The 144,179-nt window shown below is 41.8% G+C and overlaps 1 protein-coding gene across 5 annotated transcripts; it reads right to left on the bottom strand.

The window, feature by feature from the left end:
- Positions 1–67,557: 67,557 nt before the first annotated feature.
- Positions 67,558–141,924, bottom strand: FGFR2 (fibroblast growth factor receptor 2). Of its 5 annotated transcripts, none has more exons than XM_069980249.1 (18): positions 141,372–141,924; positions 112,300–112,515; positions 102,575–102,841; positions 102,068–102,148; positions 101,732–101,901; positions 93,220–93,343; positions 84,026–84,216; positions 82,820–82,967; positions 80,642–80,847; positions 77,484–77,635; positions 75,944–76,065; positions 74,609–74,719; positions 74,007–74,197; positions 73,539–73,661; positions 72,312–72,382; positions 70,377–70,514; positions 69,207–69,312; positions 67,558–69,114 (listed from the first exon to the last, which is right to left on the bottom strand). In XM_069980249.1, the coding sequence occupies exons 2-18, from the start codon at positions 112,445–112,447 to the stop codon at positions 68,947–68,949; spliced, it is 2,517 nt and encodes an 838-aa protein (XP_069836350.1). In that variant the 5' UTR covers positions 112,448–112,515; positions 141,372–141,924; the 3' UTR covers positions 67,558–68,946. The 5 variants fall into 5 exon arrangements, with proteins under 5 accessions (XP_069836350.1, XP_069836351.1, XP_069836353.1 ...); XM_069980250.1 differs by lacking the exon at positions 82,820–82,967 and adding an exon at positions 81,936–82,080; XM_069980252.1 differs by lacking the exon at positions 82,820–82,967 and adding an exon at positions 81,936–82,080 and having other exon boundaries at positions 80,648–80,847.
- Between the last annotated feature and the right edge of the window lie 2,255 nt (positions 141,925–144,179).

Genomic DNA, 144,179 nt, shown 5'->3' with positions numbered 1-144,179 from the left:
TAATAAAAATGAACTGCTTTATATTATTATGTTACAAAGCGTAATAAAAATACATGTTACAGGAGAACCTTCAAAATATTGTAACCAGGGTTGATTGATGAGTCTTAACTATTTAAAGCACTTGACGCACAGGTTACCCTCCAGTCAATCTATACAGAACCAAAACAACTGCCTATACATTGTCACCTCTTATATTAAAAATAAATAGTAGAGTAGATTGACATCATAGATGGGAGTCTAGCTCAGAGCCCCCACCCTGCTCTACCAACTAGAACAGGGAGCTGCTAATAAAATGCCTGTTTATGAATTACATCCATGACCGTTCGAAGGGCAGGCACCACTAAACACCTAGGGGTTTCTAAAGTTGTGATTGCAAGGATCAGTTTATCCACAATCTGAGAAGGTACCTCTTAAGGAAAGAAACTTTGGCATCTTCTCAACTTGTTAAAACTTCTGTTCAGCTTTTTTATTAAATAGATATGTTTTTTGTTCCAATCACATAATGGAGATGTTGTAATGCTGTAATGCATTTGGTTTCGGTTATACTGGGATGCAGAATGTAAGGAATACCCTGGTATTCACCCTTAACCCTCACAGTTAAGTGTGGACTTGCAGCAGCCAGTTCAGTCTCTAAAATAGTCGTGGATTGTTGGCAGAAGAGATTACACAGTAATAGAGCCAATGGTTGTAACCAAGGAGAGCAGTCAGATATGTTCCAGACCAGAGGATATGACTTAGGTGAAGTCAAGCTAAGGGTCACAGACAATAGTAGAACCAAACAATTCAGGGGGCAAGGGAAAGGCCAAAAGCAGGATCATGATCAATCTGAAGCTAAATCAGGAAAAATAACTTGGGGAATAACCTATTATATGTCATCTATGGGTGCTGCTTGCCTTACTAACCTTAAGGGAAACAGATCGCTGATCTAAGGAAGACCAGCCAAAGATAACACTGCCGGCTGCTAGTAAAAGCGCTCAATGCAGTGAAATCCTAGGTGCATTGCCCCATGGGAAATTTCGATATGAGCCTGTGGAGCCTCATTCAAGAATCTCAAAGCACAGGACTAGTCAGATATCCCTACGGGAAGGACCCAGCCAAGGGGTGGCTCTTGTAGGGTTTCCCTACAGGAGTCACCCCTTGGCTTTGTCCTTCCCGGAGGGATATCTGGCTAGTCCTGTGTTTTGAGACTCTTGAATGAGGCTCCACAGGCTCTCTTTTTTTGCATATTCATGCCTTACTAACCTTGCATTGTTGTTCCATCTGACAAAGACAGACACAGAGAGAAGCAGAAGGCTAAAGCCCCTATTACATGGGGCAATCTCCTGGAGCAAGTGAGCGCCAACGTGTCAGATCAGTACTCGATTGCTTCTCGTTCCCCACTCGCTGCTGGCGCTATTTCTATTACATGAAGTGATAATAATCCGTAATGGCCGATAATTTATTTGTTTAATAGGGCCTTAAGGTAAGAGATGGAAGCAAGAGCAGACAATAAATTACCTGGTTGTATAGCAACAAGACATGGCCTCGATGGTAGGCACTGTAACTACTCTCTACTGCACTGTAGCCACCAGGACATGGAGCTTTTTAAAACCAGGTGAGGGAACTTTTTTTGTGAACCAAATGAGTGCCACTTTAGCATATGCGAACACAGGATGTATGAGCATACCTTTTTGTTTTTCAAATTTAACTGTATTGGAAAATTTTAGTTTAAATTTTGATATGAAGAAGCAAATTGATCCGGTATGTTACTTTTTGTGTTGTAGTGTTTATTATTCTTTTTGTACGACACTCAAACACAAATGCCCCCCTTTTTTTCAATAAAGGTTGATATGGTTAGAGATATAAAAAAAAAAGTTCCTTGTGTACATTGTACAGAGCTACGTGAAACCCCTTGCGTTCCTATGCCTTGTGTATGGGCATATAGTAGTTAGTTAAGTCACTAGGGGTTTGGTATTAGAACACCGGATAGGGCGGCAGGACCATGAATGAGACGTGTGTGCACTCTGTGTAGCCATGGGGTTAATGACAGGGAAGGAGCAGCCTTATCTCAGGTACTCCTGCACAGATTACAGCCTGCTACTGCTGATAACCACTCCAGGGGAATAAAAGGAGCTTTGTGCAAGCTGCAGGTCACCTGGAGCCTTGCCTTGAAGTGTTCTATTCACCTTCTACTTGTACTGCCAAACCACAGTCCTACTTGTACAATATTATATGAAAGTGTGATAAATTATAATGACTCAGTAATGAAATTTCTTAATGTCCCCAACGATACAGGGCTCCGGCTTTGAAGTAGGTTGACTGCAAGTTCACATTGGAGTCAACTCTATGTGACAGTATGGTGAGTCAGGTTATATGGTAATAAGCGTAGATTGTCAGCTCTTCTGAGAAAGAGAATTCACTATTTTTAGAAACATACATGTAATGCATGAGTAACTACCCAGTTTGTAACATCTTACAATATTTCACGTTTTATTTTGGAGAGTTTTTAGATGTTAGCGGTTTCCAGCTATACAAGTTAATTTAATAGATGTACTGCTATTTCGTCCTTGTTCACATACCTGATCAGGTACACTGAAAGTAGACCGTATATGTCATCTTTTAGGCAGTGACTATAGTAGGTCATGAATAGTATCGAGTGGACTTCAGAAAAGTGTCCAGGTTTGCCAACCCAAATGCTCGCCATTTAACTCCCTACATCGGGAGAAGGTGGAGGCAGCACGAGGACCTAGAAGGCACAATTGTAATGTGAATGCTCCCTAAGGAACTCAATAAGATATAGAAACACTCTGCCAACGACTATCGCTTCCGAACCCGCCCGAATGTTAGATTGGCAGCTGGCCCTTTAAAAATATTTTATGCCCAATTTATGTTTCAATGGAAGATCTAAAAGTGTTCTTCAATCTATCACAGGGGTGTCAAACTCAAATACACAGTGGGCCAAAATTGAAAAATTGAACAAAGTCGTGGGCCAACCTTGATAATTATTGAAGCGCAAATGCCGCGGTGGTGGCACTGTTAGAGCAGCCTGCTGTGTTCCTTGCACTGTCAGTGATGTGCGTCTCCCAGCCCCGTGCAGTATGATAAATGACATGATATGATAAATTGCTATGACATGATTAACCCCCAACCCACATAATAGCCAATCCTTCCCAAAATTGTCCCACATATTAGCCAGCCCTTCCAATAGTGCTCAAGTAGTAGCCAGCCCCCTAAGTTTCCCATATAGTAGTTAGCCCTCCCCAGTAGTCTCATATAGTAGCGAGCCCTCCCCAGTAGTCTCATATTTAGTAGCCAGTCCTCCCCCATAGTCTCTTTTATAGTAGCCAGTGCTCCCCCATAGTCTCTTATACAGTAGCCAGCCCTCCCCCATAGTCTCATATAGTAGCCAGGCCTCCCCCATAGTCTCATAGTAGCCAGCCCTCCCCCATAGTCTCATAGTAGCCAGCCCTCCCCCATAGTCTCTTACATAGTAGCCAGCTCTCCCCATAGTTTCTTATATAGTAGCCATGGCGGGCCAGATGTAATTAAAACTCTAAAATGCCTGGCAGGCCAAAAATAATGGCACCACGGGCCAGATTTGGCCCACGGGCCGGAGTTTGCCATAACTGATCTATCATATACAGTACATGCCCAGACTGTGCTTGTTTATTTCTACATCGAGCTTTTTCTCTCAGTTATTCATGAACATTCGTCCTCTTATTGCTAGAAAATTTTATTGGGACTTTATCCAAGCATTGATTTTGCCAGTCACTAGGGACCTATCAGTGGCACAAAAGAAGTCCGGGGCACTTAACTTTTGGCCGTAACAATTCGGCCATAAAATTAAAGTGTGTGGGAACTAGGAACTGTTGCCCCCTTTAATTCAGTAGAATTTAATTAGGAGAAATTACCTTTTTTCTATTTTTTATCCATAAAACAGCCAATTTGTCCATGACAAAAACTCATGTGGTCTGCCAAAGCTCAGCTTTAATTTTTTTTTTTAAACAAATGCTGAGCGGTGATTGGTTGCTGTGGCTGTTGTATGGCGAAAAATTGCATTTAAATTTCACAGCCAAATTGTTACTTCTTGTGGGTCACCTATATGTTTAAATACATCCATATTCATATTTTTGGGGCTAAATCTTTTGCCATAGCCCAAAACAAAGAAACAAAAAAATACAACCCAAATGGAAAAAGAAGTTTAAAAAATGTTTGCAATTTTTAAACATTATTGGGCCATGTTCACACGGCCTATTGGACCGGCCGTTGTGCAGCCCTTGTTTAAACTGTATACATTACCTGTCCAGGTTGCAGGGCTCCTCTTCCTCTGTGCTTCTTCCCAGGTCCGCGCACTCCAGCTTCAGAGCGGCCTGTCTCAGCTGACAGGCCGCTCAGCCAATCACTGGCCGCAGCGGTCCCGGCCTGTGATTGGCTGAGCAGAAGCACAGAGGAAGAGGAGCCCTGCAACCTGGATAGGTAATGTATTCCTCTTTGCATATCTTCATCATCTATTACACGTAGTGGTGCGCGCTTAGGCCAGACGATTATAGGTTAGAACCTATATCAATGATCAGCCGATGACAACGATCATCGGCTGATCGTTGTCTTTATTACATGGAACGATAATCAGCAGGATAGGGCCGATTCGGCCGATTATCGTTCCGTCTAATAGTACCCTTAGCCTGGAAAACTGAGGCTGAGGGGAGGGGGGGGGAGTATGGCCCTAAAACAAATTTCAGTGGGCACATAGAGCCTTAAAGAATGGAAATAACTCTTAGAAACAGTGAAGAATCCATCAGAAACTGGGAATGCTTTCATTAAAGTTTATACTTTAAAAATAAAATTCAGTTATTTAGAGTAAAACCGATAAGACCTGTAATGGGGAGAAAATGCATTTACAATTCCCTTGGCTTTAATATCGAAAGCCTTCTCCCAGCACTTAAATATTTGCATAAGAACTAAAAACAATAGACCTCTATCGCTAAAGTACTGGTAAGGTCTTGAAGATACACAGAAGCTATTCAAAGTGATTTGAAAGGTCATGATACAATATGTGATCAGGATGAAAGGAAAATGCAAAGCTTATTTAAGAGGGTCTGGGGCCTTAAAAATCCACTTCAAAAAGATTTCTTCTTTGTGCAAAACGCCAGAGCACCAGAACAACAGCAAAGAGGTTTGGGAAGGAAGAAGGGCAGATAGCTACAGCTCAAGAAAAATTCAAACCAGACATATGATAAGGTTACAGTGGGCAAAACACTAAGTGAAACCAACCATTGTACAGAGCAGGGCTGAAGTCTACATCTGGCCCAAATACACTATATTCTTCGCACACAAAGAGATTCATTTCAAAGATACCCAGATTTCTTCGAGATAGAATCCCAAGACTACCAGCAGGAAGCCTATAATTCAGATTGGTCCCCTCTGTGATGACGTCTTCCATTAGTATGTTTGTAATAAATACATTTATCTCCTTAAAAAGCATCTGTAAATTTCAATACATCATAGGTTGAACTACAAATATATAAACAAAGAATGCTAAATTTTTAAATTGAATTATTCGTGGGTTCATTGCATTGTAGGGAAATGGTGGACGTCACTGTTTATGAATATTTAGAATGTAGTGAACATGGTAGCTGCAGCAGCAATATATAAACTTAAAGGGGTTATCGAGCGAAAATCTTTTTTTTTTAAATCAATTGTTTTCAGAAAGTTATATAGATCTGTAATTTACTTCTATTTCAAAATATCAAGTCTTTCCATACTTATCAGCTGCTGTATGTGCTTCAGGATGTGGTGTATTCTTTTCACTCGGGTCATACAGTGCTTTCTGATGCCACCTCTGTCCAAGACAGGAACTGTCCAAAGCAGGAAAGATTTTCTATGGGAATTTGCTGTTACTCTGGACAGTTACTGTCTCGGACAGAGGTGGCAGCAGGAAGCATAATGTCAGACTGAAAACATAACATTTCCTGCAGGACATACAGCAGCTGATAAGTATTGGAAGACTTGAGATTTTTAAAAAGAAGTAAATTACAAATGTACATAACTTTCTGAAACCAGTTTTTCAATGGATAACCATTTTAAAGGTGATTTCCAGCCCCATGAAAATTACTTAAAATTATTACTTGAGGAAATACACAAAGCTTATGGGCCCCAATGTGAAATCTGTAACATGACCCACCATGTGCCATTTATTATACTGGTATCTTCCTGTGTGTCAGAGGAATCTGTTGACCCCCACATACATCAGAGGTTGGACATGACAGCTACATCTGCACTCCCTATTGCGGTGCTCCATAAACAACCAGACATGATATAAAATAACACAGAAGGCGTAATCCAATTCCCAGTGGGCTCTTTACGCAAATCCTGTTAACAGGAATGGCAAAATGTGTAAAACAAAGAAGCAAGTTGGACGGGTAGAGAGGGCTTTGAGCTTAAGATCAGTGTAAGTTTCAGAAATGAGACCCACATCATATCAGGCATATACGGCATATCTGTGAGTAAATCATACATTTTGAGATTGGAATACCACTTTAAGGGATTGTCTTGAATTAGAAAAACATAGCTGCTTTCTTTGAAAAAAAAAAAATCGCCACACCTGTCCTCGGGTTGTGTGGGACATTTCAACTTGTTCCATTTACGTAAAGGGAACTGAGCTGCAATACCACTGACAAATAGCGCTGAAATTAAGTATTTTTTTTTTTATTCTTAATTAACCCTTTCAAGCGTACCTGTCATGATGTACACTGACCCGATGGGGTACAATCCATTCTGCTGCCGGAAATTCAGGTACTCATGGATACAAACATGCCAAGTTGGTTCTTTACACTATTGGACCAGAATTAAACTGGTTTGGATGCCATGGATAACCGAACTTCTGGTGGCAGAATGGACTGCACGCTGATTGGGTCAGTGAAATTCATGCTTTAAGTAAGTATGCTTTTAGTTAAAATGTTCTCCTTTATCTCTTTAACTCTAAAGACTGACTTGTTGCCCATCACTCCAGCAATGTTGTGTCATCTTGACACACGGCCGTGGCAGCCAGTGACTAGTTACAGCATAGCCATGTTGACCACTTATGTCATCAAAGCAGACAGTACTCATAAGGCTGATAAGGCTCACGGGTCAAAAAAATTTTCATCAACGGATGAGCTTAAAGCGGAACTGTCATTTCAGGGTCATTTTTTTGAAAACATTAAATATCAACAGTTCAAGCGATTTTAAGAAACTCTGTAATAGGTTTTATGTACTAAAAGAGTTTCCTTCTGTAGTGAAAAAGCAATCTCCTAGCCTCCCCCCTCACTTCAGAAGAAGCAGGATTTCTGTCTCCGTTATGTGGCTATGTAGAGGGGAGGGGCTATTAGGAGTGACTGAGCACGGAGCAGTCCAGCACAGCACAACACCCTGCAATCTTCTCTCAGTAAGTTCCTGGATAAGCACTGACCTTTCTGACCCCAGAATCCTGCGTTTTAGGTGCCCAGAGAGTCTACAAACAGCTGACCTTCATGTCACCTCTTCCTGCTCCCTCATCTCCCTCGGCCCCTCCCCCCTCCATAAGGATAGAATGGAGAGAGCAGTACCCGTCTTCACTGGTTTCTCTGTAATGAAGAGAAGACATGTTTGCCTGATAATGCACAGATAAGAAGTGGGGGGGGGGGGGCTGGGAGATTGCTTCTTGAGTACAGAAAGAGGCTTTTTTGGCTGATAAAACCTATTACAGAGTTTCCTAAAATCTCTTATACTACTGATTTCTGCAATAAAAAAAAATTACAGTAACGCTTTAAACAAAGATCAGTAGGAAACGGAAAGGGATTGGATAGATACAACTATCTTATGTTTTTTTTAACTAGAGATGAGCAGAGCGAATTAGGCGAATCAAAATTGGCTGCGATTAGTTTCGTTCTGCAAAGCGAATTCCCACCAATTTGTTAAGGAAATTTGCATAAAAACAAAATGGTGGCTGCACGTGCTGTCTGGAGGGTCACTGAGTGGGAGAAAGGGATCAACCATAACCCTTAGCACTCGTGCAATCAGCTGCAGGCCCCTCTGTAATGTCAGCACCTTCCACTCACCCTCTATATGAGGCTGTTTCTGGAGGTGGCCAGTTGGCTGTGTGGGGAGGAGAGAGACAAATGGCAGCAGGAAGTTAGAGCAGAGCAGGGAGAGACTAACAGAGCGATATGGGGACAGAGAGGAGAGGATGGGAGGGCTGATTGTGGGTGATTTTATATTGTAGCTGCCAACCAAGTGTCCAGCTTACAAAGTAACTGGGTGCCTATAGGAATTCACTGCAATCAGTAAAGACACAGTCTATATTATTCAATCACTGGGCACTGTAAACTCCTGTAAATTCCTATTCAGTTATACCTGTTTACTGGTATCAGTTAATGGAGCATGTGCCTTACATAATGTGTGGTCACACTCTACTGTTACAGTGTTATAGATTCATAGATTGGATGATTGACCGGCTGATTGACATTTCTTTTAATTGTGATTTTCCAATTTTTGACACTTCCTCACTGAATTATTGTGGACAGCATTGCTGGTATATATATATATCTATTCAAGGCAATTATGTCAGCATATTGTTTAATAATATTATTATGGCACATCACTATCTCCTTGGTACCATTATGAATATAATCTCTACTTAGCATAACTAATAACAAGAGTTTCTCACAGTCATTATTACCACTGCACTTCCTTCTAATGGGTACTCATTACAAAGAATTATTTTTTACTGGCACATTTTACTGAAAAACTGCTTACTGATGCCAATGTTATTGGCATACTGAATTTACCATTCAATTAATATTTATCACTGGACACATTCCATTTTTCCCATGGCCATCAACAAATTATACTACCTTTAGACTTGGTTTTTCTAAAACTGATTCTCAACTCCTCTATATACTGTATATAACGTCCCTCTCCCTGTAGAGCAGGGATGGGAATTGTGATTTTGCAACAGCTGGAGGGCCGAAGGTTCCCCATCCCTGCTTAAGGCTCCGTTCACATTGCGGGGATTCTCCGCTGCAGAATACCGCCAGCCTCCCTGTCATAATGAGAGTCTATGGGAGGCTCCAGCGCCTCCTATTTCCAAGCTTAAGAATAGACATGTCCATTCTTCAGCACAGAGAGACACGGAGAGAGGGGGCGCGAGCCTCCCATAGACTGTCATTATGACAGGGAGGCTGGCAGAATTCCGCCAGTTTTGCTCCGTGTGAACGGAGCCTTAGAGGGCCATTCTTTTAGGAAATTATGTTTCACTGCAAAGTATCCGTAAAATCTGCTCCTCTTCTACAATAGTACTTTAAAGGGAATCTGTGAGCACCTGGGACCTACCTGAGTGTGCTGTAGCGGTTAGTCCCCTAGTGAGAATGGTACCTTTTGGTAATTCCTATGTGCCGTGGCGATTTAAAGAGTTTTCCCATTTCCGCCATGATGTTGATAGATCATGCCAGACGGGGAACAAATCGATTAATTACGTTACCCGTCCATAAGGTCCGCAAAATTGTGGACGTGTGCATGCAGCCTTACGGCCTAGACTCAAGACTAAAACATTGAACGTAGCTAGTCCTACTAGAAAACTGTATCTATTGTAGACAATGCTCTGTGAGCTCAACAGCCTGGACACCGGAGTGATACAATGTGCATAGGTAGTCCGGATCCAAGCTAAAAAATAGAGATAACTGTATCCAGTTTTGACAACGCTCTGGGAGCTAAAGAGCATGGTCTTGAGACTGATGCATTTTACATGGCTGTGTCCAGTGTCAGGTCTGTGTCATTTAGCAGGTTAGAAGGGGAGACTCAGTACAGTCTGGCTCCTCATACACCGGTCTAAGCTGAAATCCACAGCTGGAAGATGCTCCAAGTGTAATAAAAGCCACAAACCTCTTCATAACTTTATTACATCTGTGGCTGATACTGAATTATACCCCATGGGGAGATTTATCAAAGCCTGTGCAGAGGAGCAGGGGAGCAGGTGCCCATAGCAACCAATCAGATTGCTGCTTTCATTTTTAAAAAGGCCTCTAAACATGAAACCTAGAATGTGACTGGTTGCTATGGGCAACTGTTTCCCTAATATGTTTTGATGAATCACCCTCCATGTTTATTTCCACTGCCATGTACATTTATTGCTGACATCAATTACAGTAAACATGTCAGGCCACGCCTTCTTCCACTAAGCCCCACCCACTCCCCATGTTATTCTCCCTTTCACTAAGATAATACACAGAGCAGCAGTTATGATGAAATCACAGAGTACATGACATCACAACTGGCACTGAATGTAAACAGCTGTAATCCGGGATCTGGAGTCACTGGAGCCTGACAGAGGGTGAGTGCAGGTAAGTAGCTCTTCCCTTGATGCTGAGACCTTATCACCTTTTACTAAAAAAAGCATACTGTAAAACTTTGAGGACTGAGATATTTATTTACTTTTCAATTTTTAGCCCATGAGGCAATTTTTCTCAGGTTCACCTCAGCCTATGAGCTATGCCATTATTTTACATGTGCAGGAAGTATGCCATGTGTGAACCGATCCTTAAAGGAGATGTACCTTCTCTAGATTGGATTCTCTATCAGTCAGCTGTTAGGCCCCGTTCCCACTGAGGAAAGGTAGCGGAATTCTGCGACGGAATTGTCCGCCGCGGAATGCCGTTAGCCTCCCGCTCATAATGGGAGTCTATGGGAGGCGCGCGCTCCTGCCCTGTCCGCGCTGAAGAATGAACATGTTCATTCTTCAGCGCAGACAGAGCAGGAGCGCTCTGAGGAGGATTCCAGACATGAAGCTGCATGAGGAGCAGGACATCTGTTAAGTATTAGGCTATGTTCACACTACGTATTTGACCGTCCGTTCCGTGACTCAGCCCGGATCATCACGGCCGGTACTTAAGTACCAGCCGGATGATCTTTCCTCCGTGGAGCTCTGATGCGGGCGCATCAGTGCACGCCCGCATCAGAGCTTCCCATAGCAAAGAGTGAAGCACGCAGCCGGAGCCGCTCGCTTCACTGTGTGAACTGACAGGTGCTTCTGCGGGCGGAATTCATTGAATTCTGTCCGCAAATAATGGACCTGTCAGTTGTTTGCGGCGCCGTATGGGAACCGGCTGGAGCGTATACGATGCGTGTACGCTCCGGCCGGGATCCCATAGCAAATAATGCTATGTTCCACCCGGCAAATCTACGGCTGTAGTTCTGCGGCGAGAACTACAGCTGTAGATTTACGTAGTGTGAACATAGCCTTAGAGTGTAAGCTCTTAGGAGCAGGGCATGTATTGTATATTAGAGTGTAAGCTCTGAGGAGAAGGGCATGTATTGTATATTAGAGTGTAAGCTCTTAGGAGCAGGGCATGTATTGTATATTAGAGTGTAAGCTCTTAGGAGCAGGGCATGTATTGTATATGTTGTATATGTTGATTCCATGTATTTCTCTCCCTCCCCCTTTCTCTTATACAGCAATATGCAGTAGGCCAGATGGATCCAGGGAGATATCCGATCGCCACTTGTGGGGTCAGGAAGGAATTTTTCCCCCCCTGAGGTATAACTCTCCGGGGGGTTGTTTCGCCTTCCTTTGGATCTTTAGGTTCAGTGGCTCTTAATTCAGGACAATGGTGGACGGCTGTGAATGACCGCAAGGAGTTCTGTGGTCCCCACCAGGCCTGACCTGAGAGTCACTGTGACCATGGTTAGTGTAATAAAGGCCGGTAATGTTTTATTACAATGTTGCAATAAAAAAAATTATAAAACTTATAAATTGTCCTGTGTGTTTTATATGGACTTCTCCTTACTCTGTGATAGGGCGCCACTAACACACTTTGTGCATTTTTATGCCATTTTAGAGGATTGCTCGATGGACTTGGGGAGAAACTTTAAGAGGCTCACAATTCAGGACTGAGATGTTGGGATGAAAGTTTGTGACTGCACTGCCATATACATAGGAGTAAGGGAGAACCTGATAGTGAATCACCAGGGGGTCCCTGCGGTTTTTGGTACCTGTGTGATGCAGCTTTAGGCTATGTTCACACTACGTGAACACCCGGCCGTTCCGTGACCCCGTACTTAAGTAACGGCCGGGTGATCTTTCCGGCCGCGGAGCTCTGATGCGGGCGCATCAGCGCGCGCCCGCATCAGAGCTTCCCATAGCACACAGTGAAGCAAGGGGCCGGAGCCGCTTGCTTTAGTGTGTGAACTGACAGGTTTTTCTGCGGCCGGAATTCACAGAATTCCGGCCGTAGAAAACTGACATGTCAGTTTTTTCCGGCGCCGCATGGGATCCCAGCTGGAGCGCATACGATGTGTGTACGCTCAGGCCGGGATGCCATTGAAAATAAGGCTATGTTACAAACCGCAAAACTACGGCCGTAGTGTGAACATAGCCTTAGATACATCCCAAGACACTATGGATTAGAGGTATGATGTATCACCCCTTACTTCTGCCACTAACTGGAAGTGTATACATAAACACAAAGTAATGTAATTTTATTAAACAAATATATAAAAATATTTTAGTCTCCAGAGTACCCCTTTAAAATAGGAATGTCCAACTAGTGAGGAGAGTGCTGTTGGATGCACATGCTCAGTCACTCGCCCAACAGCCAGGTCTCAGCACAGCAATCCTCTGTTCATGGCAGAGCCACCAAAAAAAGTGGATTTTTTTTTGCCATGCCTGTCAGGGAAGGACTACACGCTCTGCAGTAAAAACGGCAGAGTTTACAGTCCAGGTGAGAGGACTCCTTTTGTAGGAAAAATAAGAAGGAAATATATTGTAAGCTCCTAGAAGGGGGAAAGCGACTGATCCTGTACAGAGTCTGCCCCCAGCATAAGAGACGAGCTGCAGCACCAAGGGCAACACATAGAAGAAAAGCTATAAAAGAGGTTCATAATGTTTATATCTTTTTGTATAAAAATGATTCACATGATGATCTCCTTTACGGGGCTGCCATTGTTATAAAAGGAATTCTGGTTTAATAGAGTTGGATTGGTCTTCTGTTTAAGACCCCCCATCCTCTATCTGGAGGAGTTGTCCCATTCAGTTGATCCATGTGGTGGCGCTGCAGTCCCCACAGATTATAGCTGATTTTTGTCTCTACTGGGTGATACCTTCTGATCTGATTGCATTGAAGGGAAGGGGCAATCCCAGCACTCATGGAAACAATCTTAGAATTTTTTGCCAGTTTTTTTTATTTTCAAATACAAAATATTAACAGACTGGAGCACTAACAATGTGGTATCATTGAGGGGTAACCTAGCTTTCCCAGCCTCAACATCAATCTTTTGGTGTGTTTAGACAGAGAGATTTATCTGACAGATCATTGAAGCCAAAGCCAGGAACAGACTATAAACAGGGAACAGGTCATAAAGGAAAGACTAAGATTTTTCCTCTTCCCAAATCCATTCCTGGCTTTGGCTTCAAAAAACTGTCATATGAATCTGTCTGTGTCAACACACCACTGTGTCTATAGCAAGACTTTTTCAAATGCATCAGTTACAGAGATTTCTGCAATAAATATGCTCCTATGGCTCCAATCATGCATGGCCTTATTTTTAGGGTCTTGAGCTGCCATAGAAACTTTTTGGTGGTTAGAAAGGGATCTCCCCTCTCTTTACCTTCAATCTTAGGTGTAGCCACTGACAGTAACATCTGTTTATATACCTCTTGCCATGCTTCATCATCATGACATACAACCGCTGCAACATCACTACTAACACAACATCCAATGGCATCAAAAGTATATCATTGCAATGTTTTCTGAGAATGTTCTAGCAAACTTATAAAACTCAATTTGAGATTGTAATAAAACTGACATTGACCAATGACATAAAGATAGAAAAGTGCTGCTTGTTCATGTATGGAAACAACCGATGTAAGGAAGGAAATAGAGCATTGTCTATGGTTGAGAGAATGTCAATTATAAAAATGGTAATTCTCCCGCAAATTCTTTATTACCTTAATGCATCTCCTGTATGGATTCCTGATTTTTGGTTTCGGAAGATCATGGGTTTACTGAATAAATTAATTTGGGGACGGAAAAGGTTTCGGATACATTATGATGTGTTCAAATTAATGGAAGGGGAGGGGGGGGGGGCTGTCCTTGCCGGATCTTCGGCTGTACTTCCTTGCGGGGAGGGCCCAGAGTCTGGTCAGGTGGAGATCCTCTCCTATTCTTTCTTTTTCTATGCAGCAGGTGGGTTATTTTTACACATATTTTGAAGTTTTGAAAGTGCACGTTATTGTGGAATAATAGTAATCTCTCAGATTTTGGAGGGGATGAAGTAGCAAGATTTTGGAGTAAGAAGGGTTTAAGGTACATTTCACAAGTTTGGGAGGATGGAGAATTTATTTCACTTGACACAATTTGCACAAGGTTTGGATTAGCGGAGAAACATATATTATGGTATAGATGGATTTGTCATGCATTTCATTCTACTCAAGATAAAGAATTACTACTGGTACATTCACATGAGATAATAGACACGATTTGTAATAATGAAGGTAAGGTGAAATGTTTATCGTTAACCTATAGATTATTGATGAAAGAAAAAAGGTCCCTCACATGTGCAAGGCCAAGTGGCGGTGGGAGGTGTTTTTTTGGGGAGATTCAAACACCTTTATGGAATAACATGGTTGGGAATCTGAAATCTGGGTCAGTGAGTCTTTCACATTGATTGATGCTATATAAGATTCCATTTTGGCTATATAGATCCCCCAAAGACAAGGTATATGAGGGAGGGGATTTTTTCTATAAGAAATGCCAGGGAAAAAAATGTGGATATGATTCATCTGGTTTGGTCATGCCCGCGAACAAGGCTGTAGCTAGGGGGGGGGGGGCAGCTGCCCCGGGCGCCGAGACCAGGGGGGGGGCGCCATCACAGGGAGCAGAGAGAGAAGGATCACAGTGGATGAGGCAGCCTGGAAGCCTCCTGCCCTCTGTCATTGTGAGGAGACGGGATGATTTTTACTTCATCAAAGAGGTATTTTCCATACTGTACTGTCTCCTGGCTGGGAGGGGAGGGGGACAGGGGGGTACAGGGTGACACTTTTCTGGGATGGGGGGGCACACAAGAGAGTTGGGGTCCAGTGTCTATTTAGGGGTCTGGCTGTACATTATTCCATACTTAACCCCTTAATAACTGCCCTATCCAAATATAGATCACATTTATATAAACCTTACCTAGTATCTGCAGGGGTAGGGAAGCTTGGCTCTTCAGCTGTTGGAGAACTACAACTCTCATCATGTCTGGACAGCCAAAGTTTTAGCTTTAACTGTCTATGTATGATGGGAGTTGTAGTTTTGCAACAGCTGGTGAGACAAGGTTCCCTATGCCAATCTACAGTATAAAGCACCTGTACCTGTCATTTTTCAAAATTATTTCTATTTTGAATTTGGTGATGGAAAACCTTACTGAAGGTGTTACTGCTGTTGTCTCCGCTGCTTAGTGGAGTTGATCGAACCTCGGTAAATCCTAGGTTCTATAGAACTCGAACATTCACAAACCTGCCGCATTAGATTGGTGATGCCTTCCGTGGGGAAGGAGGAGAGTGCCCGGGTACCGCCTGGAATTCCAGGATTCAGCCTTTGTAATAGCTGGGTACTCTGCTCCTTACCCATGGACTGGGAAGGCATCAGCAATCTAATGTGGCAGGTTTGTGAATGTTCGAGTTCAATCGAAACTAGGATTTCCCGAAGTTTGATCAACTCTACTGCTGAGCGTACCTGTGCATTAGGAAACAGCACCATAGAATCACATTCAGTGGGTGATTCTATCTCCAGTGTGACACCCAGTGAATCACATTCACTGGGTGTCACACTGGAGATAGATCAGGAAGCTTTGCCTCCTAATTCACAGGTACAGACAGCAGGGAGCAGAGACAACAGCGCCTCCTCAGGTACAGACAGCAGGGAGCGGAGACAACGGCACCTCCTCAGGTACAGACAGCAGGGAGCAGACACAACAGTGCCTCCACAGGTACAGACAGCAGGGAGCGGAGACAACATGCCTCTTAATTCACAGGTACAGACAGCAGGGAGCGGAGACAATGGAGCCTCCTCAGGTACAGACAGCAGGGAGGGGAGACAATGCCGCCTCCTAATTCACAGGTACAGACAACAGGGAGTGGAGACAACTGTGCCTCCTCAGCTACAGACAGCAGGGAGCGGAGACATTGGCGCCTACGTTGAGGTACTTAGGGACCAAATTTTATATGGGAACATTCCAGGTACACAGTAAATATGACATTATGTATCCCATATTGTGAACACCACACTAGTGCTGCCGGTAGAGATGACTGAATCGCTCATCTAAACTGTCGCTCACTTAAACTTCATTAAAAAAAATTATATATATATATACATGGGCCCCCCTGCCCAGGGTGCAGGAGAGCCTAGCTAGACCTCTACCTGCAAATACTGTTCTGGGATGAAGTGTGGCAGATTGTGTGTTGTTTAATTAAAAAGGAGGTAACTCCCGCCATAGATAATGCTGAAATGGTTCTGGGTGGGCTCTTTGAGGATGGGGGGGTGGGGTGGGGGGGTTAAACTTTTTTTTATGTCTGTTTATATGTGGATAGTATTAACTTTGTTACATGTGATTGAAAAAATAAAGTACTTATAAAAAAAAATAGAGTTTAATTGTTTTATAATAGTATACCCTGCATATGCCCAATAAAGGCAGACCACGTGGCTTAGTCCCTTGGGCTAAGAGTGTAGAGTGCCAAGAGGCCATCCTGCCCATGGTGTCTCCAACACGTTTCTCCTCTGGATGCAAACACTATGGAATTATAAAGCCTGTAACTGAGATCCCTCAGCCACACGCTGCCAGGAGAGCGGAGAATGAGATGTGCTAGTAGCAGCCATACAGTCAGTTCTTGCTGGACTAGACTGCTTGTGGTGAGTATTTCTGAGTTGGGGGCAGCAGACATAACACCTGGAGGGGCTGAAGACACAGCACCAGGGAGCACAACATGTTCATGGGCACTACAAGGGAAGAGTACTGTGGTTTTTATAATTTTTTTGTAACGTATAAAGGTTCTACATTATTGTTTTGTATGCCAATATGTATATTTTTATATAATAGAAAATAGGGGGGGGGGGGGGGGGTGGGGGGCAATACAACGGATACCAAAACAAGAAGTACAACATAGTGGGGCACGATACATTAGAAGAATGGACAGTCAGCACAACACAATGGGGCACAGTAGCCACATTATAAGGATGGACAGCAGGCACAACACAAGGGGGCACAGTAGCCACATTACAAGGACAGCAGGCACAACACAAGGGGGAAGAGTAACCACATTATAAGGATGGACAGCAGGCACAACACAAGGGGGCACAGTAGCCACATTACAAGGATGGACAGCAGGCACAACACAAGGGGCACAGTAGTTATATTATAAGGATGGACAGCAGACAACACAAGAGGACACAGTATTCACATTAGAAGAATGAACAGCGGGCACAGCACAGGGTGGCATAGTAGCCACATTACAAGAATAGGCAGCAGACACAACACAAGAGCGCACAGAAGCCCCATTACAAAGATGGCATCAGGTACAACATAAGAGAGCACAGTAGTCATAATAGGATGGACAGCAGGTACAGTGGAAGGGGGCACAACACAAGAGGCATGGTACACACATTACAAAGGAGGACATTGGGCACAGTGCAATAAGCTACACAACAGGCAAAACACAACAGGACACAGTAGGCACATTGCAAGGACACCCAGCAGTCATTGTACAAGAAGGTATGGGGGGCAATATTACTAAGCACTAGAGATGAGCGAACCTCGAGCATGCTCGAGACGATCCGAACCCGTACTTTCGGCATTTGATTAGCGGTGGCTGCTGAACTTGGATAAAGCCCTAAGGCTATGTGGAAATCATGGATATAGTCATTGGCTGTATCCATGTTTTCCAGACAACCTTAGAGCTTTATCCAAGTTCAGCAGCCCCAGCTAATCAAATGCCAAACGTTCGGGTTCGGATCGACTCGAACCCGAACCCGGTTCGCTCATCTCTACTAAGCACCTGATGTGACATTGCAGGGACAGTATGAGAGGACAACTGGGGCAACACAGCAGGCACTATGTTTGGTCCAGTATTGAGCACAACATTGGAGAAAGCAGCAGGTGAGTGTTTTGCTAGTAGAAACTTTATAGAAGCATGCAATTTGCATTTTTGTGCTGGGAACATACCTGACCTTTGCTTTATGGCTGTGTGATTTCTGTGTGTGCCCAAATCTCAATATACTTTTATGTTCGGTCGAAACATGGAGCTTTACAGCAAATTCCTAAGTTCTATCCACTGTTCAATAGAAAAGCTAGGCAATGTTCTAATATGCTTTTTGTCTCAGTTCCTCGCTATTTTCGAGATGTTAACAGGCAGTCACTTAAAGGAAATGTTTTTTGCCTTCAGATTTTTTCCAGCCATGACCAAATTATAAAGAACAATATTTAATAATCGTATTTTAAAATGTGTAAAACAAGAAAACCGATTATAGTCTAAATTTACACTTTAGACTTTGACATCACTCATACACATATTTTTCTTTTTCTGAGGGTCTTCATCTTAATGTGTGCTCCGTCCCCCTCCTCCACCCCCACTCGGTCCATGTCGCTCCCAATTTAACACACTGTTTCATCCCATTGAATCTCTTACTTCCACAGACAGATTTCAAATGAAAGGCAGATCTCAGCATCACGAACTTTAACGCCATGAAAACTGTTTCCTATCAGTGCCAGGCTTTTAATTCCCAGCTAAATGCTCCCCATATGGACAGTTTCTCCTTAATCCATGGGATCTGGAGATGTCTGCATAGAATAGAGCAGAACAAAAAGCAGAGAATGTAAACAGCAGTGTGCAAGAGGGGAGAAGAAGATTGTTCAAGGCAAGGGTTCCTCTGGTTTCTATTGATGCTGGACATATTGAATGCAGGACGCTTCCATCTTCCAGAGTCCTGGCAAAGGTATCAGCCAAGATAAGACAGGACAGAACTAATGGAAGCGACATGTCAATACTGATGGCAAGAATTAGGCCCCCTAGTGCCCCTGCTAATGTAATGAAACGTGTCATCAAAGAATACATAATATATCTGAATCACTTTATAGATTCAGTCAGCAGGAGCAACTTTTTATGTTTTGCTTCTCACGGTTTACGAACGAACTACCCCGCCAGCGTAACTTCTCCCTATGTCCTGCTGCACAGAGCCATGGTTTTCCATCTCATACACTGAAATAGAATTAAACAGAAATATAGAGCTCATGCACACTGTAAAGTCTGGTTATGGACCCATAGGCACTCGTATGGTGCCATATGGTTCCCTTAAGTTCATGTGAAACTGTGGTTTACTATGTTATTGCTAATCAGTTGTCTTTGTTTGCTGAACTCTTTGCAGATGTCTGCTCTTTTTTCTTTGTACTGTGCAAATATGTTATTACTTGGTACAATAGTTGTGTGGATTGAAGACAGGGCAGCAGGGAAGTTGGACACCATGAGGCTACAGGCAGTTAGATGGGGCTAGCCCGGGGAGCCTGGTGTGTGATTGTGATTGGTTTGTAAGCAAGTTCCTGCTGACATCAAACCGGAGTGTAAGCTAGGATTTGGTTAGAAAGACAGGATTTCTGTCCTGTGTGAAAGCAAGCCCCACTGGTGGAAGGATATGGGAGAGAAGACTGAGGAAGAGCAGAGACATCAGCAAGCAAAGTGTGTGCAGAGACAGGTCAAGTAAAGTGCATGAAGCTGTGACTGTCCTCAACTAGTGTTTAAGCCATAAAAAGAAGTATGCCGCAAAATAACTGTTAGTGACAGAGAGGGCTAAAGGATCATGCCAACTGAGAATTCATATGAAGACTTACAGACCATTCATACTCCACTGGGAATTCTGGGAAGAAATAATATGCAAAGTATGGCTACACTGACACATCTATTATATCTGTCCAGGATTGCAGACAGACTACAGACCCATTCATTTGATTTGTCCTGTTCATGTTACAGGGCTGTAATCCACGCCACAAAAAGTACTGACAGGTCCTAGTATCGACCACAATTGCAGTACAAATCCCCATTCACCAATGAATAGGTTCATGCATTGAGGACAGCTACGTACCCACATCCGCAGTGCTGTCTGTAGCTAATGGACCACAGCTCCGAACAGCCTTACCACCTATTGAAGGTAATTCTCCGTTCAAGTCAGTGTCTCACTCCACCTAGGCATCTTAGAGCATGACTAGGGATGTATGCCAAGCCAGTAATGTTGCCAAAGGAAAAAATACCCATCTGCAGACAGCTGTTTCAGGGTTATTGCCCCTCGTCAGTACAGAGCAGGGCCAGCACAATAGGTCTTTCAATAGCCAGCAGTCAGCACCCTGCTCTGTTCTGAGGTGTGAGAGCTACTGTGCATACCCTTTCTTTACTCAGAATTAGAGGAGAAGTCCCATGCAAGGGTGAAAAAATAGGCAGGGGAGTGGAGGAAAATAATAAACCATGTTAACTTAGCCATTCTTGTGCCTAATAGCTCCTCTCTGGGGCCCCGTTCCCAGCCACAGTGACCTGCAGCTCTGCAACCTCAAGTACCCGGATTGCCTGCTCAGCCAATCAGTGACTGGGCCAAGACACTGCAGGAAGGAGAAGTTTAATCTGAAGCAGATTTATGGCGCAGATTTGCTTTGAATCTAATGTGGGCCATTAAATCTGCTGCGGATCTGCTGCAAATCTGCTGCAGATCCTGTACTTGTGAACACACTCTAAAGGCAACTGGTCATCACCCTGCCTCCTCTGGCCATCTCATTCAAGGCTCACCTTTTGGGATCTGAAGGCTCTCTCTGCTTTACCATAGTATTCAACTGCATCTATCACCTTGGGATGCAGATACAGCTGAACGTGGTAAGGCACATGAGGACTCTTCTACAATTAGTGTTTGGTTTCTATGTTATTTCCTTTCAATCTTATCTCTTAAAGAACTTTAACCAATATTGTTCACATATACTATACACACTATAAATTATTCATACATCAAACGTTTAAAACTCTATAAAACAGTCTTTGATCTACTGATCTGATCTAAAAGGTAAAAGAAATGGACATAAAACAACCATTCAACAAGAAATCTTTGAACCGCTAGCCAGACATGTCTAGGAGCACTTAAGGGCAAACACTAGAATCCAAATAAAAAATGTCCCACCACCCTGATCCTCACCATAATCTGTACTGTGAGGGTCTGGCAGCTCCACAAATATGTCTGTTGGCGGCTTTACCCTTTTGCCAATACTGTATAGCCTAGTTAGCTTAATTTACAGAATAAAATGTAGTTTGAGGGTACAAACCCACTTGACGTATTTGCTGCGTGAATCAGTCTTAAAAATAAGCAGGCAAAACGCAGGTTGGCTTTATACAATTGTTCTGCGTTAAAATACGCAATTGCATATTTTTGAAGCGTGAAGCTACATGCGTTTTTCGCACAGGTTGTTAACAACTGATGCTTTGCTAACAACAAGCTTCACGCTTCAAAAATACGCAATTGCGTATTTTAACGCAGAACAATCGTATAAAGCCAACCTGCGTTTTGCCTGCTTATTTTTAAGACTGATTCACGCAGCAAATACGTCAAGTGGGTTTGTACCCTTAAAATCCACATTAAAGGGAAACAGACCAGACAGATATGTATATAATTGTGCTGTAAGTTACCAGTAGCCTATTTCACAAGCTTCACATTGTAGATCTGCTCTAAGATCCGCCCCACTCTAAGACCGGCCCGCCATCATTTTGTCGCCTCTACCTTCTCTGGGGAAGATTGACGCAGCAGTTCTTCTTAGGTCAGTTGAAACTTATGGATGCACAGTCCTCTCCTTCCCTGGTGCATGCATTGCTTGCTCTTCATGGTCTACGGCTACTTTAGAGCTCTACAGCGCATGTGCCAACACTGAAAGGCTGCACGCTGAAGTCAACGGAGACCATAAAAGAGCAAGCAGGGTATGCACCGGGGAAGGAGAGGAAAGCGCATGCGTGAGTTTTCAACTGGCCCAAGAACAGCCGCCATGTCAGTCTTCCTGGTAGGAGGCAGGGGCTGCAGGATGAGAGAGGTACGGGTCTCAGAGTTGGGTGGGTGCCCCCTACAATAAAACATCATTTTATTAGCCAACATGCCACATCTGATCTACAATGTAAAATGTACCTACGTAAAGTTTGTGGAATAGGCTACTAGAAAACTGACAGCAGAGATATATGCGTAACCTTGCTGTCTGTTTCCCATTAAAGTTTTTTTATGATATAAATAGGTTCAACACTAATTTTCTACACCATATAGCCAACAACTACTATACCTCTGCTTATCTCCACATATACATGCCTGCTTAGCTGAGCTTAGTATGCATGTATTCCAAATGGCAAGGGGGAAGAAAGTCATTGTCAGACACCTATAGTGGAAACTTATCCCCCCCCCCCCCCCCCCAAAAAAAAAAGGAACCCAGGATATTATAGTTCAACAACCCCTTTCTCCGCCACATGTGCTGTTGGAGGAGAGTTAGGTTTTCACCACACACAATAAATGGCCAGAAGATCCCTCGAAAATCAGCTTGTAAGGCCAACTGAAAGGATTACAAACAACACAGCTACTTTCTTGCAAAAACAACACCAACCCTGTCCTCGGGTTCTCTTCCCTTCTATGGAACAAAGCTTCAAAACCAAACCAAACTGCAAACTGAGTCTTTGAATCTAATGGCCAGGCTAGCTAAAGATAGGCCAAATGGAAAGTTGAAAAATCCACATTTCCTAATATTCACTTCCATAGAATTTAATAAAAAAAACTGCATATAATAAAAAAAAAATAAAAAATTTTGAGGATCCCCATTTAGTAAAATGTTACAGCTATAGTTTTATGGCTGTAAAATTCATTGCAAGGTCCTTCTTAAGGTGGATAACAGTTTAAAACCCTCACTTTTTCGGAATGATTTTTTCATGTGTTTTGGGTAATTTTCCCTTAAAAAAATGGCTGGTTTGCCAATTGCATAATGGCAATTAATGAGAAACTGATGGTAGGGAGGGGGGGGGGGGGATTAAAAAAAATACAGTGGTTAAAAAAAATGCCCTTTTTTTTTTTCTTTTTTTAATTTTGAGAGTTTTTTTTGCATTAAAACAGTTGCATAAAAACATAGACTGGTGTACATATAGACTTACAACAGTGATGGGGAAAAGCTTTGGCTGTCCAGGCATGATGTGAATGGCAGTTTTGCAACAGCTGGAGGGCCGAAGGTTCCCTGTCCCTGACCTAGAAAGTCATGGTAATGGTATTTTGGTAATATATGAAAATATTATTTGGAGACTTTCAAGACATATTTGTTAACATTACATATAAATGCATGCTGAACTACCAGCCTAGCCCCATTACTGTGTGTTATCATTTCAAAAGAGATGAGCACCAGAGTGTACCCACTGAGCGAGTCCTAAACATAACAGGTACACACTGAGAAAGGCATTTAACGCGTACTTAATCCACATGTTGGCTAAAGCAGAACTCTCAGTGTGTGCCAGACAGAACGTCTACATGAAACTACCACTTGATACAGTCAAGGAAAAACCAAACTTTAAAAAGTTAACTAAAGCTCTAAAAACAAGTGAGAAAGATTACTAAAATATGCGTCTTATTTCACTGCATCTTACTTCACATGGCATCTTTTATGGCATTGAACAACATTTCATTCACTGTTGCCTATGTTTAAAGGGAAACTATCAGCAGGTTACACAACTCTAACCTGCCAATAGCCCCTTATAGTGCCGTCTGTGTCTTACGATATGTGTCTTACCTTTCTCCTCGGTGCTGGTCCTGCACTGTTAGTCAGAGTAAATTCTGCTCTGGGGCACCCTTAGGAGCACTGCCACATCATCTGGCCCGTCCCTTCTAATGATAATCAATGGAAGGAGCGGCCTGGATGGCGCCAAAGTACTGGAGACTTGAGATGCAGAGATAAAATAGTTTTTTTATATACTTGAGTCCACTAACAGCAGTAAATATGCCAACAGAGTACCCCCAACTACTGTCAGCAGAGTGGTGGATCATATAACAGTTCTGGCATCCCCCTCTACTTTGAATAAAATGAAAATATTCTGGCTGAATAAAACTGCCACTAGGGGGAGCTCACAACATACTGATTTATAAAAGGCTTCTGTATAATCCCTTTATCTAATTTTCAACTTTTTGGGATGATATTGGCACACTTTTGCCGCTAATTCAACACTATGGGGTTGTTTTGAAAGGAATTAAAATGAAAATGGCTCAATTATTTTTTATCAATACAAAAGCATATATGTTCCAAATTTTAATCCAAGAGGTAGTTTATTTTCCCACATGGATTGGTGGATCAACATATGCTAAGACCTTGAGCTGTAGACCTTTGCAGTTTGCAGATTGCAGGTGTTTCTCATGCTTTCCATCATACAGTACAAAGCAATAGTAAATGCACATATAAAAATACATAAAATGGCCTTTAACGAGAAAACTGCACTGGTATATAGAAAGATATCTGGCAATAAACCTTAAAGAGAACCTGTCTCATTAAAATACACTTTAGTCTGCAGGTAGCATATGATAGAGCAGGAAGAGCTGAGCAGATTGATATATAGTTTTATGGGGAAGTTCCAGGATATCTTGTGATTTAATTATGTATACTGTACCTCCACTCATTGTGTGTTAAGTAGTCATGTGGGCGGCCCTATTGAGTAGTTGACAGCTCTCTTTAAATGCACATACACACAGATAGTTGTCAATCCCTAAGTAGGACCACCCATACAACTACTTTGCCCAAAATAAGCAAAGGTATCACTCTGCTCAGCTCCTCCGGCTCTATAACATGATGCCTGCTGTTGGACTCTATTGTCAAGGTAACAGGTTCTTTTTAAAGGAACCTGTCAGGACCCGAGCCCTACCTGAGGTGCTGACAGTGTTCTGTAGTTGTCAGTCCCCTAGTGAGCATGGTACCATTTGGCAATTTATCCGTGTAGTGCATTATGTGCAATCTTGGGTCTCCTACTGTAAAGAAGAGTCAAAGAGGAGTTGTGGCACAGTGTTTGCTTTCTCCTCCCTCTTTTTCACAAATAATCTTTGCTGCCTAGCCTCATGCTTACTCATGCTGTCAGCCAGTGTTTCTAAGTGTTTATTTCAGGCATAAACTCCAGAGGACTGATCTACAATCTGATATACTTGAATCTCTAAGTCTAGTTATATAGAAGCCATGGTCTAGGGGTAAATCAGTAAATCAGCTGTCTAATGACCAACTACATTTTTTTTTAAATTATCGTATTGTATAAAAAAACTGAATGAATATATATTACTATATGTGTTTATAGGTTCCTTATACCTATGAAATGTGCAGAGTGCCGCTTCTTTTTGTTATTGGAAAACATTAAACAAACATTACGAAAATAAAAAATAATGAAGAAATAAAAAATAACTATATTTCATTTCCATCAGGGGACTCGCACCCAGGAAAAACAGTTGTTAGTCTACTGACGGTTGATTCACCCCTAGACCACAGTTTGAACTACACTCACTGGCCACTTTATTAGGTACACCTGTCCAAATGCACGTTACCACTTAATTTCTAATCAGCCAATCACATGGCAGCAACTCAGTGCATTTAGGCATGTAGACATGGTCAAGACAATCTCCTGCAGTTCAAACCGAGCATCAGTATGGGGAAGAAAGGTGATTTGAGTGCCTTTGAACGTGGCATGGTTGTTGGTGCCAGAAGGGCTGGTCTGAGTATTTCAGAAACTGCTGATCTACTGGGATTTTCACGCACAACCATCTCTAGGGTTTACAGAGAATGGTCTGAAAAAGAAAAAAACATCCAGTGAGCGGCAGTTCTGTGGGCGGAAATGCCTTGTTGATGCCAGAGGTCAGAGGAGAATGGGCAGACTGGTTCGAGCTGATAGAAAGGCAACAGTGACTCAAATAGCCAACCGTTACAACCAAGGTAGGCAGAAGAGCATCTCTGAACGCACAGTACGTTGAACTTTGAGGCAGATGGGCTACAGCAGCAGAAGACCACCCGTTACTAGCATGGTGTACCTAATAAAGTGGCCGGTGAGTGTATATCTGATTGCAGATCAGTCCTCTGAAAGTAGTTTATGTCTGAAATCAACACTCAGAGACACTGGCTGAACAAGAGGAGGCTGGTCAGCAGAGATTACAACTCCTCTTTGACTCTTCATTACAGTATAAGACCCAAGATGTGCATAATCCACAGGAAAATTACCAAAAGGTAGCACGCTCACTAGAAGACTGCCAACTACAGCACACTGTCAGCACCTCGGGTAGGGCCTGGGTGCTGAGAGATCCTTTTAACAGTCCAACCACACTGGATCATGGGTATGCATAAAACTAAAGAAAAGTATTCGCAATCTATAATTTAACATATGGTTTTATGTAAATCTATGTAGTATGTAAGCATTTATTATGTAACCAAGTCATGCAGCAAGCTATACAGATCCATCAGTGATGCATATGAGAAGAACTGTGCATGTAGAAATAGGACAATGTGGTGGAGCAGCAAAGGGTTAATGCACAAGATACCGAGCCAGAGTATTCCACAGCATTGTTAATAGTCGGCTCTCAGGTTCCATTTGAGGCCTCAATCTCTCCTGCAAACCACAGTTGGAGATGTCGCCCTGTATTTGTCTTTCTCTAACCACAGAGTCGATGAAAATTCCTGGAAACTTAAACAAGGGCAATGTGTTTGTAATTACAGACTTTTTCACTGGCACAGCTATGGAGGGTCCTCCATCACTGAACGCAGAGCAGGACCCAGTGTTTGCCCTGGACTATCCTGCAGCGGAGACACATGTCCCCTCTATTACAGCTCACAACAAATTTTTGACAGAATATCCAGGGTCTATGTAGAAGCTTGGCACAAGGAGGCACAACAATGTGGTTAAAGTCTGTGGATGTGTTTCTATGGATAATACAGCCTTGTTTAGAGGACAAAACGAGATGAAAGGGCAAAATGCTACATATGTGGACAATGGATACAAATACAAAAAAAACTGATAAATATACAAAGACAACCATGCCAGGTATAACAAATGGAAACAGATCCTGGGTAAACCCCAGAGAACAATGTAACCCTTTGGGCTCATGTATATGAGAATTTGTAATAAAGCGCCATCAAAATCTAGGGACCAATTATGAACCTTTATTTGTTCATACATGGGAACAGGGAGGGTTTTCTCTCTTCATATGGAATCTGGAGGACGCAAAAAATGTTGACATGTTTTATTACGTGCCACACTATGGAGGTATTCTAGGGGATACTATATTTTCCTTTGGATGCATTCTACAGCAGCATATTGGCTGTCTATTGGCAGTCATGAGTTTTGCTCCCATATAGATATGTCCCAGGATGTAAACATCACATGGTAGGTTCCCAAAAAGGATTTTACACTGCATGGGGCCCATATCTTGATCACTCATGCTACCTTGTGTATGGCCACTTGCCATCTATGCAAATCATGAGATCGTAGACTTACGTATGGCACAAAATTAAAGCTCCTGCAACCTAGTCAAGGACCCAGAGGAAAGAAAAGAATCAGTTTCTTAACACTTGTCTTCTTTTTCCTACATAGCGGCAATCCAGTGAAATATAGTGACTAGATGCAGCAATCACGATTATTGGATGCCACACAACATGGCAAAGTGGCAGGGGCTTAGGAGATCCAGATCAGTTCTGCCAGTCACCTATAATCCATGAGCCAGTTACAATGAGAAAATACAAAAATTTTCAGCCTACAGTTATTGTAGGTGTATGGCCACATAGAGAATTTATTGACAATTGGACATAAACAGCAATTTATGTGAAACTGTATGAAAGACTTTGCTAAAGTCCAGATAGGTGATATCCATGGCACAACCTTCATCCAGGACAATAATGTGACAGTCAAATAGAAATTAATGAGAGTAGCCTGACATAATCTGCCATGCTGGTGTAGGTCCATTAAGTTGTTGTCTTTTAGGTGATCAATTACCTCATCTTATAATATATAAGAATACTGTGTAAAGTAACTAAAGTACAAATAAAAACTGCTTAATGCATGGCACATGGGAAATTCAGCAGTTCAGAGTTGAGGATATTTGTAAGTATATTTAAATTCAAATATCAAATGTAAGCCCAAAGATTATTGATGGCCAAATACTTCAGATAGTTCATTGAGTTGTATTATTGCATATCACGGAGCAGATTTACTGAGGTTTTCCACCACTAGGCTTCACCGCCATCTATGCACTTTCCAGTGTCAATAAACTCTAATATGCAATGTGTCCAAAGTCCAGCGCCTATTCTCCAAACTGCATCCCATTTTTACCGACATCCTTCATGACTGACGAAAGATCAGGGGCAGCAGGAACGGGCCATCTCATCTAGCAACCTCACATGTTCGTATAGGCATTGTGTCCTTTGTACCAGGTGAGCGAATTTCTTCTTTTCCCCTACTGTACTCTCTGCTCCCTGGTCTGCATATAAGCACTTGTTTTGCTTCATCTCAAGCAAAAACTGGTATCCTTTACTTGAAGCAATATGAAAAACTGTGCACTACTGTCATAGAATGGGACACCCAAAATAAAATTGGTTGGGATCCCCATTATACCCTTCCTCTCTTTTAGGAAAAGTTGCCATGCATTAACATGATGAACAGATGACAATGTCCAAAGAGGAGCAACTGTCTAATAGGAGGGAATTAAAGGGGAACCCCAGGTAAAGGTAAAATAAAAAAGGGAGAGCAGGGGGTGTTGGGAACATATTAATAAAGGGATACTTACCTGCCTCAGTGCTCCCCCCACTTCCACAGCTGCATTGCCACCACTCACTGTTTCCTGAATCTTCTGGGTTCCTTTGTCATCCGGACACTAAAAAACTGGGTGCTCAGCTGATCATTGACTGCTATTTCTGAGCAGGGCCATGAGGTCACAGGATCAGGAAATACAGGAGACTGGTGGTTGACTGGGAGGGGTGAAGCTGCTCTGTGGGGGCACCTGGACAAGTAAGTGTAACTTCATTATTTCGTTCCCCTCCTGCCCTCCCTGTTTTTTTTTTTTTTTCCTTCGCAGAGATTACCTTTTTATCTGTGCAGGACTATCCTGCCAAGAGTCTGTAACTTTGTAACCCTGTTTGATACAAGGAGAATTTGACATAGAGGGTTATCCAACCACAAAGCCATCTGTTACTACACTAAAAACATTGCACGAGGGACTACTACCCTCAGATTACGCCACCAATTCCCCTCATGGGCACCACTATTACATCAAACAAAGAAAGCTTCATCCCCACACAGGTATTACATATGCAGAATGAGATCAGGGATGGCGGTGGTTATCAAAGAATATACTCGTTGAGGTGACTAATAATAAACCATATCACCACTAATACTATATAAACAATGCAGCAACATTATAGCAAAATCACAAGCTCAAAGGATCTACTGTAGCGATAATACTTTTACTTCAAAGAAGAGGCAGACAGTGACTCCGCTGAGTCAGACAATATTTAGTTGGAGTCTGCGGCTGCTGAAAGGCTGGAAACCACAGACCAAGGCATCAATATCTACTCATTTTTTTTTACTTACAATGGATTTTTTTCCCGCAGAGTAATTTTATAATTTTGACCAGCACTGTCATTTTGGATCGTTCATGGTCCACAAATACATAGTATCCTAAGAAGTTGAAAGTGGAACCGATCATCACCATTATGAGCGTTGCTAGCTGGCTGACATGTAGGAGACTGCTGGGTCGCTTCAAGCTCACATGTAGAGGTTTAATCCTTACACCATGAAGAATTCTAAACATTTCCTTCACTAGTTAGAAAGTTCCTTTAGTAGCAATATCCTGACATCAAATAAAAATTCTCCCCACCCATGTTAGTCCTAATATAGCTAAATCATATTAGCACAAGGCTTCTTTATAACATTAGTGAGGCTTGCCAGATGCTAGGTACAGGCCCGCTTCTGCCATGAGGCGGAATGAGTATTCCACCTCAGGCGGCAGACTTTGCGGTCCTGCAGGGGGCGGCATAATCATGCCCGGACTGATAATCTGGCGGACCGGGCAAATGCCCTCTGGGCCGCCCAGATAATCAGTTGTAGGGCCGCCTGCCGGGCCCCTCCGGAACATACACTACCGACCCCACCTCCCTGGAGCTCCCAGGGGCCGCGGCCGCCGGAGCTCTTCAAGGCTGATCTGCCCCTTTAAAAGCAGGGGGCTCCGCTACCACTAGCTGTTCTAACAAGTTCTAACAGCTGTGGGATGAGCTGTTACAGGTATGCCACAGAGCAGGAGACTAGAGAGGTGCGGCGCGCAGGGCTGGAGCTGTGAGCTTACGGGGCCGGCGTGCATCAGGTGACCTGTCCCAGAAGCTCAGTGGACTTGTTAGAACAGCTAGAGGTAGCGGAGCCCCCTGCTTTTAAAGGGGCAGATCGGCCTTGAAGAGCTCCGGCGGCCGCGGCCCCTGGGTGTTCCAAGGAGGTGGGGCCGGTAGTGTATGTTCCGGAGGGGCCCGGCAGGCGGCCCTACAACTGATTATCTGGGCGGCCCAGAGGGCATTTGCCCGGTCCGCCAGATTATCAGTCCGGGCATGATTATGCCGCCCCCTGCAGGACCACAAAGTCTGCCGCCTGAGGTGGAATACTCATTCCGCCTCATGGCAGAAGCGGGCCTGTACCTAGTATCTGGCAAGCTTCACTAATGTTATAGGTGGGGGCGCGAGTGGGGCTGGTAGTGTATGTTGGTGTTGGGCTTGCCGTGCGCGCGCGGGGGGGTGGTGGTGGTGGTTTGAGTGCCAGTGAGGGGGGCGGCGGCCAGGATCCCATTGAAAGTAAGGCATTGTTCCACCGCGCCAAAAGTACGGCCGTACTTTTACGTAGTGTGAACATAGCCTAAAAGTTATAAGGACAGTGACACTGTAATCATTGAATTTTTGTGTTTCATGCAGTCCTATTGCCAAAGGTTGTCTTTTTTCCAGCTTGGCTGTGTCCCAGCGCACATAGCAAGGTCCATAAAGGAGTCTGGAGTGGAAGAACTTGACTGGCCCTGACCTCAATCCCATCCAACACTTTTGGAAAGAACTAGAACAGAAATTGTTACCAGACCATCTAGTCCAAGAATGAGAAACCTTCGGACCTCCAGCTTTTGCAAAAATAAAATAACCGTCATGCCTGGACAGATAAAAACAACACTATGGCTTTCCAGGCATGATGGGAATTGTAGTTTTGCCGCAACTGGAGGTCCAGAAGTTCCCCATTCTTGCTCTAGTCCAACATCAGTGTCTAAGCTCACTAATATTCCTCTGGATGAATAGGCAAAAATTTACAATGACAACTCCAAAATTTACAATGACAACTCTAAAAATTCTTGCCAAACAGTCAAAACGGTTATACTTGCATAAAGGGAACCAACTTTATATGAATGCCCATGCTTTTAGGAATGGGATGTCCTAAAGGCTCATCATAGGTATAATTATTTTATGTCCATATAGCGTAGATTTATTGAACGACTTTAACCTTTGTATTAATTCAACCTACATCAAATATCCAAACAGCTCAAGTGGACTTGAAATATTCATCTCCCTTGGTGGGAAATATTACCATGGTTATAGACGTTGCTTTTTTTGCACTCGAGCCACATAATTCACAAGCCTGCAGATTCCATACATTTGCAGACCCTCAACATATTGAAATGATTTATAGTATAAAGTGGATTTCGACATCTCAAGCTGAGAGGCACTTCTATAAACATACAGAATTTGACACATTACTAAAGGCTCAAGAAAATGGTTCTCACAAAAATCACTGTAGATAAAGATAACTGGGCGAGTAGAGCCCCTACTCCCCCGGTTAATTTTACATCTACTTTAACTCACGCATCATGGGGCATATGTAATAAAATCATGCTATGTAAGAAACCTGGGCTGAGGCAGAAAAAAGAAAAGGAAAAATAATTTTCACATATTAATAACAATGATTATTTGTATAGCACCATATACTCCATAGCACTTGCATAGAATACATGTACAGAGAAAGAGTTGAGCAAACTTTGAGCACTCTTGGGTTCATCCGAACAAGAGCATGCAGTATTTTATTAGTGGTGGCTGATGAAGTTGGATGCAGCCCTAGGGAGTCCTGGAAAACATAGTCACAGCCATAGGCCATTAAGAAATCCGATGGAGAAGCCCACAATTGAAGCCATGCAATCCGATCGCCAGTATGGGGCTCAGATCCCCACTGGTAGATCCTAATAAACATCAAATAAAGTTAGTATATCACCATATAAACCTAGATGAAAAATATACAATAGCAATACAATGGAACTACCATCCGTTTGTCAGGAGTCCCAATAGTGGTTTTATTAGGAGAAAAGTCATCATTGGCAGAACATGAAGCCAGGGTAGGGTGGTAGACAGAGATAAGGGATGAGATGTAGGGAGGTGTAGCACTGTGGGTAGATTTTTGGGTGAAAATTTTTTTGTATAGTGAACAGGCAATACATGCAGTGACTGGTACAGGATGAAGGCATCGGTGAGCCGGCTGGACTGAAAGATGGACTTGCCTGCTAAAGGACAGATTAGAGAGAGGGGAAGGACCATCAGTAAAGGTGTCCATGAACGTTAGGCAAAAGTTGCCAGAACCAGCCAACTTCAGCCTCCCAACCATGTTTATAGGGAAACTGGGAGAGATAGCTTTCAGGTAAATTAAAGTGTTTGGCCATGTTTACTGTGACCAAAATAAGATCAGAATGTATCAAAGCAACAGTATTAATTTTGGCTGTTTCCAAGTAGGAAAAGGGTGGGTTTGGGAGGTGTTTTTCATGTGCAGGTGATATAGGTGATTGAACTTAAGGAGTGAAGTAAATAAAGTCGACCCCCACACCAAGACAGTGCCACGTATAAGGGCGCATAGCCCGAAACATGTAGGTGTTACAAAGAATAGTGTTTTTAATTGTGTCTTCAATAAACTTGGTTATATGAGCAACTGGATCTGGAGCTGGACATCCCTCTTTTCCTCACACCAAGACAGTAAGCCTGCTACCTCTCAGTTATGGTCACACAGCAATCAAACTTAGGTTGGGTTAGTATATGATGGAAATATAATAAGTTTATAGTTTTTGAAAGTTTGTTTCATAAAATCTTTCAACAGCTGCTCCCGGTGTTAAGGAGGTTGTTAGGGCACATGGATGTTGTAGATGGGTTGTAGGCCACCATGTACGACCCTTCTCTCTAAGCCATGGTGGAGAGCTACTTATAAAGAGCCCAGATTTTTTTTGAGTACTGCACTGCAACCTGACTTCAGTTCAAATATTGACCATAGTAATTATTTTGGGACACTAACTTAGGAATTACCTCAGCTACTTCCATGAGGGGGTAAGCAAAGGGTAATCTCCTCGACAATATTCTTTGGTCCTTGGAAACCCTTAGGCTATGTTCACACTATGTAAAACTACGGCCGTAGTTTTAAGGGGTGGAACATAGCCTCATTTTCAATGGGATCCCGGCCGGAGCGTACACACATCGTATGCGCTCCGGCCGGGATCACATGTGGCGCCGGAAAAAAATGACATGTCAGTTTTCTGTGGCCGGAATTCAGTGAATTCCGGACACAGAAAGACCTGTCAGTTCACACAGTAAAGCGAGCGGCTCCAGCTGTGGGCTATGGGAAGCTGTGATGCGGGCGCGCGCTGATGCGCCCGCATCAGAGCTCCGTGGCCGAAAAGATCATGGGGTATGATCCGTGCAGAGACCGGCCGTTCTGGTCTCTCACATTGTGTGAACATAGCCTTAAGGTGTAAGGGCCCTATTTTATGGCCCAAAATAAAGGAGGAAGCGAGCACTGACCTGTCAGGTCAGTGCTTACTTGCTTCTCATTCCCTGCTCGCTGTCTGTACTATTACATGCACCGACAGCAAGCGGGAAGGAGTGGGGGGGCGCATGGAGCTGGGAGGGGCTGCCCAGATGATCTTTACATTGTCCATGTGGCCGATACAAGATAGTAGCAGTCTGCTGCCACTGCTCCTATTACACGGCGCAACGGCCAGTAGACTGCCGATATCGTCATCGCTTTTATTCAACATGTTAAAAAACAATGATCAACCGACAATGTGCATGTCGTTTGATCGTTGCCCTTTAACATCACCTATTACACCAAGTGATTAACGGATAATCACTTGGTGTAACAGGGCCTTAACACCTGCTTGTTTACCTTAATGACAGCTACAATTTATCTGCAACATCCATTTCAAGGATATTGTATCAGAAAAGGCTTCCCTTAGTGATAACAGACAATTGTTTAAAGGGGTAGTGCGGCGCTAAACATTTATTTACTAAATAACACACATTCCAAAGTTATACAACTTTGTAATGTGTGTTATGTTAGTGATTGGCCCCATTCCCCGTGTTCCCCCCTCCCCGGAAGTGTAGTGCAGTATACTCACCGCATTACTGACGACCCCCTGACCTCCCGAAGTTGTCGTCATTGCCCCAAGATGGCAGCCGGGGGTTGACAGTAATGCAGGGTCGCTCCAGCCATCCCTCATGCTGGTCCCCCTCTGCCGTGTCATCAGCTGCTCAGCCGCATAATTACTTCTTCTGGACATATTCTTGAGGTCGTATGTTCTTCTTCCTCAGCTCTTAGTTGGCTTTTATGAGAGCCTGCATTTTATGATGGGTATCTGCTAGTAGTTTGGTAGTTTGATAGCTATTAGAAGACATTTCCGCCATAATAACCTATGATATAGGGCTCTGTATAACGTCCAAATTGTTCTTAAAATCTTCCCATCAGCCCAACGGAAGAGGTTTGATCCCTATACAAGTTTTGCCCATGAACGACAGAAAGTGATAAAAAAAAAATATTGTGTTTCATTCATACTACATTTTAATAGAAGATGAGGAAGTAGTGGTTTAAAAGACTTTCATTGTTCTAGTACAAACCTTGTACCAAGTTTTCCTCCGCTGCCTTAGGATTGCCTGCGGGTAACTCGATCTCCGCTGTTTTTCTGTATTTTCTTCCGCTGTGGCTCTGCTCCAGGCTGCACAAGATGAAAATGTGGTCTCCATAACCAGCAGATTGGACAGGCAAGAGTACATGTATACATACATGGTCTGGAACATAACAACATAGCCGACACGGGGACAGAGCACATCAACAATGTCATCTACAAAACCACCACCACTTTTATGAAGGAAATGAACTACCACATACAATACTTGTATAGAGGCTGAAGAGTCTAGGCTGATACTGTAGGTATATTATGAAGGAATTGTAGTATACAGATAATAGATAAGCAGTGTGCTGCCTCCATTGCTTCCATCAATGGGTAAAAAGTTTATCAAAACAATTGCTATCACTAAAGAGCCCACCCAGGCTTGCAAGGGTCACATATGCTAAACAGCTTACTTGGGCTACATTGCAATTCCACTGCCTGCTCTCAATAATAATAATAATAATAATAATAATAATAATAATAATAATGCTTTTATTTGTATAGCGCACACAGATTCCGCAGCACTTTACATAGTTTCGCCAATTATTTCTACCTGTCCCCAATAGGGCTCACAATCTAAATCCGCCTATCTTCTATATGCTCTTTACATAGAGGTCCTAGAATTATCCCATTGTGCAATTGCAATTTTTGCAAAGTATTATATAGCTTAAATGGTTATACAGCATTTTTCAAAATTTCATATACTGCTGGGTCCCAGCAAAAAAAAAAAGAAGTTATGTTTATCTAATTTAAACAATCCCCAATACTCCAGCTCCCATTTTCCCATTTTTTCTTAACATTGGTTAACTCTTTTAACCCCAATCCCCTCTAATCCTTAATAGGACGGAAAGGCATTTGCGTAATCCAACGCTCGCGGACACCAACGGGAGCGCGCGTCTCCGCCTGTTCCATAGACTTTATTCTATGCACGGGCGGATTCCTTCCTCCGCCCATAGAATGAACTCGATCATTCTTTGGGCGGTGGAAGGAATCCGCCCGTGCATAGAATGGAGTCTATGGCACAGGCGGAGACCCGCACGCCCGCCGCTGTCCGCGAGCGGGTGAGAGCGTCGGATTACGCAAATTACTTTCCGTCCTATTTACTCAGTGTGCACATACCCTAAATCTGAAAGTTCATGAGTACGAGCACGCAATGAGACCATAATGCTCTCGACCCCCACTGGCTCAGAATGGGGGCGTGTGCATTACAGTGCCATTTTGAGTCAATGTTGTCAGATTAGCTGGTGTCAGAAATTTCCACAAATTCTTAAATTACTTCTATTAAAAAAAAAATAATCTAAATCCTTCAAGTACTTATCAGTTGCTGCCTGCCCTGCAGGAAGGTTTTTTTTCTTTCCAGCCTGATATGGTGTTCTCTGCTGCCACCTCTGCCCAGGACAGGAACTGTCTGGAACAGAAGCAGATCCCCATAGAAAACCTCTACTATGTTAGACAGTTCCTGTCACAGACAGAGGTGGCAGCAGAGAGCATCATATCAGGCTGCAAAGAAAACACCACTTCCTGTAAGGCATACAGAAGCACAGTGTAAGGCATACAGAAGCAGTGTAAGGCATACAGAAGCACAGTGTAAGGCCCCTTTCCCACTGAGGAAAGGTAGCGGAATTCCGCGACGGAATTGTCCGCCGCGGAATGCCGTTAGCCTCCCGCTCATAATGGGAGTCTAAGGGAGGTGCGCGCTCCTGCCCTGTCCGCGCTGAAGAATGAACATGTTCATTCTTCAGCGCGTACAGAACAATTCCGCTACCTTTCCTCAGTGGGAATGGGGCCTAAGGTATACAGAAGCACAGTGTAAGGCATACAGAAGCACAGTGTAAGGCATACAGAAGCACAGTGTAAGGCATACAGAAGCACAGTGTAAGGTATACAGAAGCACAGTGTAAGGCATACAGAAGCACAGTGTAAGGCATACAGAAGCACAGTGTAAGGCATACAGAAGCACAGTGTAAGGTATACAGAAGCACAGTGTAAGGCATACAGAAGCACAGTGTAAGGTATACAGAAGCACAGTGTAAGGCATACAGAAGCAGTGTAAGGTATACAGAAGCACAGTGTAAGGCATACAGAAGCACAGTGTAAGGTATACAGAAGCACAGTGTAAGGCATACAGAAGCACAGTGTAAGGTATACAGAAGCACAGTGTAAGGTATACAGAAGCACAGTGTAAGGCATACAGATGTACAGTGTGCACTAACACCTCACTCTCTGTCTCTTTCCCCCTCACCCTTCTCTGTCTCTCCATATCCTGCTACCTCTGTATATCTCACCCTATAACCCTCGCCCCCTCACACCCATCCAGCACACATGTTCAGGGGCTGGCTGGCAGATTTTAGCCTGGGGGGCAAGCACACGGCACTGGCCCTTGACTGGCAGGCTAGCGGCCCATCCACCACCCTGGCCCTTACCTGGTATTACCCTCCCCAAATAAGTGCGGGAAAGGAAGATTACACATGCGCCACAGAATTATAGTATTGTGGCCAGTGTTCCCAGCCACGAAAAGCCCTTGTGATATACATCTATTGGATTAAAGGGAACCTAGCTCCAGGTGCACAGCATAGTACCTTAGGGTGCCTTTAAACAGAGAGATTTATCTGACCGATGTTTGAAGCCAAAGCCAGGAACAGACTATAAGCAGAGAACAGGTAATAAAGGAAAAACTGAGATTTCTCCTCTTTTCAACTCCATTCCTGGCTTTGGCTTCAAAAATCTGTCAGCTAAATCTGTCTGTGTGAATGCACCTGTAAGGTACCATGCTGTGTACCCGGTGACCCTGTTATCAGTGCTGTAATGCCCTTTTGGTTCTCTTATCATGTTAAAACCATCAGCCCTGAATCTCTGCAGCACCAGCTGTTATCAGAGGATGTACTACAACTCCCAGCATATCCTGAGGGCTGCAGACTAAGTAAATGCTGGGAGTTGTAGTGTTTGCAGCTGTTGTACTTGGAGGATTCCTGGTGTATTGTGTACTGGAGGCTTTGTGAGAGATCAGTATACAGAGTTCTGTGGGGGATCAGTGTGTGGATGTGACCCCAGAACAGAACTAATAGGCATACCTCCCAACCGTCCCGGATTTCGCGGGACAGTCCCGTTTTCGGGGTTCTGTCCCGCGGTCCCGGAACGGCCCCCCGTGTCCCGCATTTTAAGTGGCCCCAGCGAAAAAAACAATAAATCAGTTACTCACCTGTCCTCCGGTCCCAGCAGCTCCTCTTCCGGCAGAGCGCGCACTCCCGTCATCCTCCGGGGCGGGCAGCGGGGTATACAGAGTCACTAACTGTACCGGAAGTGACCTGCTCATGACTCACTTCCAGTACAGTCAGTGTCTGTATACCCCGCTGCCCGCCCCGGAGGATGACGGGAGTGCGCGTTCTGCCGGAAGAGGAGCTGCTGGGACCGGAGGACAGGTGAGTTACTGGTTTATTGTTTTTGCCGCTGGGGCCACACTAATGGGGGGATTGGCTACTCTGTGGGGCGCTATATGGGGTATTGGCTACTATGTGGGGGGATTGGCTACTATGTGGGGGGCATTGGCTACTATGTGGGGCATATATGGCGGCATTGGCTACTATGTGGGGCATATATGGGGGATTGGCTACTATGTGGGGCACTATATGGGGGATTGGCTACTATGTGGGGCACTATATGGGGGATTGGCTACTATGTGGGGCATATATGGGGGCATTGGCTACTATGTGGGCACTATATGGGGGATTGGCTACTATGTGGGGCATATATGGGGGCATTGGCTACTATGTGGGGCATATATGGGGGATTGGATACTATGTGGGGCATATATGGGGGATTGGCTACTATGTGGGGCACTATATGGGGGATTGGCTACTATGTGGGGCATATATGGGGGCATTGGCTACTATGTGGGGCATATATGGGGGATTGGCTACTATGTGGGGCACTATATGGGGGATTGGCTACTATGTGGGGCATATATGGGGGCATTGGCTACTATGTGGGCACTATATGGGGGATTGGCTACTATATGGGGCATATATGGGGGCATTGGCTACTATGTAGGCACTCTGGGGGTTTGGCTATTATGTGGGGCACTATATGGGGATTGGCTACTATGTGGGGCACTATATGGGGGGATTGGCTACTATGTGGGACACTATATGGGGATTGGCTACTATGTGGGGCACTATATGGGGGCATGGCTACTATGTGGGGCACTATATGGGGCATTGGATACTATGTGGGGCACTATATGGGGCATTGGATACTATGTGGGGCACTATATGGGGCATTGGATACTATGTGGGGCACTATATGGGGCATTGGATACTATGTGGGGCACTATGTGGGGGATTGGATTCTATGTGGGGCACTATATGGGGGATTGGATTCTATGTGGGGGATTGGATACTATGTGGGGCACTATGTGGGGGATTGGATTCTATGTTGGGCACTATGTGAGGATTGGATACTATGTTGGTCACTATAATGGGGGATTGGATACCATATAGGGCATTTTTGGCGGGATTGGATACTGTATAGGGCACTATTCAGTCAGCAGCATGTGGTGACTGTAGGGGAGTGGCTATGGAGGGTTGCTATGGGGGTGTGGCTATGGAGGGTCGCTATGGGGGCGTGGCTATTGGGACCGCGGCGCACATGTCCCTCTTTGCTCTTTGCAAAAGTTGGGAGGTATGCTAATAGGGGATAGAAGAAATATACCGTTACTGACCAAATCCAATACACCAGTATATAAGAAACATATATTGTCACTGTGACCACAACCATTACCACCCCATACTAACTAATACCACCACACCATAACTGAGATCCAGTATAACAAGACCAATAATACCAGTATAAAAGAAACAAATATCACAACCCCTTCACCACCACCGCCATTACTAACTAACATCCACTGTACAAATACCAGGATCATCCCCATAGAAGGTTCTCATTATTAAAATGTGTCTGCTGGTTGTGATCTCATGTGTAATCAAAGATACATAATGAACTGCTAGATAGCCATTTCCTACTGGATATCTATCTATCTATCTCCTACCTATCTATCTCCTATCTATCTATCTATCTATCTATCTCCTATCTATCTATCTATCTATCTATCTATCTATCTATCTCCTATCTATCTATCTATCTATCTATCTATCTCCTATCTATCTCCTATCTATCTATCTATCATCTATCTATCTCCTATCTATCTATCTATCTATCTATCTATCTATCTATCTATCTATCTATCTATCTATCCATTATCTATCTATCTATCTCCTATCTATCTATCTATCTATCTATCTATCTCCTATCTATCTATCTATCTCCTATCTATCTATCTATCTATCTATCTATCTATCTATCTATCTATCTATCTATCTATCTCCTATCTATCTAACATCCACTGTACAAATACCAGCATCATCCCCATAGAAGGTTCTCATTATTAAAATGTGTCTGCTGGTTGTGATCTCATGTGTAATCAAAGATACATAATGAACTGCTAGATAGCTATTTCCTACTGGATATCTATCTATCTATCTATCTATCTATCTATCTATCTATCTATCTATCTATCTCCTATCTATCTATCTATCTATCTATCTATCTATCTATCTATCTATCTATCCATCCATCCATCTATCTATCCCCTATCTATCTATCTATCTATCTATCTATCTATCTATCTATCCATTATCTATCTATCTATCTATTTATCTCCTATCTATCTATCTATCTATCTCCTATCTATCTATCTATCTATCTATCTATCTATCTATCTATCTATCTATCTATCTATCTATCTCCTATCTATCTATCTACTATCTATCTATCTATCTCCTATCTATCTATCTATCTATCTATCTATCTATCTCCTATCTATCTATCTATCTATCTATCTATCTATCTATCTATCTATCGCCTATCTATCTCCTATCTATCTCCTATCTATCTCCTATCTATCTCCGGTATAAGAACACTGACAATAGAACACAGTTGTCAAACTCCGTCCCTCCAGTTGTTACAACACTACAAATCCCATCATGACTGGACAGATAAACCATGACGGGAATTGTAGTTTTGCAACATCTGGAGGGACATAGTTTGACACCCCTGATAAGTTATAAGACCTTATAAGTTATTATAGTGCAGTTACATTCAGTGACTCACAGTAGGCGTCTTCTCTGCATGAAGAGACGTCCACTTTTCCTTTTCTTCTCCATCCGGCTCCGGCCATCATGAAGGCTTCCCTGGCCATGACTCCTCTCCACGGGATCTGTCAGACAGACATTTTAGGCTTCTTGCTCCAGCAACATCCTCATCAATACATCCCTCCATATAGAATAGCCCCCCGCTGCACATCTCTCCATATAGAATAGCCCCCCCCCCCCCCCGCTGCACATCTCTCCATAAAGAAAAGCCCACCTGTGCATCCCCCATATAGGATAGCCCCCCCCTGTGCATCCCCCCATTTAGAATAGCCCCCCCCCTGTGCATCCCCCCATTTAGAATAGCCCCCCCCCTGTGCATCTCCCCATATAGAATAGCCCCCCGTGCATCCCCCATATAGAATAGCCCCCTTGTGCAACCCCCCTCGTAGAATAGCCCCCTGTGCATCCCCCCTCATAGCATAGCCCCCTGTGCATCCCCCTTCATAGAATAGCCCCCCTGTGCGTTCTCCTTTATAGAATAGCTCCCCCTGTGCATCCCCCTTATAGAATAGCTCCCCCTGTGCATCCCCCCCTCATAGAATAGCCCCTTGTGCATCCCCCCTCATAGAATAGCCCCCCTGTGCATCCCCCCCAATATAGAATAGCCCCCCTGTGCATCCTCCCATATAGAATAGCCCCCTGTGCACCCCCTCATAGAATAGCCCCCTGTGCATCCCCCTCATAGAATAGTTCCCCCTGTGCATCCCCCTCATAGAATAGCCCCCATGCACCCCCCCATATAGAATAGCCCCCATGCACCCCCCCATATAGAATAGCCCCCATGCACCCCCACATATAGAATAGCCCCCCTGTGCATCCCCCTTCATAGAATAGCCCCCCTGTGCATCCCCCCTTATAGAATAGCTCCCCCTGTGCATTCTCCCTTATAGAATAGCTCCCCCTGTGCATCCCCCCCTCATAGAATAGCCCCCTGTGCATCCCCCTTCATAGAATAGCCCCCTGTGCATCCCCCCTCATAGAATAGCCCCCTGTGCATCCTCCTTCATAGAATAGCCCCCCTGTGCATCCCCCCCTCATAGAATAGCCCCCCTGTGCACCCCCCCTTATAGAATAGCTCCCCCTGTGCATCCCCCCCCTCATAGAATAGCCCCCTGTGCATCCCCCCCTCATAGAATAGCCCCCTGTGCATCCCCCTTCATAGAATAGCCCCCCTGTGCATCCCCCCCTCATAGAATAGCCCCCCTGTGCACCCCCCCTTATAGAATAGCTCCCCCTGTGCATCCCCCCCTAATAGAATACCCCCCCCCTGTGCATTCTCCTTTATAGAATAGCCCCCCTGTGCATCCCCCCCTCATAGAATAGCCCCCTGTGCATCCCCCTAATAGAATATCCCCCTGTGCATCCCCCCTCATAGAATAGCCCCCCATGCACCCCCCCATATAGAATAGCCTCCTTGTCCATCCCCCTTCATAGAATAGCCCACTGTGCATCCCCCCTCATAGAATAGCCTCCTGAGCATCCCCCCCTCATAGAATAGCCCCCTGTGCATCCCCCTTCATAGAATACCCCCCTGTGCATCCCCCCAATATAGAATAGCCCCCCTGTGCATCCCCCCTCATAGAATAGCCCCCCTGCGCATCCCCCTTCATAGAATAGCCCCCCTGTGCATCCCCCCAATATAGAATAGCCCCCCTGCGCATCCTCCCATATAGAATAGCCCCCTTGTGCACCCCCCCTCATAGAATAGCCCCCCCCCCCCCGGTGTGGCCACATGTTAATGGGCTTAAAAAAAAAGAAAAACAACTCACCTCTCCTCGGGCCGGATCTTCAGTGTGCAGCAGCTTCTCCCTGCTGCTGCTGCAGCGCGGCGGCTCCTCTCCTCTCCCTTTCCTATCAGGTCCTCAGCGGCGCGTCAGGGAAGTGACGTCACCACTGGGGACCTGATGTAGGTGCCTGCAGACGTGCCTGCGTACAGCACGTCTGCGGCTCCTGGGGGGATCAGGCGGCCCGGAAGAGACTGAAAGAATAGCGCGGCGGCCGGCCGCGCTATTCTTTCAGTCTCAACTACTGCAGAGAGTCGGCCGCGGGTCGCGGCCCACTCATTGGTGGGGAAGACCGGCCCGGGGGGCACATGCCCTCCTGCCCCCCGGCTTAGCCCGCCCCTGCACATGTTGTTATGAGATCACATGAAATCCTGTGCAGGAATAACATATAAACTTCTGCCCTTCAGTCTGAGTCACACATACAAGTACCCTGCTTTCCCAGGTAGCATATATGTGAGGAAATTCATTATAGGAAAGTAGAGGACCTGCCTGTGTGAAGCAAACAGCAGTATATTGTAGCTGATTACTGACATCCATATGGGACAGGTTCTCTTAGTTCAGCATGAGCATGTGATCAGTATTCCAGCCTGCCTGGTTATTGGCCAGCAAGCACCATGTGACTAACGGGCCAATCAAAAGTGACGTGACAACTGATGCAAATTAGCCATGAGGAAGGGGATGGTTTACAAGCCAGGACAGAGAATCCCCAGCCCAGAGCAGTGACTGCACACTGACAGGCTGACACAAAATGGCGGCACACTGACAGGCTGACACAAAATGACTGCACACTGACAGGCTGAGACAAAATGGCGGCACACTGACAGGCTGACACAAAATGGCGGCAGCTAGAGCTAGAGGGGGTCACCAGTCACCAGCTGAAAACAGAATAACAGATTAAACATCCCTATTTGAGTAATGTATATGTTGGGGAAAGGAATAGAAATGTGGGTAAATGTTTTTTTTTAGTGAAGTACCCCTTTAATTTGAAAATGTTTCTTTTCGCCAGAGTACCCTTTTAGGGTAGCCTTACACACACCGTATAGCAGCGGATTTTCTGCTGCAGATCCGCAGCAGTTTTGATCTAAATAATTGAACACAGCATTAAACCTGCACCATCAGATCTGCTGCGGATCCGGTGTGTGAAGGCACCCTTAAAGGGAACCTGTCATTACTTTCATACTGCCTGAAGTCATCAGGGCCATCTCCAGTGGATTTTGCCTGCCTCACCTGCCTCCATTCATAGATTTACCATATCACGTATACATCAACACTCTGTCAAAATAGGGTGCCAACATATAACTAAGCTTAAGGCCCTATTCCACGCAATATCGTTCGTATTCGGCCGATATCGACCGCTACGAACGATATTCGTCCCGTGGAATAGAGTGCAACGATCAGCCGACATCGTTCATGTCGGCTGATCGTTGCAGTCGCTTGTTTTTCAACATGTTGAAAAACAAGCGACTGATATAGCAGCGATCTGCTGCCGTCGCTCCGTTGAATAGGAGCATCGGCAGCAGGCGCTGCTATATCCTATGGGCTGCCCAGACGATCAGCGATCCCCCTGGCAGCCCCCCCCCGCAGCTCCCCGCCGCCCCCTCCCGCACTCACCCGCTCGCTGCAGCCGCGTTGAATAGCGGCGGCAGCGAGCGGGGAACGAGGAGCAAACGAGCGCTAATAGCACTCGTTTGCTCCTTCAAACGACTCGTGGAATAGGGGCATTACTTTCAGGGGCCTTATTTACTGTAATGGCAGACTATACTTAGTAACTATGCTTGGCTCATTGCCACATGTATACATTTACTCAGAAGAGCAGAAGACCTTGCTGCTGCTTGGATTGCCAGGATGCCCTTGTATACATTAAAGCACTGATACTGACAGGTTGCTCACGTATACATGTCATGTATGGGTCTACATAAGTCTATATTCACATGCAGCAGATTTGCTGCACAGGTTTCAGCAAAGGAGAATAAGCTCCATGCGGGACTTTTACGAAGGTTCCATCCAAGCCGTACGCCAGGAAGAAGGCGCAGATTTGCCCCTTCGTATGCCCCTTGCGTATGCCTGCCGTCTGCCATTTATCATGATTTACACCTAAATCGTGATCCAAATCTACACCTGCTGGAAGCAGGGCACCTTGCAGATTTACTTAGGGCCCTATTACACCAACAGATTATTTGACAGATTTTTTTGAGCCAAAGCCAGGAATGGACTAGAAACAGAGAACAGGTAATAAAGGAAAGACTAAGATTTCTCCTCTTATCAAATCCATTCCTGGCTTTGGTTTTAAAAAAATCTGTCAGATAATCTGTTGGTGTAGTAGGGCCCTAAGAGGCGGGCGCCTTTTAGTCAATCCGGCCAGGAAAAAGGGGCGGGACCTAATTTGAGATCGGTGTACGAGAACGCCAGTCTTGATAAATCACCCCCTATGTGTCTGAAGGGGGATGTTTCTGCATCAAACCCCTTTTGAATGAATGGGGCTTGTATTAAAAAAATAAATAAAAAAAAAATAAAGAAATTGATCTCATTTGTTTCTTAGGAAGCAAAAATAGAAAATTGTGAGCATTCCGTTAATATTCAATAGAGGGAGACATTGAAATTATGAGACAGGCAACTATAGATGTATAATGGGAAACACCCCTGACAAGTGACAACACAACCTGTCCTTTCACAATCACATTGCTAACTAACGCAGATGATTACTACTGACCTCTGCCGCCTGCAGCAAACAATGAGACTATTAAATACTAGAATAAGGCCATAAAGGGACTTAATTTCACTAAATGACTTGTTTGTACAGTATTGTCTGAGTTAATTATGACGAGTAGTAGCAATATTAGGGAGAATACTAGACTGCATTAGTGTATCTGTGTATTGGTGTGTACATTGTATAACACAGAAAAAGCAGCTCTTGTTTAAGCAGTTTAAGGCTATGTTTAAGCAGTTTAAGGCTATGTTCACACACAGTAAAATGAAAGCAAAGTACGTCCGAAATTTTGAGTGAAAATAAAACAGCGAGCAAACAAGGTTAGTGAAAAAAAAACTGGGGGGAAAAACTGCATTTTGTCGCATATAATGAGCATGTTCATTATTTGGATGGTTGTAATCAATTACGTCCATTATTCTATATGGTGCGTGCCCAGCTGGCTAATTTTCCATCTTTTTCAGTGCATTTCGATGTCTTTCTGCACCTTGGCAGTTTGGTTATATTGCAGAAGGCCATGCGTTTGTTTTTTTTTCCCTCAAGAAATAGTGACGTTTTTCCTTCCAGCAGCTTCCATAGTGGGAAAAGATGCCAGAAAAAAAAGGTCCCCCCCCCCCCCCTTCCAATTCTTCAATAGAAATCCTGGACGCACGTAATAAAAGAATCACTTGACTTGTAATGAAGAAAACAAAGGGATGAAATTTCTAATAAAAAAAATCCTATACTAATATACACAAGTGAAAAAAGACTGAAAAAACTGCTAAAAAGCAATTTAAAAAAACTGAGCTTTTTGTGACTTTTTTTTCCCAGCCTAAAATTACCAGCCAAGCAAATAGAACGGACTTCAAAACTGTTCAAACGTTTGTGTACATTTGTGTAGGGTCCAACATCCTAAACCTCAATGATAGTATTACCCGAGATGTTATTTCAAAACAACACCATTAGATGACGTCCATCCTCTCAATTTCTACATTGTGTGAACATTTTGGTTGCAACATACTGACCAAAATACTGAGCAAAAATACTGTGTGGGAGCATAGACTCATAATGAAAAAATGCAGGGATGCAGGGGCATAACTACCACCATAGCAGCCATAGCGGCTGCCACGGGGCCCACGGCATCAGGGGGGGCCATCCCTTCAATACACTGGGGCTCCTGAGCTGTCATCATACTACGAACGAACATGCATTCCATGGGGCACACTATCTACTGGGGGGTGTTCCAGGAGAGATGTCTAACATATGCCATCTGGGCAGAGGGCTAACAAACAAGGGTATTACCTTCAGTGGAATGAGGGGGAGGGGGCCCAATAAACGTTTGCTATGGGGCCCAGGGATGTTTGTGCAACTGTGTAACAGTTTTTGGAATAGCAAATCATACATGAATATTTTTTGGACAAAATATAACTTGATGTACGTCGTCTTTGTTCCTGTGATGCACAGGTCATGCTACTCATACGCTAAGTGACGACCAGAACCCCCTTGTGGCATATTACTTCTATAGAAAGGGCCTGAAGCATCTCTTAGGATCCAAATACAATCCTAAATGTTTATTTCATTTCTTACTGTTAATCCAATGGCATCTGACGCCGAACGTGTAACACCTCTTCTGCTGGAATCCAGTTACTTCCTCACATGGGAGCCCTGTCAAGCCACTACTTGGCCTTGGGGCAGCCAGACAAGAAAATCCGGACTTGAACATAACTGTTTCCAATGAAAAATACAATAATTCCTCTAACAGAAAGAAATTAAGTGACTTGTATAACTGAATCTAACATTACTCGGTATAATGTTTTGGGTACATTTTTTATGTAATAGGTCATTTTTTTTGTTCCGGCAGATGTATTTTGGCATTTGCATGTTTTTAATGCAAATGTATTATAGACCTGGAATACAAGGCTGGCAAATACCATAGCCCACTGGGATTGGAGGTCCAAGATAATATGGGTATACAGTATATTATGTTTAGCACTGCTGGAGAGGCATATTATGCTGCATTGTGAGATTTGCTTAGTGCTGTTGGAGAGGTATTTTGTGTTGCACTGTGGTGTTTGGTGCTGCTGGAGAGGAATTTTGTGTTACGCTGTGGTAATGGGTTGTCGCTGATGGAGAAATGTTATAGTGCGGCACAGTGATATTGGTTTGTTGCTGCTGGGGAGGTATTTTGTGTTGCACTATAGTATTTGATGCTGCTAGTGGGTAACATGCAGTGTGTTGTGGTATTTGGTGGCACTGTTGGAACTAATGTGGGCACTATATGGTGGTATTTGGTGATGCATAGTATTAGGTGTTTATTGGTGAGTACCCAGCATTAAAGGGGTTATCCAGCGCTACAAAAACATGGCCCCTTTTCCTCCTCTGTTGTCTCCAGTTCAGGTGTGGTTTGCAATTAAGCTCCATTTACTTCAATGGAACGGAGTTTGAAACCCCACCAAATCTGGAGACAAAAGAAGGGGAAAAGTGGACATGTTTTTGTAGAGCTGTAGCCCTTTAATGTGGATTGGCTTATTAGTGAAAAAGTTTGTGAAGCCCAAAAATAGCAAAGGAATAACATCTGCCTTTGTGACATTAGTAATGAGCCTTGTTGAACAGCTGTCACACATCACTTGCCACCTTCTATCCCGAGCAGAAGGGCTGCTCTTGTTATCCAGATCCAAATAGATATAAATAAGTAAAAACTGAATAGGATTTTTAAACACCCAGAGAGGAGGACAATTCAGCGACATATATATTCAGATGGTACAACAAAGTACATGTTAAATATAGCTGAAAATCTGCAACCTGCAGTGGATTGTGTGCATTAGGGTAGAATTTAGTGACAGATTTACTCCCTTAAATGTAAAGAGTGTCTTGTTTGGATTTTCCACATTTTTCCAAAGTTTGTTTTTTCAAGTCCATGTGAACGAAGATATAGCTATTGTTCTTGTAATCAGCTCACATATAGCAGGAAGATAGTGCTGCCAACTTAATACTACCATATAACAGGAAAGTAATACTGCCCACATAATACCACCATATAACAGGAAGGTAATACTGGACACATAATACCACTATATAATAGGAAGATGGTATTGCCCACATATCATACCACCATATAACAGGAAGATAATACTGCCCACAGATCCTACCACCATATAATAGGAAGATAAAACTGCCAACATATCCTACCACCATATAATAGGAAGATAATACTGCCCACATATCCTACCACCATATAACAGGAAGATAATTCTGCCCACATATCCTACCACCATATATCAGGAAGATAATACTGCCCACATAATACCACCATATAACAGAAAGACGGTACTGCCCACATAATACCACCATATAACAGGAAGATAATACTGCCAACATGATACCACCATATAACAGGAAGATAATACTGCCCACATAATACCACCATATAACAGGAAGATAATACTGCCAACATGATACCACCATATAACAGGAAGATAATACTGCCCACATAGAACCACCGTATAACAGGAGGATAATACTGCCCACATGGAACCACCATATAACAGGAAGATAATACTGCCCACATAATACCACCATATAACAGGAAGATAATACTGCCAACATAATACCACCATATAACAGGAAGATAATACTGCCCACATAGAACCACCATATAACAGGAAGATAATACTGCCCACATAATACCACCATATAACAGGAAGATAATACTGCCCACATAATACCACCATATAACAGGAAGATAATACTGCCCACATAATACCACCGTATAACAGGAGGATAATACTGCCCACATGGAACCACCATATAACAGGAAGATAATACTGCCCACATAATACCACCGTATAACAGGAAGATATTACTGCCCACATAGAACCACCATATAACAGGAAGATAATACTGCCCACATAATACCACCGTATAACAGGAAGATAATACTGCCCACATAGAACCACCATATAACAGGAAGATAATACTGCCCACATAATACCACCGTATAACAGGAAGATAATACTGCCCACATAATACCACCGTATAACAGGAAGATAATACTGCACACATAATACCACTGTATAACAGGAAGATAATACTGCCCACATAATACCACCATATAACAGGAAGATAATACTGCCCACATAATACCACCATATAACAGGAAGATAATACTGCCTACATAATACCACCATATAACAGGAAGATAATACTGCCTACATAATACCACCATATAACAGGAAGATAATACTGCCCACATAATACCACCATATAACAGGAAGATAATACTGTCCACATAATACCACCGTATAACAGGAAGATAATACTGCCCACATAATACCACCATATAACAGGAAGATAATACTGCACACATAATACCACTGTATAACAGGAAGATAATACTGCCCACATAATACCACCATATAACAGGAAGATAATACTGCCCACATAATACCACCATATAACAGGAAGATAATACTGCCTACATAATACCACCATGTAACAGGAAGATAATACTGCCTACATAATACCACCATATAACAGGAAGATAATACTGCCCACATAATACCACCATATAACAGGAAGATAATACTGTCCACATAATACCACCATATAACAGGAAGATAATACTGCCCACATAATACCACCATAAAATGTTTAATAACCAAATAATTCTCCCCTAAAGAGCCTGCACGAAACTGCCATATAATATTACAATTCAATGTTCATATAATACCAGCGTACACCGCTAAATAATGTCAGGTGTAACTTTACCCCTGAGGATCCTGTGCCCTGGAACCCCCCACCTACTTACATCATCCCAGGTCCAAAAATTACAAGGTTATGCATGAATGCCATTATTCAGAACAATACTACAGTGACTCACTACTAGGACAGCATGTTAGCTAAGTGATACGTTTTGTTTAGAGATTAGCGAACCGGGTTCGGGTTCGAGTCCATCTGAACCCGAACATTCGGTATTTGATTAGCTGGGGCTGCTGAACTTGGATAAAGCTCTAAGGTTGTCTGGAAAACATGAATACAGCCAATGACTATATCCATGATTTTCACATAGCCTTAGGGCTTTATCCAACTTCAGCAGCCACCGCTAATCAAATGCCGAATGTTCGGGTTCGGATGGACTCGAGCATGCTCGAGGTTCGCTCATCTCTAGTTTTGTTGCCTTGTATCGCCAGGGCCTCTTTTTTTCTTTTTCTTTTAAACACTTGAGCGGTATAGGGGCTAACCTTACTGGGTGATGAACACGGCGCTTCAGTCGCTAAGTAGTCTTAGTGGGAAAATGTTTTTATTGCCAAAGCAAGGACTACATTTAGATGTTACTTTATTGTAAATGATACTGCGTGTTTCCAGGATGTTCCTGCCTTCTTCATCAGGTCTGCCAGGGTTTCCTCTCACACTCCACAAAATAATCTGTAAATTTAGAATTTAGATTGGGAGCTCCATTGGGGACAGGCGCCAGCTTTGTATAGTGCTACAGAACATGTTGGTGCTTTATAAATATTAGTGATGAGCGAATAGTGAGATATTCGAATATTCGATATTCGTACGAATATCATGCGAATATTCGAATATTCGATCCCATTAAAGTCTATGGGAACAAGTATTCGATTAGTGAAAAACATCTATTTGACCATTTGGAGGGTGAAACCGGAAGCTGAGGGATTTGAACGCTTATCGAATATTTATCGAATATTCGCGGGATATTCGTACGAATATTCAGATATCTCATTATTCGATCGAATATCTATTCGATCGAACAGTATTCGCTCATCACTAATAAATATATATTACTGTTTATATGATTATTACAAAAATATATGTTTTTGTGCATACAGTGGCGGCAGGATTTGTCTCACATCTGTTCCATAGACTGACATTATAGACAGATATGAGGCTGATTTTCTTTGGTGAATCTCAAATACAATTGCAGTACCTTCCAGACCATATCAAGACACGCTTGTCTGATATTAATGTGAGATTTCACTTCACCATTGGTGCCTGTAGAGTTTGGAGGGAGAACATACAGTTCTGAGACAATAAACAATTAGGCTTGGGTTGTCTACGGCAGCAGGGTGAGGAGGAGCGTGTCTGAAATCCTCTTGTCTCTGGAAGTGAGAAGAATTCTACGCTGGCAAAATTCTTTTGGATTAGCAGTTTTCCAGCAGGGGAATGGAGCGCGGCATGTGAGAAAATTACTTTGGGGTGTTGGATAAATGTAAACTCAGAGCATTAGGGAGACGAGTTCACTATTCATCAGTACAGAACTGCTTAAATATCAGCTCCTTAACATAACTCAAGATAGTACTATCATGGGAATCGCTAAAGGCACCAATAACACTAGAGGTTAAGGTTATTCTTAGAATAAACCAAAAAAATTATATATATATATATATATATATATATATATATATATATATATAATTCACTGAGTTATGTAAACATTTAAAAGTTCACTTTTATTTCATTCATTACAAAAAAAAAAACCTTAGACACACTTGACTCACCACCTCTTACTAATCTATAACAGCCACCATCCTATTTCTATATGTTTTGGCCTATATGTACAATTATCGCATCATGTAAACAGTATTATAGATATTGCACCAGTCCTTTAGTCATTGCACTCCTAATTGCACTATCCCACCAGTCCTCTTAGCTTAGTCCTATAGTGCAAATGTGCTTTTGTAAAGAGGAGACTTCTTAGTGCAATACAATATACGAAGTTGTAAAGTTTTTACTTTCCTTTTAGTAGATATAGTCTTTCTCTTGAGAACCCAATGCCGTTTCCATCGCTACTTTTCATCAGGGGTCTTTGTTTAGCATGGTTGTTTAAGACACTTGCTGTACATGTGCGTACGGCTCTGATGGCGTCCGCACTCTGAGCTGTGAGCTCACGCTATTTATGTGTTAGCTCCTCCTCTGTCCATCACATGACTTATGGTCCGCACGCCCTTCTGATTACCTATTCTGCACACCAAACCGGCAGACTGACGTGTTGGGAGGAGGATCCCGGTGAATCCAGATATGAGGTCATTGGACCGCATTTGCTGCCAAGCCTCGTTTCCATTCCTAGTCCGTACCGTGGTAACTTCTTTATTTAAGTTTATTCTTTGTGACACGTCAGTATAAACTAACCTTAGTCCATCCTGAGTGTTGATATTCATCTCAGTCTTCACCCACATTGATTTAATACAATTATACTTTCACATGCAACCGCATATTGTGAATTGTTGTGATGCGGTTTTTATGAACATGAGCGTTTTTTTGCACACGCATTCCCAATGTTGCAGCTTGATCCCCTATGTGCTCAGATTTTTGTTTATGTTTAGTTTTTATTACATTTTGTTATTTGTTGCATTCATCATCCACTTTACGCTTGATTCAATTATTTCCATGGTGCATATGTAGAGATCACGCAGGACACCCTTCTCCACTGTTGTTTTTTCTTTCATTTCATTCTATAAAACAACTGTAGGAGTGTCTTAAACAACCATGCTAAACAAAGACCCCTAATGAAAAGTAGCGATGGAAACGGCATTGGGTTCTCAAGAGAAAGACTATGGGAGGCATTTATTAAGTCCGGCGTTTTTTACGCCGGACGTAAAAATGCCCCCGCAGCTCCGGCGCCACGGAGATTTATGTAGAGGCGGACTGCCTCTACATAAATCCCGTGCGCGCCGTTGCGCACCGCCGAAAACCTACGCCAGCTGAGGACTGGAGTAGGTTTTCGGCGTACATTTTGGCGGAACGGATGGTAAATCGCGCGGACTCTGAGTCCGCGCCCTCCGTTCCGCCCACTTTCCGCCCCTTTTCTGCCCCCTTTCCGCCCCCGGGCGTACTCGGCGGAAAGTGCCAATTTGCGAATATTTTATTCGCAAATCGGCCATTTGCGTATAAAAAAATACGCAAATCGGCACTTTCCGCCGAAAATCATCCGTTCGCCGGATGATACATGTGGCCCTATATCTACTAAAAGGAAAGTAAAAACTTTACAACTTCGTATATTGTATTGCACTAAGAAGTCTCCTGTTTACAAAAGCACATTTGCACTATAGGACTAAGCTAAGAGGACTGGTGGGATAGTGCAATTAGGAGTGCAATGACTAAAGGACTGGTGCAATATCTATAATACTGTTTACATGATGCGATAATTGTACATATAGGCCAAAACATATAGAAATAGGATGGTGGCCGTTATAGATTAGTAAGAGGTGGTGAGTCACGTGTGTCTAAGGTTTTTTTTTTTGTTTTTTTTTAATGAATGAAATAAAAGTGAAATTTTAAAGGTTTTCATAACTCAGTGATTTGTACTACAATAGAACAAAACCTAAAAACAGCTATACAGTTTAGTGTTATATATATATATATATGTTGCAGTGAAGTGATAGAATCAGGGATTTGATCAAATCCCGGAAAATGATGAAATGACCGCACTGTTCCATAATTTCCATAGGGGATTGATCAAATCACTGACCCCTTTCAGGGAAATGATAGAATGAACTCCATCATTTCCCCTGCAACATAAAATTCGCTTACCTTACGCCTCTCTGCTCCCCATCGGTCTCTGCTGCCTCTCTGCTCCCCGATCCACTCGTTTCCCCTGCTACACGCCTCCTGCTCCCCCGGCCTGTCAACTCCCCGTCCGCCCCCACTGCCATATGCCTGCCATTGAAGTGTGCTGCTCTGTTCCCTGTCCGCGTCTGGTCCCGTCCACCCTGCCCTGCGACATGCTCTTGCTTCCCCAGCCTTTAGGCTCTGCTCCCCGTCTGCCCCAATGCCGTATGCCTGCCGGGTGGTGTGCCGCTCTGCTCCCCATCCGCCCCTGGTCCCGTCCGCCCTGCCGCCATATACCTGCCGGGGAGGTGTGCCGCTCTGCTTCCCAGGTCCACCCCGCCGCCATATACCTGCCGGGGAGGTCTACCGCTCTGCTCCCCCATCCGCCTCCGCCCCCAAACATAGAGCTGGGCGACTCCTCGATCGTTCATACTGTCATTTCTCTGAAAGGGAAATACCAGAAGCACCGGCACTCCGGTCTCATCTGTGGTGCGGTGCACGTAGCAATAATATTGCATTAATGAAGAAATCCCGGCACTCGCAGCTGCAATGTCATAAGTGTAAATCTTTATTGCGTGAAAGCTGCACGCGTTCCGACCGCACAGGTCTTTATCAACAGCATCATTGATTTCTCTGAAAGGGGTCAGGCATTTGATCAAATCCCTAGGGAAATGATGGAACGGCACCTTCATTCCATCATTTCCTGGGATTTGATCATTTCACTACAATATACATATATGTGTATGTATATATATATATATATATATATATATATATATATATATTTATATATATACGCGCACACACACACAGTGGTGCCTTGGATTAAGAGCATAATTTTTCGTTTCGGGACTGTGCTTGTAATCCAAATCCACTCTTAGGCTGGGTTCACACTACGCAAAAAACATGGCCATATTTAATAAAAACAGCTGTATTTGCGCAAACAACTATGTTTAAGCAAATACAGCCATTGTTATGAAATACGCCGTGTTTTTTACGTAGTGTGAACATAGCCTTAAACCAAAGCTAATTTTCTCATAAGAAATCACTGAAATGCAGACAATTGGTTCCCCACCCAAAAATAATGATTCTGAATAACATCTAAAACAGATGAAACAAACATTTAGAAACAGTTGGATATGTGATATTATAAGTTACTGTACAGTATAGCAATCAGCATGTGGTGTATAATGTATAGTAAGAGCATAAACCTGAAAAACCAGCAGCAGTTTGTAGATACAGGATGGAGCTGCAGATCCCCATAATGCAGTATTGCAGTAGCATAGTACAACAGGCTAGAATAGAAAAGTAGGGCTGTTGTCAGAGGTCTGTGTGGTCACATGACAGCAATGGGGAAGGGGCTTAGCGTTGTACAATCAGGAAGTGAGAATTACAGAGCTGTGCAGAAGGACAGTGACAGAAATATACAGTTATATAAAGCAGAGTGAATGGCTGAGTGTGAGTGCAGGCACATTATAGCAGCAGTGTATATAGCTGAGTGTGAGTGCAGGCACATTATAGCAGCAGTGTGTATAGCTGAGTGTGAGTACAATAACATTATAACAGAGCAATACCCCCGGTTCTATGAATAGAGCCACGGGCCATACCCCCGGTTCTATTCATAACAGAGCTTGTGGGCCCGATACGGAGATCGCCAGGGGGTAACCTTTTAAGTTTCCACCCATTCAGATTTAGTAAAGGTTAATAGTAAAGGGCTCACAGGGGATTAGGAAAAACACGTCTGCTTTCTTACTAAATATTCCAAATCTGTCTATGGGTCACGTCTCCTACTGCAGCTTAGCTCCACTACAGTGGGAAAGGCTGAGCTGTAATACCACACATAACCTGTTAGACAGGTGTGGCACTGTTTTTCTAATATTGAGCTTGCTGGCACATGCCAATGTGAAAAACCTTTCTAAGATTTGCGGGGGGTCAGACACCCCCCACGACCTCCTACTTTTCCTCTATCCTGTGGATAGGGGAAAAGGAAATTTTTCCTGGACAACCTCTTTGAGTATAGAAAACAAATGACCAAAATAAAATCCAACAAGGCAGATCAGAAATTTAAGATTGATACAGTTCCACGTGGCCGGCGTTAATAGTACATGCCCTGAGCATTCCGCAGATAAGCAGCCTTGTTTGCAGTTCTGCCCCGCACCTGAAATAACATAGTAGCTCATATCACTTGTACTTTCCTTGGTGGATAAATTTAAAAAAAAAAAGAATTTCTTTGAATTCCATGTCCAAACGCGTTTCATCTTTTCAGCTCTTAAACAGTGACTGGGGTTAAGCCAGGTTCTTCTCTCTCCTTCCATCAGATTGATAGGAGCAAGCACATGCAGGTAGTTACCAGGCACAGTGCCAGAAGTAATATTTTCCCAAGGATGATCTGTATTTGTAATGTAATATAAGAAAATAAAAATTGCATACCCTGCATTCTTAGGACAGACAGTCTCTCCTCCTAATTACTTCTCTCTTTCTCTGATCCCAACACACCTGGTGGGCATGGAGTATTCATTTAACAAATGACCAACTGTGTCTCTTAGGTTGGTATTCAGACGCGGGACCGGAATACAATACAGAATCTGTAGACCAAAAAAAGTAACTGTCTTCAGCACAAAGCTCCTTCCATTTCCTTTGCCTGGCAGCATTATCGAGTCGGAGAGATGCAGCAGGAAGAAACCTCAAGGCAGTCGATGTGTGTGAAGGAATTGCTAAAGCTGGGATATGAGAATTCCTCTGTGCCCGCTGGGTATGTAGAGGTGCCACCTGGCTCCAGACTAGACCTCGACAGAAAAAAAAAAAACGGACTAAAAATAATAATGATAAAATAACAGGAATAAGGGAACACGACTTACGTATTAAATTATTATTTTTATTACCAAATGTACCATGTGGTTCATTTATATAACTGGCTGCCATGTTTATAAGAATATACAAGAACATGATGACAGAGGAATCCTCTGGGTTAAACTGGATCCATGTGCTGAGGGACAGAGCCAAGCCCTGTGCTTGGAGTCTCCGTGCCTGATAGCAGCTTCATAGCAGTTTGTGTACAGAAGCCATAAACAATGCAATAAATAAAGTGCACCTCACTTATTATTTATGTCAGATTGTTATGGAATCTGTAAGAACTCTATATGAAAATGGAGACATGCTTATGCTCAATAGTGATGAGCGAATAGTATTCAATCGACCAGTTATTCAATCCAATAGTATGTTATTCGTGCTATTCGATTGCGTTCAAATATTCGAACAAAAATGCAGTAAAAATTCGATTCACCCTCCCACCTCCCCTGGCGCTTTTTTTCCAGCCAATAAACATGCAGGGGGGAGGGACAGGCACTAGGAATAGCCAGAACTTAGAAAAAAACCTCTAACAGTGATTGGCTGGCTAAACTACATTACCTCCTGAACATAAGAGTAATTTTAGATTCGTGTCACTTTCTGGTTAGAGCTAGAGAGGGACAGACTGTATACCAGGGAGAGAACGCTTTAAGGTGGTTAGGAAGGGACCCCCAAAAGCCCTTGTTAGGGCTAAAAGTATAAAACCCATATATTTAGAAGCTGTTGTGAGACAGGCAGTGTGTTCAGACATCTACTGTGATTGCGGGATAAAACCTGTTATCTTGCTACTACTGATTTGTACAGTCTGCGTCCTGTAACGGAGTTAACCAACCCTTTCATTTTATTGTTGTAAAAACAATTATATATCCGGTATATGGCTGTGGGAGTGTAGGATAATACCTTTTATCTTGCTACTACTGATTTATAGTTATCGTAAATTTTCGTTATTACGTATTTTACACTGCACCTGACCTGATACGTACGCAAGTGGATGCTGCTAGACCGAAACGTATGCTTCTACTTTACGTTAATAATTTGTTCGTGACTCTTCGGCGTACACTTGAGAAAATTGGGATGTTCGCTCATTACTAGTGTTAGATGCAGCCAGGCATGCTTCCCCTGCTGTCCCATATGAATTCCCAGAGGTATTGGCATCATTTCTGAGGTGTGATTGCGCACTTGGTGACCTCCTAGTGTTCGAATATTGATTTCCAGGTCCCAAGTAATTTTCTTCCATAGACTATAATGGTATTCGATATTCGTTCGAATATACGCATATCGGGGGCTCTTCTAATCAAATTTAGAATTTTTGAATATTTCACTATTCGTCGGCATTTTTTACACCGGGCTTAAAAGTGTCCCCACAGCTGCGGAGCTCAGGGGATTTATGTAGAGGCTCAGAGCTGGTGTAGGTTTCTGTATCATTTTTTCAACCGGAAAAATGATAAATGCGGCGTACGCAGAGGCCGCGCCCCCTCTCCGCTCCACTGGCGAAGGTGGCGCAGATGGGGCCGATGCGAAAAAAATATTTGCAAAATTACCCTTTGCGAATATTTTTACACCAAACAGCCCTATCTGCGCCTAAAAAAGGCATTTTCCCCTTTTCATACATGTTAATAAACTCCGGCCAGGATTCCTTCTGACTGCAGTGCAACATACATTTTCTATTAATCACAGCCTTTGTTGCAAATCAGCAGCAATGACCGTGATTAATAGGAAATTTACATTTCATGAACATAGCCATAGGGTGCATTCACATGTACAGGATTTGCAGCAGATTTGATACTGCAGATATCAATGTAACTAAATTACTGAACAAAGCATTTAATCTGCGCAATCAAATCTGCTGCGGATCCTGAACATGTGAACACACCCTAAAAAAGACAAATCGTAACGGATCCATTTTTGTTTACGTACACAAAAGCATGGTTAACTACATTTTTCTTTACACAAAAATTAAACATATGGTAACAATAAAATGAATGGGAAAATGCAGCGTGAATCCAGCCTAATACAGATTTGTAAATTTTGTAAATCCCAAAAAGTCAAGTCTTCCAGTATTTATCAGCTGCTGTATGTCCTGCTGTATGTGGTGTATTTCCAGTCTGACACAGTGCTGTCTTCTGCCACCTCTGTCCGAAGCAGGAGAGGTTTTCTATGGAAATTTGCTACTACTATAACAGAGACCAGGGCTGTGGAGTCGGAGTCGTGGAGTCGGAGCTAGTTTTGGCTGGAGTCGGAGCTCGTTTTGGCTGGAGTCGGAGTTGGAACAAAAAAATGTACCGACTCCGACTCTAGCTTTAAAAAAAATCTTTAAAAAATGTAGAATTGAATTTTGATATGAATTTTACAAGTTTTGCTCATGAATATATATTATGAGCAACATTCTAAAAGGACACTGGCCCTATTACATAAGGGTGGTCGGGGAATATATCAGTAATAGGACACTGGCCCTATTACATAAGGGTGGTCATGGAAAAGTTGTCGGTCACTATTTTACAGTTTGTTTCGGACCTGGAAGAGTCCATTGTGTGGGGGGAGATCTGTGCTGTTCTCTTCCTGGATGCTGGATGACTGTATATGAGCAGCAGTGTAATATGAAGATATCCTGTGTAATATAGAGGAGGAGGAGAAGACATAATTAGTGTAGCAGTAACCTCTGTCCTCAATGTGGTGTTTTATTCAGTGTTCTATGGCTGCAGCTGTGTGTGTGTGTGTGTGAGCTATGACTGCAGCAGGCTGTGTGTGTATGCTATAGCTGCAGCAGGCTGTGTGTGTGTGTGTGTGTGTGTGTGTGTGTGCGCACTATGGCTGCAGTAGGCTGTGTGTGTGCTATGACTGCAGCAGGCTGTGTTTGGATGCTATAGCTGCAGCAGGCTGTGTGTGTGTATGTGTGCTATGGCTGCAGCAGGCTGTTTGTATGTGTGCTAAGGCTGCAGCAAGCTCTGTGTGTGTGTGTGTGTGTGTGTGTGTGTGTGTGTGTGCGCACTATGGCTGCAGCAGGCTGTGTGTGTGTGTGTGTGTGTGTGTGTATGCTATGGCCACAGCAAGAAGTGTGTGTGTGTGTGTGTGGTGTGCGCTATGGCTGCAGCAAGCTGTGTGTGTGTGTGCTATAGCTACAGCAGGCTGTGTGGGTGTGTGTATATGCTATGGCTGCAGCAGGCTGTATGTGTGTGTTTGTGAGCTATGGCTGCAGCAGGCTTTTTGTGTGTGTGTGTGTGCATGCTATGGCTGCAGCAGGCTGTGTGTGTGTATGCTATGGCTGCAGCAGGCTTTGTGGGTGTGTGTGTGTATGCTATGGCTGCAGCAGGCTGTGTGTGTGTATGCTATGGCTGCAGCAGGCGGTGTGTGTGTGTGTGCATGCTATTGCGTGCCCCCACAGTGACCTTCTATATCACTATGTGTGACCCCTCTCTATATCACTATGTGTGACCCCTCTCTATATAACTGTGTGTGACCCCCTGTATATCACTATGGCTGACCTCTATATTACAGGTATCTGGCATTGTTAGCAGTGTTTCTTTAAGTATGGTAAATATTTAGTTAGAAACATAGACGACTGTCAGCAGGAAAAGACCATCTGCTCTATCTAGTCTAGTTGTGAGTAGTTCAGGACATGGAGACTGGCTGTCTCCACTGCACACACAGGAGAAGCTGCTTTATATCTTTCCTCATTCCCTCAGAAGTCGCCCCAGGATCATGTAGGACATTAGGGAGAAGCTGCTGAGCCAGTGTGATAAATAACTCCCCTGGTATACAGTATGACCGGCCATTTATGAAGGAGCAGGAGTCAGAAATCAGAGTCGGTCCTGATAAAATTCAGGAGTCGGAGTTGGAGTCGGTCCTGATAAAATTCAGGAGTCGGAGCTGCGGCTTACTGACTCCACAGCCCTGGCAGAGACTGCAGTAGGGTTAGGCACACAATCAGTGGCGTAGCTACAATGAAGGCAGGGAAGGCGACTGCTATGGGGCCCCTGCAGGAAGGGGGCCCGAGGAAGCCTGCCCTGCCTTCATGGTAGGTACCCCGCTCCCCCAGGGGTCCAGAGAGGAAGAGGGACCCCCACTGCACTGTTCAGCCCCCTCACTGTAGTGCCGGGTGAGTGGGCTGAACAGAGGAGCAGGACCTGCCAGACGGCACAGGAGAGGGATGAAGGACCTTTGGGTCACATGACCCAAAGGTCCTCAATACATCTATGTGAAGATCAGCCCGGACTACAGGAGGAGGAGGGGGGAAGCCTGGGAGCTGTAAGTGCTGTGTATGTGTGTCAGTGAGTGTATATATGTATCTGTGGGTATATGTATATGTCAGTGTGTGTATATATGTATCTGTGTATATATTTATATGTCAGTATGTGTATGTATCTGTGGCTATATATATATATATGTGTGTATGTCAGCAATGTCTGTAGCAGTGGTGTATATGTGTGTGTTTGTTTGTGTATGTCAGTAGTGTCTCAAGTGATTGACAGGTTTGCTCCCAAAGATGTTCTGCAGCAGCTTCTATTAATGCTGGGCTCTACTCATGGTGTATACATCAGCACTAGTGTAATCACATTACAGCGTATATATGTGTGTATGTCAGTGGCGTATCTGTATATATGTTAATGGTGCCTCTGTGTGTGTATATGTGCGTCATTGGCTGTGTTTGGCGGGGGGGGGGGGGGGGGGCGTACAGGATTTATGGGGCCCCATACAGTTTTTTGCTATGGGGCCCCATGAGTCCTAGCTACGCCCCTGCACACAATATGCAGACACACATGGGTATCCATGTACATGGTATATGAACATGAATATGTTTACGTACAAGTGCACACACACATGAATGCAGATCCTCATACACATGTGCAGCAGTCTGGCTGACTCCCATGGTTGGAATTGGTACAGGCTATGGATGACAACTTTGAGTGTTACTCAAACTTTTGCAAAACTATATTCAAAACTGAAGAGTTTACAAACAGCCTCTTGAAGTGATTTAGAACTTTGGAAAGCCCCTCTAAGGAAAGCCATGAATGACAGTAGAGATGCACCAGTGTGCACATACCTTTACTTGTTGATTTCACAAATAGTTTTAGATTGGATTCAGCCGAGCACTAGTCCGTCTGCCAGGTGAGCGTGTCTAGACAAGCTGCCCGCTCTCCCTCCCTGCAGAAACCTACAAGCCATTCCATAAATCCTCATTTTCTTCTCTTGTCTTCTGAGTTGCTGGGAGTAAACCTGCCGGGTCTGTAGGGAGGGAGAGGCTCAATATAGAACAATAGAAGAAGTCTGAACAAATAACCATTAGACTTGTATCACCATCTCGTTATAAACTGTAGAGAAACAGCATCAAAGAAATAGAGCCTGGAAACCAGTTGTAAAATCCTTGGCTAAAATCTCCATGGTGAGGATAGTCGCCCAGCTTATTTTCTTACTAAATAGCAACTATACAAATCATAGAACACAAAACAATGGTGGTTTGATAGCTGAATATTTTTTGCATCCCTATTATGGGCACAAGTCCCAGCATGACCTGATGACCTATCAGTTTGGGTCATCAAGAAGGTGGTTAGGCCAGGTCAATTATATGGAAGCAAAAATGCACACACAGCTTGTGTGTGTGTGTTAAACTGGCCTAACGAAAACGATTTTAGTCCATAGTGGAGATGAGCAACCCTTGAGCACGCTCGGATTCATCCAAACTTGAACTGTCTGCATTTGATTACCAGTGGCTGAAGCAGTTGGATGCAAACCTAAGGCTGCCTGGAAATCATGGATACAGTTTAAGGCCATACACATACCAAACCGCAGTGGATTTCACACTGCCAATTCGTTGCGGATCCCTTGACTGTTAGTTTCTATGAGAATGTATACTCTCAGGGAATTAACAATCCCGCTGATCAGAGCATACATTACTTCCCTCTGCTCTGGCTTGCTTCGGATCTCCCGGCGTCTGGATGCCCCGCTCAGCCAATAAATGTCTGTGGTGGGGCAGCGCATAGATTGGCTGAGCAGGACATCCAGCTGGGAACCCCCGAAGCAAGCCGGATCGTGGAGCAGATACAGTATGCTCCGACCAGTGGGGGGGTTAAGGGGGCTGTCACTTACATATTTGCATCGGGATGTCAATCCCACTGCGAGTATGGATTCTCATCAGGCCTGATTCATACATGCTGTATAAATAACAGCCTTTCCCCGTCAATAGCCGTTGTTTAACTCTACTACAGCCGAAATGAATGAACATGATTATTTATTCCAGCCAAAGGCAGTGTTAAGCAATGGCCTTTTTTTTTTTATACAGGGTGTGAACATAGCCTTAGGCTGTTTCCATGTTTTCCATGACTCTCTAGGGCTGCATTCAACTACTTCAGCCACCAGTTATCAAATGCAGAGCATTCAGGTTCACTCATCTCTAGTCCATAACATGTTTTTTCATATCAGTGAAAAAATGTAATCAATTAAAATTGAGAAAAAGATATTCTTTAGGCTGCTATGACATTTTTTTTTTTTACTGACACTGCTGAGCCAAAATGAAGAATAGATTCAGAGAGGGTGTGAAAAATAAAATGGAAGGACATACTCTGCTCTAGATCCACTTCTGTTTTTGGCTCAAAACTGCAGTGGTAGCTTTTTTTTTTTTTTTTTTTTTAATGCTGTGTGAAAAAAACAGCCTTAGTTAAAAGGGGAAGTGCTTACAGACCTTACCAAGCTGTAGTTATTAGCGAATACAAAGGGCAAAAAAATCTAATTCCCAGGTAAAACAATGGAAAGAACAAAGAAAAATTTCCCCAAGATGAAAATCCAAAGCAATGCCTAGCAAAAGATGTTGGTTGTTCCCAGCTGTGTATAAAAATTTGGGGCAAAAATAGAAAAAGGAAGAAAAAAAAAAGGTAGAGAAAGGCTATGTTCACACAGTGTTTTTTAGCTCTGTTTAAAATGACGTCCATCATTTTGAGTCTAAAATTATGGACGTCATTTAGCTGTCTGGCCTTTCCTTGGTGCAATGACAGCTGTTGGTACATTATTCTAGTTTGGGATTACTAATTGGCCTATGGATGCAGCTTAATTGAAAAGTCCATTGAAATTAATAATGAAAATGGAGAAAGAACAGTGACCAAAGAAAAACGGTGTATAAATAACTAATAAAAAACATCTGTTGTTTGGAAAAGGTGTCCGAAAATAATTGTCATGATCACTATTTTGATGTCCGTGGCGATAACGTCTGTTATTCAATACATTGTGCGCATTGGACATCCATCTTTCCATTGACTTCAATGCACTACATAGCAGTCAAGTCGCGGCAATAACGGACATTTTAAATAGCAAAAGCGGACGCCTTTTCTCTATTTTTGACATTGTGTGAACATAGCCTTAGGAAGACATCAACATATCAGGAAAAAAGAAACTCAAAGCAATATACCTTGGGGGGAAAAACTATAAAAACAAAAGTAAACAAATAGGTGGAAACAGGCTTGTGACAGATTTGTAAGAATTCATCTAAATGAAATTGGATTTACATATAGAAAACCCAAATAAAAACCAGTACTAACAGGGTACTAACACCAGGTGGAGTATTTTAATAACTGCAGCAAAAACTGAATGTATGAAGCTAAATAGAGTTTTCTACCTAGTTCTCTAATAAAGCTTCTGGACTAGTATGGACATTCAGAGTATTTTCCACCATAAATTAGCCCATGTTCATGACCCTCCTCAAATGTACCTGTCACATTACAAAAACTTTTACATATTGTAAGGGCATGTAAAAAACTTGACCAATTGCTATATCGAGTATTAGAAAAGTGGGTGGCTGAGCACTTCTCTCCCTACAGCAAACAACTGAGAAAGCCCTATAGATGTACATTGTGATTCCATCTCAGTCACATGATAAAAAAAAAAAACAGAGAGAATGCACACACTTCTTCAGACTTGTTCTATCAGTTGGGGTCTGAGCCCCTACACCCTTACTTATAAAAGTTTTGACATGTCTCTACAATAAAGTGAAAGTGCACAATTAAAGGGGTGGTATCACAAAGCAAAGAAATTAAAGACTGATGTGTTATATACAGTATATGTACTAATGTGCTGATTTTTGTAAAGAATCTTATATGCATGTACCATATTTCTTCCTGGTTTCCTCTCTGAACTGTGACCCTGCAACAGTGCAGAAACTCTCCCATAATTCCCCTTGCTGCATGTGAGGTTAAAGAGTCACTGTCGTATTTTTTTTTTTTGCAGAAATCAATAGTCCAGGCGATTTTAAGAAACTTTGTAATTGGGTTTATTAGCCAAATCTGCCATTATCTGCATGTAAAAAGCCTTTTCCCAGGTCCCCCCCTCCTTCCTCTTTTTCATCCACTCTGAAAAATCTGAAAATTGTGACTTGTTGCAGGAGACGTACCCTGTCTGCTCTAGGGAGAGGGGAGGGGGGAGGAGGAAGGAGGGAGTTAGCCGGCAGCAGAAAGCAGATAACAGAGGATTACAGGCACAGAGCTGGGTGACAGCTGTAATCTGAGCTCAGACAGGTCACTGGTGACTGTCACAAGAGATATCCCGTGAGGGATTTGTAGATTAACTCTTTGTTGTCCTGTTTTGGTCTTTTCTTTAGCTCTCTCCATAGGAGAACAATGAAGACAGGGGGGAGAGCTTCAAACTGCTTTTTCATGATAAAAATGCATTTTTCGGATAATAAACCCAATTACAAAGTTTCTTAAAATCGCCTGGACTATTGATTTCTGCAAAAAAAAATTCACGACAGTGACACTTTAAAGCTAACTTCCAGTACTAATCAGACAGATCATGTGACTGGGATTGAACTGAGCATAAGTGACCCAAAAAAGTGGATGGCTGGCGGGACGTTACAAAGGTCAACGGGTTATGAAACAAAGCAGTACATGGGGGATTCGTGAGCCTATAACTTTCAAATGCTTGTAAATTTGGATATTTCATTTAACATAACACATCACTATAGACCTAGTTTACTTAGTGACTACACCCCTTTAAGTGACCACTTTAATCGATCCATCACCCTAAGGGTCTAGTCACACATATATTTTTCACTCTGCAAATTTGAGTTCGCTATTTTCCATTAGCAATCTGCCATTTCCATCCTTATTGCATCTGTATTTTTTGCTAATCTGCAAAAATGGAAAAATAAGTGTCTGCGGTATGGATCACAGCCCTGTACACAACTATGGATGTGTTAATGTGACCATTGACATACATTGATCCTATTTTCTGTCTACAGTTCCGGATCTGCAATTGCAGACATGTGAATCGGGCCTTATAGTGTCCTGGAGGGCAAATAATTGAAAAAAAACTTATCCTCATCAGTCCATGTATAGGCTTAATGTCCTTAAAGATATCACACTGTACAGCTTCACAACTCCATATTGCTAAGATTTCTGTACAAAACATGTACGTTTGCCTTGTAGCCTTAGTATCCTGGGCTCAAATCTGACCAGACCTCTAAATGGAGTCTATTAGGGACACTGAGATATGACAACGTTTGTACAGCACTGTGAAAACGCATTGCTACTATATAACTATTACTACAGATCATTAAAAAATCAGCACAAATAACGTTTTACACCTTTTTCCCCTATGCATGTCAGCAGGGCTATAATATCCTCAGCATTTGATCGTCCCATTGATTCCAATGTAAAGAAATATTGCAGCAATGACTTTCCCAGCTGTTGTAATGAAGGAATTCAGGTTTTCATCTACACACTTAGTGGATTAGCTGTGGATTTTCCATCTAGAAGAGCCACCTAAAGTCTGCAATTAAAGCATATTACAACCAACAAAGGGATTCATAAAATTTCTACTAAGAAAGGATGGGAAACCTTCGGCCCTCAAGCTGTTGCAGAACTACAATTCTCATCATGCCTGGACTTTGGCAGTCCAGGCATGATGGGAATTGTAGTTCCGCAACAGCTGAAGGGCCAAAGGTTCTCCATCTCTGCTTAAAGTATATGTATTATTTTTTTTAAGCAAATGTACTATCAGATACAAGTGTTGCACAAGTGCTTTTAAGTGGGGCACGGGGAAGCAGTGTTTTTTTTTAAACCATGGCCAGGTTCCTGCAAATGGCACCGTTCTATTACCAAACACCGACTCAGGGTGAAGCATTGAAGGCGGGCTGGCCTGCCCCCAGAGTGATGTAACCCCCTCCCCTCTGTGACGTGGCCTCTTTAGAATCAATGGAGCCACTTCATAGGGGAGCGGGGATTTCCTCGCACTGGGGGTGGGCCGGCCCACCTCCAGTGCTTTTGCCCGGGCCGGTGCTCGGTAATAGACATCTATTCATGTGCAACATTTAAAGTGAATGTACCTAATGGTACATTTGTTTTAAGTAAAAATATGGAAATCACTGCTTACCAACTAACCGTTTGCAATAAAACAAAAATACACTTTAAGCTCAAGATGGTGTTGTAAGAACATTGAGACCAATGAAACGACTACATAATCACATACTCTTCTTCTCACAAGCAAAACAAGTTTTTACATATGAACTTTATTTCATACATTTCTCAGAGAAGTGAGTTTGACACTACAAAATTCTGACATCAGTAGCCTCACATGTGGTCCATGGTCCACCAAAGGGTTGTACTTAGCAGTTCAGTGCTTCCGTACCAGTGGAAAGGTCTTCATTGCTCAAGGCTAGGTACCCTCTATACAGCAACAATTAGGTGTGCATTAAAGGATGGCTGATTCATGATTTAGGATGATACGATTAATGTGTTATCACAGTCTACATGCCTAGTTTTCCCACATCTCCATTCACAAACAAGTGGTAGAAATACGGTAAAAACTAAATCATAGCGTAGCAACCGGTCCGATTATTTACAAACTTAACGTTTTCTTGGTCTCTCCCACTGTTATTCACAAGGTACATTTCATTTGCATTGAAAAAAAACAAATAGACTTTTTTTTTCTTTAAAGAAAGATCCATTCCTTTCTATTTATAGCATAAATATCATATAAATCTTTTATTACAATAAGGCCTTTAATCTTTAGATCTCATATTATTCAACATAGTTGGGTTGTTTTTTTAGGCCAAGTCAACCACTGGCACAAAGTCCTTAGATCTCTGGAAGGGTCTATGGAGTTCTCAGGGTCCAAAGGGCAATATAAAAAAAAATGGTGACCCTGTTTTGTTTTTTATTTTTACATTTAGAACATCCACCTGACCATTTTAGAGGGAGGGGGCAATTTTAGGATATTTCAATACTTTAAAAGAAGAGGAATTCAAACTCCCAAACATCTACTTTGTTCATCCGTTCTCTGCTAGGTAGGAGCCTGGCATAAAACTGCTCCTCCTGACCAGCTCAGAAGGGTTTCTTTGCATTTTTTAATTAGTTTTTTTAATCAATACAAAAAATAATTCATTGTAAATATAATATATATTTATATATTTATACATATTTTGAATATATTTACATTTATATCCAACAGCGATAATGCTGCATATGTGCTCTGGTGAAGGATGGAAGGGGCTTGGGTGCTGAAATATATTTTCTCAGAATATTACAAAATTAACAAGAAAGGCAAGAAATTAAGTGTATCAGCCTTGAGTCCTTAGATATCCATCTCGGAGCAATAGCATAGCTGGCTTTGCCATGCCTGATATAGCTTCATGTCACTGACCAGGCCTATTCTTCCTACTGTCTCTCTGCACTCTTTATCCACTTGGGAGTTCGTGCTTTTTGCCAGCTGTCTCATGCTTACAGAATTGCAAGAGAAAAACAGTGGATTCTGCCCTGTGTTCTCTTCCCAACGTGTGTCCACTTTCACGGAAAGGTCCACATACCTTGGCGTTCTGCAGAATAAGTCAGTGCTATTGGTAGTGCTCTTTAGAGCTGGACTGCAGAACGCAAGGTGTCTCATGTATTTATGCTGCCATTTACATTTTGGAGTTTGGGGAGGCAGGGTTCATTTGGCATAGGGTCTGGGGAAAACACAGAATCGTCACCGGACGAGGAAGCAGAACATGATGAGTCAGGGAAACTTGGAGAATATTGTTCCAACGGGACACTGAGGTCGAGATACTCCTGTAAAGGGGAATAAAGAATGACTTTAATATACTTGGATATACTGTAGGCAATCCAATCAACACAGATGAACATCTCTCCTTTCAACTAACCTCATTGCTGGTTAGTGTGAGTATTCGGTCCAAGTCCTCCACCAGCTGCTTGAAAGTAGGCCTATGTGAAGGAATGGCGTGCCAGCAGTCTCTCATCATCATGTACCTGCAAAGAGAAGGTGCACCATTGTGAGGTCCGCAAATGAGATCTATTATACATTATCAGACCCATATATTATCTGCATGTGCCAAGGATGGTTATATATGAGGATAAGCTAATCAGTGAGCCAAAGTCTAGTAAAATGATCTACAAGGAAGACAGATATAACAGATGTAACTGTGGGTTATGGCTTACTAGCCATCATCAATCTAGATAATTTACTACCAAACAGACAGCAGAAAAGATAAAAAAAAGAAAAGAGGAAAAGTTCAAAGTGGTTATCTGACTGCATTAAAAAAAGTTATCCATGTTTTTAAAAAAATGGTAAACTGGCCCAAATGCATTAAAAGGATCAGTAATTTACTGATCCCCCATTTAGGCTCCACAGGTTCACCAGTCTTCCTTCTGAAGTGCATGTTACATGACCACTGCAGCCAATCAGCAGCATCAAAGGTCAGCAACCATACTCCTGGCATCACCATTCATTAAAGAGAGCCACAATGTCCGTATGGCTGCAATGGTCAGGTGATGTTGGCTCCAGAAGACTGGGATGCTGACCGAAGCCTGAATGGGGGATCAGCTTGGGATTGGTGCCACCAACTGAAATGTAGAGAATGAGAAATAGCTGTGCACCATGGAAGGGGCCCTTACGTTCTGAATAATAATACATTTTGGGGGCATTAGTGGAGACTCTTGATTGAGTACTTCATTGGAATTTTTTCACTGATCTCCTTGAGCTCAGTGATTGCTGTGTTTTGATGGTTGATTTGTCATTGCCCCAACTAGCCAGAATCCTGCTCCACACTGATGAGGGGCAAATACCCCAAAACGGCTGTCTGTGGATGGATGCCTGCCTTGGCAATCCCTTGTCATGCCACAATACTCGTAACCGAGGCTCCATGGACTCTTTTTCATAACAGCTGTGAGAGCAGTAAAAGCACCTTGTCACTACTCTAAAGAATTAATGTAACCATCACAAAATATACTTTACCATAATCTATTTCATTACATTATGGCACATAATGATAGATTGCCACAGGAAAACCCCTGGTGTTGTCAAAGCCACTTACAGTTCATTGGTGCAGTTGGCTGGTTTGTCCATGCGATGACCTTCTTTCAGTAGCTTGAAGAGTTCCTCAACAGGAATTCCAGGATACGGAGAACCTCCCAGGGTAAAAATCTCCCACATTAACACACCAAATGACCAGCTAAAGACAGAAGAAGAAAATACCTCAGTATAACAAACCTCTTATAATGATTGCCCCTGGCAGAAGAAACTTTTACAGGAAGTATTTAATACTCGGGTCAATATTATTGTATGGATCATACATTCTAGGTATACTAGGTGTTAAGCTAGTGAAGCGCCCTTATGGTCTGAACCTGGGATGGGGTTAGCTGTTGTTATACTACAGATGTTCAGCTCCCTGATCATGTAAAATAGGCCGTATCCTTCTCTACCCTTATGTAAACCACAGTAAATATTGCCAGATGAGTCATGAAGGTTAATGGGAATCTGTCAGCCTGTTAATGCTGCCCTCTCTGAAGTCGTAGTGACAGACATGGTAATATCAGAGCTGTGTCATTTACGTGTAGCATAGTTTTTTAGGACTTACAGATGCAAGAGTTGTGAACATGGAGTCCTGTGTATTTATGAGCTTTGGTCTCCCCGCCCCTCCATTGCTGATTGACAATTTATTTTCTATTACTGCACATAAAGACAAATCTGTCAAACAAGATGGGGGGAGCCCCCAGATCACAAATGTGGTGGATTCAGTAGTGGCTGTCTGTCAGTCACTATGTTATGATGCCCTCAGAGAGAACAGCATAAGAAGGATGATTGGTTCCCTTTTCCAGGACAAGTTTTCTGGTGGGAAAAAACCCCCAAAAAGTTTAAAGGTCCAGGTGCCTAAATAAAAAATAATGAATACTCCACTATTCAATTCCCTGCCACACTGATTATGCCCCAGTTCTTACTCCTCATCGCTTACAGGTCCCATGTAAACATGCAGGAAATGCCCATCAGTCCATTACTGGTTGAGCCTGGTCACCGCTGCAGTCAGTGACCATTCCCTGGGTGTCAGAACTCTGAAAATGATGAGCAATGGCGGCTTGGGCATTGTTGGAAAAACAGTTGGAAGCCCTCTAACATTTAGGGTACAAACACACACACCGTACACGCAGCGTATTTACTGCTGCGATAAGCAGCAAATACGCAGCAGATTAGATCTAAATAACTGAACACAGCATCAAATCTGCTGCGTATACATTGTGTGGGTTTGTACCCTTAAACTTTTTTTTTCTTCTTTAAAGTGTTATTGTTACTTAAATATACTATTGACATATGGTTGAATGCTGAGGCCCGCTCCACTTGCCAGATATAGAAGTACTCGGCTCTCTTCACTTTCTGGCTTGGCACGCGAACCAACTGATTGCAGGAGACAGGCTACATTATAGTCTATAGAGCCAGTCTCCTGTAATCAGTGGAAGATCCTGACCAATCAAAAGTTTTGAACTGTTTGAGACATGTCAAAAGTTTATTAAAAAAAGAGCTTCATTTCATTTTCCAAACTGATAACACTGTCAGAGTATTGTTAGGGCAAGGAGACACATGGGTACAGTGATTTAGGCGCCTGGGAATGCCTCTTTGACACTTTGCATAGGAGGTTAAACACATTTTTCTATGTTTTAGAAGAACAGACAGATATGACCTAACAGCTATCTGACAATTGTGAGCATAAGTTGCATCGAACAGAGTCACTTTAAATGCAAAAACACTTTAAGTTTTAGTTCAGCATTCAAGTAAATACCATATGGCTCTGTTTTTCCAAAATTACATTTTGCCATTTTTGACCCTTTATATTTCCAACTACCAGTTGTGATTTAGTATGCACCATCATAGGTTTATTACCTTGTATAGAGATACAACAACCAAGAGGGTGTAAAACTTCAACACCCATGAGTCTTTGTCAACCAAACAGACAACAACTAATGAGTTCACAACTTACACGTCGCTCTGATGAGTGTAAACCCGATCAAAAAGTGCTTCAGGTGCCATCCATTTTACAGGAAGCCGGCCCTACATAGAGAAAAGGAATATTATTTTAAAACAGTGCAGAATCCTATTTACTAATAGGACCAGTTCTAGGGACATGTATCAAAGCTATTATTAAGATGATCTGACCCACTAAGAATGCTACATTCCAAGGAGTTTGACTACTTGTAACTCACTAAATGTAATACATAGAACGTATTAGGAGCAGCTGTAGGAATCCATGATCACAGCTCCAGTCAAACACCTCCTCAACACAGTCTTAAGGCCCTATTACACAGGACAATAATTGTGTGGAAAATTGGTATATCGTTCAAATTGAAACGATAATCATCTTTTGTAATTGCAGGCATCAATTGAAAAATCATTTGTGTGCCATTGATTAATTAAGAGCTGACCCTAAAAAAATTGCTTTGTCTAATAGAACCCTTATATGCAAGAGTGAACATAGGACTTATGGTGCATTTACACAAGACAGATTTATCTGACAAATTTTTCAAATCCATTCCTGGCTTTGCCTTAAGAAATCTGTCAGATAAATCTGTCTGTGTAAACGCACCATTAGAATCCCTATTTTATTGTTGTTGGAAGTACCAATGAAGTTTAGATTATCGATCACCATTTGAGTTGAGCTAACTTTGAGCATGCTCGTAAGCATGCGGCATTTGCGGCTGCATCCAGCTTCCCTAGCCACTGCTAATCAAGTGCCGCATGCTCGGGCTCAGACAATCCCAACTCTAATCACCGAAAAGATAAAACATACGCCATCTTTGATGATGGAAAATATTATATATCATAGGTTTTAGTGGTTAAGAGGCTCTGTTCATATAAACCTAGATGATCAGTGTTTTTGAGCTTATCTCCTAGGATATTCTTCCTCAAATGCCAGAAACGCACTACAAAATTAAAACCCAATTTTAAGTTAATGGAATTTGTCATGTCAGCCAGTGTCGGACTGGGGTATCTGGGGCCCACCAGAGGGCCCACCAATGACAAACCAATGAGGAAAGACATGTCAGTCAGTGTTAGTGCAGGTTCTAAAGCTGGCGGCCCATCGGAGGATCCTCCGGTCCTCTGGTGGGCCAGTCCGACACTGATTTCAGCCATCGCCAGCATGACTGTAGACTGAATATAGAATACATGAAACCTGGAAGAAACGTTCTTACCCGCCGGCACAACTTACATTTGTTGTTTTCTTATAATAATCTATATTGTTGACGTCTCTTGCCAGACCAAAGTCAGCAATCTTCATGACATTGCTCTCAGTAACCAGCACGTTCCTAGCAGCAAGGTCCCGGTGTATACACTTAAAAAATGTAAATACATACAAAAATTACCATATGGGGTTTATATACATATATACCAAGGCCATCAGATGCGAGTAAATGCAACCCCCTTATTCTAACTGAAAATGAATATACATGACAAGTCCTTATAATCTTATAAAATATCCTTTGAATTTAGTTCAGAGACACAACTCTTTTACTTATAAACTTGGCTTAACTTATATACTATATACTTCACTTAACAGGAAAGATCCTAATGACACATTATTAAATAAATGACCATAATCCAATAGTATCTTCTATTACAAAACCGAAGAACCATGAAAAAAGCAGACGCCCAGTGCATTTCTCTCCCTTTATTATACCTTTTGTGATGCCAAGTACTCCATACCCCTGGCCAGCTGATAAGTGCACGATACCAAATCTTTGAAAGTCATCTGCTCTCCAGGTACCCTATTAATGTCATAGGAGTATTCCATCTCAACCGGTCGCCGTGCCCGGAGGTACTCTCGCAGATTCCCCTTAGCAGCATATTCTACAATTACATATAAAGTACCTGCAGAGAGACAGCATTGTCTGTTAAAGATGCTACATAAATACACACACAACATTACAAGTGGCATTAAAGCTGAGTGCAAGGTGTCTAATAACTGAGGAGCTCACTAACAACTACCTAGTCGGTACTTGAAGAAGACAAACGGCGCTAAACTCACTCATTACGCTGCATGCTAATAACAGGACGGAGGGAAAGCTAAAAGGCTGCAGCAGTCTCCATTACATTCTGAAGGCTGCATGTACTTAGACTTTACAGCAGGTGGTCATTAAAGGGTGAACTCCTTCTCTTATGTCCTGCTGGGCGTTCTTTCTCTTTCACCTACTAGTGACCTGGCCTAAGTAGTGACCTGCAACTAGTCCTTTTATTATTAGTGACAAAATTATAGACCTTTTGTTGTTTAAAGCTTCTTACCTCCTTGGGTGCATGCACCCAGCAAGTTTATGATGTTCTTATGCTTTCCGATCATTTTCATCATCTCCATCTCGGAGACCAGATCTGCCAGGTCTTTCTCAGTAGCATCATCTATACAAGTAAAAAGTAGGTATTGTTACAATAGACAACCAATACATGCTGGTCAATGAGTGACAACTATCCAGCTCACAACTGCACACACACAGGAGGTTGGGTCTCTATGTAAAACCATATATATTTCTTTCTTACAATCCATTTTTAGGCTATGTTCCCACACAGTATTTTGCAACCAAAACCAGAAGTGGATTGAAAACAGAAAAAGGCTATGTTCACAGTGTCAAAATTGAGTGGATGGCCGCTATTTAATTGCAAAACAACCGCCGTTGTTTTGAAATAACTGTTGTTATTTGCCATTAAATGGCAGCCATCCACTCTGTGTGTGAACATAGCCTTTCTCTATTTTCAGTCCACTCCTGGTTTTGTTTCCAAAATACTGTGTGGGAACATAGCCTTGAAAATCTTTTTAAAATAAAATTTGAATTATGTTTCTGTATAAAATTACATAATCTGGGCTTTAGAAAATAACATTTAAAATCCAAAATGCGAATCACAGCACCGCTCACTTAAAGGGGTTATCTAGGCTTAGAAAAACATGGCCGCATGCTTCTAGAAACAGCTCCTCTTTTGTCATCAGTTCAGGTGTGGTTTGCAAATCAGCTCCATTCACTACGATGGAAGTTGAATTGCAAAACCCCACAAATACTGGAGATATATATATATTTCTCTCTCTATATATATATATATATTATATATATATATATATATATATATATATATATATATATATTTCCATATTGATGAAAATGTGTTAAAATATTTACATGTGAAACTAATCTACACAGATTTAACAAGCTGTCATTAAAACATCATAAAATGTATTTCACCACTAGCAGCTTTAGGTCACAATGTCTCACTGTGTCCCATTCAGGAGGTCATTTTATTTGGTGGTAGCTAAAAAGCTATTTCGCTAGGTGGCAAAAGTTAAAAGCTTTAGGGCGGGGGAGGGGCAGGGACAAAAATTACTTGCAGACAGGATTTAATGGAAAAAGGCGGTCACAGGACCCTGGGATCACACTTCGGCATGGTGGCAAAAAGGATTGCATAATTCAAAGGAGCGAGGCTGTAAATCTCACATCTTTCCATAGCTGCTGTCTTTAAATCACAGAGAGGGGCAGCAATACTGTCAGAGCCGCTGATTTATCTGTAGGGTCAGGAATGTGACCTGGTCTCCCCCACTGAGAGGGGGGAAAAAGCATCACTCCCCAACTCTTTTACCTTTCAGCATCTTCACAGCAACTGTCACAGATTCCTTGGGCCGGTCTTTGTCAATCCCCAGAGCTTCAGCCATAACCACTTGGCCAAAACAGCCCTCGCCAAGGGGCTTACCCAGCGTCATTCTGCAGATAAAATAAATAAGTAAAAATTACTACGTTTCAAATCGAACACTTATGATGACTGCAATGAAATTAAGAGGGCTTTATTAAAACCAACAGAAATTAGGAGGGCTATATTAAACCATTAACCATATACTATATTATAAGGTTAATAAAGGTGGGTTTAGGAAATTAACAAAATTCCAAAAATTTCAAAAAAGTTAAAGGGGTTGGCCACTTAATAGTAAAATTGCTCAGTGTACAGTATTACTAAATGTACTCATTGTATATTCTAATAGCAGGTCACTGTGTACTTCAGAGCTAATGTGAGGTACACAGGGAGCTGCTGTGAATATATACAGTGAGTACACTAATACTGTACATTGAGAAATTTTACTATAAATATTAAGTGTCACCCAGAGTATTGAAAGAATTAAGGCCGTTAGTTATGTTACCACTGTATGTGCACATAGGTATACTATACTGAAAATAAATATAATTATAATTTTACCTGAAATAACCTATACAGTCCTTGGTCACCTTCCAGCCTTTGTTTCAGGCTCTGAAGAAGCGACTTGTTTGACTGTGTGACCTGATTGGCTGTTACAGTCATGTCATCACTTCAGCAGTGTAAAAACAAAGGCTTGTATGGCAGCTTGCAATCTTGCAAGTTTTTGTGCACACCTTATTTTACTTAAAAATGCAATTTTTTTGTGTTTGTCGGACAAAGGAAAATGGATTGTTATAGAAGGGATGCGGCTTTAGTAAAAGTGATTTGTAGTCATTTTTTAGACCAATTTTTTATATGCGATGTTTGAAAAAGTGAGGAGATTTTGGTTCAACTTCACTTCAATTAGTGTAAATTTACAAAAAAATAAATTGGGAAAAATGTGCAATTTCACCAAGCATGACGAAACCATATGATATAGTGCAACCACTGTGCTGTAAACGTAAAAAGAACACATGCTCAGAGCTAAAACATATGACCAACGTTTTAACTCTACATGGGTCTTCCTCTAGAAAGTTGTCTGAGGAAACTGTAGGGGTAGGTTCACACTACAAAACTCGAGCGGAGAATTACAGACACATTCCGTAGCTTGTACCCGTTTTACTGCTGCCCGCCTTTCCGCCCATGCCATAGACACCATTCTATGCACTGGCGGATTCCGCATTCCGCTGTGGCGTGCGGCCGTGAACCGCTACGGGCTACAGAATCCGTCGGAAATTCTCTGCTCGGGTTCCGTAGTTTGAACCTAACCTAGGGAGGAGACCTTGTACATGCTTGGTGACCAAAGCTTTTAACACATGCTCATGTGGGCTGGAGTCTGGCACTGCACCAGCTACTATTTTCCCCACACTTTCCTTTATAACATTAACGTTGTGCTGCCGATCTCTGAATTATCCTGCAATAATAAATCAGAGACTATAGTATAAGTACGTACTTGTCTCTTGGGAATTCCCACTTGGGATCATGAGGAAGCTCATACTCTGACACATTTGGAAGAAGCACAGTGTCAGCACTGGACAGAAGCCGCGTAGTAATCCTCACCAGGGGAGTTGTAGAGTTCATAGAAGAACTGGAATCTGCCGACACCTGCAAGTGGAAAGAGGTCTGTGATATGCGTCCTATGACAGCAGAACAAAGTGTATTCTCAAGGCAGCCCTCCATGTGCAAACTAAGCCCTAGCAAGCAGATGTGCATACATCACTTTAGATAAGATCAACTCTTCAAAGAAGGTAACACACACACACACACACACTTTAAAATGGTTGCTAAAATGAGTGTGTAATCCATAAATCTATGATTTTAAACTTGATCTACTTTTTTATTTCTAAATCAGCATTTTAAGGCCATGTTCCCACGTAGTAAGACACCGGTCGTTCTGTGCCGGCCAGAAGATCTTTACTGCCGCTGAATGCGGATGCGGGCGCATCAGTTTGCGCCCTCATCCAAATTCCCAGCTGCACACAATAGAGGCTGCGGCCGGAGCCGCACGCTCCATTGTGTGCACTGACATATCAGTTTTTGCGGCGCCGCTATGGGTCCCAGCCTAAGTGTATACTATGTGTATACACTCCGGCCGGGATTCCATTGAAGGCAGCACTACATAAGCTACGTAGTAATCACGGCCGTAGTTGCAAATCGGCAACAATGGCTGAGATTGTTACGTAGTTTACGTAGTGTGAACATAGCCTAATGCTGTAAATGACAGCAGATTATTAAGATTTTCTAATAGTTGTGGTCTTAATCTATGTTTCTTTGCATGGTGACACTAAAGGTCAACTGCTGTGCAGCTTCTTTCCTACCCAAAGGTTGAACCCCACCAATCATTATGTTATAGAGTATCTTATACAGTGGTACATCTGTTCTAAAACTTAATTGGTTCAGGAAGGCAGTTTGAGAATAGAGCAGTGTCTTCCCATAGAAAATAATGTAAATGTGTTTGATTGGTTCCAGCACCCGCCAATAATTACCTACAATACCTATACAGTATATTACATTGATAAGGGCCCAGTATAATCCCTACAGTTTAGGAAAGAGCAGCACTATACAGTACAATATATTTAAAACAAGAAATGCTTAACAAAACCAGCAATTATAGTACAGTAGTCACCAACTTCTCCCTCATCATTTACTGTATAGCGTCCCCCCCCCATCCCAGCACTGTAACAGATGGGAGATGGTGGTGCACTGACTGTACTACTACTGTACTGTATATGCATTTGAGCAATTTTATACAGTACTGTATGTAAAGCCTCTCCCGTGCTAAACTCTCCAGGTACAACCCACGATCTCAAAAAAATTTGAATACCAAATACCATGTTTGACTTCTGAACGCCACTACCGGGTAAATTTTTGTTCAGATACGGAACAGTTCAAGTTCGGAGGTATTACTGTATATCACAACATAAAAAGATGTAAACCCCACTTCAATTTTAGACTTTAATTACAAAACCCAATACTTTGTATTTTTTATAAAAATCTGTATTTTGTTTTGTTTGTTCTTTTTTGTTGTTAAGTTTGTTTGCTGTTCCATTGTTTTTTGCTCAATTTTTCCTATCTGCACCAAAATAATTAGACAACATGAAGATTTTGAATTACCTGTTACCATAGCCCTTTTGAAGACAAAATTACAATTTTAGTCATGGAACGTGAGTGAAAGAGGTCTGAAACCAAAGTTATGCAGTTATACTACTTGGATATTCCAACATTCATTAATGTGGGGATATCAAGGCCACATATAGCAAGTCATACAGTTGGGGAAAAAGTCCTGTTGGTGTCCCTTTTCATAGTCCCTTTTCATATTTCCAAAACAATCCACGAGGCTTTCACCATACACAAGTTGTAAGAGGTCCATTCTTGGAAGATATGAGGAACTAGCTTCTATTACTTCATCCATATAAGGGAAACATCTACTGAGCATGACCAGAATACCAAAATACTTGCTATTTAGATTCAAACCTCAGAGGTCAGGCTCAGCCAAACATATGCTGTCAATACTGAAGTAAAACAATTTGTTATGTTTAACATGATATTTTGAGAATAGAATTGCAAAAGAATGTAGGCCATGTATTTTCAGGCTTAAAAATGACATTTTTCCAGAAAAATGACTGTTTATTCAAAGGCTACAAATATTGACTAAAAAAGTAACAGCCACACATGGGTGAAAAATGTACATGCCACTTTATAGTTCTAAACTCACGAATGATTTCTTTTTTTTTTTTGGCGAGTCTCAAAACTCAATTTAAAGCATGCCTGAGAGCTGGCACACTTGAAATCCATTTGGCCACAGGAAGTTTGGATATCTATGGATATAACCATGCCTGGTCAGTACTATAGACAAATCTAATTAAATCAGAATGAGGGTCGCGTGTTGTACCCATGGATACCCGAACTTCCAGAGGCCGAATGGATTTCATATATGCCTGGTCTGTGTACTTTGTGACAGGTACCAAGGCCCAAAAAACAAGGTAAAAACTGTGTGTGAACATGTTGCATCTTACACCAATTCTAGAGTAAGGTATAATCGGTTCATGTTCGCTTAGTGCCTAAGGCAGGGGTGCAGAATTCCCCACATTGTTATTGCCCATCTTGGCTGTTTCTGTCCCTTGATATTCCCTTTAATCCATAAAGGTCACCCTTCCCACATAGGCAACTGCTTACTTAGCCTTTCCCTCATCCCGCCCCTACATATCAGCAACAATATCACCACATGTGCTATAGGCATAATGTATAAGGACTGTATTGCAGAATATATTTTAGCACTAATCAATTAGCCCAGTCCAATGGAGATATCAAAGATCTATGTCAGATGCTAAAAAAATGAATGGACACCATGCACACAACACTAATTCTTCATAAAATCTATGATGACGCTTTGCAGTTTGTTCCTAGCTTTGAATAAGTAGCCCAAACTATGTGAAAAATACCACTGGAATGGACATGTTCAATGTATCATGAAATATAAAAACTGGCGGTCTCTTCTATCTCTACCCAAGCACAATGAGATACTAAAGAATCAGAACACCTACGTATGTAAGTGCACATGGCGGCTGCTAGTCGGCGCAGTAAGGTTTTTTGAACTCTTTATCTACTTTCTGTTACCTGCCGGTGTAGAGGAATTCGCTTGCTGAGCTTGTGGACAACAGGTGGCCCGATTAACGTCTTCTTTTTCTTGGCTCCATTGAGAAAGTGGAATATGACACAAATTGCAATAAAGCCGATAATGAAAAAGGTTCCACCAATGTATATTCCAATTTCCATGTAGTATGGCAAAGAACTGACTTCTTCAGGAGGTTCTGTACCTGCAAAATGATGTTAGGTTGACAAGTGACATAGGGGTTTCAATAGACTTAGTCAATACTCACCATCACAATGCCTTTATACTCTCAAACAACACACCAGCATTCATCAATGCACTGTACAGATCACAAGCACTAAAAGCACAGCGTGAACACCTGATCTCTGCATCCGGGAACCTAGACATTGAGCAATGCCTGTTTTGTGAGTACAGTGCAATCACGCATGGCTAGTACTGGCAAAGATAATGCCCAACAACGGGCAGCACTAGGCAGTGACTCACTACACTTTGACCTGATTTGACATCAGCCTTTTGTTTCAACAAAAAAAAAAAAATCAACTAGATGAACCAATGAAAGACTGCCTTGGGAATGCAGAACTATTCCGGTGAGTGGAGGGGGTACATTTAGTTATTTATTAATAGCTGTAGTTTATTGTTCACTTCTAAAAATTTAAGTATAGTGACAATTTTTGGCTTATAGGGTTGTTGGAGTCTATTAGAAACACACAAAATTACTCACGCATTCCTCCACACCACAGATTTGTCCAGCAGAAGGTAGGTAGTGTTATGGGAACATTACCTTTCTATTTCAAGTAGCTGTCTGTCCCCCAAAGTAAAATAGCAGCAGAAAAAGAAAAGAAAAATAGAATGAAAAGTCTTAAAAGACTGGACAGTAAAGGGGGGAGGAGAGACCTGTGCACCAGAGATGTTTTCTCCGCTGTGGATCAAACCCTTTCTTGGCCACGCCAAAGGGGTTAAAACACAATAGAGAGAAAACATCTTGCTCCCGACTGCATAAAGAGCTCATGCTATGCAGTTTGGGAACTAGGAAAGTAGATGCAGAAGTAAACGTCATTACACAGCTCCATGTCCCACCACCCCCTGACATAAGGTCATAGTAGTAAAAGTTCTACTCATGAGATATATTCTTATACTCATTAAATTTATGGCTTCATGTACTTAGAAAATAATATGTGTCACTAATTTATTCTTGCACTAACCACATTGGTTTCCCTGGACAGGAGCAGTGTTCGTGGCTTACCCCAGCAACACAAGAGGGAAAGACAGAAACCCAAGACAGGAGGATAATACCTGGCAGAACCGTCAACCAGGCAGAGTGTTGAGAAATCCCAATGGAATTTCCAGCTATACAAGTATATTCCCCAGCATCCTCAAAAGAAACATTTCTGACATACAAGACTTCTATCTCTTCATCTGTAATATTAACACCGGCAGCCTAGAAGAGAAAGATGGCAAAAAAAAAGAAAAGAAAAGCAATACCCCATGAGAAAAGGAAACGTGGAGTGTGCTCAGGAGATGTCTCAAGCCTTGGAGAGGCACGTCAACCTTCGAGGATCTCCCTTGCTTTCCACAGAGACCTTCTCCAAAAGACCCAACACACCAAGAGCCACCATGAAAACATTATACTGCAGATTAATGCGCATTGCCCTTCACCAGAAATTACCACCATATATGCATGCAACGCAATCACAGATCATGGAAAACTATCAGACCCACAAAGTAAGGATTTCACTTTCCAGTATAGGATGAGGGGGACTTGCTTTATACTTAGCCAAAAGTTTTAAAAATATAGCTGGATGTTCAGCTCACAATAAGATGTGTTACCATCTCCATCACCTTCATAAAGTGGAGGCAAAGTTAAAAGTTGTAACAAAACTACGTATCGGAGGCACTTGGCCTCCAATGTGTATGAAAGTTAGGGAAGAAAGGCAAAGAGAAGAATAAGAAGGAATGGTAACAGAAATGAACTACTTGGGGAGGTGGGGTATGACAATGTTAGGGGACAGCAGAAGAAATTGTTATTTTGTGAAATCCTTTATCTCGGTGGGGACTTTTCCATGGCCGCAATTAGGTACGGCATAACACCATCTCCAGATTTTGTTTGTCAAACGCCACCTTTGCCAGAAGCACCAAGAGCCCATTTGCAGCCCAAGTGCGGCAGCAGGAGACGTTACCTGGTTCTTTCTTCAGCACTGTGAGCCAGGCTGACTTGTTGGCTTCTCCAATATAATTGGAGACTGTACAAATATATTCGCCAGCATCTGCTTCTGTCACATTGTACAGATTCAGCACCTCAGCACTGGAACTGTTTATTCCTGAGTGCTAAACACGGGCAGGTGACACAGGAAGAAAAACATAAAGCTGTTGACTATAGGGCGTGGTACCAGTTGTCACTACATTTTATAGTCACATATGCAACATGTTCATTTATGATGGCTGCAGAATTTGACATCGCATATTGAATATTAAACCGTTGTTGTCGAGGCAGAAGTCATTTTCAGTCCGGGTCTAGGTTCTCGGCTGAGCACTTCTCTCTCCGGGTCACTGCTCTCCCCTCTTGCTACAAGAGAAAGGCTCCAAAGACTTACTGTAGACTCCCCTGCAGAGAAGTGCTCAGTTGAGTGCTACTTCCAGCTTATTCTAGTATTCAACTGAGGTCTAAGCACCCAGAACCTGACTGATCAAAAACTTTGATAGCCACAAAGTTTTCTTAAAGGGGTTGTCAAGACTTAGGAAACATGGTCGCTTTCTTCCAGAAAAAGGACTTCTCTGGTCCTCACTTTGGGTGTGGGTTTGCATCTTAGTTCCATTGAAGTGATTGGTGCTGAAGTGTAATACCACACAGAACCCGAGGATAGGGGTGGTGCTGTTTTTGCAAGAAAGTAGATGTGTTTCGTCTAAGCCTGCATAACCCCTTTAAATTACAAACTATGGAGGCAAAAATAAATGTGAAATAATATAGGGGTTTTCCATTACTTTTCCAAGTAAGGAAGCACCATTAATGCTTGATCAAAGGGCATCCTGATGAGCAGTATTAAAGGACCTTGCAGACAAGATATGTGCATCTGTGAAAACAATGAAGGCTTGGCAATGTCTGAACTATAATGGACCTTTCATTCTACTACTGGGGGTTGGTCCCCAGCAACCAAGGCCTTCAATGTTTACTAGCGTCCTTGATATGTGATATTTCTTACTCTTACTTTCCACCAATCAAAATGAAGAACAAATAGGTTAATGAAGTTCCATTGACCCTTACTGTTATTATCAATCTATGGGTTCATATAGTCAAGATACCAACAATAACTACTATAATGCATGTATTTATCAAGAATTTTCTTACAAAAAAAACGTAATATCTTTACTACGTAATAGATTCTTACCTTCAAAACCTTCATGTATGGGATCCCATCGACTCCAAACCGGCTTCCATTCTTTTCTACATATCTCACCCAGCGAATGTGGGGCTGGGCATCACTGTATACTTTACACACAAATTCCGCATCTCCTCCAACAGAGGCAGATGTGTTGGCTGGGAGGCCTGCCTGCAGTATCGGCCGATGAGAGGAGCGCTCTGTTATAAGGAACAAAGAGGGGGCACTCTGATGGGTTATCAAAGAAACACAATACTATCTCCCATTGTAACACATTAAAGAAGATGGCACAGTTAAAATAAGGAATCCGCTTTATCCTCAAAATAAATGAAATGTATTATGTTCTTTTATTATTTACTAGCAAGCGTGAATAATTTCTAGAACACTTATTTGACCTTAAAAGGGATCCCTGAAATTTATAACTTGGAGCCATAGACTGTGCTGTAGAGAAATACATGCAGGCATACCCATACAGTACAGTGTCGGTAAAAAGGAGAAATCGTCTGCTAAAAAAAAAAAAACAATTGGCAACAATTTTAGCGTCCCCCCCAAAAAAAAACCTTTAAAAGTATTGGTATTTAACTAAACATTAGGAACTTAATACTACTTATAGGGCATTCTTATGAACATTGGTCCAATAAACAAATGGAAAAGGCAATGCAGAACATACATAGTTGGACAAAAAACGTAGCATTTTAGTTTCGGATACCTTTTTTATGTGCATTATAAAGCGTCTGACACAATTTCTTTAGTGAGACTGTGATACATTATGTGTGTAAAGTGTATTTAAGGACCTTTGACAACAGATCACACATTTACACCACAAGCATACATGTTCAAAGTTATATATGTTATAAAATAAATAAGGGCAGAGACGCCAACGAAAGAGGGGGGGGGGGGGGAATAACTCAAGTCTGTAAACCCGTTAAGTTCCTGGCAAAGGTCCCTGAAGCAAAATCAGTGCCAAGCTGGAAGGGAGGGAGATGTGTATTTGTAAGTAATGGGGAGGGAGGAGGGAAAAACTCAATCTTCAAATGATACCGCCACAAGGAGGACAATAGAAAACATGCTAGTTTATACAGGCTACAGAAGAAGAAGGGGGCATGGATTCCCTGCCCATGTTTCTCAATGCCAAGTTTTACATATCACCTGTGGCAGAGAGTGTTCTAGTTAACCTGTGTGGTTCTAGATTCCACCAAGCCTCACGATGGTAGAAACATTGACCTAAATCTATTAGCTGATACTCAGACTCATAAAAAAGACCTGTTAAGAGAAAAACTTGGTGTCCATCAAGTGCCAACCACTGCCAAGTCTTCTACACTATCTTGCCAAATTCATCTTGGTTGATTACACAGTGGTAACTCAACTTTCACAATACCTCTTGATCTTCATCTCGGAGGTGGCACGGTCGTCGAGGACAAATATTTGCTATAGAGACGTTTTCCCACCTGCAGCAGCTGTCTTCACTTGTTGCACAAGAACTAAGTTATTTTTCGCCCTTTGAATGCTACGAGATGAACGGAAAAGTGCAATAATGTGGGGGAGTAAAGGGAGATTGACACTTTCTAATTTTAATCTTCCTAACAAATTTTCAAATATTAGTACGACTGATCTTTAATTGCTCTCTGTCTTCTACTGGCAAGGAAGGTGTTAAGGAGCGAAGTGTATCCAATCTCTGGGAGCGTCTTACACACACACACATACCATGTTCCAATAAATTGTTTCACAAACAGACGTCCAGAGAGCAGCCTCATGTAAAGCCAGCACACCTCCCTGGAACAAAGGCGGCTTTCATGCAGGTTGCTCTCCCTGGCACTCTGTGGGGAATTGGTACGCTGACGTAATCCTGGCAGCAGCAGCACAAGCACCAACCTTGTTTAACTTGCAGTAAGTTAAAGCGTAGAAGGAAGGGGGGGGGGGGTGAAGGAATCTTAAAATGATCGCTCCGGATTTGGGGCACCGCTGTACAGTACAGGAGACTGATGTGTGGTTTAACAGATATATTTATCAAACTTTGTTTTTCTTCCTTTGAAGTCACAATAAATGATTCCCTGCCTACATTTTACTACCCATTAAGTTAAACAAGCTAGGCACAGTTCACCGAGACCAGACAGAAACAAAGTAATGGAGTAGAATATGATCCTGGGCTCCATAAAAAGAAAAAAAAAAACTTAAGTAGCCCCCTGAATTGTTCCTCTGTAGAAGCTCTTAGTATACAGAATCATTATGCACTGTGGCTGACAGTCCCTGGACTGTCAGAGGTCAGCGCTGGGCTCCTTTCCACTCATGGAACAGACAAGGCTGTGGATTAACTATGTGATGTACGCCAGTTTACCAGCATGCAAGTGTCACAATTTTTGTGTACATCACATTTGGGGCTTTTTGTGCCCCCCTCATCATTTCTTAAACAAAACAAGTGGGTGGAGTTCATTGGAAAGGGTGTTGTCATATAGTTGATGAGATTAGTTTAAATTAAAAAGCATTTCTGTTTGTGGCACACAGAGCGCCAAAGATGGACAAAATGTACTAGAAGGTGTGTACATTTTGGGCACAAAGCATATCTCGAGGGTCAAAAATTTGCCTCAATTTTTTTTTTAACACACATTTTTTAAAAAAAGCATCATAAATCACACATCCAAAATCATAGCTGGAGTAGTTTTCTAAGTTCGGCACATGGACAGGAGAAGAATGAACTTCTTAATACATCTGACGCTCTTTACACCGGGAGAGATTTATACAAGATCAGTGTGGGAGATACTGGCCTCTATAAATTTTCCACCACCACCCCCCCCCTCCAACCCCTGTGTAGATACTATCAGGTAGCTTGTCTTAACAGGGTTATCCAGCGAAAATCTTTTTCTTTCAATTCAACTGATATCAGAAAGTTATATAGATTTGTAATTTACTTCTATTAAAAAAATAATAAGTCTTCCCATACTTATCAGCTGCTGTATGTTCTGCAGGAAATGTCGTTTTATTTTCAGTCTGACACAGCTCTCTCTGCTGACATCTCTGGCCGAGACAGGAACTTTGTCTCGGTTTTCTATGAATCCCCATAGGAAACCGTCAGTAGAGAGAAGTGGAGATGTCAGTAGAGAGCAGTGTGTCAGACTAAAAACAATACAAAATTTCCTGCTTGACATACAGGAGCTAATAAACATGGGAAGACTTGAGATTTTTTAATAGAAGTAAATTACAAATCTATATAACTTTCTGACAACAGTTGATTTGAAAGAAAAAGATTTTCGCTGGACAACCCCTTTAAAACTGGCGTTTCATGCTTTGCAAGTTCCCCTCAAGGGGTTTATCTAATGGAAACTTTCTTGTGTGTGTGTGTGTGTGTGTGTGTGTACATAGAAGACCCAGTAGTGCTTTCTCCAGAGAGGGAACCTAGTCATATCTGGGTGGAGAGAACCTGTGATAGACTGTAATATATATAGGTAATATAATACTAGAAAAATTGGGCAGAAATTGGCACACAAGCACCAACAAAGGACACAAGCACCATGGTGGCACATGCCTGTTGAAGCTTTTATCATCTATAGAGGTTCCTTAAAATAACAATCAAAAAAAACTCTACATCTTCAATTACAATGCTCCAATTGTATGCCCATCAGGTTGCTGCCTACTTCTCCCTGCACTAGTATAACCAATATATAGAGTATACAGTATAGGCGCAAGAGTTCGGCAATAAGAGGTTTTCCTTCTTCTACTGAAAGACATTTAGCATGATGTGAGTTAGGTGGTCAAAGCACAGCTGTGGAGCCTCCTATAACACTATCAAGGCTGCAATCACGAGCCCAGCCTAAACGGTTTCAGCATCTTTTCCTGGACAACCTTTCAGCAGCGGAACTATTTCATTAACCCTCTGATAACTAAAGCCATATTATAATCAACTTACAAACGGCAGACAACACAAAGTTGACTTGCACGGAAATTGTTTTCATGTTGACATTGTTTAGCCCGACATGAAAGCAGATGTGTACAGAATAGGGGAAGACGTCAAATTTACAGATGTATAAATAGATGCCACACAGCCCACTAATGCAAGGCAAGATACAAGACCGTGTTTATTGCTATAAATGCAAATAATATTCACCTCTATAGTTATTTTAGAATTTCCTTAAAAACAAGTTTTTACAGATTCTGTGTTTTTCGGGTGAATGGTTTTAAAAAGAAAAAAGGGAAGTCAATGTCCTTGAACTTTTTCTCCCGGACTCCTAGGATTCTCAAGTACTAGGGCCAACTATATAGTATTTTGTATAGGGGATTTTATAAGGATCAAGGCTGTTTTGTAAGTGTGAAGGGCAGAGGTAGTTCGATTAGCAGGCATCAAAGAGCAGGAGGAGCGGAGCAGACAGACATACAATTTTGTGGAAAAGCCCTCTCTTTCTGGCGTCAAGTAGGTGGTCCTACTCTGTGATTGACAGCTCTCTCTTTATGCACACTTACATATAGATAGCTGTCAGTTACTAAGTAGGACCACCCACTTGACTAGTTAGACCAGAATGAGCCTAGATTTAGATGAATAAATGCTAACTTATCCTGGAGCTTTTATCATACATCTACATATCAATCTATTTTATAATATGCAGATTGGACTCAATTTGACAGGTTCTCAAAGTAAGTTTTTCTTCCTAGCTTCTTCAAGGCTCCAAAAAAAAAAAAAAAAATCTGACAGGGTAATAATCTCCCTCCGACATTGCCCCCGCTGTTTTTTTCTTTTGCGTGTAAGAATTAAATTAAAGGAAATTAAACTATTTTAGTGTGATGACTACAGGACTGACTTGTCCTTAGAAACAAAGCACATAATGTTCTTTGTTAAACTTCCAACCCCCCTATGGCAAGAGAGGGCTCAGTTTTTAGAAATCATGTGTAATAACAATGTGCAGTGGATTTGCTGTATCAAGGCACCACATCCTTGGTGTGCCCTTATCCGTTCCTTCACAAACAGGTTTCAAGTGTGCTAGCTCCACCAAATTCCTCTCTGCCGGTGAGTGCTGGAAAGCCGTGCTTAATGCAGTCTGGCTTGGAAACTATGCTCCTTTTCATTTCTCCTTCAAACATTTTGTGGGAAGTTGACTTTGTTAAAAAAAAAAAAAAAGGCTGATTTCTGCACATGATCCCTGCATAATTGGAACCTTACAGCTCCCCCACAACCCTCTCTTTGCCTCCTGTGGGAGCAGCCACGGTGTTATTACAAGTCTTACTTTCTTGCTTTTCCTTCACTTGCCGAGCTTTGGGTTTCAGAGCTGAGCAGCAGGATTTCATTTCCTTTGCCCTAGAAGCACATCGGGCAATGGGGCCAGCAAGGGAGGCCTTCCTAGGCCAAGCTGGGACAACACCAACAACAGGGCCAGAAACTGGCCTGGTCCTCAGAACCCTCGATGCCCTTATTGAGTACCTATAAATTATGTAAATCATATGTTCCAATATATATCCCTAGCACCATAGAAAATACTAGACTGAAGTATACTATTAATATCCCTAAAATTCAGGTTGAAATTGACATAGAGGGGTACATATAACTCTGCGCGGTTGAATCTGTATAGTAGTATGAAGACGTAAAATGTTTCACAGCTCCTGACATCATCACAAATCATAATGCCGGGAGCTCCGAACTCCATTCCATAGCACATTGGGGGACATTTATCATGCAAAAAAATACGTATTTTTCATCGTAAAATGGGCAGATGCAAATAAATTCTCAGGGTCTGCTTAATTCATAATTTTTTTTGCGACAAAATAGTCAGGAAACCTACCCCAGCTCTGAGCTGGCGTAGGTTTCCTGGCGCACGCACTGGTGCACACGGGATTTATGTAGAGACAGTGTGCCTCTACATAAATCTCCGTACTGTCGGAGTTGCAGGCACAGAAAACGGCAGACTTAATAAATGTCCCCCATTGTCCATATTTTTGGACTGTGCACAGAACGCCTGAATGCCAATTCACACCAGAAGTTATGTCAAAGATCTTTACCAATTTGTAGCTGGCATAGATACCAAAGTGTTCAAAGAGGTGTGCACCTCGCAAAGGAGTTATGCAGGCTTAGGACAACAGCACCACTCTTGTCCTTGAGTTCTGTTGAAGTGAATGGAACAGAGATGCAATACCATACACAACCTGGGGGCCTGGGTGGTGCTGTTTTTCAAGAAAGCGGCTGTGCATTGGATACTGCATTTAAAAAATTTGACGCATCTTACTCCAGTACACTTTTACTTTCAACTGAGGTCTGAAATGCCAGTCATAATTTACCCCATAAACTTTTCTTTTGCTAGAACTCAAAACTGGATAAGCAAATGGAACTGTTTTTGAAAAAAAGATCACGTCTGATCAGCCTTACTATCCATAACAGTAAACTACTACCATTTGTACTCTGGGTATTTCCTTGGCACTCCTCACCATACACGCGGCACCAGTCAAAATGTTAAAGATGCCTCCAGCTTGTAGAGCTCTGCACAGTCATGTCTCCGGCTCACCTAACCCTTCTCAATGCAAGTCAACAACTTCTCCCCCACCTGCCGATCAGGCAAGTCAGGGCAGGATAACACGCACAGAATGAACATCTAGTAATCTTGTCATCAACAATCTCTGAATATGGTCCTGCAGATTCTCGCCTCCGTAACACACACAAATCTACAGAGCATTGCGCGCCCTTCATTTCCTGCTATCATGTAGAACACCAGGCCTTTATTTTGTATCCTGTCACTCATTGTCTACATTAAATGCAGGAAAGGTTTAATATAAGCAAGACTACCTTGGCAAGACTACCTTGGCCGTACACCTGGCTTATCCATTATCACCCTCTGCGGGAAATCAGAACATGCATTATTGTGCTGACTGGTTCCGCCTCCATCTTCCGCCATGGTAGTAAAAAAATACATGGACCTTATCTCACTACAATGAAAACAAATCCTATCATACTGGTTCAGATGGAGGCGAAAAGTGCAATTTATTGCAGTCTATGGTTAAACAAAAAGAAAATCCTTGTTGGGTCCGTAACCTAGTTGAGGAAAGTTGAAAAAGTTACTCCTCCTCTGCAATAGGGAAAAACAGATATAGTCTATTACGGCACCGAGAAGCAATATGTTGGCAGGTAAGAGGCAGATGATGGAAGGTGTAGTTTGACAACTGCAAGAAAGCCAAAGATTGCATAAGACATTAAGCGTGCTGGATTCAAACTTATAACTTTCATGAAAGCAAGGCTATTTCTTTACCTTGAAAGGGTTCATACGCATGCCAAAAGCCCATCGAGCCACATACAAAGCAGTCCTTTGTGTAAGTTCAAGAGCACGGCTGAATTTAACTAATTTACTGTGTAAGCTATGGCACTACTGGGCCCAGTTTGGCAGGAAGGAGAACCTATTCCTGGAGACTTATTTGGAATTTTCCTGCTCGGCTCCTGGCCGCCCTCTGTGATAGAGTGTCAGGTTTAACATTTGGGAAGTCATAGAATAAACGGGTAGCAAAGCATCCTGACATAACCACTTGGCTCTATCCTAGGGCTATGTTCACACGGTGGATTAAAATCTGATGTGTATTCTGCATTAGAAATCCAAAACTAGGTCAATACCCCATTCAAATGTATGGGGACTGCGATGCCTCTTATATTACTTTACAGCTCTATGTGAATGGACAGCACCATGTTTATTTAGACTACAGTTTATACATTAAAAAGTTGCACAGACTTTTTTTTTTCTAACCAGATCTGGAGCAGAAAATATCACACGCCAGATTTAAAATCTACCTGTCACGAAGTATGTAGACCCAGAACGCGTGAAAATCATTCAGCCTACGGAAGTTCGAGTATGCATGTGCACAACCACACCATGTTGGTATTGTGCATGAGCCCAGTTGGATCAGAATGGCAGTTGCACGCAGTACCGACCCAGTACGGTCGTATACATGGATACCCATATTTTCGGCGGCTGGGTCTGCTTTCTTTGTAACAGGTCAAAAGAGTATTCCAGTACACCAAACTTTACCTCATTTTAATATACGATATACGATACAAAGTAACATCTTCAATATATACGGTAATCATCGAATCTTTTCAGTAGTTTCAGTAGTGGTCATCACTTACTGGGCCAATATGTGATGTTTATAACAAGGGGTTATGACCTGTAGTTCAGCTTTAGTTTTCTGGTTGAGCATGCTCAGTTGCAGCACTAGAAGTTATAAGAGGGTGAGCTGTTTGTCCATGAAACAACTAATGTGAGGGACTCCACAATATGAAGTGCACCCCAGGGTGGTGATTCACTCTTCAGCAGCCAGACTACAGTAAATGTCAGCAGTGCATGATGGGAAACTGCAGTCTGCTACCTACATGATATGTTGCTGAAGCTCTGTGTGACAGAAATTGTAATGATACATGCTTAGGATGTAGCATTAGTGCTACTCTGGTGCTTTGCGTGCAATCCATCTCCAGAAATTTTCATTCTAACTCAAGGATACCACTTTAAAATGCTGGAATCAAAACCTTTACCAAAGATTTCTCTCAGTATTACAGGGCCAGAGTCAACCGTAAAGGTTACGAAGTTGAAATGTAAGAAAAAAAAAGGACTTCAGACTACCCCTTTAAATAAACTCTGAGCACTCCTTTATTGAATGTTGCATTTATGGCTAAAAGTCTTGTAATCTGGTATATTGGTCACTAAAGCACTATGTGATTTATTTATTTTTTATAAAAAAAACAAACTACTTTTCAGAGTAATTTTTTTAAAGCTAAAATGTTGTATTTTTATGGGATTTCTAAACCAAATAGCTCCTTGTACATTGCTGTGAATGGTATGCATGAAGAAAGCGTTCACACATACCTGACATACTTGCTGAAACATTTATTCTAAGGCTTTGCGTGTTTCTGCCGCCCTTTACTACAATGCCCCAGGTCCAGAAACCTCCAATACCCCGATATAAGGGGTAATCTTTTTTTATATGTTAACCGCCATATTTATGTACATGCAAAAACAGAATGAACCACATTGATGGAGAACAATGAAAAATAATATGTGAGACACTCAAAATATTAGAACATTCTACAGAATAAGTCCACATAATAAACAGTACATTCCAGTCTGTGTGTGTTCAGGGGAGATTATTCAGTCTACACTTAGTAATGTGTTCCCCAGAAAGGTTTATAACAACATTTGACTACTATAAAAACACATAGGGGAATCCTGAACTTTATGCTGCCTGTTACTCACCTATGACATCCAGGCTGTATGTATGATTGATTGACCCGTATTCATTCTCTACAATGCACGTGTATATGCCCTTGTCTGACGGCACAACGCTCTCCATGATCAAACTCCAGTGCTGGTTGCGGACCTGGGGAGACAGATGGATATTATATATTATTTTATGAACAACTCGCATTTCACGCCAACAATATAATTGTCTAAATAAATGTAAATAATAAAAAAATAATATATATATATATATATACATATGTATATATATATATATATATATATATATATATATATATATATATATACACACACACACACACACACACAGTGTGTGTTATATATATATATATATATATATATATATATATATATATATATACATACATACATACACTGTGTGTATATATATATATATATATATATATATATATACACACACTGTGTGTATATATATATATATATATATATATATATATATATATATATAGACTGTATATTTATATATATATATATTTTTTTTATATATATATTTTTTTTTATTTAATTGAGTGGACAAGAATACATGATGAGAGTTATCACTATGCATGCAGCCGCAAACAGTTAAGCTATGCTACATCTGTATTCACAATTCTTCCGATGCTCAGACTACTGTATATTCTTCATTGATACAGAGACAGCACAGTTGGTCTCTATACATTTCAAACCTATAGAAAAAAAAAATCTGGTGCCTATTACTGGTCCCAAATGTAATTACAGACTGAGGAACTTCTATCTATCAAGAAGGAATTGCAGAGAGCGGAGAGACAGAGGAATGCAGAGGAGGGGAGCAGGGCTGGTGATGGCATGGAGTGGGGGAAGGGAGAACAGGTATCGCTTTATTTTAATGGAATAACAAGCCTCCTTTCAGAGTATACAAAGTCCTATTCAGCAGAGACCTCTGCTCTGTCAGCAGCTCATATTGTGAAATCATTTTAGGGTGATGAGGGACACCTCTGATCGGGGGAATCCAGACTATGCAGTGGCTTCTGCATGTCACTTATAGGAAGGGATCCCAGAACGTTCCTAACGCCTTAGGTTTTATGTACTGGATGATTCACCCGAAAAAACTTCTTCAATATGTGCGTAACATGTTCAAAGACTTTATTAGAGGAGTTCATCCCACCCACTAACCTACATTTTTTTTTGTCTTTTCTAAGATTTGTAAAACTGCATCCACACAAATCAAAGTACTAAGTCTGAGAATAAATAGGCAGCATATGAATAATACTGATTTAGCCATATGTAGCTATAGTATATATTATGATACAATTTGCATTAATGATAATACCAGAAAATTACCGGAAAAATGTGCCAAATTAATGATAATGTACATGTCACTTTTACAAACTTTTGACACGTTGTAGAGACTTAGATTTAGATTTTTGCATATTCAGATCCCAAACAATAGCTAGAACACCCAGGGAGTACTGTTATGTGTTTCTTTCCCCACTCTCTGTGCGTGTGATATGAGTCTCATACATTTACATTAGGAGCCATAGACTTGCATTAGGAGTCACAAACTTACATTAGGAGCCATAGACTTGCATTAGGAGTCAATCTCGGTCACATGTATAAAGATGGGACAGAACATGCTTAGCGCACATATCCTGGTTTTTTTTTCCTGGTATTGGTCATGGTCTGAAGATGTAGACCCTGACTGATTTTTTACATATCTCTATGATGGGTCAAAAGACAGTGCCTATTTATTCAACATGATCGACATCCAAAATGCCCCCAATATTCTTATGGCATAGAAAGCATGATCAAACTTAGGGCAGTGCCAAGTGTGCTTTACTTATTCATAGGGCTCTGGTATATTCTCTGGTATAGATAGGGGATAACATGGAACCTGAAACTCAAGATGATAAATAATGAGGTTAATTCTTACTATAAAATAGTTACAGCCATCCAGTATAAAGCAATATAAGTAACGACACCAGACGGATGTAGGAACAAACCTATATCATTAGCTGATATATTAAGTTTTCACATGGACTAATTTACTAAGTGTAAAAGAGCCCAGAATGTTATAACAATACACACTGTCTACTGTTATATTAATAGTGAACAGATTACTAGAAAGTTCTCCTTGTCGCTATAGTTGACTGAACAGTAAGGAGCTTGGGCAGTAATAGAGCAGATTACCGCAAGGGTAATAGTGGTTAGAAGATTAAATCTTCAACAGAGCGTCAGTAATATTCCATGTTAAAATTGCATTCCAGGGCTTCTCTACTAATCTCCAGCTAATGGGTCACTCAGGAAAAATCCACCTGTGTCGTTCAGGCATGCAAAATGAAGAAACAGAATCACCCAGTAGGACGGAGCTGTACATGCCCTAACAGTCCAAATGACAAGGGCTGTAGCTCCCATCCCAGCCTCAGTGTTCCCATTAAATACATTAAAGTCATTAGCTGTCAATCACCAGTGATCCCTTAATCCTGACTCTAGAAGACAGAGGAGGTCCAGAGGAGGCACACACACGTGACTGGCTTTCATCGAGGTGCCAGAAGGCATGTCTGTAGGTTCAAGGCCTGAATAAAAGTGTTAGGCCTTGCTAAATTCCAGGACACTCGCCCTTCATTCCAGGGCAGTCATCTCAGCTACAATCAGCGCTGTGTACTCAGGCAATTCCCAGCGATTAAACTGTTTGTTCAGCCTTTTATTTACCTTCATCAACCTGTGTAGAAAGGGCTGTGGCGGGAACGACTTATCGGGGCCAGCAGATGTGGGAACAGAATTCTGTTAATGTTAAACCTGTCCTGAGATGAAGCAAGTTTGGTTTTTGGGAGGGGCTGACAAAGAAACGCTGGGTCTGGTGATCAAGGATCAAGTAGCCACACAAGACATAAGGTGTAAGGTGGGCACAAATCTCACAAACGGTTGTTGGCACCATATAAGAAAACATTGTGCCAGACTAGATGTATTTTGCAACATTCTGGTGTAAAAGATTATAAACTCTTAAAATCTTGTATATTTTTTATTATTTCCTGTGGGGGATCGATACTTGAAAATTATTTCTGCTAACATTATAAAATACAGTCTCAATGGTCTAACACCTTTCTCCTATACATTTCACGTTTATTTGCACTCAAGTAACATGTCCTCCCTCAACTTCGGTGACTCCCAATGCACTAATATCAGTGTACTATGCAGATATGTGAAACACTACAATGTGGAAATGTGCTTCAGTTACAAGCTGACCCTCCATAGTTTAATATATCATTAAAAGAGAACTCTGATGAGAGCTGATCTGGCTGATTCTTTGGGTTCATTGCAGTTGCCCACTACCACTTAACGAACCTTTTCAGTACACAAGATAGGTGTGGCCCTGGGGGTCCTGTGTCGGGAGGGGGGAGGGTTTCGTTTTCTTTGTAAGAGATGAGCATTTTGGAGTTACTTATGCTTACAACACAAGCCATGATGTACTGTTGTATGTAACTGGCTGATCTGTTACATCTTGTTTGTATTTTTGGAAAAATTGTAAAACTCAAAATATGTTTGCAAAAAAAGAGAACTCTGGGCAGGACCACTTTTTTCAAAATGCATGGGGAAGGTGAAAAAATAACATCCACTTACCTCCCTGGCTCTAGCTCTGGAGCTCGCATTCCATCACTCCGGTTCCTGGTCCCTGTCCATTTCCTGGTCTAGAGACAGGACTGCTCAGCCAATCATCGCCAGAGGCAGGACACTGCTGCAGTCACGTCCTAAGTACTGTCTGTACACCAGGAAGCAGCCAGGGATCGGGGACCTGAGTGTCAGAATATGGGCACCAGAACTGAAAAAAGTTATCTTGCCCAGAGTTTTCTTTTAAATACACTGTGGCTATATCAAAAGTAACATGACAATCTGATATGGTGGACAAGGTAAAGGAATGACGATCAGAGCACATGGACACATCATTTGCAAATTCTATCAGATGTTCACAAAAATAATCAACACCATCTTATTTGTATTTTATTTTGGAAGGACCATGGGGGAATAAAAATGTCTTACCAAATTCTCATGAGACGTCTTTCCTGTAGTAATGCATATTGCTGAACTGTCATCATAAAACAACTCAACAGCAGAAATAAGACATCTACCTCTCACGTATGAGTCCCACCACACTTGGTACACACACTGCTCATGCTGCATCTACCATACATACAGATACTGAATTTGCTCCTTTTAGGATTTAAAAAATACAGCACCTACACAGGTAATTCCACAGGTAATCTAAAAGTTGCGAGAGTTCAACAGCTCTTTAGTCTGCTGACATCTAATGTAGTGGCTAAGCATCTTGATCCAGTTGAGCCTCTAAGCCCGCACCTACTGTTTAATGTGGGTCTGTGCCGCTGCCCGATCCCAATCTGGGGGAAATGGGTTAAAGAAATCAAATAATTTTTCTGTTACATGGAGGCTCCCCATGCAATGCGGCAAGATAAGGCACTGGTGCCCAGAGGCAAATATGCTCAGCATATAATGAATGATGCAAATATAATATATCCTAATGTGTATGCTCTTCATATTTGCTCTTTATATAGATACATGTAGGCTACACTTTAACATTATAATTTACAGTGTTTCAAGTATTAGCCCTGTTCTTACAGCAAAAAGTCCTAAAGTAAAGTAAGTAATGGACTATCCATCAAAGTAAAGTACCTTCGAGGCAGCAGCTACTATTTTAAAATGACATTATTAGTCTAGGACTTCACTTTGTTTCTTATGTCCAGGTATACAAATGGCTTTGTGCCTCATCAGCAAAGAAGAAAAGCAAACAAAGAAAGAAGCAAATGGAACAAAACTGAAAAACCAGGACACAGGTAAAAGTGAGTAGAGAATACAAAGACTAGGATAAAAGGTACATGCCCAACACAGTCATTTACACAAGAGAAAACACACATACAACAGCTGCTGAACGCACACCCAAGAGTGCTTACATATACACTGCAGACGGGGAGGGAGACCAGCCTGTGGAGGGGGTTCAGCACTTACATATTGCTATAAAAATGTGCAGTGAAAACACACAGGCACCTCTACGAGTACCAACACGCAGCCGTCTCTTAGCTCACGTATGAACTCCAGCAGACATAAGCACATAAAAAGCAAATGTACAGTACACAACCCACAGAGCACAATTACAGCATGAGTCAAAGTGTTGAGTATTGCACAGTGTGCTGAACAGACTTTTAAGGTCCATTGACCTCAGGACTGTTACTGTACATAACAATGATACCTCTGTCTGGGCATCTGAAGGACTTTTTCAAACCACAGTGTTCAGCCTGACACATAAATGTGCAATAAAAAAAGGCCCATAAAGCTGATATATAGTGGCACGTCATAGGCTGAAGTGTAAGTAGTGTACAGAACTCTAAGCTTGCAAGAGTAAAGAACAGTAAAGCCCCCCCCCCCCCGGCTCCATTACCACATCTCATAGGATACAACATTGTATGGGTTAACTCTTAGTTGGATCCTTCTATACCTGAAGCTTTGCATTTTCCTCCGGCCTCTGATTCTATAGCAAGAACTAAATGAGTCTGTTCACAGATTACACATTACAACCCCTGGCAAAGATTATGGAATCCCCACACTTAGAGGATGTCTATCCAACCTTTTCACTTTCCAGTGAGTACACAAATCACACATATGACACAAAACAATATTTGTTTAATAGCTGAACATTCTGGTTACAACGTAGCCCGTACAAATGAAGGAAATTATTTAATTGATACAAGATGTTTTTTCAAGGAGAGGGAACAAAAATGTCTGTGGAATCATTCAATGTTTAGGGGGGAAAAATTTGAGGTACTTTGCTGCTCCTCTTTATGGGGTCCTGAATTCTCTGAGGTTTAGACTTAACTAATAATAAGGAACATTCTGCATTAAACTGCTTTTGGTTCCCCTGAAGCAGGTATTACATATCACTTTAGCTGGGCGGAGCCTTGTCATTGTTAAAACATTTTTAAAAATTCTACCATATATTTTCAGTGGTGGACTGTTTGTCAGTTATTGAGTTGACATAAGAGAAGTGTACCTTCCACCTGTGTCCAATGTCTGAAAAATGAATACTAGATGCAGATTGGTTATCCAACACTATCATCTCATTCTCAACACTCTGTAAGTTCTTATCTTTAGCTCTGTAACTTTGTTTTTTTCTTCTCTAATCAAGTGATCTTCCATCTAGTTTTTGTCTAGCTTTTATTTATGTATATTACATTCCATTTAGCTTGTATGTTTTACGCTTATAACTCAATATTTTGTTCTTACAGGCACCAAGTTTCAATGCAGCCCATGGGGAACAACCAACATCTTCTGCTATGCTCCTTGTTGTATTTCACTCTTAAGGGTGCGTTCACACCTACAGTATCTGCAGCTGATTTTCTGCTGCATATCCGCAGCAGATTTCATTTAAATAACTGAACACAACATCAAATCTGCTGCGGATCTGCTGCAGATCCTGTAGGTGTGAACGCACCCTAAAGAAGTTTTATAATCCTATATAATTTTGTAATTAGACTTAGTATTTGTTTTAGAATGGCAAAATGCAAGGATGAGGCCATATTTTTTTCCCTATTTGATCCAGAAAAACATTTGCTATTAATAAAAATGATTTCCTTCCATTGGTCTGAGGGATGTATCGAGACTCCAGAATGTTCAGTTGCTAATCATTGCTTTCAGTCAGATATGTGATTTGTGCATTCGCTACAAAGTAATTCGACAGAAGATAGGTTACCATACAAATGTGATGTGTACGATCTTGTGTTACTCAAAGTTCCACAATAGGGTCCTAATGTACCAGCCATACTTCTCATATTGTTATCAACTAATATACATTCAGTCTACTGATGCTAATCATGATTTTGTTTCCATGAAGACCTTTTACTCAACGAAGAGATCAAAGCCCTTAACATCTCTATAATTTAGAACAGAAGGCATTTTAAGTCCAAGGGACATCCTGATTATACAAGCATGAATATATTTTCAGCCTCTACACTTCCTGGGCATCTGAACAGCCTGTGAATAGGAAGTTACCATTTTTGTTATTGTGACTACATCTTGAATGCTTAACAAGCCATTTTTATCTAGTGGATGCAGGAAAAAAAAATATTTACTTTTTTTTTTAGTTAGAATACAAGCAACTAGTGTATCTAAGAAGCTGTCATTGCAGTTATATGGAAACACGTTGTGCTGTCCTGTGTGTACAGAATCTGTGTTATCTGCTCACTAAGCAGTCACATTACTCACAGACCTCTGTAACGTATGACTGTTCAGTGAGCAAATAATAGACGTTAGTACATACAGCACAGTAAATCTGTGCATTGGCTGTTCTGCCTGGTGCTTCTACCCATGTTTATAATAGAAACTACAAGGATCCCTCCTCCTTTGTATGTTAGCAGGGAGCAAATCCATCTCCAATAAGAACAGGACTTGCAGTTCTTCTGGCTGGTAAGCTCAGAGGAGGGAACTACTGCAAAGCTGTAGCTGATAATGAAATGGCCCTGTGACTGGCATATTGACAGGATATTGCTACTGGTATAGCAATGGGGCAAGGTGGCTAGCATAGTCAATGGCCAGAAGAGGCACCGTAGGGGCACTATGGCCAGAATAATAATGGTGTGATGTGATTGGAGCACATCTAATAACCAGTGTTCATAAGAAATCTACAGCTACTGTAGAGTGGACTTGGTGAACTGTTTGGATTTGTCAAGGTTCTGAAAACCCGAACACTCCACATTTGACTCCTGGCAGCTGGAGAAGTTGCATGCCACCATAGGGAGTTCTGGAAAACATGGATACAGCCATAATCTCATAAGCTAAAAAAAAAATAAAGGTACTTACTAAACTTCTTCAAATATTATGGCCAAAGTCCCAACACACCCAAACATTATATCATATCTGAAGCTACTACTGCTATTAAGGGTAATTGCCCTTGTTAATGGCTCTGCTGGTCCGATAACTGCTCTGCACCTGGCTCTTTTATTATCCTCATACAATGAGGTATTTTTTGTCCGATTATGGAGAAAAACTATATATTAACAGGACTGTAATTTATCTCAAACAACCCTTTAATCTATAATAATAATCAAGACATTTATTTGTTTAAGCAATCTTTAAGAAAAAGGGCATTATATCTATAATAATAATAATTTTTTATTTATATAGCTCAGATTCCGCAGCACTTTACAATTCTGGGGTACATGCATCTCAGGTAAAGCTCCATTCTATATACCCAATGTCTTTTTTTGCTGTTTTTACCATGACACCTTTTCAAATCACCATATACGGAATAAAATATTATATTTGAGTCCAGCCCAAATTGTAACAAATACTAAAATATACATTATATACTAGTAAATATAAACCAAAATCAGATCATTGAGAAGACAGACACATGTTTGTCTGCCTGGTCCTTTACATTCACTTTATCAAAGTAGAAAGGAACTGGGATATACTGGTATAAACTTAAATAGGGTCCTTACATAATATACAATATAAAACGTCTTACCTTGTACCCGCCTATCCGATGTTCTTGTTTGAACTCCTTATTGTTCTTCAGCCACCTCATGGTAGGAAGCGGATTCCCTGCAGCTGGGCAGCGTAGCTTTACTGTATTAGCAGCCGGAACAGCATGAAGTTTTTTCTCCATTTTCTCAGGATTGGTCCAGTATGGAGCCTCTGTAACAAAGAGAAAACATTCTATTTGTAATTGGTGTAATTGATATAGGGTGTAAACCAAGAAAAAATAACATGTTCTTCTTGTAAAGCCAGAACAGGCCTGGGAACCCTATTACGGTGGATGGCCAAGACCAATATAAACTAATGTAAAAAACAGCAGACTTACTGATATTATTGATGTCATTGATGACATTTTCAGAGACATCATTGTCATTGTCATCTTCATCATCTCCTGAAGAGCTGGCTTCTGAAACAAAAAAGAACACAACACACCATAAACAGAAATCCTTAAAATAGCAACGTCGTAATTGGACGTTGGTTGCTTTAGTGTAGTCAAGTCTAACAACCAAACATGAAGACTTGTGCAAGTGAATTTCCGAAAGCTGTGCGGCATAGAAGCTAGCACCACATGCAAGTGATTCTACAGCTCTTTGACCCCCTGTGAGCTTAGGTGGATCTTTATAAAGTTCTTGGATATCCCAAAAAGAGGTAAAAATTGTAAGGGTCATATTACTAAAGGTGTATTAAGTCCAGGAATACAGCGGAGTCAGAGGGCTCAATTATCTTTTCACTGGCAAATTGTTAAATCCAGTCCATTGTTTGCAACAAAATGATGATGACATACAGAGTATTATGGTCTGATAGGTTACACCTCCATTCTCCAGTCACTCACCTGTGACATTCACAAGGAAGAAATGTGCATTGCTTTGGCCGCCTTTATGCACTGCACAGGCATACAGCCCTGAATCCCTGAGGAGCGTCTCGTTTATCAGCAAGTAGTTCATGACAATCACCGTCCTATTGCTGGATTCTAATTTCACCCCATCCTTAGTCCAAACCACCAGGGACACGTTGTTGTAAGGACAGCGCAGATCAAGTGGCTTACCGGGGCTAACGGTAAAAACATCCGGCTGGGAGATTTGGTATTTGGTTGGAGGTTCTGCATGAAAGGATAGAGGAAAAGCAGCAGAAAGGGAAAGACACCAAATGTCAGTAAAGCACCCACAGCAAATCGATTCGCAGCAAGAAGTGCAGGTCCTACTTGCTGGTGTACAAGCTGTGCAGAGATATTAGTGAGGTTAAACAAACCATGCATTATAGTAGTAGCAACACCAAAAGCTCCAATGTAAAGACACACAATGCACCCTTCTATTTGCTGAACCAGAACACCTCTTATTTCCAGAAGGATATAACATATGTGAAACCTGTACAGCTTCACAGGGCCCAGAAGGTGAGGAAGCCCATTACCATCCCAAAACCTGTACAGTAGAATGGTGGTCAGAAGGAAGCCCATTACCATCCTAAACATGTATAGCTGCACGGGGCCAAGAAGGTGAGGATGCCCACTACCATCCTAAAACCTGTACAGTAGAATGGTGGTCAGAAGGAAGCCCATTACCATCCTAAACATGTATAGCTGCACGGGGCCAAGAAGGTGAGGATGCCCACTACCATCCTAAAACCTGTACAGTAGAATGGTGGTCAGAAGGAAGCCCACTACCATCCTAAACATGTATAGCTGCATGGGGACCAGAAAGTAAAGAAGCCCACTACCATCCTAAAACCTGTACAGTAGCATGAGGGTCAGAAGGAAGCCCTCGCACATCCTAAACATGTAGCTGCATGGGGACCAGAAAATAAGGAAGCCCACTACCATACTAAAATCACTCTTGACCTGAAGCTGGAATCTGGTACTTCCAGATCACTTAGTTGAAGATCCATAAAAAAAAACATGTCACATCATAGAATGAAAAAAAGTATTATGACTTATAACTTAATGCGTTGGCTTTTTTTAATTGTATAGTGTATCTTTTATGGATCTTATAATAAATTTCTGATTGAGAAGTGTGAAATTCTAGCTCCAATGTTTTTCAGGATGATCATTGCCTCCTCGCCACCTTGCCATAGATCTATCGGAAGGAGTCATTAATGCTGAATGGGGTTTCACTTCTTTTATATTGGACATAGTCATCTTCGAAATATATTTAGTCTTTTGACATCAGTGAATCTGGCAAGGGTATGCTATATATGTCAGCATACAGCACAGCCAGTTCTATGACATATACTGGTCTAGTTTCAGCTATGAATCTAGCTTTTATCTTAACCATTCCTTTTCAATATATCATATCTCGACTACCCATAAGAGTAGATAACTCCTCAACCCTCACTAGAATAACCAATGTAACAAACAATGGAATTTTCCACTGCCAAGTACAAATGGTGCAAAAAAAAAAACATGGAAGCATATAGAATTACTTAAATTTTCAATCAATAACATATACTACGATGACAGCAGAAGTGCTAGGAACATCCAGTGTAATGAAGATACAGATTCATTTCTCAAAATGACATCACTGCAGTTATCAGTCCTGTTGAGCCTCCTGCTAGCACTTTACTTAAGTGACCATCTGTTTTGGTTACGAGGGCAATGTAATGGGAACCTGGTAAGGATCATCCTTTGGTTCCAAATTAAATTGACTTCAGGAATCTGCCTGCTTTAGCAATACTAGGTTACATATCGGAGGGCCGGAGCGGTTTTCACTTACAGCTATCGCGTTGACATTAACCCTTTTGGTAAAAAGTTGCAGTTCTTTTTAATTAACTCCAGCCGACACAGGAGAAGCTCCCGATATACCAAGGAATTCACTAACGCCTAGAGAGCATTGTATTCCCCATTGCATGCATGCCCATAGAAGGAGATAGCTGAGAGGCTCGCTTCTTCAGACACAAATCGGAGAAATAAGTTATGGGTGCTCTCCATCCTCGAGGGTCTTATTTTCAAGCAATCTTCAAAACATGACAAATATTTGGGGCTATAGGCCCAAGTTAACACAATTTGGATTTGCGTTAGAATATGTCTGCAGAAAATCCGCAAGACAAACCTGCGACAAATCATAGAGAACTTTTCTATTTATTTAGTCTCTCCATTAAAGGGTCAATTGGCCATATACAACAGCTTGGACCCCCATTGATCTTGAGAACAAGGGGGTTATTGTCTCCAGTTAACCATTAATAAAATGTTTTGGAAACCTTTAGACTCAAGAAATGATCTGGGACCCGGGCATGAAAATAGTTTAAGCCACATCATTTTGCTCACACATAGTCATAGACAGATCATGCATTATCTAGCTGTCCTATATAAAGTTTAGTCATCAGTATAACATGTATGGGGCTCTATTGAGACTCCACTGACAGAGGTCATCGGTAAAGATAGGGTCGGGTGTGATTTCACTGCCCAACCCCTTTGATCTCAAAAGAGACAAGCTGCCAACAGAGCTTGCTGCAGTTTACTTCTTCTTATAGATAAGACAGGAACGTTTGGCTGATGTGTTCATGTGTATTGGGAGGAGGCTGAAGAAATAACTTTTGGCTGAAGGCGCATGGCCATCTTAAGGCACTATCAGCTAAAAATCCCTGGCCATTTGCTGTTACTGTCAGAAGAATTCAGTAGGCGATGCATTTTAAGGGTCACACTACTATCCTGGCCACTGTTATAAACCAATGGAGCCTAACAGACCCAGTTGCCTTATACTGGGATTCATTGGGTTCTGTCATGGTGTGCAGGATTTTGATGGGAAAATTAAACGCATCTGTAATATTCTTCATATCAGATTTAAAGGAACTAACAGTGGAGCCGCTACCTGTGGAGTACACAGTCTTATATGGTACATGGAATACATAGCTGTGACTAGTTTTCTAGAGAGGGAGCTGTTCTTTAGGGTACAAACACACACAGCAGATACGCAGTAGATATGCAGCAGATACGCAGCAGATTTGATACTGTGTTCAGTTATTTAGATCTAATCTGCTGCGTATCTGCTGCGTATCACAGCAGTAAATATGCAGCGTATAAGCCGTGTGTGTTTGTACCCTTAGAGTAGCTCTCCGCTTTGGTTGGCAAAGTAGGGTTCTAGGTAAGAGACATCTGTCAATGAGGTTCACAGGTTGTCCTGATGTCCAGGTTGTCCTCTTGTTTTGCCTTCATCATGATTTCACAGATCCTCGATTTTGCAGCTCTGCCCAATCCACAGTCACGTCTCTCTCAAGCATATGAATAATTATTGAGGCTTCCTGCAGCCTAGCAGAAGGAATATAACTGTACACGCTGTACTTGGTCATGGCTGGTCTGCTCTCAATGCAAAGCAAGACAAGTCAACTATACAGGTTCTCAATGTTTACATAAGGGTGTTTACACAGGGATGGGTGCTGTGTCTCCACCAGTACAACTATAGCCCCCGCTTGCAAGTACAGACACAGACCCTAAAAGGACCATAAAGGGCTACGTGTTTCACGTTGACTCTCTATACCCACAGTGTCGGAGAGCAGCCATTTTGGGAGAAGATTTCCTTGAATTTCTAAGAATGCAAACTATCAGGCATCAATCATGTCTCAGTAATGTTAAACGCTATGTGCAAATGAACTGGCTAACTAGAGGCTGAGACCATAAGGTGGACAATAATGTGACACTCAATATATTGGCTTAGAGGGGTTTTCCCGTTTCATGTAAATTAAGCTTGTCATCTAGTTTCGCAACATTCTATTCAAATTCAGTTACTATATCTTAGTATTTACTGACAGAAAGACAAGATCTTTAAAATGATACATTCTTGTCTTCTCTGCGCCTAAGGCCCCACTCAAATCACGTTTTCTGAACGTCACCAGTATACGTCTGTAACTTGACAAAAGATTGTGCCAACATATCTCATTAGGGATGAGCAAATTTACAGTACTTCGCTAGGCTCGCGGTCGGCTTGGCAGCTTGCTGCCTTTGATCTCCGTACCGTTCCACTACGGATGTCAGGAAAGCTGGATCTAGGCCTGGGAAGCTCTGAGAACTTTCCCAGGCGCACGGAGCAGCATGGAATTAAAAGGCAGGCAACTGATAAGCCTAGCGAAGAACTTTGCTAGTACTGTAAATGCATTCATCCCTACATCCTATAATGGTAATCCCAATGGGCCCAGCATTCTCGTCATTTAGAGAAACTACTGACACATCACAGGGACATGTCGAACATTTTAATCATTTGGGAAAATGAGGAGGGAGAAGTGCACGGTAATGTGCTTCACTTCTCTCACTGCCGTCAATCATGCCCATCCAGTAAACCCATTGAAATCGTTTAATGGTATTGACCTGATCACTGTGGGTATCAGCATCAGAATCCCAGAAGATCAAAATTTTTGACATGTAGAAATATTTTTTACATGTAAAAGGTAGTGAAATAGTGAGAACATTCATCCTTCATCAGGAAAGCATTGCGGTATATGACGACAAGTGATATGTTTAAAAAACATAGTGTGACCATCCCCTAATAGCTTTTACTAATAATTTTCTACAATTCTATCTAGTCTAGGTGATCCTATGTGATCTATACACAGCAGGAACACAAATCTAGTGCCCAAATCATGTAGGGAAATTTATCAAACCACGTGCCAATGAGCAGTTACCCATGGCAACCAATTAGAATGCTTCTTACATTTTGAAAAAGGCCTCTGAAAAATGAAAGCTGGGATCTGATTGGTTGCTATGGGCAACTGCTCCTTTGCTTAAAATTTGATAAATCTCCCTCAATGTTCCTATTCAGTGAAGGAAGCAGAAGTCATTACGCAATGATCATGCTTCATGTACATACACCTGGTAGCAGGGGTTCAGTGCCAATCAGGTGGCACACAGAAGCCATGCCTGCCAGTAGTAGTCTCGAACACCTGCTCTATAAATATCATTTTTTACAAGAAACACAGAACAATGATGATGAACCTTGTATTAATTCTTTTTTATTAGACCTATGTTTTTGTGTACTGTGCGCATGATCTTTTTTTTTTTTACAACTAAGGTGACTGCATGGCAGCTGTTCTTGGAGGATTGTGCCAGAAATACTTTGTATTTGCCAACAACTCCCTTCTATTTATATGTTCTACAGTACACAATAGTTATTTTAATAAGCTTTGGAAAAATGAACAATTACAAAGTCTTATAATGAGTCTGTGTCTGAATAAGGATTTGTTTTTGTGTTTGGATTCCAAGAGAGACAGCTAAGGACATTTGTGGGTTGTCTATGGTAACAGAACCACAAGTCTCTGAATGGTTCCCAGTGACTTCCCAGGTGTTGCAAAACTACAACTCCCATCATGTCCTGACAGCTGTAGGCCTCTGCATGGTTCCCAGTGACTGCCCAGGTGTTGCAAAACTACAACTCCCATCATGTCCTGACAGCTGTAGGCCTCTGCATGGTTCCCAGTGACTGCCCAGGTGTTGCAAAACTACAACTCCCATCATGCCCTGTTAGCCGTAGGCCTCTGCATGGTTACCAGTGACTGCCGAGGTGTTGCAAAACTACAACTCCCATCATGCCCTGACAGCCTACGGCAAGAGGGCATTGATGGAAGTTATAGTTTTGTAACACCTGGTGAGGTACAGGTATTCAGGACCAATATAAAATATTTTTTAAGTATAAAATGGAGCCTAAAGTTGTGTCTAAGCTCCAGGCGGATTTATTATAACATAAAATAGAGTGATGTTTTTACCGTCTGTACATATCAGCTTCTTAAGCCTTCCATTATCGCTGCATTTCAAGGTATCAATAATATTTGGCTGGATTTATTACTTTTCAACCCTTTATCCCCTAGAATGGACCTAGAAGTAACTTTTATGTCTTCTTGAGCAATCTCAAGTCCACGCTGTCAGGTTTGCTCATCAATCAGCTGGAATGCAGGTCTTAAGTTATTTTTATTTTGCTTCTGGTATAACTTCCTTTTAAATCCCTTAATAACACTAGTGTTCACCTCATATCCTGATCTACGTTCTTCAAGATAATTATCGGCCTCTTTTCGTTTTTTCTTCCTTTCTTTTCTGGGGGGGGGGGGGGGGGTCTTGAATGTTGAAATAGGAACCTGAGTACAGTAAGGTTTCTGATTTTTTTCTGAAATAACTTCTACAGTCATCATGAGCCATTACGTCATTAGGCTTTGATGATCTGTATGTGCCTCTAGTCAGAAATTAATAGCAATATCATTACATTAGCTACTCATGACTGCATGCAGAAATATCCCTGTCTATTGGAAGCTGCTATGATCTGCCTGCTTTGACACTGCCAGACACCTCCCCAAGAATAAGAGAATGGGGTATTTTTAAAGGAAACAGAACCGTCTGCAATATCTGCTAGGGGAGAGAGTCAGGAGGCTCCCATACACATAGACAGGTAAGTGGTCAGACTAGAAACATTAGGTTTAGCCGACTATAACTTAAAGGGGTTATCCAGTGCTACAAAAACATGGCCACTTTCTTCCAGAGACAGCACTATTCTTGTCTACAGCTTGGGCGGGGTTTTGCTGCTTAGTTCTATTGAAGTGAATAGAGCTTAATTGCAAACCGCACCTGACATGGAGACAAGAGTCATGTTGTCTGTGAAAGAAAGTGGCCATGTTTTTGTAGCAACAGGGAATCTGTCACATGGTTTATGCCGGCTTAAATGAAGACAGCATGAACTAGTGACAGAAATGCTGAACAGATCTGTGTATTACTTCCATCATTCTGTTCAGCCGTTCTCCTAATATGCAGGAGAATAGGATTCTTGCCACACCCCTCCCCCGCCCTCCAGCTGCTGATTGACAGTAAGCTGCCTATACACAGCAGGAATAGATAACTGCCAATCAGCAGCTGGTGGGGTTTTTTGCTTCTCATGAACATCCAGGACTACTGGGCTCATGCACATAATGGAGAGGACTACTTATTATCCGTGTTATTCAGGAGGAGATCTCTGAATCAGCTGCACATAACAATGTAAGTCAAACATCATTCTGTTCAGCTTCTCTGTCACTAGTTTATCCTACTCTTACATACAGCATAAACCTGCCGACAGAGTCTCTTTAATGTTTATGCCGGGCTTTATTGTACTGCAATAGAAATTAACTGTCGGCTATTGCCATACAAAGAATTAGATTAGCTCCGTAGCAGATTATATGGAGACCCCCTTCGGGTGTTGTTAAAACTACCATACCCCCATTGGCCATTACAAAAATGGATACAGCCAACTTCCACTGGGTGTAATTGTAGTATCGGTGGCTTTCATAGAACATCCATATCTTATATCTAGTCTATTCAGTAATATTCGGAAGCCCACTCCCTCCCTCCGATCAAGAGTCACATCTAAGATGTTTTTAATCTTCATCTAAGAAAAATAAGAGACCCCAATACAGCATATGGAGCCATGTTTGATGTTATTTGACTATTCGATGACTATATTTAAGCTTATAAGCAATGAGGTAACCAAAAGTGTTATAAATGAAGTAGTCAGATCCAAAGTTTGTTATTTACTAAGGGCCCTATTCCACCGAACGATTATCGTTCGCATAATCGTTAACGATTAACGATCTCAAACGACCGCTATTGCGAAAGACCTGAAAACGTTCACTCATTTCCATGGAACGATAATCGTTACTTATGATCGTAATTGCGATCGTTTCTTCTTCCATATTTATTCGCTATTGCGTTCGCATCTATTGCGAACGACCGAACGATGTCTTATTCAATGCGAACGATTTGCGAACGTTTTGCGAACGAGCAACGATAAAAATAGGTCCAGGTCTTATAAAGCGATCAACGATTTCTCGTTCGGTCGTTAATCGTTAACTGCATTTCAACCGAACGATTATCGTTTAGATTCGAACGATTTAACGATAATCTGAACGATAATCGTCTGGTGGAATAGGGCCCAAAGGGCCCTATTCCACTGGACGATTATCGTTCAGATTATCGTTAAATCGTTCGAATCTAAACGATAATCGTTCGGTTGAAATGCAGTAACGATTAACGACCGAACGAGAAATCGTTGATCGCTTTATAAGACCTGGACCTATTTTTATCGTTGCTCGTTCGCAAAACGTTCGCAAATCGTTCGCATTGAATAAGACATCGTTCGGTCGTTCGCAATAGATACGAACGCAATAGCGAATAAATACGGAAGAAGAAACGATCGCAATTACGATCATAAGTAACGATTATCGTTCCATGGAAATGAGTGAACGTTTTCAGGTCTTTCGCAATAGCGGTCGTTTGAGATCGTTAATCGTTAACGATTATGCTAACGATAATCGTCCGGTGGAATAGGGCCCTAAGTCTTCTAGTCAAAAGTAACGTAGCTGCTGACACACGTCTAGAATATGTAGAGTGTCAGGTTTTCCAGAAACTGTTACAAAACATAAAAGGCTGCAAATACTGAAACGCTCAATGTGTCAAAAACACTAAAAGATATTTATGCGATGACCTTTACAAAGGACTTTTGCATCTAATAAAGTAATTAATTATCACTATGATATCTGCGCCATATCAGATGGGCTTCACAGGGACTCCCACAGATAGCAAGGGTAAAGGGGAACCAGTGCTGATGTAGCATCCCGCTCTGGATGTGCACTGTAAACCAGTCTTTCATTGTCACAATCAGTGGGGGTTTCAATCAGTGGGGGTTTCAAAGTCAAAAGGTTGGACCGTCATGACCATAAATGTGAATAATCCTATATTATATAAAACAATCATTTCGCTTTCGATTGGTCTCATCTGTCTGTGGTTCCTTTTGTAAGAATAAAAAAAATACCTTGGTAGAACTATTGTACTAGACGATAACCTGCCTACCCTACATGCAAGTCAAAACAACTGTGTTGTAACAATGTAAATGAGCGCATGACATTAAGAAAAGTTGTCAACTCAGTGTTCTTATAACTAAGCCTTGGCACAAGAGGGAAGTTGGCAGCACAACCTTAAGCAGAGCACCACTGGACGGTAAGTGCTACAGGTTCAGGTGTGGTCCCACTTTCAGCTGACACTACAAACAGGCCGGGCAGCATTGCTCCCATACCTTTTAAAGCTGCACATATAAGACAGATTGACAGCCTGGAATTCCGAGGGCAAGAGATAACTATAAATTCATGTATCATGCCTTCAGGAAGAGTCTCCTGCAGGCCAATTCACTGCTCTTCTTACAAAGTATCCCCCCTGGGCTAGGGTGCAACCAGGCCTTGGAATTCTGCAAGATGGGTAGAAGAGTGATGATGTTTCTTAATGTGATAAAGACATGGAGACCTAGTTTAGCCTGTTACCTCACAATGTAAATGGTGTGCAAAAAGAATGCCTAAATGGTAGAACCAATAGTTGTACCTTCCCCATCTTCATGTCAATGAGACTTGTTAGGGACAGTATTGTCTTAGTTTATTCAATATAGTTGCAAGTAAGAAAAGACAGACATGGCTGACAATATTGAGTGATGTCTGTAGACAATAAACAATCTTAATACTTAATTCTCCACTGTTATCGGAAAACATTCTTCAATGTACTAATAGTAAAACAGGAGCTTCTGTAACATTTTTCATGGTTATTTTATATTTTGATCATTTTTCCCTATATCTTACCTTCTGGTTCAGCGGTGGTTTCCTCCGCTCGGCTGTAAGATGGACGGGCAATTGCCAAGCCAACCAGAAACAGGCAAAGAAGTAGCAGCATGCTGTCAGTGTACCCACCGCCTGTTTTCCCTGAGCGCCACACCGAGAACAACCCCATCTGGCTGGCTGTGAGCAAGCATGAGACGTAATCACCACTATGTGGTCCTCTTTCCTGTTTTGGAGATCCTGTAAAAGAGTAACAAAAAGAATTGACAAACCCACTTTAACCTAAGTTTAATACATGTTAGTTTATCACCTGCCAACATAACCATTACTTTCTCTGAAAAATGTTTTTATTGGAGCTTATCGGAGTTCATTTTAATGGGTTTGATAACAGAGATGCCAATGGACCCCAATACTCAACTGTTGACTTCATTAGCCTAGACCTGGCTAATAACCATATACATTTAATTGTTATGTTATATTAATAGTAGAGGGAACCTGTCTGATTGAAAATGCAGTCCGATCTGTAGGCAGCATTTGATGAAAAAAAATCAGTATAACTAGTAATTTTTTTTATAAACCACAGCTCATTCTGGGTCAGGAGTCCAGTGGAAGAAGATTGTCAATCATTAATTAAGACCACCCACTGGACTCCTGAGCTCTAAAAATTATGTTTAGATAAATTACTGATTTTACTGAATCTTTTTTTCACAAACATGTTTATCAGTCTGTTCAGCTCCTCCTGCTCTACACCATTTGGTTGCAGGGACCCTAGGCGACTTGTAATATCAACAATTCACAATTACCCCCATACATTCTATAGGCACATACAGGAAAGTAAATCAGTAATATATCATCAATTTTGGAAAATGAGCACACAATATGTATTACCTTTAATATAAAAAACTATTGCCACTCTTATATGACCTGTCATTTATTGGGGACGTAGGACCATATTACTCACTATAAACAGTGTATAATGGTTATAAATCCAAGGTAGCTTACTATTACAGAATCTTACATTTACTAGAAAGCATTGCAGATAAAGCTGACACCATTGTTCGGTTGAAATATCCCACCACAATTGTAGTAATTTGCCAATGATCTAAGCTTGTCTGACCCTGACTTGGCATACTGTGACGGCCACTCATAAGGAATATGGGCCATTTTGAATTATTTAAACCCAACCTTCTGTGGGAAGAATGGATGATTAAGTCATTGTATATATTATCAGCTTTAGAGAATCTGGTCGAACTTGATTACTATAGTTCATCTTCACGACCAGTGGTTACCAAACCTGACCTTAAGAAACCCTAAGAGGCCATGTGTTGAGGATTTCCCTATCGTTCAATAATCAATAATAATTATGTTTTGTTTTTTACTATGGGAAATCCTCAAGACATGGCATGTTGGGCTTCCTTAAGGACGTTTTTGGGAAAACACATAAAATGGCTGCTTTGACTGTGAAAGGTTGACTCCTTGAATTCCAACACTTATGAAATCATCAAGAAAGTACAATTGTACCTATTAATACATGGCCATTACATCTTCATTATAAGTCGACCTTATAAAAGCTGTTTGGATAAAATTCTATTTCTCCCGTCATATTTGGCAAGGAGCAATCAAAAAATAACCCATAATTTAGACACCAAGATACCAACCATATTAAAGCTAATACTTCAGTCTTTAGAATAAAATTATTCCTAATTTCCATGAGCGCCGGAGAATGAGGAGATTTTTCCCATTTAATCCACTTTTATTAGGGTGGTAGAACACAATTCTGCAAAGCAAGCAAGCAAGCAAACCACATGGAGAATAACTTACTGCCACATCTCCGTGATAAAAATTCCTTCACTCCAAAAATATAGATCTTCATTTGAAATATGGAGATGTGGTAAGAAAATTTTCATCCCAAAATAAAATGTGGTTGGCTTTATTAAATATGAATTGAAATGTTCCAGGGAAAGGGACAGAAGAGGAGACTCTGCTATATCTTGTAAAAGTTCCTAAATACTCAAGCAGATGCTTGACCCTAATGGGATGCAGGAAAAGGATGGGTGTACAGCTAGAATCAATAAGCAAGGACGGCTATAGTGGAAAGTATCACAGGGGACCCATAAAGACACAGGCTGAAACAGCAGGTATAGGCAGTCTACACAATAGGAATCTTAATAGTTCTGCCGTTACAGTAGTTTAAAGACAAACTAAAAATAACTAAAAAGTCAAGATGCTTAAAAAGGTTAATCCAAGATCAAGATTTATTTTGTATAAGGGAGGGGCAGGCTGCGCTTACTTCAATTCAACATATCAATGGACATGGAATGCATACTAAGGAATCCATGCTGGAATCGTGGGGTATGGTGGCCAACAACATAAAGGAGGGGCAAGATGATTTTTCCATCTGCTCTTTATACAACGTGATTATATAATGAACACCTTGTATGTAAAGGGACTATGGTAGTACATTCAGGCAGACATTTACATGCACGGTAACAACAATAAATCTGTGGTTGAAAATCACGGTGTAAACTGTTAAAGTGTGTCATTTATCAGGAATTCTCGGCAGACAACATCTGAGCTAAGGTTTCTGCCCAACAAATAGAGTCTGGACTTGTGCGAGAGCAGTTTGTTTGCAGAACCTACAGCAGTTTTCTATCTAGCACTGCAGAGTTTTTACAGCTGCATTTTCCAACGTGCCCCCCTCCCCTCCACTAGGAATACAGAGCGTCACTTTTCAGAGAGAGGGTGTATAGTTACCTTTGCGTAAATGTTAAAAAAAATCCAAATGTATTAAATATAACGTGTATGAACAAGTCAGTTATTTACTAACATAAATAATAATTATAAAGCAACAATATCTTAAACTTTAGGTTTTACTTTTATATATTTTTTTTTTTGGATTGTTTGTTTTAATAAAGCACAAATCATCTTTCCAGGAGTGCAGATGATAAAATCACTATCCACCTGGTTTTCCCAAATTATAAACCAGCTGTATATTTTATCCTGTATGGATGGGTAGATACGGGCACACAGAACTATAGAGGGGAAGAGAGAAGTTAGACAAGATTTTGGCAAGTGTTTTAGGATGTAAGATATGAACAAAATAGAAAAGATTTTCTACATTGTAAGGTAAAAAAAAAAAAACTGTGAACTTCATGTTTGTCATTTATGTTCAATTTTTGGGGTGCACATACTAGATATGAAGAAGGTAACCTCTAATACAACTACAACCATGGTTGGGAAAAAGAATGGTTACTCTCCATGAGTCTTAAGGAAGCTCCATAGCCTAGTGTATAATATGTGCACACTTAAAGCATACTTGTCTTGAAGTACTGTGCACAAGCCCAACTGAATCAGAAAAGGGGTTGGGCACAGTACCGACCTGGCATGGTTATATCCATTGGGCCACCTGAAGTTTGGGTATCAATGCATACATGCACGCCAGGTCAGTACTACGGATACCCGAACTTCCAGTGGCCGAATGGATTTTATATTCGCCAGGTCTGTGTACTTCCTGACTGGTACACTCCTTAGGCCAAATACAACCATAGTCTCAAAAAAGAATTGGGCAAATGATGGTTACTCTCCAAGAGTGTTATGGAAGCTCTATGGCTTGACCCAAGGTAGCCTAGTGTATGATATGTGCACACTTAAAGCTTTTGAGGTAGTATGCAGACCCTGCGTGTGTGAAATCCATTCAGCCGCCATAGGTCCGGATATCTACAGTACTGACAAGCATGGTCGTATCCATTGATACCCAGTGGCCAGTCATATCCATGGATACCCAAATTTCTGGTGGTCGAATGGATTCCCCCCCCCCCCCCCCCCCCCCCCCGGGTCTGCGTAGTTCAGGACAGGTACTATCTAAATAATACTTTATGATGCTGTTACTACTCGCTATGTAATTCCTTTTGGATCAACCGATCTAATTATCGTTTGTACAAAAGAAACCCATATCACCTATAAATGCTTCGGATTTAGATATCTTTGAAGAGCACTCCAGTACCCAGAAGTAAAGTTTACATAACTGTAATGCCTTTTTCTTAGCATTTTCCTTTACGTCGCAGTTTTTTATGTATTACCATGTTAATAACACAGAGCAGACTGGTTTTACAGTGCTTACAATAGGGCAGCGAGTGTTATGATGTATGCAGCTTAGTAGGGAAAATAGGAATGATGTTTATATGTAAACCTAATAATAATGCTAACCATAGACAATACACTTTTAGTACTAGACACTGCTGGCTTGATATTAGCTAGATGAAAAAAAATTTTTAGCAGAATACTTTTGTTTTCCCTTGGGATAAGTGATGCCAGATGCTTCATTATGTCCTATAGATAAGGTAGGGAGTGAAGTGATACATCTTTTTTAATGAAGGGAAGATTCGGGTGTGGTTGTATGTACAAAAAGGATCCATATTATAGAGATAACCCATTCTAATTATTTAGGGAGATGGTTGATGTCATCGTCTTTGCTACTTGGTGGAGAGAACCTCTCTTCCCCCACCAAATGATCTGCATTGTCAGTAGTGAAGAGGACGAGGCATTGGCTCATGAGATGGAGGAAGAAAGAAAGACCATTCACTTCTGTCCTTTAAGGCAAGCCCGGCACCATAAAAAGGGATCCCCATAGAGTAAAGGCATCAGATTGCCCAGTCTGACCAATGTAAAAAGCATGAGTGAATACGTGGTATGTGCACCGTATGGAGGTTATTATCCTGTTTCTGTGTATAATTTAGTATCTAAATTCTAAAGAAAAAAAATTATACATATTATACATAGATTCCATATGTAGCCTTTTAGTTCTACGTCATAATGTTATATATAGCTACTTTTAAGTCTGAGCACTTATCTGGGATTTTAAGAAAGTTTGCCTAAGAGCAAGTAATGTTATAAAGAAATAACCATAATTTACAAGGTTAGTCCCCCACAGCTCTAGTGGCCCGTCCTGGAAGGATGAGATCAAGTATATTATTCATGTGACTACTGCAGCCAATCATTGTCCTTAACAGCAGCGGCAATGAGGTTTGTGATGTCATCGCGGCAGGAATTGCAACTTTCTTAAAATGCTGGATAATCACTTTAACATAGATGTCCTAAAGAGTTAAAATACAAATGCTGCTCTGCTACATTGTATATAATATATGTAAAATATACACATACAGTACATATACCCATACATACATATCTTATTAACATTCCTGGACATAACAAAACTCCATGTAAGCTTTACTGTTGCCAAGTATTCCCCGCATCAGCTAAAGCTTGGATTCTGCTCACAGTACACAGTTAACAATAATTTTTCCTGTTTCACCTACACAAACTACACAAGTATATACACATAGATGTAGTACAAAAGTATACACACCTCTCCTGAAGCCCCCAGCCTTTACTATGGAATACTTAAATAAACATTCACCTATAAAAACAACACTTACACAAACATTCCCTTTATGCAATCTCCTGCTGAAACTTGCTGCCTCCATAAAAACATATTTATGGCTTGTGCCAATAACTCAGACTGGAACCATTTTTTACTTTCTTGACATGAAGGATTTTTTTTCCCCCTTAACTTAAAGCTCCGAAAAAAAGAGAGAGGCCCCTGAGCTGAAAAATATCATGTGTATAGCTAGAGTATGAAGACTACCAGTAATGGGGGCAATGTCTAACAAATCATAACACTAGTTTTAGGCTATGTTCACACTACGTAAAAGAAAATACTTTTCATGTTGTGGAACACTGCCTCTGCTTCTGTGGGATCCCGGCAAGAGCGTACACTCATCGTATATGCTCCGGCCGGGATCCCGTGCGGCGCCGCAAAGAACTGACATGTCAGTTTTCTGCGGCCGCAATTCAATAAATTGCAGCCGTAGGAAACCCTGTCAGTTCACACAATGAAGCAAGCGGCTCCGGACGCTTGCTTCATTGTGAGCTGCGGGAGGTTCTGATGCGGGCGTGCGCTGATGCGCCCGCATCAGAACACTACGGCCAAAAAGATCAAAAGATGATCCAGGCAGAGACCGGCCGTTCTAATACGGCCGGTCTAATACGTAGTGTGAACATAGCCTCACACAGTAAAGAATACAAAAAAGAAAAAAAAAACTTCAAATTCAAAAAGTATAAACCAACAAAAGATAATGGTAAGCACTAAAAGGGCTATTGAATACTTAAAAAGGGGGCTTCTATATTTTAAGAAAGAATGCCACATGTCCATTTTCCATTTGTGTTTAGTATGACAGTCCAGCTCTAGTGGCTTTAAAGGGGAAGGGCTACAATATCAGACAAAACCCACATACAACCTAGTTTTCTGGTCTGCCCTTTTAGGCTGGGTTCACACTACGTATATTTCAGTCAGTATTGTGGTCCTCATATTGCAACCAAAACCAGGAGTGGATTGAAAACACAGAAAGGATCTGTTCACACAATGTTAAAATTGAGTGGATGGCCGCCATTTAATGGCAAATATTTGCTGTTATTTAAAAACAACGGCTGTTATACTGAAATAATGGCAGTTATTTACTGTTATATGGCGGCCATCCACTCAATTTCACCATTGTGTGAACATAGCCTTTCTGTGTTTTTAATCCATTCCTGGTTTTGGTTGCAATATGAGGACCACAATACTGACTGAAATATACGTAGTGTGAACACAGCCTAAAATAGCGCCATTGATCGGAATTGTTGACTAACTAGTACAGACCTGGCTAACATTTTATCAAGGGTCTAGTTACCCCTTGGGGCCTTTAAGACAAAGCAATTTTTCAATTTCTCCAATTAAACAATAGACGTTTACTAGCGCTTGTGTTTACAATCTGAGAAATCATTCACCATAATACATGGAATGATAGTAATTAGTTACAATCGAAACTACAATTGTTCGTATACTCTATTATATGAACCATTGTAATAACAAACAAAGGAAGTGTACATAAACCGAAAGAACAATTAGTAAACAATTAACAATAATTTTGTGGTCATATGGTCAGCCACGGAGGGGCTTCCCGGATAATCCTTAGATTGTCCGGGCTGCCTGCCTGCCGCTGTTCCTGTTACACAGAGCTACGAGCATCAGAACATCACTGACATTATCGTTGCATTTCAACATGTTGAAAGACGATCAGCCGACATTGTGCATGTCTGCTAATCGTGGTCTTTTTATGTGTCCTATTACTCTAAACAATTATCGTCTGGAATGGTTCCGCCTTAACTGTCTGATCTTTAGCTGTTCCAAAATTTGCTGTTGAGGACATCTAAGAGGCCCAATGCACATTACATAGTCCCACCAAAAATCACAGGTTCAGTCGACTTTAGTCTACTGTGTATGGCCAGTTTAATAGCTCATGGATATGACTGTATGTCATGCGAGTTGTATGGCGTGTGCCCATAAAAATCCTGCAAGGCCATAACCTTCCTCTGGATGTCTCCATTCTTATGCAACTTTTAAATTTTTTTATAATTTTTTTTATATTCTGTATGAATCCCACACTACCTTGTTCCATTAGCTGCCCTATTACAGAGCTACATTCTCATCAATAATACTTATAATAACTCTTATAATATGGCAGCAAGCAGAATACAGTTACCTATGCCACCACACAAGTACTAAAATGGCCAGGAGCAGAACATTGGCCAGGAACATTTAATAATTGATGGCTGAAAGAATATTAAAGGGGTTTTCTAGCTAAAAATTGAATCCTGATCTATCCACAGGATAGGCATCAATAGATGATCGGGCTGCTATGGTTGCATCTATGCTGTGAATAGGGCCAAGTCTAGATACTGCATCTCAGCTTTGACTGTAATTAAAGGGAACCAATCAGCCCAATTTGGCTGATTTGGTTCCCTGGAGCGCTGTACCGGAAAAAAGCTAGTTTAATAACCCGGGCATGTGACAGGCAGAGAGTCATCTGGGCGGCTCCCCACCTGTCACTAGTCACTGCTCTCTGCTTGTCAGAGCGCTCGGAGGGGATGATTGACAGGCAGAGAGGTTTGTTACTGGCGCCTCTGTCTGTCAATCAATCATCCCGCCGAGCATGCTGACAGGCAGAGAGCGGTGACTAGTGATGGGCGGGGAGCCGCCCAGATGACTACCTCCCCGCCTCTGCCTGTCATGCGCCCAGGTTATTAACCAAATTTTTCTCTGATTTAAAGCTTCTGCAGCAGCCACGGCCGGTATGTGCCTCTGCTGCTGCAGGAGCTTTATACAGCGCTCCAGGGAACCATATCAGCCCAATTGGGCTGATATGGTTCCCTTTAACTAGCGGATAAGCTATTGATGACTTATTGTTAGGACAGGCCATGAATCAATTCTGGATGGAAAAATCCCTTTAAGCTAAGATGTAGAATACAGATATGTATAGGAACTGTACATTTTTACATTATATTAAAGTACAGTATTTCTTTCCAATATAAAGGGATATTGAAAAGAATATTGTAAGGGATGGATTTGTAATAGTGTCTAGCTAGGCTAATACACAAGCTTTGTATTTTATTCTTCCTTTATTACTATATGGAGGGGGGAGAGTTAATCAATTTGTCAGCTGAAGAACATATTATTTACACGCTCAGGACACAATAGAAGGAACTGTTCCAGTTCACCGAAACATATACTGAGAGCAAGTTTATATTGGAGACGTGTAGTAATGCCCGGCATGACTGCATGGAAGGAAAATGAGGCAATTAATTCTAATTGTAAGAACCTACCCACATTCCAACCGCTAAGCACACATACACACACACCTCCACAAACACACAACATGCTTCAGCAGACTACCACAAAAGGCACAAAGGCCTGTGTGTTACAATAGTCAAAAGCCTCTTTTGTGAGAAGGTGAAAGGAAGAAACGTTTCGGAATGTAAGTGCCCAGGTGGTTGTGTTTGTTGACCGTCTCTGGAGACTTGGCTTTTGTAAGCTATATATGTAAATAGAACTTTATCTTTTAGCTTTCTCCTTGGTCTTATAGAAACTTGGGAGAGATGCTTTGTGAAGGACATGAATTGAGTAAGCCAGCTTGCTGGGCTGTTTGCCGTGGTAAACAAATATCCACAAACATGGGGAAAGGAGCTTAAGGGTACAAACACACACACCGTATACGCAGCGTATTTACTGCTGCGATACGCAGCAGATACGCAGCAGATTAGATCTAAATAACTGAACACAGCATCAAATCTGCACCACCAAATCTGCTGCAGATCTGCTGCGTATCTGCTGCGTATGCGGTGTGTGTGTTTGTACCCTAAAGGGGAGTCACATAAGACCAACATAACGTATGTCAATGGTCAAAGACTTTTTTTTTTTTTACTATTTGTTTTTTCTGCCATCATCAGAGTCTGATAGGTCTCAGTAATGCTACGTTTACACGAAACGATAATTCGCCCGATCGTACGATTAACAATGTTGGAGTAACGATTTTTTTTCCATAACGATCGTTTAGACGGTACGCTATATCGTACGGAAAATTCGTTTTGCGATCGCTTAAGCCTATCTCACACATCTCACCTATCTCACGACTGTTCACACGGAAGATCTGCAAATTTTTTTGCGAACGATCAACGACGATTTGAGAAGTTGTTGAAAGATCAAAATGAACGATTTCTCACTCGTCGTTTGATCGTTCGCTGCGTTTACACGTACGATTATCGTTCGAATTTGATCGTTATCGTGCGAATTCACACGATAATCGTTCCGTGTAAACGCAGCATAAGATCGGCTAATCTGAGCGATTTCAGAACATATTAAGATGCTAATCATCATTAGACATGGTTTCCTGGGTTTATGACAATCAATTAAAGGGTTTCTCTCGGAAAAAAGTGGTCTGACATTTGTATATAAATGGCGGCACTAGTGTAGGGTGGCCAAGCCGAAAAACAAACTTTTGCCACTTTAAGGGGTTAAGGTCTACACGTATCCCATAGGCCTTAGGGGCAGGTCTAGAATACTGATCCTAGAAGTCCCCATACAGTTTTGACTATTGTCATTTGAACCTGCTGCTTGTGGCAGATTTGGCTGTCAGTCCAATGTGTATGTCCTCCCCCAAACAACCACCGAGAGGTGACTTTCATGATTTTTCCATCATGGCCGACCCCTTTTTTCAGAAAGAGTGCCCCCAGTGCAGCTTACCCTTCCCCATAGGCAAAACAGGAATGCTTGGCTGTGCTGAATGTTCCTGTATATGGGTAGGAGGGGCGGCGGATGGGAAACACAACTGATCTCTGACGATCTATTAGCCATCAGTTATTGGTTCAATAGGGCCTTTAAAGACACTATGGGGGAAATTTATCAAACTGGCATAAAGTAGCCCCTAGCAACCAATCAGATTTCACTTTTCATCCCTCACAGACTCTTTGGAAAATGAAAGGTGGAATCTGATTGGTTGCTAGGGGCAACTGAGCCAGTTTCACTTTACACCATGTTTGATAAATCTCCAGCTATGTTTCAGCCAATGGTCATTGTATCACCGCCCAAAAATTAAAGCCTTTACTGGATAACACATGTAATATTGCATGGCCATTGTAACATGCTAAAGTTTCTGCATGAATTAGTGAGAGGGCTATAGGGCAAATTTATCTAACCATGTATGTTAGTTTATTGGCACACAGAAGTTTTTACTTTTGTGTTGTTCATGCTTCTTATTGAAGTGTTTGGAGATAGTAGAAGGCATGTTACCTCGCACGGCCCATAGATTTTGTAGCTATAATTTATAACATATCCATTTACTTTTCTTTCTATGGAGGGGACTGTAAGATACATCAGGCATCATTTATAGAAATAAACAGGTAAAATCTCCCAGACAGGATACTTTCATTACATACATATCAGACTGAAGTCATTATCAGCAGCAGACCAACCAACAAAAGTCTCATAGCAGAAATGGGTGACAAGACTATTACCATTTCCCATAAACTAATGGATCCATTGCAACTGAAGAGGTGGCAGGTTTTGGGAAGTACAGAATGTTACTAACACCCTACACTCTTTAAAAAAAAAGGAAAGGAAATAATCAGCTTTTTGCAACATTTTATCCCTACGGTTAAAAAAAAAAAAACTCTGTCAGAGCGTACGCCAAGGAAAAGGCGCAGATTCACCTGATGGGCGGCAGGGGAAGGTACAGTAAGGCAGGCAGAAGGCATGGCCTCCACCAGCACTTGATTTAATGATTTAATATGATTTGTGTCTGCTTTACACCTGCTGAAAAACAGGTGTAGATTTCTGAGCAGCCGTACGACAGGCGTGCACCTCTAGGTGAATCTGGCGGGGCAATTGGGGATGGGGCCTAATGTAAGACCAGCGTACGACTACACAGGTCTTTATAAATGTCCTCCATAAAGTTCATATCTCAGGCTCAAATATTTAAAAGGATTTACAATCAATGTATAATTAAAGCTAAACAAGTGTCTTTGCTGGCAAGACATCTTTGCAGATTGCGCCCACATAAAACTTTATTCAAAGAAGATGTTTTGTCCTGAAGAACTTCCAGGTATTATAGGGCCAACAAATTATGGATTTTTTTTTCTTACGTGAGTAAATGGACTGTATATTAGGATACAGCAAGTTTTTGTGTTGGCAGCAATGCAAACCCCCTAAACAGAAGATAAAGATAGTTGGAGTCTGATGGTATTATATTAAGGTAGAGCATAACCTCTATAAAGCATAAGTAAACATATACATGAGTGTTGGTATCTACATGGTTATGTTGCAACAAGCACAGGAATATATAATACAATGGCATAATCAGTTTCCCAAAGCTTAAAAAACAAATCATTGTTTGTGTCCCAACTGGATAAAGTTTATCAAAATCTACCTTGGCCGCATGAGGCATTAAACAGAAACCGTTATAATTGTTCTACAAAACAATACTATCTATGTTACTACAGGAATAATGGAAAGCAAATGCACAGCCCACCGCAAATACAGCCCTTTCTTCATACAAAAATAATGCAAAGAGGTAGCCCTTTATCCAGGAGAAATGTACTGGAGGAGATGCAGCCTTACTGTTGCATATGGCTTGATGGTGTCATTTACATCAGGAGTATATCTATTAAAAGATCTAGGTTCCCACACCGTAAAATTGATGGTCGTTGATATTGGATGTATTATAACAACAGACATTATTTGTATAATTACAGCTGTTGGTAAAAAAAAAAAAAAAAAAAAAGGGGGTGTTAAATGACACCCGCCAATAAAAACAGCCATAGTTTTCATGGTGAGTGAACATGGCAGGCATGGGGAGTTTGTGGCCCTCCAGCGGTTGCAAAACGACAGGGAATAGTAGTATTGCAGCAGCTGGAGGGCCACCCCTGCTCTAATGGCATGATTATAATAAGAGATGAGCAAAGCGAATCAAGATTCACTGTAAATCGTGCTGTCAATTTGTTTAGTTTGCGAAGCAAATTTTAGACGATTAGTTAGGTAATTAAAAAAAAATGGCGGCTCCACATGTTAGCTGTCTGGAGCTTTACTGGGCTGGAGAAAGGAATTAACCATAATCCCTAGCACCATCCAATCAGCTGCAGGACCCTCTGATGTCAGCACCTCCTCCTCTATGTAAGAAGGTTGGTTAAGGAGGTGGCCAATCAGCTGTATGTGGAGGAGCGAGCAGGATGGCAGCAGGCAGTTAAAGCAGAGCAGGGAGAGACTAACAGAGTGATATATGGACAGAGAGGAGAGAAATGGCGGAAAATGGATAATTAGCAATATTTTTATTTTTTTATTGTGATTTTCCGATTTTCGGCACTTTTACTACAACAACAATTCACTCTTCCGTAATAGTCCCAGTATTGTAGCTACTATAGTTTGGCTGTTTTAATGAAATTCGTTAGGATTCGATTCACCAATCTTAACGAGTTTGACGAAAATTCACAAACCTCGCAGAACAAATTTCCAGCTGCTTCGCTCATCTCTAATTATAATACGTGATGGGACCAAAGGGGTAATGTTTTTCCTTGAAAAGAACATTATAAAGGACCGCCTTTTGGAAGTGGCATTACCTGACTAGAAGCCATTAGAACAAATTACTTAGAAATGTAAAGCAAACCAGAAATCTCTCTAGAAGAGGCTACCCATCCACCAGTTGTTTAGGGGTTATGGCCCCTCATTAGTACTGAGTTATGTTCTCACTGAAGGATTCTGGGCAATGACGGCCTACATCTCCAAAGTAATTTTTAAAGAAAGGGAAAGCTTCAAGTAGTTTATATGACTATTAGTCCATGTACAGTACAATATGACTAAATACAAGCAAGATTTACAGACTTGCAGGCCTTCTTATTCAGGAATTGTAAGTACAAAGCTAGTATATTGGAGGCTACATGAAACATGACCCTGCTCTGCAGACTGTGCTAGGGGCAGGATACTGGGTCTTCAGGTTGAAAAGGTTGTTTGTCCAATGCTTGCAGATGTGGATTAATATACATCTAGGAACGTGCACTTGTTCCAGGGAACACAAGCTCCAAGATCCAATTCAATCCAGGAGCTTCTAGCTAAGGAGTGAAAGCTATCCTTTATACGAGTAGAAGGGATTTTATGTTTTTTATCCGATAATGCGTAATCAGTATTCTAGTTAATTTATCTTAATTTTTAATAGGCTTAAAGGATTACTTCTTTCTTCTGCACAACTATGACCCATTCATTGTCAAGTGTTTTCTAATAATTGAATTCTCTGTATTATATACGACAATAACTCCCTTCTCATGGCTCCTTACATAACTAAATGCAGGTTTAGAGCTGACACACCACCTAAGTACAGCGGAAATAGCCACTTTCTAGGGTGAACCAAGACTAATTTCTTAGTGATCTCACTACTTTCTAGAAAAATAAGTGGATAGAGATTAGCTGTATCCTAAAACATGGTTTCCTGTATGGTGTGTAGACTGTGGATCTGGATTACAGATAATCGTGGAAAAAGGTAGAGGTGGCAACATGGCACAACTTTAGCAATGTCAAAAGCTTGAGGGAAAAAAATAGGGTGCAGCCTTGAAAATAGCCCCCTATCATGTGACATTTATATACTGGTGTCTTCCCTAGAGATGAGCGCAACGCGATCCTGCTTGAGTCTGATCATTCAGAATTTGAATACCGGTGAATGCAGCCCTAGGGAGTCCTGGAAACATGGATACAGCCATTGGCTGTATCAATATTTTCCCGGAATTCCTAGGGGTGCATCCAACTTCTTCAGCCACCGGTATTCAAATGGCAAATAATCAGACTCGAGCATACGCACATCTCTAGTATTCTTATGTAAAGGACGTATGGGCACCCTCATACACAGACGTGACTGCTACTTCTGCACCCTCTATTGATGCTCTGCTATGCAATTTCAAATGACCTAACAAGCTGATCATCTTTGACTACCATATACTAAAGCCCCTATTACAGAGGCAGATTCAGAGAAGCAAGCGAGCACCAACCTGTCAGGTCAGAGCGTGCTAGATCCTCAAGCCCCGCTGAGGAGTATGAGTGGGGCTGACTACAGGAAACTGCGGGGGAGCTGCCTGGGCGATTGTTAGATCTTCCGGGAGCCCATAGAAGATAGCGGAGGTCTACTGCCACCTCTCATATGACACAGAGCAATGGCAGCAGATCATTGCTATCTACATCTTTGCTCTTTCAACATGTTGAAAGGATACAATCAATGTTGGCTGATAGTTGCCTTTTATAACACTAAGCTATTATTGGTCAATAATTGGCCAAATACATCCGATAGTCGCTTTGTGCAACAGGGCCTTAAGACTTGTATCTTTAAAAATACCCACATTGTTGTTGGAGACCGAATGTACCTGGAGACATTTCATATCTAATAACAGGATTGGCAGAAAAATGAATGGAAACTTGGAAACCAAAAGAAAAAAAAACAACAAATAGTTTGCTATGGCTTTTCTCCTATTTTGATGTTCATGCGTTTGTCTTTGGTTTCATGCATCACTGTAGCCATTGACTAAACATAAGCTTATGTTTTTCTATGTTTAGCAATGCGCACCAAACAGCACGTGTAAATGGACCTTGTAATGAACAAAACAGATGAACAAAACAGTAAAAAAAACAAAAAACCCTGCTAGTTGGTTATTAAGGGCTTTCCTCACACCCTGCTACTTGGCATCCATTTCTCCGTTATGGAACAATCTACAAAAGTAATGATGAAATATAAGTGCCAGACCCTGCATTACACGTGGCCAAGAGAACGAAGTATGTATGATTCGTAAAGTTATAATATATAACCACTCGGCACTTTATACCTCATAGTTTGCCCAGTTCAGCTGACGTAAGGACCACAGGTGCACTTGATATCATATACTGACAATAAGATGTCTAATAGTACAGTAGTTTACACTACTCTAAAACAAGGCCTCTTCCAAGGCGCCCGCCAGTGCTTGCCGACTGCACCCAATTACATTTCTGGCTCCATGATGCCACATCATTCACAATGGTTATGGCGGCTCCTATTCACGCAACTGTAAATTTTAATTAACTACACAAAACCCATACAGCCATAAGTGGTAAATAGGCTGCTGGGTTTTTCTATTGTTTGCCTCACATGGAAACGATTCCTAAATGTTTTACAAAACCTTTCAAGGCTGAGCGAGCCAGTCCCTCAACTGGATCCAAGTGAAGAAAGAACTCAGATTTCTATCGTCCATATGTAACATCTGCTGGAGCAGCCTGCGACACATGGCAGAAACATACCCACATCAATGTGCTGGCAGCCGCTACAGCCGCGAGAGAAGAAGGCCGTGTCTCATACCATGGGCAGAACACTCAGCAGCTATTGTGAGCTTCTTTATACTGCAGGCAGCTTGTGTCCTGACCTATTAGCTATCATTAGAGTCAACAACTACTTCCGCTGCCCATGTATAAAGGTCCGTAAACGATTTATTACGAATTACATACAATGTTATTACTATTAACACTAAATGTGTTCACCTAAATAAAGGTGGTCGTACCTTTTTTAATAACTGTCAGCCAAAGTATAATTCAGCTGACAGGTACTTCTCTTGACCTTCACACACACACACACACACACACACACACACACACACACAATGCTCAGCATAGGCAAACATTCATCCATTTTCTATAGAGATGTGGTAGGGAGCTTAATCCTTCTCTGGTGGTTAAAATCCAACATGTCTGACCATTCTCATCTCCAACAGCATCTGTCCGAGGAGAGTCATGATGCCACCATACACCTTAGGGTACTATGACATAAAGCGATTATCAGCGATACTTATCCGATTACCGGACGTTCCATCAGATAACCGCTTTGTGTAATAGGCCATGTTGTAAAACAACAAATCAGCCGACATGCACGATGACGGCTGATCACTGGTTTACAAAAGGAACCAAAAACCTGATGATCATAGCAACAATCTGCTGGTCCCCACCTTGTGTTATATGAGCGATGGCAGCAGACCGGCATTATCTCCTATGGGTTCCGGACAATCTAAAGCTCGTCCGAGGAGCCCCACCCACAGCTCCCTGCAGCCCCCAGCTCTTACCTGCTCACTGTTGGCTGGGAACATGGAGCAAGCAATAGGACATAGCTCGCTTGCTCCTCCAGATTAGGCCGTGTAATGGGACCCTTAGACAGTTGACTGAACCCACTGACGGGGGAGGGTATAATGTGGGTGAACCTACATTTTAACCACGCTAGCTACAATGGATGAAGGTCATCAGCACTTTGCAGGAGGTATTTGCTCCGAGGCCAGATATCATATCAGCAGGCTGTGTTTGTAGTTTCTGATGTTTTACATTCTTGTTAATGTTAATATAGTAGATTTACAGAGATAAGTGTAGAACTGAGTGGTTTCTACCCAGAAATGCTGTGTTATTTTTATTGTATACTTTTTTTACTCCGTGCAACTTTGTCTTTCCCGGGCTTGGACTTTAGGTCACACGTCTCTTCTCTCCCTCTACTCTCTATAGTGGAATGAATGTTGATACTGGTGATTAGAGATGAGCAAACCTGCCGAGGTTCGGGTTCGTATGAACCTGAACTCTCGGCGTCTGATTCCCGCTGTCTGCAGCCTCCGTGAAGAGGGTGGATACAGCCTGAGAACCACCTGGAAAACTGGGATACAGCCATAGCCATAGGCTGTATACCAGTTTTCCAGGCGGTCCTCCGGCTGTATCCACCCTCTTCACGGAGGCTGCAGACAGCGGGAATCAGACGCCGAGAGTTCAGGTTCATACGAACCCGAACCTCGGCAGGTTCACTCATCTCTACTGGCAGTGTATGTACTTTATACCTATGTACTTTATACTGTATCTCCCAAGTGATGTTATTCTATGTGGCTCCCAGCAGTATGATCTTGTCTTGGCATTGTCTTGTCTGCCACAAGATGTCCAGAAGAGTCTTCGACAGAAAGCAATGTATCCGTTGTTCTATTGTGCTAACTGTGATACCATCAGACACTGATTCCATGTTAAAGCAATCCAACAGGTCACAGTCACATTGCATCTTACTGGTTTGTAGCCAATCAAATACAATGAATCAGCTACAACAGGATGTGATGCTGCTTTGTGAAACTATTACATTATATGCTGCCATCTTTCATAGACCTTCAAGACTGACAGAACTAAGTCAACTGAGCAGTAAATATGCCTAGAGTTTTTACATTTCCATCCAATGGGCTAGCTGAACTGAGGCTCAATTAAAAATTCTCTTATACACCATATACAGTATAATGGGGAGAGAATGTTGGTTTCAAACATTTCCGCATTAGTTAAGATGCCCAAATACCCTAGACTAAAAGTCGTCTAAACACGCTCTTTGGCCGTAAGAGGAGGGTCAGGTATATTGAATCACTGCCCAAAACGATTATTCTTGGAGGGATAAGCTACAAGTGCTACAAAAACATGGCCACTTTCCCCCCTCTCTTGTCTCCAGATTGGGTGGGGTTTCAAACTCAGTTCTATTGAAGTAAATGGAGCTTAATTGCAAACCACACCTGAACTGGAGACAAGAGAGGGGGGAAAGTGGCCATGTTTTTGTAGTGCTGGATAACCCTTTAATGCCGGAGCTGTCTAGCTGTGGTTTTCCCTCCTCTCTCAATAGGGAGGAAATAAGCATAAAGTTGTGCCAAACGTCCATGTGTTATAAGAGGTGGGGAGAAATCACTATCAATGTTATTAACTAAGGTTATTGAATGTCTATGGCCACAACCCCAGTCAGACTTCGAATCATCAACTCCCAAGCACATGTTCTATGTATGGGCCCTGCTGTTCAAACCTTACAAAGAATGACCGCCCAACTACCAATAATGTCATGCATGGAGGCAGATCATGATAACATTACTGGACCTATAGAATGCATTAAAAACTTGCTAAAGTGATTGCATGCACGTGAATTGGTAATGATATCCTCTTTATACAGCAATGCAGAATAAGCAAAAGAAACAATAACAGCTCCCAACAATGATAAATAGCACTGCTCCTATGTTACATGGGACCCTATGCATATGCATATCCTATAATGTTATGAATTTTGAAGAAATCCTTATTCTAATGTATCTGTATCAACGTCGCAGTCACAGGTACTTGGCACCAATGTGTCACTCCATGCATTTATATTGAACGTGACCGTTTCCACCGTATGTGCATTACAAGGACTTAGCCTGCATATTCTTTTTTTATTAACTGGTTTGGAATAGTCTGTAACTGCTACCTTAAACCTGCAGCCGCCTCAGACTGCCCTAATTGCTGATTCTTTTCCCCACTGGTTTTGGGGTCTGTTTTATGTCATCCCCATATGCCAGCTCTATGTCTACCAAAGAGCAGAGCTCCAGTGTGAAGCTGTCAACCTGCCAGTGATTAATTACATCCAAGCCCAGGCTGCTAAACTCACACCAGCCCAAGCAGGGGCTCGCAGTCACAAGAACCGATTCACTGCTTTCTCTCCGTCCCCTGCTTGTGCACACTGGACAATGCCAGAATGACTTGGCTAAACTCAAGAAATGAGACCAGGGAGATTTGGCAGGAAAAAGCGCCAAATACCTTCCTAACAGCAAAAGAACTGTGACATTATGGCCCCTTGCGGGGTGGTCCGGTGAATAATATTAAGCTCATATTGTGCCGGTCATAGAATTACTCAATACATCCTCTTGTTCCTTAGAGTCCATGTTAGCACTAGAGCAAAAACAACAGTAAATTTATTAGCAAAATATGAAGGCATTCTCACAATAAATAACTCCCCCTGCCCAATGCATGAGCGTGGACACTAGGCTCATTGTTGAGCATCAGCTTGCTAAAAAATGTATTCCCAAAAAGGTTATATTATTGTAACCCATATGTTTTATTCAATGTCATACATTGTAGATTTATGAAATCTGTGTCCTGACAGCTGTGAGGTGTTCAGATAATAATACAGCAGAAGAATTGTCCTTCAGGATGATAAGCCAAGGGCCAGGTACCCAACGGGCCAAACAATGTGTCACTATTACTCAAACCCTTCAGTTGGTTCCATTGATGCCTATGAAGGCTAGACCATAAAAACTGTAAATGAGCTGGACTTATTTACTTCTAAATTCTACAGCATTTTGTCCTTTAATCCATACAGGAACATTTTTATATTACGCTACAAGTCAGGCTTCCATTGGACATTAGATCAGGGGTGTTAGTACTTTCTGAAGATAAGAGTCACATAGGAGAACCTAGAGTGATGCTTTCTGGCACCAAGAGACCCATCACCAGGCAAAAGAACCATGCATGTTGCCTTGGTGCACTGGTTAGCATTTAGACCACAGATGTCAAACTGCGGCCCTCCTGCTGTTACAAAACTACGATTTCCATCATGCCTGGACAGCCAAAGCTAAAGCTTTTGCTGTCTGGGCATGATGGGAATTGTAGTTTTACCATGTTATTGGATCTAAGTTGGGGGATATTTACAAATGTAAAAAAAGAATGCCAACATACAACCCAACATGTTACCAACAGGCCAATAGACTTCAGTTTGCCAAATCTAGTCTAACTGTGAATATGTTCAGAACATTACTGAAACATATGCACTTGAAATGGGCAAAGTGTAGTCACAGTTATATTACATGAAGTCTAAGGACCTGCTAGCAACCTATTCCAGATGGCAAATATGGCTGATGATTTAGATGTCCAGTATGGTGCCCACCTCTACCTATAGGGCAACTAATGGGATGTCAGTTGCCAAATATCCAGCATTTCCTTTTGGGACAGTGCTGGATCGCCGGACATACATGAACCCATCATAAGAGGTGCTTATTGACACCAAGAGAGCCATATTTCCAGAGAAAAACCACAAAATGTGCCCTTGGTGCCAAATTCTAGAAATGATCACTAATATCCAAGAGAAACATAACATATGGGTGAACTTTCAAATAAAAAAAAGCCTATTGGAGCCTTTACACACATTTTACAGTAATGTATTCATTTTTTGTTTTTCACAATAATCGGCATTGTTAAAGCAGGTAACATGTGCTATGTGCTAAAGGGTTTTTCCGGGGTTATCAGTGGGATGCCGGCGATCTCAAGTGGACAGAGAATGGAGGGGGGGGGGGGTTCTGGGACAACTCTTTAACTCCTTTAAAGGGACAGTCAATGCAAACCATTACACTTCTTTCTAATGTAAGGCCTGGGGGTTGTTGTATGACAGAGGGATTCTTAGGTGTCTTAAGTCCCTGTGTCATACAATGCCTGCACTAGATAGTTTTGCCTGAAGTGATCTTTTAATCTTTTTAAATTAAATGGGGGGGGGGGGGGGAAGAGAGAGAGAGAGAGAGAGAGAGAGAGAGAGAGAGAGAGAGAGAGAGAGAGAGAGAGAGAGAGATTGTATGCTGTACTCATTCTTTCTCAGCAAGGCTGGGTCCACATGGCATGTTTGCGGAACATTTTTTGCATGCATGAAGCAAATCCTAAAGCAGAGAATTACATAGCAAAAAGCATCATATTTCCCTTTTTTTGGATCTGATTATGATTTTAGGTACAAAATAAAGAACATATGCAGGAAGAGCAAGAGAGCTCAGCCTTAGGTCTCATGGATGCCATAGAACGCGTGTTAGAAAATGGCGCTGGTGAGTGTGATGTAACATTTTCATCAGTACCACCAATAGTTGGTGGATTAGCTATCCTGGGCTGGATACACTCACAGCCTTAAAGGAACAGAAACAGATTAATTTTGGATGTATTCAATCCTATAGAGATTTTTGGAATCCATTTACAAATCTACTTTTTTTTTTTTTTTTTTTTTATACCTGTACAAAATTCATGCAAAGAAACAAAAGCAAAAAGAAAACAAAGTCTTAAGGCTGTCTTAAGATTATTGGATTATAGGATCGCTTAGCGATTATTGGATCGCTATAAAGATCGTTTGCTAGCGATAGCGTTTTTTTAGCAAACAATTCTGAGGTTATTACATTCACTAATTAATGTTATGAACAATCGTTTTTACGTTGTTAATCGTTCCTCAAGACAGCCCACACAACATGTTTTATCGGCCAACGACTTATTACACGAATATGCGAACGATCGGCGAACTACCAACGATAATTTTTCAAGATGTTGAAACACCAAATTTTTTTATTAGTTGTTTCATCGTTGGGTGTCATTACACGGACAGATAATCGTTTATTTAGATCGTTTTAGCGAATTTTTAACTGATAATCGTTCCGTGTAATAGGACCTTTAAGGAATCAGTTATGCAAATTGTATGCGTCTACATCTCCTGATAACAGGCCATATACCTCCCAAATGTGTACGCACAATGCTAATGACCCAACGTAAACAGCAATTGTCCACCCCCAGAATGGGGCGGCATAACTCAATTAGTTTATAAGGTGGGAGTGAGGATTCTAGCACCTGGAGACCATTACTGAGATCTGTTTATTTTATTTTCACTTTCAGGATGAGATCTTAAGGGAACTGGAGCAATTTACACATCCCAGTCACTAATCCATCCATCACACCTCTCCCAATCTGGCCAGTCAGATAGACCCTGAGAAGAAGGGGGTGGGGTGCTGGGGGAGGTTGAGTATCCATACTTCAGCTAAAACATATAAACAAAATGACTGAGATTTCAAGCAGACACATCTTTCTCCTAATGGGACTTAACACAAGACACCTCCAGCCAAGGAGATTTTCATCTTTACAGATCTAGGAACAGCCAAGGAATTTCAGGGATCACATATGGATAAAGCTCTGCTGTATACATTATGGGATATACATACACTAGGTCAAATCCCTCCTCTAGCAGTATGATCTTTTTCCCCTAACTAGATGAGAGATGATGGATAGAAGAAGAATGGATTTTTTTGTGGAAAATCTGCAGCTAAATCTAAAAGTTATAGATGTTGGTTTTGGAGCAGAATTGCCATGGATTTGACCCCTGATGAAGGGTCTGGAAACACGTTGCTGATTCTCAACTCTGCTACACTAAAAGGGGTGAAAGCTGCATCACGGATCTGCAACATGCTTCATATATCAAGACCTGCATCATAGATCAATAGCCATGTGGAAGAATAGCAAACTCTCATCCCATTGCCTGGTACTAGAACCCATTGTGAATTACCAGTGTAAATTCAAAATCCACTTGGTAATTTTTTGTTACATTTTTAGCTCAAGATTTCGGCTTTTATATTGATTAAGGGTACAAACCCACACACCGTATATGCAGCTTATTTATTGCTGCGATACGCAGCAAATACGCAACAAACACGCAACAAATACGCAGCAGATTAGATCTAGATAACTGGACACAGCATCAAATCTGCACCACCAAATCTGCTTCAAATCTGCTGCGTTTTTGCTGCGTATCTGCTGTGTATACGGTGTGTGGGTTTGTACCCTAAACCTGTAATGGATTAAAGGGAACCAATCAGCACATTTGTGCTGGTTGGGCTCCCAGAATGGCTGCACAGACCCTGCAGCTAGGTCTACTATGGTGTTGGGGGGTCCTGCGCTCTACAGACTTCATGTTTTTTAATCCTGCACAAGAGGCAGGGGGAGAGCCAGGAACTAGTCATCTGGGCTGTGACTAGTCACGGCTCTCTGTGTCCTGTCAGTGCACTCTGTGGGGTGATTGACAGGCAAGGAGGCCCATTAGCGGCCTGAAGCCTACCGAGCCCAGAACCCCTGACACCATAGGAAACCTGGGTGCAAGGCTAGTGGAGCTGTTCTGGGAGCCCAATCAGAACAAATTTGCTGATTGGTTCCCTTAAGTATGTGTGAATTTAGGGTACTATTACACGGAACGATAATCGTCCCGATTCGGCCGATTATCACTCCATGTAATAAATACAACGATCAGCCGATGACAATGATCATCGGCTGATCGTTAATATAGGTTCTGACCTATTTTCGTCGGGCGCCAACAGCGCACCACTACGTGTAGTCCCGGCCTGTGATTGGCTGAGCGGCCTGTCAGCTGACAGGCCACTCTGAAGTTAGAGCGTGCGGGACCCGTGGAGAAGAAGACCGCAGCAGCAGCCCTGGAACGTGGATAGGTATTGTATATAGTTAAGCAAGGGCTGTAAGGACATCGGTAAAAATGTCCCTGCAGCCCTTGTTTAACGATTATCGTGCCGTGTAATAGGCCCAGTAAACGAACGACAATCTAGCAGATCGCTACTCGTTTACAGGTATTATCGGGCCCCCATCGGCCCGTGTAATACCACCCTTACCCTAAAGCTATGCTCAATCGCTGAGGATTTCTGCAACTGATCTACAGCAGATCTGTAGCTGATCTTGAAAACATTGATTTGCTTTGCTGCATAAAAATTGCACATTTTTCTGTAACTGATCTGCACAGATTCGCAGCCAATCCGCGCATGTGAACATACCCTCAAATAAGATTGCATCCTCTAAAGTTAGATGGGTAAAATCAACAACAGAAATTCACATGCTATAGATTTTAACATGGGTCTGTCGGCTGCAATTCACATTCAAACCTGCTGACACTGTTTGATAGCTGTTAGGTCAATGGAACACATGGTACCTTTCATAGATCTATCTGTGCTTTCAGAATGTAGAAATAGCTTTTATTCTCCAGTGCAATGTATCAGAGAGGCATTCCCGAGCTCCAGAAGTGCTGAGAGCTGTAACACCTCCTCGCTCCCCCTCTCATCACTATCCCTGCTTGATTGACAGTGAAAAGTTCTAGCTTCTAGGTGACTGACAATCTAGCAGGAAATGCTAAAGAGGGATCCAAGAGGTACTACAGCCCTCAGGATTGGGAAAGCCTCTTTGACACTTTGGACCTGAGAATAAAAACTATTAGAAAGTACAGACCGATATATGAAAGGTACCATGTACCTCTTTGACCTAACAGCTATCTAACAGTGTCAGCAGTTTGGATCATAAATTGGACCTGATGGATTTACTTTAAAGTCTGCACCACATATCAACTTCTTGGTGGAAATTGTCTGCAGCATGTGACATAGATTTGTTAAAATCTCATCCTCTCTTCCACTACTGAATTAGGCCTTATTCCCACGTTCCATGTTTCACGGACAACACTGATGTGGAAGGCCTGAAGTGGACACACACACCCGGCACGGCAGCATCTCCAATATGATGCCGGGAGTGGGGAAACTGTAGTGAAGTGGCTGTGTCATTATAGTGCCATGTATATTCTTACAGTTACACAGCAAATAAATCTATTGTGTGTAACGTGACTGTTTATTGTTTGTGCAAGTCAATAACTCATAGCCACAGATAAAAAAGCTGTTTTTTTCCAATAGTACCAGTCTTGGGCATGGACTGGGTCTTGAAGAGAATAGGGCTGAACTACAATACCAGACACAACCCATGGCGAAGAAGAATGTTGTTTCTGGAGTAACAGCAGACCCCTTTTCTAACCGTAGTCAATCATTAATCGCTTTTGTCTTTTCCAATGGGCAATTGATAATAGGGGACAATGGCAGACAGCACCAAAGCTTCTTTTATCTTCCCTCTAGTTATGGATGAAGCAGCTGTGCGACTCAGATGAAACTTGGTGGAGATATAGAGCTCAATGCATTTACACATTCGCTTCATATTCTCCTGACATGGGGACGCTATAGCTTTAAACGATTTTGAGATTATATCAGATTTAATTGAGACATTGAGAGAAAACAAAGAGACACAAGGTTATTGTGCCTCTCCACCCTCATAAGGCATTGTTTTCTTTAAATGACGACATTAGCACAATAAAAGTCTTTCAGCTCCAGAGAAACAATCCATCAGCTGCCTTTGTATAGTGATCCTCCATGCTACTGTCTGCAAGACAACTGCTCATTTTAGGAGGGAAGGGGGGGGGGCATATGGGAGATCAATTTAAGGAAATCTTTACCATGTTTTCACTCATTTAACAAGCGGCCATGTTGGTGGTTATTTAGCTTTCCCAACCAATTCAGAGCTCAGTGGTCTCTAACCTGTTGTAAAAGTACAATTCCCAGCATATTGGTGGCAATTTAGCTTTCCCAATGCAGATGTAGCTCAATTGCCTATAACCTGTTGCAAAACTACAACTCTCAGCATACTGATAACTATTCAGCCTCCCCAAATAGAGCTCAGTGGTCTATGACCTGTGGCTATCCAGCTGTTGCAAAACTACAACTCCCAGCATATTGGTGGCATTTTGGCTTTCCCAATCCAGATGTAGCTCACTGGTCTCCAACCTGTTGTAAAACTACAACTCCTAGCATACTGGTGGGAGCTTAGTGGTCTATGACCTGTGGCTATCCAGATGTTTCAAATTTACCACTCCCCAATCATGCTGGGAGTTGTAGTTTTGCATCAGCTAGGGAGCCATCGGGTGGAGAAAACCAATGTACCTGAATGAAATTTTGGGCAAATTGATAAAAGAGAACAACTAAAAGGACTTAGTAGAAGTAGCCTCAAGGCACTGTACCTGTAGATTTATAGGCTCATGGTCAAGCTGGGAGTTATAGTCCAACCCTTCCAATAACTATTATCAAATAGAATACTGCCAAGGCCGCCTTTGAAACCATTAAAGCAGTCAATTAACCGAGCATCTTTGAGCCTTGTTAGAGCCAGTTTGGAGTTTCCTTTTTCTCACTGAAGCCATTCTTAGCACTTCAAGCAGCCACTTTCTATAGCAGAAATTCCAATTATAAGAAGATTCCATCTCATTAAACCAGCACCTTCTTTTATACAACTTGTCCCTCTTTAACATAGCTATCTCTAAAGTTCTTTCAAGCCTCCATGTAAAAAGGGGGTTTAACCCCTGCTCTCCCCATTAAATCCCTAGAAGGCAAAGTGCCTTCATCGCTTTCAATTGTGCTTTACAAATCCCATATAAAATATCTCATTTTACTTCCAAGAAGATCAGGCCTCCTCCTTTAACACCCCACCATAGATATTAATTCTAAAGCTTTTGCGGAGATCACAAAATGCGTCTAATCTGCATTTTAATTGGCAGTCTGTGAAGGCATAGGAGGGGGGGGGGGCTGCCTCTTCTCAGTCACTCACTACTTCTTCAAGAAGCTTTAGCAACCCCCATTAAATGTTACAATGCGCCCCTGAAAGACTCTCCAGCCTTTACATACACTTCACTCTACAGGTTAAGAATGCAAAATTTCACACAAACCTACAACCGTACTCCCCAGATACCAGAGCACAATGTACATTCACAAGGCCTGGCACAATATACGTTTCATACAAAAGACAGCTAGATTTTTTTTCCGTCTCCAGCAAAACACTGGTTGGAAAGGACTGAGAATTACTTTAATTAGATAGCACTTTCCACCCCCAAACACTTCAGCTTGGGGCATGAAAGGACCATTACCAACCCTGTAGGAATCCAAACACTGGGCACATTCTAAGCAGAAGAATTGCAGCCATTGGCATATGTTACTCAACTCCTGAGGTGCCTCAAAATCGAGTCACTCCAGTGTTTAGATTACGGAAAGGCAACCTGTGGCTTTTCTTAGTACTGTTTATCTACAATACACAAGCTGGCCAAAGACTTCAAGATACCTTCCAATGTTCTCTTACGTTAGGAGTCATACAAAGTCTTGTAGTATTTTTTTTTTTTCCAACATGGAAAATGCCATTCCTGTATGTTTAGGATAAGAATAGGATTGGCTATAACGCTGATCCAATACACGTGAACACATGAGCAAAACCAACTACTGGAGCACTATAGACATGACAACTTTTAGCCCAGGGTTACACTGCAGCTACTTATTGAGCTTTGCTTTTAAGTCTACAACTTGTAGTCACTCAATGGTTAAAAATCTGTGGCGCTACAAAAAGTTAGAGCATAGCCCTGGCCTTATTGATCACGTTAACTGTAATCTATGGACGCCTTTATGGCAGAGGGGTATTTTGTTGCTAATCATAGGCAATGTGCATGAAGTTGATGCTTCGCTCACCCCTGGAGCTTCTCTATGGAGGGTAAATAGTTAACCAAACTGTGATGACCAACTTTCACCACACAGAAGAGGAATCCTTTGTTACGATGAAGAACATAAAAGGCCTCTCAGAGAAAATAGGTTTACACTACACAGGGATGTGACATTCCTAGCAGGCCCCAGACATGAGTGAAACCCTACAATTCTCCCCCTACCTACCCCCAGACTGCGTAAATCTGTCACTAGTATCAGACAGTTTTATAACCAGTCAGGTCTAACCTATTCAGGGCGAGGGACTTTTCATCTAACTATGAATTGAAGAATGCAAAAAAGGCTGGAGCGCCTTAAAGCGTTTAACCCTTTCTACTCCAAGAATGATGCAGAGAGATACAATACTGTTAGAAGGAAAAAGGTATAAACATATGCCAAGCAAGAGGTGCTGCAGCAGTCAGCACAGTCAGTCTTTTTCAGCACATCAATTTCTCGCCCTTTGGCGGTACAGAAAACATCAATTGGGCAGCTTCACGAATTCTAATTGATTTCTAATCAAATAGGTGTCACATACTTAGCAATACAAGTCACACAGAGGCACGCTGAACATGCTAGTAGTGAATCTTCAGCAACAGTCACATGTCTGTGAATAATCTGCATCATGACAAGGTTATAGGACGCTTGGTTCATTCAAAGCCCACAAGTCTACGGACATCTTTATCAATACTTGTTGATCAATTCCCAAACCTAGTCCTGTTGCATATTTCACAATAGAACCAAGTCACATGGAGACACATTGAACATGCTAGTAGTGAGTCTTCAGTAACAATCACATGTCTATGAATATTCTGCATCATGATAAGGTTATAGGCCACTCGCTTCATTCAAAACTCAAGTCTATGGATATCTTTATCAATACCAGAAACATATTCTCCAGTCAAACACCTCCAGCCGGCCCCATAGCATAAACTACAGATAAAACACAAAGGCAAACCAAGGGACTTAAAGCCTAAGCAGAGTGGTAATACAGTGACATAAATCAGACCTCCCTTTACTATTGTTCAACTTTTCGACAATTCAGACTTATATCACCCACGTGAAACAGACATCTTCACATACACAGGGGATTAACCCTGCCTACACCGTACACAACTGTCACACTACAGTAAATATAAGAATTAGTGCCAGTTCTCACTTTCAGGTTTGCGTTTACTGAAAAGAGGAGAAGTATCAGTCTTTCCTTTATAAGTGTCCTCCATTTATGATCTATTTCTGGCTTCGTATTCAATAATTGCAACTAACGTGTGAACACATCCTTACTGGAAAGGCCCATTGCTCCATGGAAAGCAATTGCCCGGCAAGCAATATAGATACAACTGCAATACCTGTTCACACATATTGCAACACTGTTTCCAGCAATGTCTGGTTTACGTCTATAGGTTACGTACACGTGGTCAGTTTTGCATAGGATAAACATAAACTCACTATGCAAAGAATCATTACCATCGGCCATTGATCGATAATCCTTTTATGTAAATAGACCTTTTCTTATTGACAAATAAATGAAATCTTTGAAAAAGTGAAATAAAAAAAACAACAAAAAAACAACAAGCATTTCATTTGTAGCACCAATTAAGCCCTCCATGGCTTAACTCTTGTATAATACCTTAGCAAGTAAATCAATGTCACTCTAGTAGGCGCCATAGACTGGAATAGGTAATTCTGGGGAGAACGTGTGGCCGATGGCACATAGGGGTAACAAGTAAGATGCAGCGGCGCAATTGGCTTTTTGGCATTACCTGCAAAGACTGTGGTGTAAAAAGATCCCCCTGTCTTGCAGCAGGCGTGTGCCTGGCAAGACGAAACACAGAGGTCTCAATAACTCTCTGGGGACAGATTCCCAAGTTCAGTTCTAGCAATCAAAAGAAGTAATTCCCTCTCTCCGAGAGATGGACATCCCAAGGAAGCACAGTCCAAAGAGTGTAATCCTCAAGCAGCAAGACCCAACAGCAAGTAATGAGTGAGGTTCAAAAGAGGGGAAACAGCCAGATCCCCCATCCAGGGTGAATGAGTGAGGTCAGCTCAAGTCTCTGGTTCTTTTTTTTTTTTTCTTGGAAGATGCAGGAGTCTCTTTTAATCTTTGAAAGTAGCAATCCAAGGTGCAACAATCCACAACCTCAGTTCAAGCATCCCCCAAACACCAGTGTAATTGTATCAACTCCAGGAAAACAAGAAACAAGTAACATATGTAACAAATAAGTGAGCTAAAGAACTAAAGTGAGCTAAGAGGTGAGGTGCAGGCAGTGCAGCCTGAGTATGAGGAGCAATGGAAAGTGGATGAGGCTTTTCCCTCCCCCTCACTCTTCATGCACATTCCCAGCCCTTTCCTCCTCCCTGGGCACTCCTCTCTGTCTGAAACCTGAACTTCTAGTCCTCCCCTTGCCCAATCCTCTGTCCACGCTTTTGGCTTTCAGCAGCAGGCTTTTCTCTGCATCCCTCCCATCTTTCTTCCCTCCTTCTTTCTGTGTTCCAGAGTTTGGCACACATCACTGCACAGAGGGATGGTTTGTTTGTATTGGAATTACTATGCTATGTGCGCTCTGGCTCTCTTTTTCCGTCTCTTTTCTCTAGTTCGTTTTACCTCTTTAATATACAAGTTATTGCAAGCCAAATCACAAGCGGATAAAGCGCCATCGGTGACGTCATTTGTGGTATGGTATATATACGCTAAAGAAGGCTGCCCCCCTAAAATCACCGATGAGTAGACTAAACTTCCTGAATAGTCGTCTTCTGTCAAACGGTAAAGGGAATGTTCACACACTGCCGATCTGCTGCAGAAAATGTGCAGCGTTCCTGCACCGCAACTAATGAATGTATATATAACTCAGTTGCGGGTTTGCTGCCGATAAGTTGCAGAAAATCAGCAGCAGATCCGCATCATGTGAACGTACTCTAAAAAATCTATCCAGTTATATCTGTTTCTGAGAAAGCTGGGTGACAACTACTACTACTACTATGGCTGCTGTCAACATCTATCTTACCGACATAGCTGAACTGCAGATCTAGTTATACCGGTATCAGAGCCAGGCTATAATAGTGCCTAACTAGGTGCATGGTTGGCCCTTAACATATGAGAAGTCATTACCCAGCTTTCCTGGAGTTAGATAAAGCCATAAACATATAAAAATCCAGACCATATATGCCTATTTACTAGAAGATTTGGATGTGCAGTTTAATGTGCAACAGATCTGTATAAGGTTAAGCCCCAGTCCATGATTCTATACTGCATTAGGCCATGTTCACACAGTGTATTTTTTAAGAACAGGCATTGTTGACGATTAAAACAACAGCCATACAAATAAATCAATGCACTGCATTGAACTGTATGAAAACAGCGTCCGTTGTTGGCTTCTCAGTCATTTGCAGCCGCTATTGCACAAACAACGGCTGCTGTTCATACTCGGTGAACACAATGTATGGCCGTTCTGACAGCTGTACATCGAATGGACTTCTACGGTTATTCGGATTGCAGGCCCATCCAAATGTTCCCACAATCGAAATAGAAATAAAATGATGTCTCTACTGCCATATCGGCCACAGGAACATGTGAAACAGCGGTTGTTGTTATACATAGTGTGAACATAGCCTAGGGATGATCTGCCATCTTTTCTGTGCATAATCCATGAGAACAGGTAGCATGTTGGTCCCTCTGATGTTTTTTCCATGGTGGGGTGCTCTATACACCCCATATTTTCTTGCCACATCCTACCAGATTTGGTTATTTAGTGTGTTTTACTATGTCTCATAGATATAGCATTATCCTGTCCTTCCACACATGGTCCGGGTTAGTTTACATGGGGTGCCTTTTGCTTTATAAATAGCAGGGTAAGGTAGCTTTTTAATTGTTTTTAATGTAGGCGTGTATATGTTCAACTTGTTTTCACATTTTTCCATTGTATTGTTTTTTGTTATAAGGATTGTTATGGAATAGATACTTTTTTGATGTGCAACCTGGATATATATAGTCAAAGTATTTATAATAATGGGTGGTATTAATAATAACAGGTACTCTTTTATTTTTCTGTATTCAAAAGTCAATCACACTATAGTACACAGCAGAAAAAAATATATGTTGCAATTTGCTTTTTTTATGTTTTTATTTATAGTGTAAGTCAATAAAAAATAGTAGTAGTAGTAATACACACAAACCCAAACGATTAGCATGTGAATTTCTCTGCCTGGAGAAGGTGGATGCAGCCCGAGGACTGCCTGGAAAACATGGATATAGCCATAGGCTGCTCCAGATCTCTACAGTGTAATCATAGCCTAATTACTATGAAGAGATGCACAGGTAACAATGAATTGCTATTTCCCACAGGGAAAGCTGCTCATGCTTTACCTTGAATTGCAGCTGTTATAGGGGCTGTCCGGTGAAAATCCTTTTCTTTCAAATCAACTGGTTTCAGAAAGTTATATAGATTTGTAATTTATTTCTATTTAAAAATCTAAAGTCTTCCAATACTTATCAGCTGCTGTATATCCTGCAGGAATTGGTGTTTTCTTTTCAGTCTGACACGGTTCTCTCTGCTGCCATTCCTGTCCAAGAC

The sequence above is a fragment of the Dendropsophus ebraccatus genome, chromosome 8, assembly GCF_027789765.1.
Source record: "Dendropsophus ebraccatus isolate aDenEbr1 chromosome 8, aDenEbr1.pat, whole genome shotgun sequence".
NCBI classification, from domain to species: Eukaryota; Metazoa; Chordata; class Amphibia; order Anura; family Hylidae; genus Dendropsophus; species Dendropsophus ebraccatus.
This window is presented reverse-complemented; position numbering and strand designations above follow the sequence as displayed.

Excerpts from the sequence above, each read along its gene's own strand:
- FGFR2 (XM_069980249.1), bottom strand. The coding sequence starts at position 112,447 with ATGGGGTTGTTCTCGGTGTGGCGCTCAGGGAAAACAGGCGGTGGGTAC. Across the intron at positions 84,217-93,219 it reads ATACAGCCTGGATGTCATAG|AGCGCTCCTCTCATCGGCCG; the intron begins GTGAGTAACAGG and ends TCCTTATAACAG. Across the intron at positions 69,115-69,206 it reads TCACACTAACCAGCAATGAG|GAGTATCTCGACCTCAGTGT; the intron begins GTTAGTTGAAAG and ends TCCCCTTTACAG.